At 54.6% G+C, this 136,479-nt stretch overlaps 7 protein-coding genes and 1 long non-coding RNA gene across 17 annotated transcripts; 4 read left to right on the top strand and 4 right to left on the bottom strand.

Moving 5' to 3' along the window:
• Window positions 1-12,680: 12,680 nt before the first annotated feature.
• Window positions 12,681-26,444, bottom strand: WDR93 (WD repeat domain 93). 3 transcript variants are annotated; one of them, XM_075431875.1, is made up of 17 exons: window positions 26,373-26,444; window positions 25,027-25,335; window positions 24,026-24,221; window positions 23,442-23,506; window positions 23,121-23,199; window positions 22,124-22,251; window positions 21,533-21,571; window positions 20,550-20,637; window positions 19,752-19,935; window positions 19,477-19,547; window positions 18,941-19,027; window positions 18,488-18,619; window positions 17,703-17,919; window positions 16,938-16,998; window positions 15,365-15,521; window positions 15,037-15,217; window positions 12,681-13,203 (listed from the first exon to the last, which is right to left on the bottom strand). In XM_075431875.1, the coding sequence occupies exons 1-17, from the start codon at window positions 26,421-26,423 to the stop codon at window positions 13,086-13,088; spliced, it is 2,163 nt and encodes a 720-aa protein (XP_075287990.1). In that variant the 5' UTR covers window positions 26,424-26,444; the 3' UTR covers window positions 12,681-13,085. The 3 variants fall into 3 exon arrangements, with proteins under 3 accessions (XP_075287990.1, XP_075287988.1, XP_075287991.1); XM_075431873.1 differs by having other exon boundaries at window positions 24,988-25,335; XM_075431876.1 differs by lacking the exon at window positions 26,373-26,444 and adding an exon at window positions 25,612-25,853 and having other exon boundaries at window positions 24,988-25,335.
• On the top strand, window positions 26,005-31,371 carry PEX11A (peroxisomal biogenesis factor 11 alpha). The gene is made up of 3 exons (XM_075431877.1): window positions 26,005-26,126; window positions 26,407-26,522; window positions 28,097-31,371. The coding sequence occupies exons 1-3, from the start codon at window positions 26,071-26,073 to the stop codon at window positions 28,660-28,662; spliced, it is 738 nt and encodes a 245-aa protein (XP_075287992.1). The 5' UTR covers window positions 26,005-26,070; the 3' UTR covers window positions 28,663-31,371.
• A 2,688-nt stretch (window positions 31,372-34,059) lies between these two features.
• On the top strand, window positions 34,060-41,519 carry PLIN1 (perilipin 1). 4 transcript variants are annotated; one of them, XM_075432058.1, is made up of 9 exons: window positions 34,060-34,131; window positions 34,964-35,022; window positions 36,884-37,082; window positions 37,241-37,323; window positions 37,684-37,936; window positions 38,128-38,354; window positions 38,873-39,025; window positions 39,709-39,942; window positions 40,461-41,519. In XM_075432058.1, exons 2-9 carry the CDS (start codon window positions 34,978-34,980, stop codon window positions 40,830-40,832), a joined length of 1,566 nt encoding a protein of 521 aa, XP_075288173.1. In that variant the 5' UTR covers window positions 34,060-34,131; window positions 34,964-34,977; the 3' UTR covers window positions 40,833-41,519. The 4 variants fall into 4 exon arrangements, with proteins under 4 accessions (XP_075288173.1, XP_075288172.1, XP_075288171.1 ...); XM_075432057.1 differs by having other exon boundaries at window positions 34,075-34,131; window positions 34,932-35,022; XM_075432056.1 differs by having other exon boundaries at window positions 34,084-35,022.
• Window positions 41,520-41,760: 241 nt separating this feature from the next.
• Window positions 41,761-46,273, bottom strand: LOC104337823 (ras-related and estrogen-regulated growth inhibitor-like protein). Of its 2 annotated transcripts, XM_075431717.1 has the most exons (4): window positions 44,400-46,273; window positions 44,016-44,069; window positions 43,712-43,788; window positions 41,761-43,158 (listed from the first exon to the last, which is right to left on the bottom strand). In XM_075431717.1, the coding sequence occupies exons 1-4, from the start codon at window positions 44,638-44,640 to the stop codon at window positions 42,733-42,735; spliced, it is 798 nt and encodes a 265-aa protein (XP_075287832.1). In that variant the 5' UTR covers window positions 44,641-46,273; the 3' UTR covers window positions 41,761-42,732. The 2 variants fall into 2 exon arrangements, with proteins under 2 accessions (XP_075287832.1, XP_075287833.1); XM_075431718.1 differs by lacking the exon at window positions 44,016-44,069.
• Window positions 46,274-46,405: 132 nt separating this feature from the next.
• KIF7 (kinesin family member 7) lies at window positions 46,406-57,022 on the top strand. Its single transcript, XM_075431365.1, has 18 exons — window positions 46,406-46,706; window positions 47,972-48,172; window positions 48,432-48,840; window positions 49,604-50,135; window positions 50,409-50,546; window positions 50,691-50,918; window positions 51,310-51,512; window positions 51,786-51,892; window positions 52,209-52,364; window positions 52,696-52,898; window positions 53,014-53,211; window positions 53,426-53,551; window positions 54,043-54,219; window positions 54,525-54,740; window positions 54,961-55,167; window positions 55,555-55,753; window positions 55,846-55,995; window positions 56,214-57,022. Exons 1-18 carry the CDS (start codon window positions 46,406-46,408, stop codon window positions 56,597-56,599), a joined length of 4,137 nt encoding a protein of 1,378 aa, XP_075287480.1. The 3' UTR covers window positions 56,600-57,022.
• A 1,542-nt stretch (window positions 57,023-58,564) lies between these two features.
• Window positions 58,565-77,529, bottom strand: TICRR (TOPBP1 interacting checkpoint and replication regulator). The gene is made up of 22 exons (XM_075431364.1): window positions 76,845-77,529; window positions 76,013-76,298; window positions 75,176-75,417; window positions 74,689-74,932; window positions 74,023-74,158; window positions 73,134-73,276; window positions 72,203-72,415; window positions 71,401-71,549; window positions 70,561-70,655; window positions 70,111-70,204; window positions 69,860-69,939; window positions 69,300-69,542; window positions 68,630-68,726; window positions 68,305-68,377; window positions 67,473-67,613; window positions 66,863-66,953; window positions 66,284-66,345; window positions 65,334-65,489; window positions 63,587-63,741; window positions 61,106-63,386; window positions 59,613-59,726; window positions 58,565-59,260 (listed from the first exon to the last, which is right to left on the bottom strand). Exons 1-22 carry the CDS (start codon window positions 77,499-77,501, stop codon window positions 59,142-59,144), a joined length of 5,871 nt encoding a protein of 1,956 aa, XP_075287479.1. The 5' UTR covers window positions 77,502-77,529; the 3' UTR covers window positions 58,565-59,141.
• Window positions 77,530-78,105: 576 nt separating this feature from the next.
• RHCG (Rh family C glycoprotein) lies at window positions 78,106-92,271 on the top strand. Of its 4 annotated transcripts, none has more exons than XM_075432024.1 (10): window positions 78,106-78,430; window positions 87,262-87,448; window positions 87,924-88,074; window positions 88,815-88,962; window positions 89,357-89,523; window positions 90,218-90,355; window positions 90,712-90,848; window positions 91,375-91,499; window positions 91,827-91,900; window positions 92,041-92,271. In XM_075432024.1, the coding sequence occupies exons 2-10, from the start codon at window positions 87,282-87,284 to the stop codon at window positions 92,104-92,106; spliced, it is 1,173 nt and encodes a 390-aa protein (XP_075288139.1). In that variant the 5' UTR covers window positions 78,106-78,430; window positions 87,262-87,281; the 3' UTR covers window positions 92,107-92,271. The 4 variants fall into 4 exon arrangements, with proteins under 4 accessions (XP_075288139.1, XP_075288141.1, XP_075288138.1 ...); XM_075432026.1 differs by lacking the exon at window positions 78,106-78,430 and adding an exon at window positions 80,008-80,181; XM_075432023.1 differs by lacking the exon at window positions 78,106-78,430 and adding an exon at window positions 83,621-83,902.
• A 17,506-nt stretch (window positions 92,272-109,777) lies between these two features.
• LOC142362587 (uncharacterized) lies at window positions 109,778-132,942 on the bottom strand. The gene is made up of 2 exons (XR_012765176.1): window positions 132,643-132,942; window positions 109,778-111,747 (listed from the first exon to the last, which is right to left on the bottom strand). It is a non-coding gene; the product is annotated as an uncharacterized LOC142362587 (long non-coding RNA).
• Window positions 132,943-136,479: the final 3,537 nt, after the last annotated feature.

A 136,479-nucleotide genomic window follows, 5' to 3' on the forward strand; every position in this document is an offset into this window, starting at 1 on the left:
TTTTAAATGCCAACTTGAAATAGGACATTTGCATTTCTGCCCTCCAATAGCAGGCATAGTTTTGCTATTAAGATGTTTTTTAAAGGGTGGTGTTTTGGTGGAAGGAGGGGGTGTTTGATACTTCTGATAGGAAAATCTGATCTCTGAACATCTCTGAACATCTCTGAACATCTGAAAGTGTTTTGAGCTCTTTGCAACACAGCCTACATTCTCATTTCAGGGTGCTACAGGTTGCACAGATCAAGTCAACAAATTTGTTAAGCGTCTTATGGGTATTTCAGTTCATTGTGTCTCCCCCCGTCCAGGGAATCACTTCACATGTGAATTGCACCAACACAGACCAAGGCTGTGCTTTAATTACAGCTACCTCCATAGTTCTTCCAAGATTTCCCAACAACTTTATGAGACAATAGCTGGGGAAAAGTGGAACAGAAAAGCCAAGAGAAGAGGAGCTGCTGCACTGCCAAGCACAATCAGTGGTTCAGCAGGCACCCATAAATGATCTTTTCCTGCTAAACCTTTTCTTCCTAAAGTTCTCATTACTTTCTTGTAAAATTATTTCTTTTCAGTGGAGCTCTAGGAAATCTTTCCAATTTCCTTACATTGTACTCGCTGAAGAAAGGAGCCTGCTGGTCCCCAGTGGGTCATGCCGGCAGCAGGTGGGAGCACGTGGGCATTGCAGGGAGGGTGGGAGGTGTCGTGCGGAGGGTGCTGGTGCCACATGGAGGGTGCGTGGGTGGTCGTCACCCTTGGAGCTCCATCATCAAGTGATCCCTTCCTCCTTCTATCTGCCACAACCAATTGCATTTTTGTCTGCTGTGGAGCACGGTTCGATTTTCTCGTGGCATTTGCTACAGCAGCGGAACAGCTACATTTACTGGCTCTCAGCAAAGGTAAAAAGGAGGGAGGTGGTTGACACCTCCAAAGTGACCCCCCCAGAAACATCTGCTGATGGCTTTAGCTCTTGCATCGCAAAGCCCATATTCCCAGTCTTGCAGAGGTGCTGGACTTCGCTGCCTGGCTGACAGTGGACGAGGGACCCTACATGACAGCTCTGAGCAGCTCTGCTTCCAGGTCCCCTGGGTTTGCACGGGCTGGGGAAGCTTCCCAAGGCAGCAGGAGGAGAGAAAGGGAATGGAGGTAGCAGGAGGACTATTTCAAAAGCTGGCTGAAGCCGTGCTCTCCTTGCAGAAGAGGTCTGGGGATGGGGAGTGATGTCCCCGGAGCTCCCAACTGCAGCTTGCTGTTAGGTGGCAGAAATACACCTCTCTGAGGAACACGGGTGAGAAAATCCATCCAGCTCTATGAGCAGCTCTAGGTGCATGACCAGGAAAGAAAACTCACAGTACAATATTTGTTTGTTCCCTTGCACCCACCCCTCTGGTTAAAACTGAGATAAATGTCACTGAAATAAGAGGAAAAGTTTTCGTTTTCAACTAATGTTCAGAGCAAGCAGAGCAGCCAACCTCCAGCTGACTTCTCTTCCCAGCTCCCCTTGTCCAGGAAGGTCTGGGAGAGTGGGACTTGCATAACACAAAGGACATGCTATTTCTTATTCCTACTACACCTGCCTTGAAATTAAGCCCAGAGGAGAATATACTTTATTTTACAGAGGAGTTGCTATCCTAAGCAGGAAGTGTCAGAAAGACACAGGCGAAGGAGCTGCACCCAGAGCAGATGTCTCTCTGCTGCACGTCTTGTGGGAAATGAGAAGGCACCTCCTGAAACCGTGAGCACTGTGTAAACAGCCACAGAAAAGGGGGCTGAGAAGGGGGAAAGGCATCAAAAAGCGAGAGTCCTGTTTGAAGGAATGCAGTGTTGGTCCTGCTGCTGGTTGGGGTGGGCTTAACTCATCTCTTACAAAAGTTCTTTGAAAATAACTCTGTGGACACGGCCTCTAGAAAGGACCAGTGGAGGGGATCCAGTTGCTCTCTCGGTGCCCGTCGTATTTCCAGTTCAGCTGCAGAGGCAGCTGGTCTAAAGGCAGGTCGGGGTCCATCTTGCAGTGAGTTTTTTTGATACAGGCACATAGCTGCTCTGAAGAGAGTGGCGTGGCCAGGCCAGCAACACTAGCAGATGGTGAGGACCTCCCATCTCAGCACAAGCCACAGGGCCCTCTCAGGCGGAGGGGAGGCTCGACATCTGCTCTTCCAGTCTCACATGGCTCCATGCAAGCAAAGGGATGACACAGGAGCAGGAGACACACTGTCCAGGGCAATACCTCCCCAGCTGTGCTCTCTGGAGGCCACGGCAGCAGGTCTGCAGGACCACAGCTTTTGGAGGTCCCCACTGGGGGACTGCTGCATTTGCCCAAGAGAAACCGTAGGAAGGGCTGGTGCCTTGAAGCTGTGTAACCCAGGGGTTAAATTCCAGCTGCCAATAACCTCTCTCCACCTCTCTTCCTTCCTCTCTTAAAACAAGGAGAAGATAAGAGAGAACCCAGCACTGGGCAGGACTTCACAGTCCGTGGTGGGACAGTACTGCCTCTCTGAACGTGACTCACAAAGGGGAGGCACCTCAGAGCATCTTCCAAGTGACCAACACCGAGGAGTTACAACAATCTGGCTGAGCTCATCCCAGGGCCAGTGTGAGACGGTCCCTGGGTAGGGTGCGCAGCTGATGCGAAACTGATGCTACACTTGATCTCAGCTGAAAGGCCATTAAAAAGAAACTAGAAGAGACTGTCTAAAAGCAATTTATGGGGTTACAAAATGATGTATTACATGCACCACGGCTCCAGGTTTGCAGTAATTTAGGCTGGTATTGATTGAGGAGAGACTGGGGCATATTCCACCACCTTTTTAATTTCACTCTGATTTGGCCACTGCTTGCAGGTCAGCAGGCAATTTGATGAGACAAAAACAAACCAAGCATTAGAGCAGCCTAAATCACCCACTTTTAGAAGTACCTTGTAAATAACTTTTAAGGCCGAACAAGGAGAACAAAATGAAAGAACTTGTTATTAAGGAAATCGAGACTGAAGTTTCAGGCTGAGAAAAAATGGTTTCACGGCACAGTTAAGAAGGAATATCACTCACATGTACCATCATTGCCTGCCTTTATTTTCCCAAACAAATATGCTGTCTTTTTGCTCCTGTTACGGTGCTAATTCTGATTCAATATGAACTGATTAGATACCAAAATAAATCCAAAGTATATATGGCTGCTTACAAAGGCCTCTAATCATATCATTGCACCAATGGGACGGATGACTTGGTGGGCTTCCAGATTATTCAAACCATGTAATGGTGTAGGACTGTCTCTGTGCCCCGAGCAAGGGGACGGGCTGTAAATCTGAGTGTAAATCTCCTACAAGGGTATATCAGGGATAATTTTTCTCCTGGAGGTAGTGATTACTGTACTAAGTGTCCTGGCACAAGAGAGGTGCTAGTGAATAGTGGAAACCCATCAGTTCTGGAAGTGGGGAAACTGCCCATCAACTGATTTAAAGGAAGAAATCTTGCTACATACCAGGTGATCTTCAGGAGACAAAGCACGGGCAGAGAAAGGGGGAGGAAAAGGTCATTTAATTCTTCATTGTGCCGCTTTGATTCTCGGGTTGAAGTGGTCCCCTCCTCACAAAGCTGCATTAACGTGCCTGAAATCCCTTTCCCTTCTCCCTGCTAGAAATCTACCTGTAACTTCTCAAGCACGTCCACAGCCTCACAGGGCGAGAGGGTGGGGAAGGGACGTGGTAAAAGGGGGAATCACTTCAAACCAGCAAGTGTATCTGACTGCAAACTGCCTCCAGTGTCAGCTACGGCCCCAAGCTCACCTCTGCTGCGTTCGTGTATTGATCGTGTGTGGGTCATGGGCAAAGGTCTAAGTAAAAAAAGATCGATTATGTAGGTTATACCAGCCATCAGACGTTGGATATAAATGGATTTTCCAAGTTTACTATGATTATCAAAAGCTTGAACTCTGATGTGCACAGGGAAAGAGAGACACAGAAATCTGTGATTGGACTAATTAGCACTTGCCTGCAAGAAGGCTTCTCTGATCTCTGATTGCATGTTCATTTCAGTCTTTTAATATAGCGCTTGTGAGGCTCTTTTCTGCTTTCTGCAGTTACAGGGAGGCATGACCTCGTATTCTGTCACACGCATTGGTAGAGCAGCAGATATGACATCCAGCTTTGCTGAAGCTCGGGAGGGAGCAGGAAAGGTCTCTGTATTTGCTCCAGACCGAGCAATTGCTGAGGACCCAGTTCTTTATTTCTGGTAACCGGGGCGTTTGATCAAATAGCATCCCAGGCAAGATGAATTCCCACAGTTTGGGCTCATAATAAAATCAAGTTGAGTGGACTGGACTGACGGAGCGTAACACCTGCTTCCATGGATGGGCCTGTGGAACTGATAACCTGCTCCCAAATACTCATGTGTGTTGGGAAGGCCAGCATAGCTGGGCTCTGATGGACTCACAGGTAGCACAGAAACTGCAGGGGTCAGCTGCGAGCACACCCAATCACACACTTCTAATAATTACTTGTACAATCAGACGAAATCACCTGAGCGTCTTGTTCTTTTGCTTCAACTCCAGAAGTCAAGGACCTCAAAAGTTATTGGCATTTTTAATTAAAAAAATAGCTTTGAGATACAGAGCAACCTATAATGGTTACTGCTCATTCTAGATAATACTGTAATAACCCGCTCTCATATTAAATATAGCAGCAATATTGTTCACCAGAGATGAGGACATTAGCACAAATAATCAGCCTCACTGTCATGGGGAGGGCACTGAAGCCAAGAGGGGGTCTAAAATGATTGCATAAAAGGCATTTGCTCCTGAAAAAGAGAATATCCTGCAGCTCCCTGCCCTCTTCAGCATCCTTCCCAGAAGGCTCCAGAGTTTCCACCAGATTTAGTTTAAAATCCCCTTCCTCTCTCAGCAACATGCTGCCAGCTGGAGATGGTTTCCAGGTTCCTGCCCCTGCCCGGGCACTGCCTGCACCATCTCTGCTGGATGATCTCATTCACACGAGCCATTTGTCACTAGCACAGAGCTTTAGCAGGGCAGGCTGCAGGCACAGCAATTGCAGACGGGTCCACAATTCCAGCCCTGTCCAGGTTTTCTGACTGCAGACCCTTGGCTCTGCCCAAGGGGTTGCAGCAAAAGCAGGGCTCAGCTCACGGCTTACCCAGAACTTCGTGTTCGAGTAGGCTGATAAATATGATCAGTGCTTTGCTGTGTTTCAGAGCTGGGGTGGCCATGCTGCTCCAGGAGAACGGCTTTGGTTGGAAGCCCATGAGGCTTTGCCTTGGCCTGGTGATGCCAAGAACCACTGCGGATTAGCAGACCCTTGCTCTGAAGCAGTGAAGCCCAATGGCTAAGAACGTGCCCTGCAAACATATCCTCGATGCAATGCCTGGGGGACAGACAGAGGGTCCTCCAGTAAAACTCACCTTCTGCTCACTTCTAAATCTGCTGTGTGGCTGCAGGTAACTACAGCTCCCTCCTGTTGATTTAAACAGGAAATGTTTTTTCCCTGGTGTAAACCCACTGAAGTCAAAGCCTTCAAGGAAGCCACGCGAGGAGTGAATTTGACCCAGGGAAGTTCATTTCACAGTCTCAGGTGGACATTGAAACTGTCCAAGTGAAATGGCCCTTGCAGCATTAGTCCAGCGCAATTTTATGGGGCAATGGAAAATTTAGTCTTTTCCTCACACAAATGACAGCCAAATCTTCAGTGCATTTTCTAGGCAAATTTCTTATGTTCACCTGAAAAACCTTAAGGGACTCTGGTTTGATTTGAAAGAGGCCTTTTGGGGACAATGAAAACAGTCCATTTGAAGGAACTCTAGTTAAGCATCATGAGGTAAAGGCATCCAAGATCACTCCTTTCTTTTGAGAACCGTGCCTCTTCTTCCCAAAATACAGAGCACGTGCATGGAGCTCACAACTCAAAAGACCATTCCAGTGAAAATGATTGTGCTTTCTTAAACAAATGAAACAAAATATGGCAATATTTCTCCTTTGAGAAAAATTAAAAATAAAACCTACTTCCTCAGAGTTCTTATTCCTTCTTCACCCTGCGCCTCTAATTAGATAATAAAGACAAGTGAAAAAATACTGGGTTTGTACTCAAAATCTGAAAAGGTCTTCACAGGATATTTTTCAAACTTCTTGGGGAAATGCTTAGCTTTCCAACAGATGATACATACCTTACTTATAGAACTATAAGCTCCTGCTAACTTGAAATCCCTCACATATGAAATGCACTTCAGTGGCCATTCTGTTCAGGAACAGTTCATCCTTGGGAAAATATTATTGCTGGAATGCTACACGAGTCCACAGCTTAGAGCTGGAAGATGCATTTAAATTCTCTAAAGAGGCTTTAGCAATTCAGAACAGTGCTCGATCTACCTTTGGGGGAGGAAATATGTCTTCTTTGTGGTGCAACAGCTGAAACCATTAATTGGCTGATCTTTTCACCAACAATTCATTATATTTCATTATGTGCCTTTTACGTGTCTGTTCTGTTGCCCCGGTGCCTTGCTAAATATTTCCTAGCTGCAGGGTGGCATCTTTGAAAGAGGGAGAGGGGCTCCAGCAGTTGCTCTGTTCCCAAAGAATGAAAGCAAAGTCAAATTTAAATGGGAAAATGACTGTCACCACAATGATAATCAAACTGCAAACTGTAGAAGTGTTTCTCCTGCAGAAGCTCTGGAATGAGGCAACAAGACGTCTGTCTTTCAGCAAAATAATTATGTTATAATGAGACTGCCCTAGCGTGTTTAGTAAGAGAAACTGCTGTTAAGACTGACTTCAATGGAAGTGCACAGGCAGAACAGGTAGCCTAAATGACAGTTAGGCTCCATATTTTCTTCCCCAGTCTGGAAGATTAGGATCAGTGTGGTCACAGCGAGATGCAAGTGTAAAATCCAGACCTGGATTTCAGGTTTTCCCTGAAGAGATAGAAAATATACAGAGGCAGGCTTCTGATTCAGACTCATTTTGTAAAGGAAATGTGTAAGTCTCTATCTTTATCTATTCACTCTGGTTCCAACAAGTAAATAATCTCAGCCTCTCTGATCCCTGAGGAATGATGATTTACAACACCAGTAATGTGCACTGAAGAAAAATACAACTTGTTCCTGAAAACTGATGATTAAAGTGATCATAGCAAAGCAAAATAACTCAGGACTTCCTCGTTTTATCACTCATACCTGCTTTACCCCTTGTTACTCCACTCAGCAGCACTGGCTCTGATTTAATCTGCAGGGAGGGTGCTTGTCCGCAAGGTTGCTCAACACCATTCAGCCTTTGCAAACACTTACCTATGCCAAGGGACCTTCTGGTAATGATTTTAGCAGAAATATTTTAAAGAAAATGAATGGCTAAAATATAACTTCCACAGAGACAGCACCAGGAGAAAAAGAGATGACAAAACCGCAGTGTCCACTGCCTACCCACTGCAAAGTGGCACTGTGAAGGGTAAGAGCTATTGAAGCGAGCGGGAAGTACAGCCTGGCAGATCTGTTTAGCCCTGTCTCATCCACCATCACTGCCACGGTCTCTGCCAGGAGTCTGTCATGGGCCAGATCCATAAAGGTCAAAAGCTACTAGTAACAGAATCGACCATTTAATTCGCATTTGGACAATTTAAAATCTTTTTCCTGGTCTGTCTCCCCTCTCCTGTTGCCTCTCTCCACTGCCCCAGGAATTGGGTTAAATGATTTTCTCATTTCGCTCTGCCACACGAAGAGGCTGTTACAGCCTTCATGGAGGACAAGGATCCAAGCACAGAATGTACGGGGAAGGCTTCAAGAACCCAGACCATTCTACTGCTAGAAACTGAGTGTCACAGGAAATTTGGGCTAGAAAGAACTCAAGAGTTTCGCCTACACTAGTGAATCTCCCTGGCCAGGACAAGGTCTATACGATGACATTCCTGGACGATGTTTGAGAAGACTTCCACTGATGGACGCTGCATGACTCCCCAGAAAAAGTGCACTAATGCTTCCCTCACAGCCAGTACAGATTTCCCCTTGTACTTAACCTGAACCCACTACCTTGCTCCACCATGGACACTGAGAACTGTTTAGTCTCCCTGTATCTGCTTTACACACACACACGGCTTGTAAGTCCCTCCACACGAGCCACACCTTTTGCTCTTGGGCTCTTCCATCTCCCAGAGATCCAGGAAGGTCCAGTGACTGGAAGCTGGAACATGACCTATTCAAATTAGAAACAGGGTGCAAATTCAGACAACACACGTAGTTAACAACTGGGACAATTTACCACGGGCTGTGCTGGCATCTATGATGGGCAGTTTAAAATTAGAATACCAGATGTTTTCAAATGATCACTGTGTTTCAAAAAGGAATTACTTCAGAAATGTAGTGTTTACCTTGCATTACTGTGCTATATTATCCTATAATTGGTTGTTAGGTCAGGATTGCAACCTGGCAGGTTCCTCTTCCTTGCCTAATTAGTGTTTCTTCCTCACAGCTCAGTGCGGGACTTGTTTTTTTTCCCCTCGAGCTCTCCCTCTCCTGTGCACACCCCCTCACAAAGCACACCTATTCCCTCTCTCCAGCCCTTCACGTGCAGAAGAGCTGCCTTTTGCTCGAGCAGGCTGACATGCAAAGTTTCTAACAAAGCAAGCTGTTGTCGTGCAGGAGGCAAAGTGTTTCACACTTGGCAGCCCAGGCCAATTTGCCATTCAGCTACTGTACATCTCCCTCCCGCCTCATCAGCAGCCCTGCAGTGACGTGAGTCATTGGCCTTCCCCTCCTCTTCAAGCATGGACTTTCCCGGGGCGAGCCCACACGTGGCACTGCACAGAGGTGTGCCACACGAAGCCTGGGTCTTGCGACGGCAGATCCTCCCCTGCTGCACGGCCAGTCTGCCGCGGTACACCCCAGCCCCGGCACTTGGCTTGCGTAGGGTGCGAGTTCTTCCTGGCACGAGCCCTGTACATCTTCAGCTGTGTCGCCTGCCTGTAAATCCATGGGGCAATAGCCAAAACACAGCATCACCCTAGTCATCATGCAGATCTCTTATCTTTCTGGCACCCTCAGCTACACCTAGCCAACTGCCTCCTGTATTTTGGCCTCGAAAACACAGCTCATTTCTCATTCTATTTCTCATTTCTCATGCCTTGCAACATCAGGTGTGAAGGGCAGCTGAACATGGCTCCCCCACCCTCTGAGTGACCACACATTGTACCAGGCCCTGGACAGAGCCGTACCAGAAACACTGGACAACAACAAACTGGAACAGAAACAGGAACAAACTGGAAGGGGTTTGCAGAAACCCAAAATTAAAACAGACTGAGATGTCTGGCGCAATGCATTAGGGATTTTGAAAGAGTTAATGTGCGTAGTCTGGCTGAACAGCCATAGCCTGGACTCCAAGGGAGACGAGAAGCTGCACTCTGGTACAGGGAACTGGCATTAGAGGTAATGAGGCGACACTAGTTTGGACAACGAGAGCTATCTGAGCAGTTAGGAATGGAATGCGGTACCTGGTTCACCTATATCTACAGCCAAACTTGTAGAGCAGGGGAGGAAGCTTGGCCTTGTGATGCCCCTACACCCAAGGTGCTCCTACTTGCAGAGCAAACGGAGCAAGCACTTGCTGGGACTGCCCTGTCCTAGGCACAGTGTCTTGCAGGAACATTACTCGCCTGGATAGCACAGAGAGGTCTTTGCAGATTCCTCCTTAGGATGGCTTCAGGTTGTACGTGGTACATGGTACTACGGGATGCGTGGGTTGTTGCATTCAGGCTAGCAACACGAATGCAAGGAGTGCAGCTCCTGGAGCACACAACACTTCAGCTCTTCTGAGGATCATGCTCCTTCCACCAGCACAAACATGGCTTACCCAAACAGCCCAAACCTTTGCTGGCCCTCAGGAGTGGGGGAATCTTATCAGATCAGCCTCTGATTTCTCCTGCTTCCACAGCACAAGCAAGTATGCAAAGGAGCAAGATGACATTTGGCTTCTTGCAGAGAACAGCAGATAATTTAGGGAGATTAGAGAACAGCCTCCTCTCCCACAGAAACCACCTCTGCCTGGCTGGGCAGGAGCCCAGCTCTGCGGGAACGATGCTCCTCGAGCGCCTCTCTGTGGGCCTGGGCTCCTCTTCCTCCCCCTCACAAGCCTCTTCAATCCACCAACCGATTTTTCAGCTTTATTTTACCTTTTTTAAAAATACAGAGCCAAATTGCTCCTGTTATACCCAGGCAGCACGTCTGAGTTCGTTGAACTTGGCACTGAGCTAGGAGTTGGCCCAGACAGAACTCTTAGAGTTTCATCTTTTGATGGTGATATTTATGATACTTCTCAAGGCCCTTCCGTAGTTTCCAGCAGCAGAATAGCTCAACTTGTTTCAGACCTACAGCTGCCTGGGGCTCACTGAGTGTCCAGGAATGGAAGAATAGCTGGCAAGGGTGTCATCTTCGGAAGAAGAAATCGGGCGCCTCTGGTCCTCTCCAGAGCGTGCTGTGGAGCTCAGCACACAGCTCCGTCACAGACGCACATGTCAACACACTGATCATACCAATTTTTCTGTATCACTTCGAAGAAGCAGGAAACAAATGGTCCCCTGCTGAAGTCATGAGTAAAAACAAAGGCTCTTCATCAGCCTCCTGCAGCTGCTTGTTGTTTTCCTTTCTCTGTGGAGCCTGCCAGCTCCTGGTTATCTTGGCCAAGCACATGATTAGGGTTTTAGAGCAAATTCAAACTGCAAACAAACAAGCACATCTTGAGATGAATACACACAAACTGGTGGATGCACAGTACATCTAACTGTTTAGCAGATCCTGTTCTGCCTCTTCTTCTGATGCTAGGCAAGCCCTGCTCCTCTTCTGGATGGAAAGCAGATGCAGTAGGATTAAGGGCACAGATCCCCAAGCCCTTTACATTTGCACAAATAGCAAGAACTAGAGCCAGTGCTGTTTGAGGGGCCACGTACTAGTTGTTCTGGCTCTCTGCAGCATGGGAAACAATGTAGGAACAGGAATTCCTGCCCTGAGTAATCCCCTGTGCCCAGTTGTGGCAGAAGGGCCATTGTTTCTTAAAGTACCACAGAAACAAAATAATTCAGTTGTTACTGCCACCACAGCAAGAACAGAAGAAAGGATGAAGGATTGTTCCTTGTTCACTTCAGTGCAGACAGAACCAGGTGGCTAAGTCTGAAAAGGCATTGAAGGTGGCTTGAGCTAACCCGCTTGACTTCGCACTGAAGCAGATGGCAAGTGCTGACATAACCCAGTATCAATATCCACAACGATCAGATGAGCTGTGAAGCTGTAATCTGTGGCAGATGGAAAATGACAGCACAAAAGGCTTTACTATGGCCTCCAAAGCCCTTCACAAAGGTAGCAAATAGGAAGGTTTAATTCAAATAGCTTGTCCTTCTCCACAGCAAAACCAGGCATCTGAAACTGTGAAACAAGTGGAATGCTTCTCCCCTTCCCTACCTCCACAAAAGACTGTCTGACTTTATTTCCAGAGGATGAGCTGAGACCTCTCGTCAAAACTCAATCCAAAACAAGACAACTTGCTATGAAAAAGTGAAATGGGACCTTGGCATGGGAGTGCCTACATAGCTCAGTCTGTGCTGAACCCCTGGCACCCTGCATTGATGCTTTGCTGAACCTTGGGGGAGTCATGAGAGGGAGATCTGGAAAAATTACAGCTCACCCATGCACACTGATTGGAGTGGTTGCTGGCAGATTTGTCAGATTCTTTGTGGATTAGGCAGTCATTCTGGAAGCAGGATCAGTTGTAAAAAGACTCAGGCTTTCTTGTGGATTTTATGCTCAAGAAAGCATATGTTTGCTATGCTCAAAAACGGATAGTTTGGTTCACCTCACCTAAAGCCCCTCAAGTTCCCGAGGGCCCCTGACTGCCTGAAGAGCAACAAAGATGCCCAGTGCAAAATGTAGTTGTGCTGTCAGCCCCCGACTGAGCAAGTAAACTCTGCAGCTAACACCTAGATGCTGCCAGTCTCCCATGGGACTCAGGCCTGAAAATACTGACCAGTGAAAGACTGACTGGGGAGCCTGCACAGTTTTTTACCCTGTCTGTCAACTATACAAGGCCGGCTACTAACTTAATACACTTCTGGAGAAAGAAATAAATACGTGGATGCTTGGCCTTGCATTGCCCCTGCTAGTTCTTTGTCCCGTATTGCTTGTAGGAGGGATGCTTCAGCTTTTTATGGCCTCTGACCAACGTGCTGGCCATGCTCCTGGACTGTCTTTGTCTCAACGCAGCCCCGATTTCTCGAAACACCCCAGCTCTGTCCTGCTCCTCAATGACATCAGTTCTTGGCTCAGTTCTAGCCTGACCTTAACCTAGAGAGCTTGTCTGCACATTTCCAGGCTGCAGTCCCTAAGCAGTCTTGTCCCAAAGCTGCCTGATTTGAAGTCAAAAGAAACAGCTAGACTGGGGAACAGCCTAGTGCAGGCCTCACACACTCTGCAGGGTCACTGCTGCTTGGCCCTGCTGTGCTCTGGAGGATGCCACTTTCATGGCTGCTTTGCTGCCTGGTCTGAAAAGACCAGGTCTCTCGCTAAGCACAAGGATGCTGCTGCCTGACTATCTGGGTCAGAGCAGAAGACGAGACACATCAGTGAGCCCCAGCAACAGAAGGACAGAACATCAGAGTCTGGTAAGATGCCAGTCCTGTGAAGAATAAGAGACATTTACTGGAGAAAAGGCTTTATTAAGGAGGGACATTGTAACATACCATATTGCTCTAATGCTCCAGGTCTCCGGGAGGACTCGGACATCCAGCACAAATCTTTAGCTGAACCACACGGATGCTGGGCCTGTCAGCTCAGTGAGAGGCCTTTCCTACCTCGAGATTCTTCCATCAGCAGCGTTTATCTCTGATGAGGAGGGGCTGAGCCCTGCTGGAACAGGTTGAGGGTTAAGTAAGGGGAGAGGCAGGGCGCAGATCCTTGGGGCTCAGCAGAGGCGGGCAAGCAGCTATTTCGGATGGCAAATTGCCCCAGGCTAGAAAGCAGCAGGCTGGAAGTGAATAGAGTCGCTGGCAAAATATCAGTGCTGGATCACAGGTCTGCAGGATTGTGATAGAGCAGAGCCTGGCCTTCAGGATGCAAGGCTGACTACGGCTTCTTCTGTCCCTTCACTTTCTGTCTCTCCTTGTCCATGGCAGCTGCTTGTGCCTGCAGCCGACTCCAGTACTCGGGCAACTCCTCCCTGAGTCCCAGCAGGCTCTGCTGCCTAACAAGGGGAGAAAAGGGTGGTTAAAACAGTCCCTGCCATTCCCCTGGTGCTCAGACAACCTCAGCCTTGTCCCCCCAAGGCTCCCTGGGGCTCACCACAAATTAAGCAGTTCAGACTTCTTGTGTCCAAAAAATCTCAGTGATTCCCTCATGCCACTCAGCACCCAAGTTTACTGCTCTTGACAGCAATGACCTCCATATTTCTCTTTGCCTGTTAGCCTCTGTAGACGCAGGTCTCACTGCAGTTATGCTTGCTCTCCTCTGGCTTCAGCTCTCAGTACCCAGGGAGAAAGGTACCCCTAGAGGTGATGCTTCCCGATTTTTCTGGTGTAAGGCAGACAAGAGTCTCTTCTAGAGCTTTATGAGCAGGAGGGACAGAACTGGTGGCTGATAGCATAGGATGAACTTTTCTGCTCTTAACTAGCCTGACAACACCACAGGATTCACCCTGGAGACAAGGAATTAGGGAAGGCTACCAGGTAATATGTGCTGTAAGGTCATACCTGCACCCACCTATTCCATTTCAAATTGGAGAATTAAGGCATAGTGAAAAGAACAAACAATATAATTGACACAGTCTAGAGCCAGGTTCCCAAAAGAAGTAATTAAAGGACAATGTCACCCAATAAGAGATGTCACATTGCCATCTAGTGACAGCAGGAACTCAATGCATCAGCTAAGCTCTGACTGCAACCTCGGCCTGAGGGTGCTGGGGACCTTCTCAAAGCAAATGTGGCTGAACATAAGCCAGCAGTGTGCCCAGGTGGCCAAGAAGGCCAACGGCATCCTGGCTTGTATTAGTAATAGCGTGGCCTACAAGATTAGGGAAGTAATCGTGTCCCTGTACTCGGCACTGGTGAGGCCACACCTCGAGTGCTGTGTTCAGTTTTGAGCCCCTCACTACAAGAAGGACATTGAGGTGCTGCAGCGTGTCCAGAGAAGGGCAGCGAGGCTGGTGAGGGATCTGGAGAACAAGTCTGATGAGGAGCGGCTGAGGGAACTGGGGCTGTTTAGTCTGGAGAAGAGGAGGCTGAGGGGAGACCTTATCGCTCTCTACAACTACGTGAAAGGAGGACTGTAGTGAGGTGGGTGTTGGTCTCTTCTCCCAAGTAACTAGCGATAGGACAAGAGGAAATAGCCTCAAGTCGCATCAGGGGAGGTTTAGATCGGATATTAGGAAAAAAATCTTTACTGAAAGAGTGGTCAAGCACTGCCCAGGGAAGTGATGGAGTCACCATCTCTGGAGGTGTTCAAAAAACGTGTAGACGTGGCACTTCTGGACATGGTTTAGCAGGCATGGTGGTGGTGGGGTGACGGTTGGACTTGATGATCTTAGAGGTCTTTTCCAACTTTAACGATTCTATGATTCTATGAGAAACCTCCAACACAAATCTGCTTAAACATCAAATGACCCTAGGATTAGAGGGGAGGAGCAAGGTGTCAAGAGATCCGAGTTCTGTCTGGCTATGGGGTCAAAAGGAAAACACAGACACTGAAGTGAGGATCATATTCCCTGACAAGCTTGCACAACCTGTGTTGCACAAAAGCACATTAGAACTAGCTCACCTTCTCTGCCTGGGATGACAAGACTGCCCCAGGCATCTTGACTTACAGCTGTTGTTCTAGGAAGGACAAAAGGGAGAGGAGGAAGGGTTCTGGGTGGCTGTCAGGGATCCACCTACGTGAACATCAACCTTACCGAGACATAAATCTGTCACAGCACACAGAAGAACCCAGAAGCCTCAGGGTGAGACCTTGTATAGACCCAAGCAACACCACAGCTTACAATAATGCGGGTGCACTTACCTATGCGGCAGAAGGAGAACCTTACCTATCACGTAAGAAAATGCTACATCTCTCAACCAATGGCAGGTTCTGCAAGGATCTGAGAGGCAAATCTGGTTCCTTTGGGAAAGCTTCCTTCAGTGGATAGGAGTTGAAGTCAAAAAGGAAGATGGTGCTGTGACTGGCTGTGCTCTGTGCCAATGCATCTTCTTGCTGCTGCTTATCTCCTAGACAGAAACAAGAATAGTGCTTTTTTTTTTTTTTTTTTTTTTTTGTATCAGGAGCCATCCAACAGGAAGAACTATCAAGGATCAGTGCACAGCTGAATGCATCCAGTGCCCATGTATCTAAGACCACTCCAAGGTGCTACCCACCTCGAAGCAGCAAGCACAAATTCGCACTATCCACTATGAACACTGGCTGCCAAGGGGATGCTACAGCATGGGTAGGTGGAGTACTGAAGCAGTAAACAATCTGCGATGTGGCAGTGTTCATCAGGGACACTGTGCCATCCCAGGAGAAGACCAGGGCCTGAAACAGCAAGGTGACACTTAGAAACCGATGTAAAATAAGTGAAAGACATTTCCTGGCAAGCACATGGAATGACATTCAGGACTTCACATCCCCAACTACGATGCTGTTCTCTTTGCCTGTCCAGTAGCCATAGGGCCACAGCCAGTCAATCACACAGAATCACAGAATGGTAGGGGTTGGAAGGGAGCTCTGTGGGTCATCTAGTCCAACCCTCCTGCCGAAGCAGGGTCACCTACAGCAGGCTGCACAGGACCTTGTCCAGGTGGGTCTTGAATATCTCCAGAGAAGGAGACTCCACAACCTCCCTGGGCAGCCCGTTCCAGGGCTCCATCACCCTCAGAGGGAAGAAGTTCTTCCTCACGTTCAGACGGAACTTTCTGTGCCTCAGTTTGTGCCCATTGCCCCTTGTCCTGTCATTGGGCACCACTGAAAAGAGCTTGGCCCCATCCTCCTGACACCCACCCTTGACATATTTATAAGCATTTATTAGGCCCCATTGCAGCCTTCTCTTCTTCAGGCTGAACAAGCCCAGCTCCCTCAGCCTCCCCTCGTAGGAGAGATGTTCCAGTCCCCTCACCATCCTTGTAGCCCTCTGCTGGACTCTCTCCAGTAGCTCCTCATCTTTCTTGAACTGGGGAGCCCAGAACTGGACAGAGTACTCCAGATGAGGCCTCACCAGGGCAGTGTAGAGGGGAAGGAGAACCTCCCTCGTCCTGCTGGCCACACTCTTCTTGATGCACCCCAGGATCCCATTGGCCTTCTTGGCAGTCAGGGCACACTGCTGGCTCATGGTTAACCTGTCGTCCACCAGGACACCCAGGTCCCTCTCCACATGGACTGGAGTTGCAGCAGGTTGGGATTGGAAAAGGTCAGCGGGGCAGGTTAGAAATGAACTGGATGCAGCCTTCTCTGTGGCTGGCTTGGCAAGCAGCTTCTAGTCCTTTTCTCCCCATGCCTGAAAAAATTTCTGAGGCCACTTGAAAGGCCTGGCTGGACTTGCACTTGTAACTTCTCATTACCATAATGCCCTCTCATATTTGACCCTGATGCCTGAAGCTTCATGGCTGAACCCTCTCATCTTTGCAGTTGGACCTGTCCACATGCAGAGGGCCTCCAGTGCCTCTCCCCTCAGTGGTCAATTAGAAGACATGGCTGCAAGGGGATACTGAGAAGATCATGGAAAAGAAATGCTTTGAGAACGACCGGCTACACACAGACCTGTAACTGGTACAGGAAGTCCCCACACTAAAAATAGCTGGAGGCCAGGAAAGGATGTGATGACAGTACCATATCTGATTGCCCTGTTCTTTATCTTCTAGGCATCACATCACAGCCATTACTGGAAACAGGATCCTAGGCCAGATGGACCTGTGTTCTCACCCAGTTGTTAAGAGAGCTGGCAGTAATACTCACTGCACCGGGGAATGCCAGGACAGGCACCACCGCGCTGACAGCAAGATTTGGATCTTCAGGCCTGTAAAACAGACTCAGACTTATGCCATCGTTTCACGTACCTGGCATGTACTGAGAGGCTGTGATAATAACAATGGCAGTTTATGGCACATGGGCTGCCATAAAGTTCCAGCCACAATCCTCCCTCTGGAGACAAAGCCTGCCTCCTCCCGGGCAGGAACCCCCAAGGCCCATCGCTGTGCAAACCTGCCTAGGGACTATGTTGGAGATACAATTCCCCTGCCTGCCATGGGGGCATGAAACCATACCCTGCAGAGCAGCAGCTTCCCCAGAGTTGACCCTTCTCCTCAAACCAAGGGGATAAGTGAGCATAAAATTTATAGAAAGAGGCAAGAAATGCTTATTCTGACTTTTAGGGGAAGCTTTTCTGGCAAGGGCAGAAGAGAGAAGAAAAAATTCCTCTGGGTACCTGGAGAGACACAGCTAGTTGAACATCAGCACTGGAGCCGTGTTACAAGCACTGCTGTTCTGGTGCATAGAAGAACCCAAAAACACCCCTAATTCCAGCATAACTGTTGGATTTTAGTACTGGAACCGACTCCTAGCAAAACCACACTTGCTGCTGACAGCAGCACAGCAGAGATATCTGGGTAAAAGCAGTAAAAAACTCTTTACTCCACAGAAATCGGGGGCTCCCTGCTGGACTTGACCACTGTACCACATGGTTTCTTTGGCTGGAGAGAGGTCTATCAGAGTTTACCTCACCTGTCTGCCAGGAGCGTGATGCTGGACTTCCCGGCCATGGGTGCTTTCACCAAGTAGAAAGAGCTGTCTGTACACAGCACTAGAAGTTGCACAACAGAACAGGGAGGATCTGTACCAGGACAAGGTGTCTCATTGCTGGCAGCTGCAGAACTCCACAAGAAGTGGATACTGCGGATGAGACGTTCCTCTAGAATGGCAGTCACAGACAGTGGGTATCCTGGGGAAGCATGGCAAAAAAAAAAAAAGGAAAAAAAAAAAAAAAGACAGCCGTTTAGGAAGAAAAAGGAACTGGCAATTTATCCAGGGAAAGCTTAGCTTGGACTGTGGCCTGCTCAGAGGCAACAGCCACCAGAACAATCCTGATGGCAGAAGATTCTTCTGCCAGAAGAATCCCTGCATCATGGCAGGATGATACTAGCACTGATGGCAGCCTGGAGTGTGATGCCACAACAGCCTCAAAGATGACCTGAGGGTGCAGTGGCCAAGCAGTGACTGTCACTGTCTCACAGCCTTGGTGCAAGACGGCCATCAGTCCTCGCCACAGCAGTTCACAGCCCCTGCACTACTGTGGACGAGAACGATTCTGCAGGGGCTAGGGCAGTCACGCTGCACTGGCAACTTCTAGCCAAGCGTCTGATGAATAGGCAAGTCCAAACTATTTTCAGGTTTGTTTGTAAACTCACTGCCAGTCCCTCGTTCACAGCAAACCAGAGCCTCAAACTCCTACGGAAGGGAGCAATTTATCCACAGTGGTCCCAATACACAGTCTGAAAGGGCAAGCTCACCTAGGTGCATATCCCAAACAGCTATTGATGCATCTTCACATGCCAGTGCCAGGTACCTGGAGCAGGAACTGACAGCTGAGTGTGCAATTAGAGCTGCACATGGCCACACAACATCAGGTTTTGGATCAGAGTCTAAACAGAAGGACATGAAAAGAGACAACTGTAAGAAGGTGCAGAGCATTCTCCCCTATGGTACTAGCATCCAGTTTCCCAATAAAACCTGCACCATTCCACGGTCTTCTGCCAGAGTAGCTTCACTAAAAGTACTGCCAGCCTGTGCAACACGGAGCCCCACAAACCAAATGCCAGTCTAACCCACAAGATACGAGGCAGTTCTCCTCCCCGTTCCTCACTGCCCTGAATCATGAAGAACTGGCTGAATGACAGGCACTGGCCACTGAAGACTCCCACTCGCCACAGAGTGCTCTGCTAGAGAAAGCAAGACTTTCTTACCCGCTTTCTCCTTGAGTGGACGGTTAAGTAAGTAAAAGCAGAGATTGTGGCTTCCATTCCAGTGCACACTGATGCCAGCTGGAACATCTGGTACAGAGAAGAGGATGACAAAAGAGAGAAGGAGACTGGGGACAAAGAAAGGAACAATCCAGGACACCAAAACACCATTAGAAAGCTCTCATTAGAGCTCTCTCAGTTTCCCTGACAGGACTTACAGAAACTCTGCTCACACAGAAACTAAACCAGAGCAAACTTTCCTCTCGTTTGCTATTTTATCTTGCCTATGTGCCCCCTCATCAGTTTTGGTATTTTGAGGGGGGGGTGGGGGGGTGGTTGCTTTTTTTTTTGACTATGGAGCTAAGTTTGTTTGACTCTATGTCAGTAACTGACTTATAAGTCTTAGGGCTGACAGTTTTATCCAGGCTTATGTCCTTGGAGATGGAATGTATATAGTGAACCCAAGCCAGAGCCATTGAGCTCAATGTCATGCAACGATGTGCTTCATAGGTTAACAGTTTTTTGCCCATTTGGATTACCTGGCTGTACTCTCATTTCAGGTCCCACCTGTAGGATCCGGCTAGGCAGGAGAAAATGAAAAGTAGCATGTCTGAAAAAAAGGAAGAAATATATGTAAAATAAAGACTTTGATAAGTAGGCACCACTGCAACCAGACCTGGAATGGCTCTAGCCCCCTGCCCGGAAGCCTTGCGGTGAAGGAGGCAAAGGTAAGACAGAGGCTTCCATCTTCACTTGGAAAGTGCCCTGTGTGGATGTCTCATGGACTGAAATCCTGGCTACTGCTCCCACTCACCTGGGGATCTCATCTTTGCTCTCTCTCTCACCCTCGGCCTCCAGATACTCCCGATAAGTCCTGCGGAAGATTGCTTCCTGCTGCTCCCACTGGGACTCCTTGATTAGGTGATTGTACCCCAAGCCAAGCATGCTGCCATCATCCACTTTCTTCAAAGCATCCAAAGGGCTTTTAAAACTACTGCCTGGATCGGGAACAAATAGAGAAAAGGCACAGCCCTGGAGGAGCAGACACCATGGAGCGGCTCAGAGGCACTTTGACCATCCCTCCTTCAGGGTGGCGTGGTCTTGAAGAGGGACGCACTGCATCTTCTGTAGGACTTTCCATATCGCTAGCCCATTTTCCAGTCTCTAAATGCAGGGACTAGGGCAAGTCATCCTAGCTCACCTTGCCTTTCTGTGGCATTCTCCCTGACAGTGTCTCAGCATAAGGTCTGCCCCCTCCTTATCCTCAGCATTTTCCTATTAATCCAGGACTCAGAGTGATGAACTAGGGGTGCTGCCAGGTTGCTGGGATCTAGGAAACAACCTCCTCCTGCTTCAGCGACAACAAAGCTGAAGGCGTATGACACCCACTTCGAGACATACTGAAGTATTTTGTGCTAACAAAGGTCACATGTGAGATGGTTGGGTAAGTAGAAATTCATACTACAGGATTAGATGTAACTACAAAGACAGGTCAGAAAGGACCAGAGAGCACGCTACTGAAACTTTCTGACCTGTTCTGTAGTCATAAGGGCCATGATTCCTTTGCCACCTGACGGAGGCTGCAGGTTGAAAGGACAGAATCAGTCCTGACCTGTAATGGGTTTGGGTGGCTTCACTTTCAGCAGCAGCACTGGGAGACTCAGCTTTGCATCAGCTTTGTTTGCAGACACAGGAGACTCCTGCAACAGAAAAATGTCAACCTGAGAACTGTGTTGTGCCCTATGCTGTTCAGATTTCATCTGTTCCTAGGAATCAAATGCTTCCTAAAGGAAGTGTATGAAAAGCTTGGCTGACACTGCCTAGGAGATACTGGTTTTATGTTCATTTTTCAAGCCAAAACACAGAAGCTTGAGGGAGGTCACTACTTTCTCAACATTACAAAGGATGTCCTGCCCAGACACCTCCTGTCTTCATGCCCTAAATAACCTCCACTTCTGATTTTACTAATCTCTCTGAACTACTCTTGTTGCAGCACAGACCTGGACGGGGCACAGCAAGGCTCAGAAAAAAGTATAACAAAAAAAAAAAAGCATGAGGACTAAAGGTTGCATAGTGCTGTCAAATGCAAGAACCAGCTTTTACTTCAGAGAGCCCAGGACTGGAGGAGGTCACATATGTCCTTGGCTGGGAATGGATAAACCTAACAGGGGACTAGCACCAGCGCGTCCCCACCACCCCCCCCACTCCCTACATACATTGACATTTGGCTAAACAGAAAAGGTCTGGCTAAATAATCAATCATGTCTGAGAAGGAGGAAGCAGGAACTTGGGTACTTTACATGGAATCAGCAAAGAGGGAATGCCTGGGTGTTTGCTTTTGGCTTGGACAAGTCAGGGGTGATGTTTTCCCTGAAGACAGGGCTGAGAAGCAGCTCCCTCTTAAAGGGCCAAGAAAGCACCTGCTGAAGGAGGAGGGAAATGTTATGAGGCAGGTATCACAGAGGGTTAGCTGGAGGTGCTGGGCAGAAGGTGCCTGTGTGTTGAGAGGTGAAAGAGTTGCAGGAGATGGTTAAGTACTGATTCAGCATTTAAAATTCCCCATAACAGCTCAGGACATTCATTGAAGCCAGTTACCGTCTCTGCAGAGCCATCTCCACACAGCTCCAGACTTTTCTGCCAAAGAACCAGAGGTGGCAGTGGTTAGTGCAAACAGGCAGAGACCCTGCCCTGCTCGAGCAGGCTCAGTGACCCCACCAGGCTCCTCTCGTAGGTCGCCTAAAACACGAACCCAAGCTGAGGACCAGACTCCTGAGTGGAGGTATCAGGCCTGATTCCCACCCCTCTTCACCTTCCCCCAGTAACACACAGGAGATGCCCAGTGCAAATGCCCTTACATAGGGCCTCCTCAGATGGGGCAATACTGCTGGGAAAGGAGCTGCCAGCTTCAGGGAGGGGCAGCAGGAATGCTCGCCCTGGGACCAAGGGAACCTCATCGGAAAGTCTGTCTTGGGAGGGTAAATATGTCCCAATAACACAAAGGCCTTGTGAAATGTGGGATGGGCAGCTGTAGCAGCTGCAGAGACATATACACCATCCCCCAGGCCGACAGACTTGTTCAGCCTCTGTCTTGCTGTCCCTGTCTGCAGGAGCAAGGCTTGGGGAAAGACCTGTAGGCAAAAGACTAGAAGAAAAAATAGCACAGTGGGAGATGGAACTGTTTTGTACCGCAGATGTCCAGCTTGACCTCCTCTCCCTGCAAGCCAGCCCTGCTGCAGCTCCCGGGATCTTTTCCATCTCCTTCAGCCAGGAATCCTTAGGCAATCGGTAGATCTCCAGCCAAGCTTTTGTGCTGTCTGCATTGGGAAACCATGTTGAGCAATTGGAAATGAGGAGAAAAGGTCTTTCAAGCAAGCAGCCTCTGTTATCTCACATCCTTAGAAGAAGATCTGGATATTTTTTGAAATATAAAATCCCCGTAAACTCCATGCAGCCCACCTTTCCTCCCACTTAAGGCTTGACATGCTTGACTAAGACTAACATCTCAGCCACCAGCTCAAACCCTTGAGGTCCCACATCCACCAAAGAAATTCCATGAAGCGACTCAGTCAAAGAATTTGATCTGTAGCCTCTGAGGTAAAGTAGAAAGTGAGACATGGTCTCACACTGTTTCTCTGTGGATGCTACATATCTCATTCTCGGCTTACGTCCAGGCAGATTCCACCAAACATGGATCCAGAAAAACAGCTAGCAGCAAACAGGTTGACAAAGGAAGCTGCCATGAAACAGAAGAATGCTGTAGCAAGGAGTTTGTTGTAGTGTTTATAGAGACAGTCTCCATGCTGTCTGGCTTATGTCTGCAAAGAAAATTCTTCAGGTCTATGTATTTCCAGTGTAAAAGTGAGCCATAGCAAACAAGACGAAGAACTGAGTTCTGTGCTTCTGGAGAGAAGAGGGAAACCTGCACTGAGCCTTCTGGGAGTTGGGAACTGCACTGATCAGTTCCAGAGGGCTCACTTTTAGGATCAGTGCTGATCCAGACCTGGCCTTTTGGAGAGGACAGGGAGTAGCAGGAGCAGGTCTCTAAGCTGGAGGGGGGACTGGGAGGGTTAGGAACAAGATCCCTGGGAACCCAGAACACTCTGAGTGTTTTAAAAGCATTGCTGCTGGCCCCTGTGCAAGAACACAACAGTCGTCACCCAATACACCATGTTCCTGCACTTGCCTTGCAGCAGGACTCCCGCGTAATCACCTCCCTGGGACAGCACCACCTCCACACAAGTAGTTCGCTTGCTGATGTCCTCCTGCCAAAGAAAAATGGGCTGGCATCAAAGCCAGAACACTGATTCAGAGCGCTCCGTGGCCTTGCGCAGTTCTCAACAGGGTGAAGGCCAGACTGATTGCTGGAAGAACAGGAATAAACATTAGGCAGCACTCTTGGAGTGCTGCTGCCCATGACAGAAATTCCTGAGGGCAATTAGTACTCCTCATGATTGATTACTTACCAGCCTTTGCCCAGTGTCTATGGAATTAACTCAGTACTTACCAGTTCATTTAGGATTTTAACGAGTAGGAAGCTTTCCTCGTGAAAGCAGAAGAGCCAGACAAGCCCTGGAACAGAAATACAAAAGTAACAGTAGTAGTAGGAGAAAAGGGAACAGATGGTAGCCATGCTCTTGGGAGATGGCTGTTACAAGATCTGCAGGAGAGTGAGCAGGACTACATTTTTTCCTGGGCTCAAGGAAGAATATCCCACTGCTTCCAGCACTAAACTTTTGCTGGCTTCCTTATGCCAGCATGGGCAGCAGGTCATACCTAGCAACAGTTCTTTCTGTCTGGTCCAAGGTGCCCCCAAAATTTACTGCACTTCACTCTTAGCTCTGTCCCTACCTCTGCTGCTCCAGAGAGGATACCAAACCCACACCCTCTACTAATCACAAGGCCCCAGGGCCATCCTGCCACCTTACAACCTGTTATCTAACACCCTCTTCTGCAGGGCTTTCTAGGAAATCTGTCAGCCATTCTAACGTTCCTCCTGATTTAGCACTCTTCCATAATGCAGCTGCCAACTCCTCAGCTCCAGAGCACAGCCACCCCCAGTTAGGTGAAGAAAATCCACGTCACACTAACCCATTTCATCCACAGCAAGCAGGACATGGCACTCGTTCCCCAAATCCGAAGCATGGATGGCACAAATCTCTGTCCTGACCGCTTCCCAAGCACAGACCTCCTTACAGTCAGACACCTTGAAGGTGGCCAGACCCACGGACAGACCGACAAAGACGTATTTTCCAGACACTGCAAGGCAATTGGCTCTTCCAGTTACCTACCAAGAAAGGGAAAAGATGAGTGTACCCAACCGCTTCCCCAGTGGAGGATACATCAGCCATACTAGTGATATACTCCTAGCTTCTCACCAACAGAAAATGCCACTTTATTCTACAAGAGAAAAACCTTTGCACAAGCTTTCATCAGAAGAGCAGGGAAGGGGCTCTCATCTGTGTTACAGAGATCATTCTGTGTTGGGACTGTGAAAGTTTGCTCCCACCTTTCCCCTTCCAATAAATAGAGGGGGCTTTAAAGGCCCAGAACTTGGGAGCACTCAGCCCTCCCACTGCTAACACAGAGCTGAGACGGGATGCTGAGTTCCTCCGGGCAATCACAGAACACCAGCAGACGCCAGCGCGTACTCCTGGACACCTCCACGTAACGATGGGGAAGGCAGCACTGCCCCACTGCTCACAGGGGTCCCGTCAGGGTATTCACCGTAACACAGAGCTGAGTTTGCTCATTTTTATGCTACTGACTAATTACCCTCTCGGCAAACAAGGGTGGAGCCAGCCTGAGAAGCAGAAGGTGAATTTAGGGCTGTTTAATATCTGCTTCTCTTTTCAGAGAGGTGTGATAAATGGGTGGGAAGCAGAACCTGTCCGACAAGCTTAGAAGCTGCAGCCTTTTGAAGTGAATCAGTGAGATGGTGGTGGATTCGGAGGAAGGTGATGAACAGAAGAACTTAAAATCAGCTGAATGGGTAGTCTATAGAAAAACTGCTACCAAGATTAATGCTATCTCTGCTGGGAGGAGCTCTATACCTGGAATTCAGCTGTTGGAAAGCATTTTGTGGGCTGCACCTTTAGTTTTCGTGCTTCTCGGAGCATCTCCCTTCTCTCAATGATTTCCATAGCATTCTCAAAAGCCAGCGTCACCAGTTTGTTGATCATCCTGAAGGGCTGAGGCAACGCATCACGCTTTCGATCGGGATCCTGCAGGAAGAAATCTCCCTCGTCATCCTTTAGCCAGTCCTTTTCAGATGGTGGAGGAATCTCCAGGGGATGCTTCCGGGCGTACGCAGCCATGGTTCTGTCCTTCCAGGTGGAAAACGCAGCACAGATGCCGGGAGCACAGCAGACGCAGAAGAACGAGGAACCGTGCAGTGTGTACTTTCATGAGGTAGGGGGGGGGAGGACGGGGGGCGACAAGAAAAATGTAATTAATGATCTCCGAGAGGAAAGGGGGGTGCTTTCAGTACAGACAGCCAGAGCCACCCTGTTCTGCAGAGCTCACTCCTACTTGCCGCGTCGCCTCTGGGGCGCGGGGTTTTGTCCTACTCGGGGAGCGTCGGCCGCACGATGGCCGCAGGCTGCCTACGCGGCAACGGGGCACGAAAGCTTCGGCACGAGTTAGTGTAGGAACCACGGCAAAGCATTCAAACATACTTGCTTGTTCTTCACGAAGAGACTTCTTCGGCCTGGACAACAGCCTGACGGTTAATGAGGAAAGGGGGTGACTTCAGTGGAAGTCACAAACTCCGTTTCCAAGCCACCGGCTGCTTTCCGAGCTCCCCCCCGGGAGCCGAGGCAGCTCACGGCGGGCCCACCCCCACCGCCGTCCCCCCGCACGGCGGCTTAACCCCGAAGCGGGCGCCGGGAGGCCGGGCCGGGCCGGGCCGGGCGGCGGTTACCGGGGCAGCCGCGCCCGGGGGGAGCCTTTAGCGGGGACACCGGCCTCGCTGTTGACGGTCGCCGTGGCAACGGCGCGGCGCGGCCGGCCGGGAACGCGCGCCGGAGCGGAGGGTTCCCCCGGCGGGGCGGGGCCCGGGCGCCGCGGGGCGGGGCGGAGCGGAGCGACGTCCCCCGCACACCTCCCGCGGCTGCCGGTCCCCCGCCGCCGCCGCCATGGAGGGCTTCGTGGACTTCACCAACCGCAGCCAGGGCCGCGACCAGCTCTTCCGGTGAGTGCGGGGCCGGGCGGCCTCCCCAGGCCGGCCTGGGGGCTCAGGCCGCCGGGCAGCGGCCGCTCGGGGTGCTGGGCCCCTCACGCACCCCCCCCCCGCCCGGTGCCCCCAGCCCCGCTCCGGCCGCCCCCCAGGCCGGGCTTGGGCCCCTTCCCCGGGGTCCAGCTGGCCCTGGCGCCGTGAGGGGGCGAGGGGCGACCCGCACTGCCCGGCCGCCATGCCCACGCCAGCTCCGTGTCTCACCTCTGTGCCCTTCTCCTCGTTTTTGCCGTTCCAGAGCCGCTCAGTACACATGCATGTTGCTTAGCTATTTAATAGAGCGTAAGGCTGAGAAAGAGAAGCTGGTAATGAAACTCAAGCAGTTGGAATCGAGCATGAGCTCGGGCCGGAAAAGTAAGTACCTGCTGTCGTCTGGGGAGATCAGTGCCTCCTCCCTTGCTGCTGCCAGCGAAACAGCTCCTGGCCGGACGTTTCCTGCACTTCACCTGCTCTGAGCCGCAAAACCTCTTTTACTACATTCACAAAATTGCCAGGAGACCTCATCCTTGCCTTGGCTTGCCAGGCTATCTAGCCTTACCTAGGGCCAGAGAGACATTTCTGCCTTCCCCAGCCTCCTCCCCGATCAGGCAATCGGAGTTGTCGCTGGGCGAACTAGAGAAATAAGTTAACTGTCCGCTGTGGCTGCAGAGATCAGGTTGTCATCTCTGTTGAAGGCCACACCACAGAGTTACGATGCAAGGCTGGCTTACTGCGCTCTCGTTAGTCCTGCCAGCTGATGCGTTGTGGCGGCCCAACGTTAAAGATCAGCATCCCAGTAAAATCACCTCTGAAGGATCATCTTTCAATATGGCTTCCCTCTTTGCTTATTAATTTTCATTAGCATCTATACTCTACTAAATCATATACCCTTCCATACTTTTCTCATCTCTAACCGTGTGCATCACTTCATTCTCTGCCACAGTTGCAGCCATTATGGCTGTGCTGCTGCTGTGGTTGTACTGCTTGCTTTCGGGTTGATCTTACACCTACTTATCAATTGCTCAATCCTGGAGCAACCTCGGTACATGAGGCAAATAGTCTCATTTAATGTGTTATCATGGACTTGTTTTATTATTCCAGTTAGCTCCAGAGTACAGTAATCGCTAGCAGAGAGGCCAGTGGTTTATCAGCATAGCCATAATTCTCTGGCTTTTGCTGAACAAATCTCTCATAGACATCAGGCCTAAATTCAGGACTCTTGCAGATCCACTAAGCTTGGGTGCTGCCAACATCTGTCACTGTGACAGTGCAGCAGGTTTTGAAAAGTATTTTACATGATACTGCATTAACATTCACAGGGCAAAACCTAAACTGTGCGGCGGATGGAGTCAGGCTTGCCGTATATTAGAGCTTGAAATGGAATATGCTGTTCCTGTCTGCAGGGAGCTACGTGTACCTCTGAGAAATTCTTGGCTGAGGAGGGACTGGGGTCTCAGTGTGCTGGGCACCTGAATCACCAGCCTTCACAGAAGCTTAGGAAAGGCGTAGCTCGTGGTTGCAGCAGAGTTGGTGCAGTGACATCTGTCCACAGAGTTAGGTGAAGCCCAGTGCAGCGTACCGCTGAAACTGGAGGCTCTGTTTGTGTCGCTTTTTTGCCAACTCTGACTTGCTCAGAGCAGTTGACGATGCTGGTCCGGAGGGCACCCGGGTGCTGAGAACGGAGCGGCGGGAGAAGGCTGCAAGTCCTGGCTATGGAAAAAAAACCTTTGTGTAGGTCCTGGGCTGCTGCAGAGCAGAAACCCCTTTCCTCGTTCAGACTAGCTTCTCACACTGTGAGAAGAAAATGCTTAAGTGTACAAAAGCCCCAGGCCCAGTGAGTTTTTTAAAAGTACATGTGGACGGTGACACGCTGAGCTGTCCTGCGCAGGGCTGTCTCTCTGGTGGTGGTAGAGGCCAGGCCATGCTAACCTTTGTGGGGTTTCTTGCAGTGTTCAGACTGGGCAACATGGTACACGCCTTGGTAGCAGCCAGGAGAACAACACAGCTGCCAGACGCAGTTCCTCGCTTCTGCCTGACAGCCTCCAACCTGACGCGTGCCCTCTACTTCGTCTGCGATGCGGTCCTGTGGCTGAAGAGCGTTGGGCTCCAACCTGACATCGATAAGCCAAAGTGGCGGAATTGGGCTACCAAGTGTTACTACTTTTCACTCCTGATGAATCTGGCCAGGGACTGGTACGAGATCTCCTGGAGGCTGGAACAAGCTGTACAGGAAGAAAAGACAAAGAAGAATTCCTGCTGGGATGAACACAACCAGGAACTAAACTGCCTGAAATGTGACGGTTTACACGGTTTTCTCCTCCAGGTGTTTCAGATACTGAAAAAGCATCCTCCATTGCTGCTGGACTTGGTGAAGAATCTCTGCGATCTCTCAGGTCCTTTGGATACGCTAGGGATCTACAAGACCAACCCAGGAGTGATTGGTTTCTGTGGCGTCCTCTCCTCGCTGGTGGGGATCCTCACCTTAGCAAGCCCACACCTGAAGCTGAAACAGTGACATGAAAGGAGCTGCACAGCATGCAGCGAGCCAACAGCTTTGATCCTCTGGTTGATAGCTTTTTATCCTCCGTATGGCACTTTTGAAATGAACATGTCTCACAGTAAGCTCAAGATTATTTTTGTCCTCTGAATAAGCGAATTCTACCCTTTTTCCTTCCCTGTGTCTTTGCAGATGAGCTTGGTGCCATGACATACTCCCTGATGGGGCGGAGATGGCAGAAGGCAGAGGAATATTTAACAAACAGAAACAGGACTTGGAACATGGCTGCTAGATAAGGAAATACTGGTCTTCGTATGTTTTCATACAGGGTTGTGAAATAGCTGCATGGACAATTGTAACAGGTTTATGACTCATAACTAATCATGTTTACACTGGAAAGCTGGAATTCGCCAATCAAAGGTTCCTACAGTCAGATTTGCTATAGTGGGCTCAGGCAAGCTAGGAGCTGTGGTTAAAATGGCCTGAAGTCACGTAGGAGTGTTCAGATGCATTTGGGTTGATGGATTCTTTCATCTGTAGGCAGTGGTTTGAATGCAGTGTGATGGCGACTGAAGAGTGCTGTGATCTGACCTTCCCATGATCTGTGAGACGTGCACTGGTGACGCTGGGTCTGTGGTCTAGTGAGTGCAGACGTGTGTCCCAGGAAATCAGCACTTTCTTCTTTTTCTGGAAAGAAGACCGTTGGCCATCGAGTCTGACTTCTCCAGCAGGCCATGGCTGAGGGTTGTGGTGAAGGACAGCGTGGGGGAGAAGCTTGTCTGAGTGCTGGTGATGCTGTGATTTGTGGGGAACTGGGTTCCCAAAGCTGTGAATCTGGAACCACTCAGAAGCACTGAATTTCCCAGTACACACACACCTTAACTCCCAAACCCCTGTAGTTCCGAGTGCAACAATTTTGCATTAATCATATTGTGATAAGGAGCTTGTTTTGCTGTTTTAATTTTATGTGAAAAATTCCAGTATAATAAGGAGCTTTGGAACCTGCAGTTAAGGAGAGAAGCCTGGCTCAGAGCTCTCTGAGTCAGAAAAACTGCAAGGGTGTGTTTCTAGTTGTGTAAGCTCCCGGAGGGAAGGGAATGGAGTTAGTCGTGATAGTATCAGAATCCCCTATGAGAAGAAAAGCTTATTACTGGATTTGGGCATGCATGGTTTAGATTTTCCCATCTGGTCCTCGCTATCCTCCCTTCTCATGACCACAAGATTTCTTGTGCGTTCCCTCACTGGTTGAATGGGTTCTACCATTTGAAAGTGCCTTACGTTTGCCCTGCAACTGCGTTGTTGCTCATGGCCTGCCTCGCTTTGCAGGATTGCCTGGCCGTGTCATCTACGTCAAAGGAGAAATGCTCTGTCCAGTTGTCTAACAAGTGTAGGGCATGTAGTCTTTGTTGCTCTTGACTTTGCAGAGTACCAGGTCTGACACCATCTAAGAAAAGTATAGGAGATGAAATTATCATTTTTCCTTCACCAGACTTAGGCCTGTGTGTTCTGCTACGTTCTGGTGCAAGGGCTCCTTGTTTAATCTATCAGGACATGTGAGCAAAGACTCCTCTAACCTGGACCAAGGTACTCTTATTGTTTCTGATACTGCCTGAAAACAGAAATTAAAAGGTGCTGGTCTCCTTTATTAAAAGGCAAAGGCTGTGCAGTTGAGTAGGCCCCGTAAGGCAGTGCCCCAGTTTACCTGAAGTCATTGTGGTTGGGCTTGGAATTACTTCCAGTTTGAATCTGAAGTGTTACCCTGCCAGTGAAGTGTTTGAATAAAGAGGTTGCTGAGCAGGATAATTAAGTGTGCTTGAAGACCAGATGTGGCCTGCAGCAGCTCTTCTTTTGAATATGGAAATGAATACCATTATAAGCAGAGCGTACTGGCAGTTCAGACCATAATGGAGCATTACCTATGGGATATGTTGTCTTCAAGGGCTTCCTCTCCTTTTTAACAATGGAATTTTTTTTGTTTCTTTCCTCCATTTGCCTTTCAACTCCTGGCAGTGTGGGGCCCATCCCTCCCTGGGTCAGATTTGATCATTATCCCTGTGTGTAGCAACAGCTGTAAGGAAGGAGGAGGAGTCTCGATAATCTGGCAGCAGAGGTTTGGCCACCTCTGGTTTACAGAATTTTGTCTTCTTGCAAAAAGAAACGCATTTTTAATTCCTCTCAGGGGAGCTCTCGGATACAAAATACTTCTTTCACTGGTTTGCGAACTGATTTCTCTTTTTCTCTTGTACTTTGTTAGGTAAAGGGAAATGGATTAATGTAGCGATGTGGCCCCCAGCCAGCTACACCTCCCTGTGCCCTGCGGAGGGAGAAGGGTGGGTTTTTCACTTGTGCCAGGCGAACGCTGGGCAGAGCCGTGAGCCAGGCTTTGATGTTTCTCCTGTAGGGACTGGCGTGGATTAGCAAGTACAGACTTAAATGTGGGAGATGGGGCAGTGAATTTTCAGCCTTTCTCAGCCTTACCTGTCCCGTTCTACATGATGTGGTTAGAGACTACAGGAGTAACTCTTTTTACTTGATGTTAAGCACTAATACTTGCCTTCTGCTCCCCAGCTGGAGGTTAGCAATTTAATGTGCCTTAACGTAATGTGACTGAAGCCATAGAATCATGATCAAATGGAGAAAACCCTTTTAGTGCCTTTTTTTTGGTATTGATTTCTAATACAGCAGTTGGAATAAGGACAGCTGTTTGAATACAAGCAATAAACTGAGATAAGTGTGACACCGTGTCAGTGTGTGTAACTTTAAAGCTGGGGACAAGGAGGCATCCTCCCTCCCATCTCTGAATTTTATGAAGGATGATACTGTTAAGGAGGCATTGCCTATAGCTGTGCTTGGGTTATAGAGCTTTCCTTTTGCAGCAGCAAGGTGCCAGCCAGATTCGTCAGGCTCATTTACAATCCCCATTTCAGCTGAAAAAACACGAAGAAGTAGCTATGTGAGTTCCAGGTAAAACTGCATGTATGACCTGCCCTGAAGCAAAAGGACCTTTTGAGCATTGCCATCAGTTGGCCCGGAGTACCAGCGGGGAGAGCTGGAGCCTTCTGCCCAGGCACCGCTCCAGCCAAAGGCACAGGTGCTCCTACATTGTAGTGTCTTGCAAACAGCCTTTCATCTGGGTGGGTCTTGGTGTCGCCGGGCAAATCGCTGCAGCTGCTGAAGGACAAATGCCACTTCAGGGCAGGGAGCGAAGGGTAACATCTCCAGCTGAGATGGCGAGGGATGGAGCCAGGATAACCATTAAAACCGAGCTTACTGTTAGCTCCTGTCCCCTGCAGGAAGAGCCTTGCGAACCTGGAAGCTCCAAAATGTCAGTTCCTGAACAATGTATAAAGCATTGCTTTCAGCAGCGATTGAGCAAGAGTTTCCTTCTGAATTGCTGGTCTCATACACATTTCGTGATGGAAAGTTAACAAGAGAGCGGTCTGTGGGAGAGGTGCAAAGTAATCTTCTACTCTCCTTGCAGACAAGGCCTTTCTAATGTTACGACTGTGCTTGGCATGGTATTTCAAGAAATGCATGAGCTATTGGGGATTCCCAGGTGAGCAGCAAGAACAATCAAAGGCCTGAAAACCAACATCTCCAGGGACGGACCAAATGAGCCGGTTCTGTAGCGGAAAGGTGACTGGGGAAGGGTGTGAGAAGTCTTCAAGTGTCTAAAAGGTTGACTGCCAAGAGGAAGGCAATGAATCAGTCTCTATATCTGTCCAGGAGGTAATACCTTTATATTGCAGCAAAGGAATATTAAGTCACACAGGTGACTTTTTTGAACTGTAGTTAAAGTAAAAGACCAAGTGGATTGCCCAGGAAGTTAATTCTTAAAAAGAAACTGGACAGCCATCTGCCAGCAGTGGTTTAGGGGGTGCTGATCCAGCCATAGGGCATGGGAATAAATTAGTTACCTCTCCAGACCCCTTCCAGAGCTAAGCGTAAAGATGCCTTGCAGGTCTTTGGAGATCTGGCTCATCCCCTCGCCGTGGTGTGTTAATGGCTGTGGAGCAGACTGCAGAGACAAAGGTGTAAAACCCTGCTTGTCTGCACCCAGCTGATCCCTTCAGCTCTACATGCTGCCTGCAGAAACCCAGAAAGTGTTTCTGGCGTGGGCTGGAGGCGGTGGTACCTTTGCACCGCAGAGCCCGGGGCTGGCACAGCCTTTGCCCAGGAGGACGGGGAGGGGATGAGCGAAGGCGACAGCAGGGCAAAGGCTGTGTTGTCTCTCGGTCCCAACTCCGGCCAAGGCAGAGAGGAGGTTGGCGTGACCCCTGCGCTTTTGGCAAGGCCAGTGGGGCTGGAAAATGTCTCAGTGCCAAGAGAGCAACCTTTTGAGCTGCTGCCCTTTGTCCCACTGTCTGGAGAGCCGTGGCTCACCCCACCGCCGAGCTGGAGCCAGCCCAGGACATTCACGTGCGAGGAAGGCAGAGCCCCAGGCTGAAAGCGAACTCCGGGCTCTTAGGGAGGGAAGTGGGTGTTTTCCTCCCGTGCGTGGCTTTCCCGTGTCCCTGGGAAGCCTCCCACTCCCACATATGAGCAGCGCAGCCAGGAGCAGGGAGCCGTGGAGCCGCGCTGGGTGCACACCTCCGTGTCCTGCACAGGGGTGCGGGGCAGCTGCGGGTGCTCGAGGACTTGGCTCTGCTGCCAGGGCCTCCCCTGATGCTGAGCCTCATGCCGAGGGCCTCCCTGCCACGGTCTTGCTCCTTGAGCAGCCTGAGCTAGCTTCGAGGGTAGCCCTGCTTTGAGCAAGAGTCGGATGAGGTGATCTCCAGACATCACTCCCACCCTGATTTTTTCATCCGTTTCTGTCTACTCCAAATGCCTAGAGCTTTCCTAATGCAATGTCTGCCCTGACCCTCGGCTAAAAGCCTCCTCGCCAAAATCCTCGGTGAATTCTCTTAGAAATTGCAGACCTGGCCAAACTAGATTGTTTTATGCAGGATGTCCCCGCCATGTCTGCCTTCTGCTCCTTCTGCCTAGTAAAACTCTCCTGGGGAGAAACTATGTTCCTGGTCTGTGTTGCATTCCCAAGAGGATAGGATCCTGATCCACCACAGGGGATCACAGGGGATGCAGAAATACAGGAAGGTTTTAATCTCTTAGAAGACCTGCCTGACTCTTCACCTTCTCCCTGGCTGCTCATGATATGTCGCTTTTGAGGTGATGAGGTCCAAGGGCAGCTTCTTGTCACCTTCTCTTGGTGGAGTGGCATTAAACCCCCGGTGCATCCCAGCTGTGCTGCAGCGTCTGGGCTCAGCAGGGGAGACAACGAAGGAGACTTTCTGGTCATCTGTTCCAAATTACGGTGGCTTCAGGGAGCTCTTTGGCCAGTTTCCACCGCAACCAGCCAGCTCCCAAACCCGCGCAACTGGGAGGTGGGGCCTCGTGGTGGTAGTGGCCAGGGCACAGTGCATCGCTCTCAGAGGACCCCGGGTGAAGGGACAGGGCAGCCACCATCCTCTGCTCCTGCTCTGCCCCTCGGTGAGTAGCCTGTCCCCACCGGACACGCCGGGGACCGGCGAGGTGAGAGCAGGGATCACCTGCCCTCCCTAAATCCTCCTGGATTTCATCAGCTGCTGAGAAAAGGGGGTCTGCGCCAGGGATGGGGGCTGGAGGCGTGCTTTTGGGTGTCACCCAGCTGGGCGCAGTGGAGACGGGTGCCCTGCGGTGCTTACACCGAGCTGGGGCTGCGTGGGAACAGGCGCTGGCGTGGCGAGCAGCTGCGCTGCGGGGCAGACGTGCGGGAGGGGGATGCTGACCACGGCCGGGCAGCTCGCCGCATCCCTGCCCGCAGCTCCTGTCGCTGCTCCTGCCCTGCCCGCGTCCTGCCCGTCGCAGCCTGCGTCCCTCAGCCTGACCCCGCGCACGTCTGTCCGTACCCCGGTTGCTCTGAGCTTGCTTTACGGCTCTGCCAATGCCCTCTATCCCGCCTTGCACTGTAGCTCCTCCAGACCAGATGCCTCCCAACTCGTTTTTTGCATCTTTGCCTGTTAAGACACACTGGGAGGGGCGGGCTGTGTGGAGTCGTTGGTTTTACAGCTTCGTGGGTAAAAAGTCAAGCGTTAGGCAATGCCGCATCCATCGCACCTGTGGGAGGTGCGGGTCTCAGCCCAGCGCCCGGCCCCGCCATGCTCGGGGCTGCAGGAGTGAGTGAGTGAGTGAGTGAGTGAGTGAGTGAGTGAGTGTGTGAGCGAGTGAGTGAGTGAGTGAGTGAGTGAGTGAGTGAGTGAGTGAGTGAGTGAGTGAGTGAGGAGAGCCCGAGCCCAGCCCTGCCTCCGCAGCGGGGTCTGCCGCTCCCAACTCGGCTTCGCAGGTCGATGCGTCGCGATGACGGCGAAGAAGAATCAGCCTCTGCAGAATGGAAGTGCCAAGGTGGGTGCGGGAAGGGGGGAGAGGCGAGGGCAGAGCCGTGCCGAGGGCACCGGGTAGCTCGTGGCAGCTCTGCCGGATGAATACGAGTCACATCTGACACCGTCCCACGTGTCCCTCTGTTAGCCTGGTGTGGACCGTCACCTGCAATAATATAGAACCTCACCAACGGGAAAGGATCGAACCTTTTGCATGCTGGAAACTAAATAGTTCAGAACCAAGATTGTTAACCCTGGGCGATGTGAGCCCTCGGTGGTACCTGCCAGCGGTGCCTGTCCTTCATCCGTGTCCCCACAGTGTGCACCCCAAACCTGCAGCAGTCGAGCTGCCGGGGATGCAGCGCTGCGCTGAGCAGCTAGAGCCCAGAACTGCTGAAGTGCGGGATTTCTGAGAGGGCTGGCTCTGCTTCAAGCCAAAATTAGCACAATAGAGCACAAAACAATATAGTCTTTATCCAACTTGCAGATTCACTGTCCAGCCATGGTCACAAGTGGGACGTGAAGCCAAACTCGGCCCCTCATCCACTGGGACCAAGGGAAAGCTCAGCTTTTTCCTCAGCTCTGTCCCGTGCAGCCCAAAGAGCGCTTGCCTCACGGCTGCTGTGATGAGGGGCCTTTGCCCACTCCCCCTTCGGGGCTGCAGTGTCTCGCTCAGTCGTCTCGCCTCGCCGGGTGGGCGCCGGGCGAGAGCAGGAGCAGAGGGTTGGAGCTGCAGGTTTGGGGGACCCACCCCCAGCCTTGCCAGAGCATTGGCAGCACACACAGATGCCAGCTGTGCTGGTTTGTACTGGCATCCCACGTGTCCCGTGCTAGCAGGGTGTGGGGCACGGTGCCTTGGAGAGCTCTGATGTCCTCTTCTTACAGCAATGGCTCCTACCAAAGCCCTTTGTGCCATCAAGGACAGACCTGCTCCTCTCCCCTGCTCCTTGTCGAGGTCTGTATCCGTAGCTTGTCACAACAGTGACAAGACAGAGGTGCCCATAGGCAAAATGGACTTTGCTGGTCCAAGGTCAGGAGCAAAGGCTGGCTCAGGTGGAAGAAGCAGCAGGGCAGGGTGGAAAGCCAGAGGGAGCACCTGGACAGGCTTTGGAGATGGGGGGGGTGGGGACCGTCACCCCTCCGATGCTGCCTGTGGTGTCCCTGCTCCTTCAGCGGCAGCAGCCAGCCTGGTTGTCCACAGCTGTGCCAAACGCAGCACAGCTGGGAGACCCTCGGTGGGGTTTGAGAAATGCTCTTCTCCTCCAGCATGAGCTGAGGTCTTCCGTGGTCACTGCGCCACACCACATGGCACCAGCGTGCAGGCCATGGGGTGTTCCTCAGGGAAGGGCTGTTGGCTTCAGTGGAGCCCAGCGACAGGACAAGCGGCAATGGGCACAAACTGAAGCACAGGAAGTTCTGTCTGAACATGAGGAAGAACTTCTTCACTCTGAGGGTGACGGAGCCCTGGACCAGGCTGCCCAGGGAGGTTCTGGAGTCTCCTTCTCCGGAGATATTCAAGAGCCGCCTGGACGCGGTCCTGTGCAGCCTGCTGTAGGTGACCCTGCTTCGGCAGGAGCGTTGGACTAGATGACCCACAGAGGTCCCTTCCAACCCCGACCATTCTGTGTGATTCTGTGTGTATGAGGAAGAACTTCTTCACTCTGAGGGTGACGGAGCCCTGGACCAGGCTGCCCAGGGAGGTTCTGGAGTCTCCCTCTCTGGAGATATTCAAGACCCGCCTGGACAAGGTCCTGTGCAGCCTGCTGTAGGTGACCCTGCTTCGGCAGGGGGGTTGGACCAGATGACCCACAGAGGTCCCTTCCAACCCCTACTATTCTGTGATTCTGTGATTCTGTGGCTGACCGATGCCCATCTGCCATGCACAGGAGAATGTGCTGCAGAGGGTCCTGCAGCTGCCGGTGGTGAGCTCGACCTGTGAAAGCCTCCAGCGCACCTACACCAGCACCAAGGAGGCCCACCCGCTCATGGCCTCGGTGTGCGAGGTCTACGAGCGGGGCGTGCAGGGAGCCGGCGCCTTGGCCATGTGGAGCGTGGAGCCTGTGGTGCGCAGGCTGGAGCCTCAGTGTGAGTCCATCTACGGGGGGGGGGGGGGACAGACACAGCTGGGGGGAGGCTCCACAGCCTCCCTTGGTGGGACAGTGCTGGCACCAGCCGGTGGGACCCTCTGGCACAGCCCAAGAGCTTTTCTTACCAACCTACCCCCACGCTTTTGCCCAAGGCAGTTGCTGTGGCTAACAACCTGGCCTGCCGGGGCTTGGACCACCTGGAGGAGAAGATCCCTGCCCTCCAGTACCCTGTCGACAAGGTAAGTCGCAGGCGGGACAGTCTGGGACCCCCCAGCAGGACTCGCAGCATGTCTCCTCTGCTCTTGTTTCTGGATGGTGATGGGTGGCTCGGGGGGAAAACAGTGCAGCACCTCCAAGCAAGGGCTCCTCCAGGGGCTCCTGCAACCCAGGGGATGGTTGGGGCGTTCCCAGACATAGGTCAACAGCATCCTGTGTCCCATCCCTGCCAGCTAACTCCAGCCCAGGCTGGAGAGAGCTGTTATGCCCCTCTCAGGGCTGCCTGCTAGCATGGCCATGGCTGGGGTCCCTGTGGTCCCTCCAGCTGTCCCACGCCACACTGAGCACACCAGCAGGGCTGCTCTCCATCCCTCCACCCGCAGCTCGCATCTGAACTGAAGGACACCATCTCCTCCCCGCTCCAAAGTGCCAAAAGCACCATTGGCAACTCCGTGGATAAGATCATGGAGCTGGCGGCGGAAGGCTATGAGGCCACCAAGAACACCGTGGAAACAACGGCAAGGTACACGAGGAGGAACTCGGTGAGCCAGATGGCAGCCGCAGGGGTCGACACGGCCCTAGGAGGGCTGGAGAAGCTGATGGAGTACCTACTGCCAGAGGAGGACGAAGAAGCAGGTAGTCCTGATGCCCAAATCCCATCTGAAGGTGTCTGGGGAGGGCTGGCTACGTGTGGGGTGGCACCTTGCTCGTGGGGTGCATGTGGCAGGAGGAAGCCCCTGGATTTTGGTGCAGAGCTACCTAGGAGGGTTGTCTCACCAGGATGCAAACCCCTTACCGCTCTTCTGCCTGTGCTCTTCTGCCTTTAGATCAGAAGCCCAGAGAGAAACGTGGGTCAGCAGTAAAGGTCTCCCAGCAGCAGCCCAGCGCTCCCAGTGCTCCCAGCGCTCCCAGTGCTCCCAGCGCTCCCAGCACCCTGGGCCGGATTGGCGCCTTGGTTAGCACCGTCTCCCACCGCGCCTACCAGCAAACCACCCAAAGCCTCCAGCATGCCAAGACCAAAGGGCAGGAGCTGGCCACCTGGATCCCCATCCTGGTGAGTGCCAAAGCTCCTGCTCCTCCATACCCTCTCTTGGGCTAATTCTGCTTTCAGATGAGACATTTTGGGGTCCTTGGAGCACGTCCAAGAGTAGAGCAGTGGGCGCTGCTGGTTCTCATGCTCAGTGAGACGAGCTGGGACCAGCGGTTCCTGCGGCACTTTCACTCACAACCTTGTACCAAGTTAGTGGGACGAGTTATTTTTAGCCATCATCCAATGTATATTGTTGATTTATGGCCTTGCCATAACATCCTCCCTAAAGCAAAAAGCCCCTCCAGGGGCCTGGAGAGGATGGGGAGAAGGAGGCACCTCTCCTCTCCCACCCAGCGCTGCGGTGGGAACCCCCTCCCCAGCCTCTGCCAAAATCCTGGAGCTCCCAGCTGCTCATGCGCATAAATGAACCCCTCTGCTCCCTGCGCACCCTAGGGCCCCCATGAAATCCTCAGGATAAGCAGGGTGGGGTGGATGGGACCGTCCGGCCGCCCCCAAGCAGTGGCTTTCTGCTCCCCTTCCAGGGCAGGCTGGCCAAGCCAAGCACACCCGAGGTGCCGCAGGTCCACGGTGATGGGCAGAGCACCGCGGCCGGCTGGCTGAGCCGGAGGCAGAGCAGGGTGCCAGAGGAGAAGCAAGAGAAGGCAGGGAAGAAAGATGACAACCACACCAAGGAGGTATGGAGAAAAGGGGCACAGTGAGCCAGGGGGGCTGTGAGCCAGGGGAACCCCAAGGCATCCTCCTGCCCATGGATCACGAATGTTCCCCCCATACGCTTGGGGACCAGGCCCCCATCCCTGCTGAACCCTGAACTACAGCTTGGAGGAGATGAGGGGGAGCTGGCAGGGGGGGAGCCCCAGCAGCCCCCTTCCCTGACTCCCCAAAGCTGGGGGCTGCGGGCAGCCTCTACGCCGGGCAGGGTCACCCCTTTGCTGCTGTGGGGTGTCAGCACCGAGCACCCCACGGAGCCCCTGAACGCCCCTGACAAATCCCCCGGCCACGGTCCCAGCAGCGAGGGGTGGTGTGAGCCGGCGGGGCTGGGAACGGTCCCCAGCAGCGGCTCCGCTGGGACGCGGGGACAGGAAGCAGCAGGTCGGGGTCGCTGCCCTTCGCCTCTGCCTGCAGCGGAAGCGCAGCCCGGGACAGGGGGTCCCCGGGGGCCTGGGCGTGGGGGGAGCCGGGCAGGGGGAGGACAGGGAGCGATCATGCTGAAAAAGCTGCCCTGACTTTTGCAAAGCAGAGAGCCGAAAGCGCTCAGGCTTTGGGGTGCAGAGGGGACGGGGAGCCCAGGGCCATCCCTGTCCTGCCCAGAGGGGCTGGTGGAGCCAGGGCCAGCGGCTGAGCTGGTGTCTCTGGGCAGGTGGGCGACGGCCCCGGGCTGGTGGGCAGCGTGGCTCACAACCTGCAAACCGCCTGCGCCTCCGGCATCTCCAGCGTGAAGAAGGTCCCAGCCGTGGCCTGGGATGCGGCAGAGGGGTTGATCCTCTTCACCCCGCGCAGGCTGTCCAAGGCCATGGAGACGGTGGATGCTCTCGGGGGGACCCTCGTCAGTGCCCCCAAGCATCTGCTGGGTACCCTGTACAGCTACGTACCGGTGAGTTTGTCCTCAGCCAGGTCCTGTCCATCTCCAGTAAACCCCATTTTGCCCAACCTCCTCCTGTGAGCACCCCAGAGCTGGGTGATGCCCAGAGGTACCAGAGGGCAGAGGTGGGGTGCTGTTGGGACACCTCAGTCCCACCCTCCTCCTGAGTATCTCTTGAGCTGTGACAGGCTTGTCAGTGAGTGTCCCCCATAGAGCCAGCAGGTCGGCCGGTGGTGGCACCTTCGCACAGTTCATGCCTGAGCCGGAGTGCAACCACAGACTCCTGGGAAAGCAAAAGTTCAGACTGGCACTTTCCTTCCCTAAACTTTTCTTCCTTGAACTTTCGTTCTCCCCACCCCACTGTTCCCCTGGAACCATTTCTCCACTGCAGCTGCCCAGGAGTCCCTCCACTGGGGACCCCTCTGCGGACCAAACTGGCTTGTCCTGTGGTCCCCCCAGTTTTAGAGGGGCTGTGTAGCAGAGGGACAGCGGAGCCGGCGGCCCAGCCGGGTGCTCACCTCAGCCTTCAGCTCCGCAGGCAGTCAGTGAAGCAAGAGGAGGCAGCCGGGGGCAGCAAGCCCAGCCCAGAGACGGAGCAGAAGGAGGAGGACACCAAGCCAGCCGCCCCCTCCACGGAGGAGAAGTCCCAGCTGAGGGGTGACTGGCGGCTGTACCGCGGCCATCACCCCCTCTCCTTCCTGGGGCTCGAGGACCCCCTCTTCCTGCGGCACAACCTCTACCGCAGCCCTGCCTTCGAGCCCGAGTGCCCGCTCCCGCGGAAATCCGCCTTTGCCCCCTACAACAGGCGGGTGAGCGAGGGCTCCTACCGCTTCAGCCCCGAGGCCATGTACAGCCGGGCTTACTACACCAACCTCTACAGCCCAGCCTTGAAGAAGGACTGAGCTGGTGGGGAGGACCAGTGCAGCCCGACCCCCTCTAACCCCTCCCAGCACGCTTTGCCCGGGCCCCCGCCAGCCGCCCGCACGCACCCCTGTACCGGGACAGGAGCTCAAAGTGGTAGACACGCCATGGGATGTCTTCTCCTTCTGGAGTGCATCGGGGCCAGGATGGGGGAATAAAGGCATCCCAAAGCTCTCTTGGTGGAAGGAGAAGGTAGGGGCAGGTGGGACCAGAGGGGACCAGAGAGGCGAAGGAGATGCAGAAAGAGCAGTGAAAAAAGAGAAAAGGGGACCAGCCAGGCCTTGCATGGGGTCAGCCTGATCCCTGTGTGAGCAGACAGTGTGGACTTGGATGGGCTACACATTGAGAACAGCGCTGAGAGAGCAGGGAGGACAGCAAAGCCATCAAACATCACCATAGCAAGCCCAGTTCCCCATCCTTCCTCCCTTCATCCCCCCTCACAGCGCCCATCCCTGGCCATAGATCGCTCCTCCGTGGAGGAGCTGAAAGTCCCCACCATCCAGCAGGACTCATGAGTCAGAAAGCCGTGGTGGTGGGACAGATGGTGGGGTCAGGAAGAAGACTGGTGACAACAGGTGGAGCTCCCAGAGCCCCTCTCTCCCACAGGACCACCCGGCTTCGCGCAACACCTAGCTGTGTCCGCCGCAATAATAAACCTTCCCGACCCACTGCTCGCCCCATCTGCTCGGCTGCTTTATGAGAGAGAGCCACCGAAATCAGGGAGCGGCGTGGGGCGAGACACCCAACCCAGGGCCGAGGGAGCCGGGACGGGAAACTCATCCTCGGGTGGCTGCCACGGGGACAGGGGGTGCTCGTGCCCAGCACAGGACGTGTCTCTTCCCATGCCCCGAGCACAAATTCACAGCCCCTAGGAGCAGGGGGCTTCCTGCCAAAGACGATTTATTGCGTTTCCAGAACACAGCAGAGAAATCGGTGTCCGCACTGCACGCACAAACCCAGCAGGCTGCTTTCCCAGGCGCACCCGGGGAAGGGTCTGGGGAGAGGCAGGGAACAACCTCCCGGCAGCAGAAGGGTTCGGCGATGAGCCCAGCGACCCCTTTCCCCACCTCCCGTCCTCCCCGGGGACAGGCAGCCTTACAGCAGGAGCAGCTTGGGAAGGCGCCCGGTGCGATCCTCGTCCCGGGAACGAGCTGTGCGCTCGGTTTTTTCCCAGGCAGGGCCTGTACGGTGCTCGCACAAGGACAACTGCGATCGCCGAAAGGCTGTGGGAGAGAGGACCATGAGCAGGACAGTTCAGAAACAAGGCGGGTGGGGTGAGAAGCACCAGCCCTCGCTGAGGTCCTCCAAGGTCGGCCAGCGCCACGGGCTCTGGGACACTCCGACGCAGCAATTCACACGTGGGAATGGCCACTGGCTCCCTGGCAGAGAAACCCCCACCTTGCCAGCTCATGGGTGCTTGAGGGTTGCCGGAGAGGACCCTGATGAGCGTTAAACAGGAATCGGGATCCCAGGGTGGGAGCAGGGGGACAGGGAGCTGGGCAGCCACGCAGAAGCAGCGTGTCCTCCCTGCTCACCCGCAGCCCAGGCAGCTCCTGCCACAGGAGCCGGGGACGATGCTGCCTGGAGCTGTGGCAAAACCACCTGGTGGTTTCCAGTATTGGAGGACGGAAGGAGAAAGCAGAAGGCACCTAAAAAGCTGGTACAGCAAAGAGTAGAGACTCTGCCCCATCACGGAGCCAAGAGGAAGGCACTACTGTCCTCAGGTATGGCTGCGTATGGCAGGACATCCAGACCCCGACATCAGGAGGACAGCAAGGAACCCACCATACTTATGGAAACACACGCACCATCTCCGTGGGCACTGGGGAGGAGGCTTGGTCCAGCCGGGCAGCACAGGGAAAGCAACACCCATGCCGCAGCTCAGAGGGAGTCCGTTCGCTTACGGGCAAACACAGCCGACACGGTCTTGACGATGCCACGGATCCCCGTGCCCTTTTTCAGCGCCAGTTTGGTGTCAGGGATGCGCTTGGCCAGTCCATGGAAGACCGTGAGGGCCCCGTGATAAGCCTCGGCTGCAGAGACCTCGTAGAAACCGCAGTCCGACGAGAGGGCCAGGAGCCGCCCCTCCTCGCTGGAGACTGCCCGCCGGTGGTGCAGGTCCCGTTTGTTGCCCACGATGACGATGGGCACCTTCTCCTGGCTCTGCCCCTCCTTGGCCGCCTTGATGAACTGGATCTTGAGGGGCAGGACATTGAAGCTGGCGCGGTCGCAGATGCTGTAGACCAGGACAAAGCCGTCTGCCCACTGGATTCGCTTCTCCTCCGAGGAGCCCTCCTCTGCCTGCTCCTGGGGAAAGAGAAAAGGGTTTTTTTTATCCGGCTGCCTCCCTCCACGCCTGCCTGCTAGCACAGGGTGCAGCAATCCTGAGCCCGTCAGGGCCGGGGCGGCTCGCACGTAGCCAAAGGGCAGAGAGGAAGAGGAGTACTGAGGAAGGCAGAGCAGCACCTGGCAGACCAAGGGGACACGATTTGGGCTGTCCGCACCTTACCACCCAGCTGCCAAGCACCGCAGGCTGTAGGTGACAACAGTGTGGGGACCTCAGAGCGGCACCTTCACTTCATTAGCACGGTCCCGTGCTCAGTCTGGGCTGGTGGGATCAGAGCTTCAGCTCTGATGTCCCCGGCCAGGGGACCAGGGGCTACGGTGACTACCGCTACCCCGCCAGCAGCGCTGCCGCCCCGCGCTCTGCAGGCAGGAAGGGTCCAGTTGCCTACAGACCACCCGACGCAAGAGCTTTGCTCAGCTGGAGCTCACAGCCTGTGGTTCCCCACAGGTAACTTTTAGCAGAGATTTTTTCATCCCTGGGGTGAAAACAGGTGACAGGTGACAGGATTCTGACCTGCGAACTGGGGACGTCCCAGATGTGGAAGAGAATCTCTCGGCCATCCACAGTCAGGCTGTGGCTGTAGATGAATTCTGCCAAAAAAAAAACCAAACCCAAACCATCATTTTCATGGATGCCAAGGGGCAGCTCCCTCAGCCCAGATATTCTCCTCCTGGGGACAAGCCTGTCACATCCCCCCCAGGAGACCCTGGGAGGAGACAAAGGCTCCAGAGAAAGGCAGGAGAGGGTGGGAAGCAACGAAATCCAGCGGCAGAAGGGATTCAGCACCCCCCTGACCCCGCTCCCTAGCGGCGCTCACCCATGTCTCCGTACTCCCCGATGAAGCGCCGGGTGAGGAAGCGCACAGTCAGAGCTGCGGAGGGGAGAAGGAGAACCATCAGCACCACCCCAGACCCGCAGGATTGTCCTTTTTCAGCCCCAACAGCCAGGCACCGTCCCCCCCGCACACTCCCCACAGCGGGAACGAACCCCGGCGTCCCCGCAGCCCCCGCGAGCGTCTGCCCGGCTCCCCCACCTCGAACCGCCTGGAAGCCCCCCAGCTCCGTCTCACGGCTGCTCCGTGGGGCTCCTCTCTGCAGCTTGGTCTCCAAGTGCCGTGGTGGCTTTCACCCTTTTTTGGGGGGAGAAGAGGGTCTCCCTGCCCAGAACCCCCCCCAGCTCCCAGCTCGTGGTGGGTTCTTACCCGATTTCCCCACGTTGTCCGCTCCCATCACGAGGACGTTCACCTCCGTCTTCAGAGTGGTGGGGCCGGGTATCTCCAGGAGGGCAGCGTGGTCGGGGGTGAAGCTGGCGCTGCGGTGCAGCGGGAGACGGAGCCCCATGCCGAGCGCAGCCGTGCCCGGCTGGTGGTCCCTGCGGCTCCCCTCCCGCACGGCCGAGCAGCGGGCACTTCCCGCGGCACCCAGGGGACTGGACAGGGCCATGCCCCTCCCCGCAGCCACCGGGGCGGTGCCGCGGGCGGGCGGACCAAGAACTTCGTTACGGCTCGGATCGTCCCGAACGTTCGGCAGCACCCGGAGCCTGCCCGGCCAACCCCCGGAGCGGCACCGGCCATCTGCGCCAGCTGCTCCACCAACGGCAGCCCGGGAGGCTGCCACGGCCGCACCTCACGCACGTGGTCCCTTGGCAGGGCCACCGAGCCCCCTGTCCGTTCCCCATGGCGATGGCGGGAACGCCTGCAAGGAGTGGTGGAGCATCTCACGAGTGGTGGAGTGTCTCGTGAGTAACGGAGCACTGTTTCACAAGTGACGGAGCATCTCACAAGCCTTGCAGCGTCTCACAAGCGATGGAGCATCTCATGAGTGGTGAAGCATCATCTCACAAGTGGTGGAGCGTCTCATGAGTGATGGAGTGTCTTTAAATAATGGAGCATCTCACCAGTGATGGAGCATTGTTTCAAAGCAGTGGAGCATCTCATGAGTCTTGCAGCATCTCACAAGTGACAGACTGTTGTCTCACGAGTGATGGGAGTGTTGTCTCACAAGTGATGGAGCATCTCATGAGTGACGGAGTCTCTTGTGAGCAAGGGAATGTCTCAAGAGTGATGGGGATTCTTGTAAATGATGGAGCATCTCACGAGTGATGGAGCATTGTCTCACAAGTCATGGAGCATCTCACAAGTGGTGGAGTGTCATTTCACAAGTGGTGGAGCATCTCGTGAGTGATGGAGCGTTGTCTCACGAGTGATGGAGCATCTCATAAGTGGTGGAGCATCATCTCACAAGTGGCAGAGTATCTTGTGAGTGATGGAGCATCTTTAAATGATGGAACGTCTTTAAATGATGGAGCATCTCACGAGTGGTGGAGTGTCATTTCACTAGTGGTGGAACATCTTACAAGTGGTGCAGCGTCTTGTGAGTGATGGAGCGTCTTTAAATGATGGAGAGTTTTTAAATGATGGAGTATCTCACGAGTGACGGAGCATTATCTCACAAGTGATGGAGTGTCTTGTGAGTGGTGGAGTGTCATTTCACAAGTGGTGGAGCATCTCGTGAGTGATGGAGCGTCTTTAAATGATGGAGAGTCTTTAAATGATGGAGCATCTCACAAGTGATGGAGCATCTCACGAGTGGCTGAGTGTCATTTCACCAGTGGTGGAAAATCTCACAAGTGGTGGAGCATCTCACGAGTGGCTGAGTGTCCTCTCACAAGTGGTGGAACATCTCACAAGTGGTGGAGCATCTCACGAGTGGCTGAGTGTCCTCTCACAAGTGGTGGCGCATCTCGTGAGCGATGGAGCGTCTTTAAATGATGGAGCGTCTTTAAACGATGGACCATCTCATGAGCGACAGAGCGTTATCTCGCAGCTTGTGGAGCACCTCACGAGCCTTGCAGCGTCTCACAAGTGATGGAGCATCTCACGAGCGGTGGAGTGTCATTTCACAAATGCTGGAGAGTCTTGTGAGTGATGGAGCACCTCTAAATGATGGAGCGTCTTTAAACGGTGGAGCATCTCACGAGTGGCGGAGCCTCTCACGAGTGGCGGACCGTCATTCCACAAGTGCTGGAGCGTCTCGTGAGCGATGGACAGTCTTTGAGCGACGGACCATCCGACCAATGGCGGAGCGCTACCTCGCAGCTCGTCGAGCAGCTCACGGGTGACGCAGCGCCCCCCGCCCTCCCTCGAGCGGGCGGGGCTGGGGGCGGGGCCTGGTGACGCCATCGCGGCGCGCCGTGCCCGGCCCGGCCATGGCGGCGGAGGGGGCGGCGGTGCGGGTGGCGGTGCGCGTGCGGCCGCTGCTGCCCCGCGAGGCGCTGCGCGGCCACCGGCCCTGCCTGCGCGCGGACGCCGCCGCCGGGGAGGTGGCGCTGGGCCGGCGCCGCTTCCGGTTCGCCGCCGCGCTGCCCGAGGGGGCGGGGCAGGCCGCCGTCTACCGGGGCTGCGTCCGGCCGCTGCTGCGGGCCTTCTTCCGCGGCTTCAACGCCACCGTCTTCGCCTACGGGCAGACCGGCTCCGGCAAGACCTACACCATCGGCGGGGCCAGCGGCGGTGAGTCCCGGGCCGTGTCCTCCCCCGGTGGCTGCCGGACCCGCCGCCACCGCCACCCCGGACAGCCCCCCCAGCCGACCCGTCCGCCCTGCCCGCCCCCCCAGCCCACTGACCTCGCCGATGACTGCCACCCCCCCAAACCCACCCCCCCCGGCCCACCGACCTCACCAGTGCTCCCACCGCCACCACCCGCCCCCCACCCAACCCGTCCACCCTGCCCTCCCTCCCGCCCCTGCCAGCCCCCCCCCAACCATTCAACCCTGCCACCCCACCATCCCCCCCAGCCCACTGTTGCCAATGCTGCCATCCCCCCCCAAACCCCCCACCCCCGTCCCAACCAACCCTCTCGACCCTGCCACCCCCCCAGCCCACCGACCTCATCGATGCTGCCAGCCCCCCACCCAGCCCTTCCACCCAGCCCCCCCTCCTGTCCCTGCCACCCCTCCCACCCCACCGCCCGCGCTGCAGTGACCACCCCCCATGGACCAGGCACAGGGCACAGGTTTTCTCCTCCAGCACCACCGGATGAGTGAGGGGCCCGTGCCGGGTCTGGAGGTGGTGGGGTCCTGCCTCCAGTCCTCTCCCTAAGGGGGGGGTTGAGGGGGGTTATCGTGCCTGTTGACGTGAAGGAGAGGAGGAACGAGGAAACCTCTCCCTCTGTAAGTGCTGGCTTAGCGGGGTTACGGCGTCTCACAGGGGATGTGCTGTGTTTTGGTCACCCTCCCTTAACCGCATGGTTTGTAGGCGCAAAATTGTTTCCATATGTCCAGTTTCCTCTAGTTTTACTTCCCCAGTTCGGGCTGCCATTGCACCAGATTTAGGGATTGCCCTTTACCACGGCTGTTGGAGACAAAAGCGAAACCATTTCGAATCCAGACGGCAAAGTGCTGTGGTCGGGTACAAACAGGCTGCACGCACCTAAGAAGCTTCTTTGGAGCTGGGAAAGCTCGTGGGCTTGCCCTGGCTTCGGACAACAGCCCGCTGGAGCTGCGGGCGCTGTGTTTGGTACCTGCTGAAACGCTAATGCCCCTTCTTCTCGAGGAAGGGCTGGAAACAAGCAGCATTGCTAGAAGCCACCACACTGTGTGAGGGAGCAGTGGGACAGGGCTTGCCCCGAGGTCCCGTGGCTTAAAACCTCTCGGAGGGGTGTTTAGTGCGGGCTGAGCTGTGGGAGGGTCGGGAGGCTGCTCCTTCCCAGCTGCCCGGTGCTGCAGACTCCGTCCCCGGGCTTTGCTGCTCCCGGTGACCGCGTGCATCTCTGCCAGCTGCCATCAATGAAGACGAGCAGGGCATCATCCCGCGGGCCCTGGCTGAGACCTTCAGGCTCATCGACGAGAATGACCTGGTTGACTACACAGTCCGAGTGTCCTACCTGGAGGTGTACAAGGAGGAGTTTCGGGACTTGCTGCAGGTGGACACAGCCAGCAAGGACATCCAGATCCGGGAGGATGACAAGGGGAACATCGGTACGTGTGGCTGCTCACAGGCTCCCTTTTCTGCCCATGCCCAAGGCCAGGGTTGGGTTATCTGTCCCTGCGGGCAGAGCCAGGTCTTCTCCCTCCATCCCCTCTCCTGCAGCAGATTTCTGTGCTTGGTGCTGCTCGGCGTGGACAGCCGGTCCGCGCGTAGTGCGACACGGGCAGGGCAGCAGCACCAGGCTGTGCAGAGTGACCGCGTCCTCGGGCAGCGCGTTGCTCCCGGCCGCAGCTCTGTTTGCCGTTGCAGTGCTCTGCGGGGTGAAGGAGTCGGAAGTGGAAGGGCTGGACGAGGTGCTGAGCCTGCTGGAGATGGGGAACACGGCCAAGCACACGGGAGCTACCCACGTCAACAGGCAGTCGAGCCGCTCGCACACCATCTTCACGGTGACCATGGAGCAGCGGCGCAGGGCCGGCCGCCTCCCCCTCCACCACCACCCCTCCGTCCCCGCCTCGGGCCACGTCCTGGTTTCCAAGTTTCACTTTGTGGACCTGGCAGGCTCGGAACGAATTGTGAAGACGGGAAACACGGGGGAGAGGCTGAAGGAGAGTATTCAGATCAACAGTGGCCTCCTGGCCTTGGGCAACGTCATCAGTGCCCTGGGAGACCCTCGCAGGAAGAGCAGCCACATCCCCTACAGGGACTCCAAAATCACCAGGTACAGCTGGGAGCGGGACCCCCATGCTCCCCACGTCTCACTTGTGTCCCAGCAGGAGGGAGGTGATGCTTCTCCCTGCCTTTCCCGTGTCCAGCCTGCCAGGCTGGGTGGCAGAGTCCCCAGGCCAGCCAAGAGGAGCTTGCAGGGCCAGTTGTCCCTTCTGCTGTCACACCAGGGCTCCCTAACCGGCTGCTCAATGGTACCAGCTGACCCACTGTGCCTCGCAGCCGTTCACTGGTCTGCCCTCTGTGCAGGTTTTAATGTAGGGAAGCTTGAGGAGCAGCGAGGCCGGGACAGAAGCAATGGGCTAGCTCATTGCAGTGCTGCAGAAGAAAAGTCTTGCAAAAGTCGTGCTGCTGAAGCTGAGATGGGGTGTCAGCATATATGATGCTGCCCCTTCCTGCCTGGCAGTGAATAATAGTAATAAAGAAAAGCTTCCAGTAGGTTTGTGGGATGGTCTGCAGTTAGTTTTCAGCTCGAGCAGGTGACCTTTGCAATCTCCAAGAGGTTCCCGTGCAGCACGTGCCCAGTGGTGATCGCGGTTAGGGAGCTCCTGGCCTCAGGAATTATTTGGACGGAAACTCGCCACGATCTGGACTGTTATTCCTCTGCTTAATCATTCTGCTCACGTTACTAGTGCTGAGCCAGTCACAGAGTGAGAATATCCTTTTCCTTGGACTTAACCTCTGAAAAGGATTGGAAACCTTCTGGTTCCCAGATTATTTTGTATTTCAGCGATTTTAATCATTGTGCTCTTCCCTAGGATCCTGAAGGACTCTCTGGGGGGCAATGCCCAGACCGTGATGATAGCCTGCGTCAGCCCATCCTCCTCCGACTTCGACGAGAGCCTCAACACGCTGAATTACGCCAGCCGGGCTCAAAACATCCAGAACAAGGCTGTGGTGAACTGCCGCAAGGAGACAGAGCACATCGAAGAGCTTCATCTGCAGATAAAGAACCTGCAGAAGGCCCTTGAGCAGCGGCACCGCTCCGAGACCCGTATCATCCACCGCTCGGCCAGCGCCAAACGCTGCGCGCCGGACCCCACGGCTCGGCTGCTGGCGGAGTGCGCGCATTACCGGACCTGCACCGACGCGGCGTACCGGCTGCTGATGGAGCTGCAGGAGCACAGCAACCTGACAGTGGAGCAGATCCTGCGGGTCAAGGAGTGGTTGTGCGCGGTGGAGAGCGAGAGGAGCGAGCTGACCTCAGCTGGGCTGGATAGTGGCATCGAGAGCACATCGGCAGAAGACCAGAGCCCCGAGGCACAAGGCTCAAAGCTGGCAAAAGCCCAGGTAACGGTTGGAGTGGCTTAGCTCCGAGGTGGGATTCATCTGATGGCCACTGGGCACAGCAGTCTCAGCTCGGACTGGCAGAAGGGTCAGGAGAGGGAGAGGAGAAGCAGCCCAGGCAGTCAGGGAGAATTTGGATTCAGCTGTGGCCGAGAGATTTATTCCACGGGAAAAATCTGGGTCCTCAGAGCTGCTGTGCTCTTGCAGAGTCCAGCATGGGAAAGGAAGGACAAAGGTGGATGCTGATGCTGCCCCTCTTGTATTTCGGGGGGGCAGGTGAACGCCGAAAAGGGGAGCGAGGCCACCAAAGACGAGCAGGTGGCCAAACTGCAGAGGCAAGTGGAGTGTCTGGAGGAGGAGAACCGTGATTTCCTGGCTGCACTGGAGGATGCCATGGAGCAGTATAAGCTGCAGGTATTTCTGGGCTCTGGCCTCTTCGCAGGGACCTGCTCCGCTCCTCCCCTTCCTCCCTTGCAAAGCACAGCCCAGCTTTCAGGTTCCTCTGCGGCAGGTCCAGGTCCACATGTATGAAACCACATTTTTCTCGTTGCCTCCTAGAGTGACAAGCTGCAGGAGCAGCAGGACAAGATCTCGGAGCTGCATGTGCGCTTGGAGATGGCAATGCCAAACCTGCATGTGCCAGAGCTGCTGGAAAACCTTCACCTGGTGACCGCCGGCCAGAGACCTCACACGGCCCCGCTGGCTGCTGCCCCGTGCCATGGCCTCGGCGGGGTTCCCTCGGGGCTCCTTGCCGCTGAGCAGAGCAGAAGAGCCCTGGGCAGGAAGGTGAGGGTGCAGGCCTGTGCCGCTGAGGAGCTGCTGCCTTCTCACGCGGATGCTTTCCACGGAGTGAACTGCTTTTTGCCCCCCCTGGAACGTGAGCCTTGTCAGAGGTGTAGTCCAGAGGGCTGCGCTCGGCGTTCACAACTCCGGCAAAAACAGCCCAGCTTCAAAACTGAGGCTTTTACTGCAATGTTGTGGGCAGGTCCCAGATGTGCGCAGCTTCTGAGCGGCAGCAGGCAGCTGGGTTTAGCAACACGCCAGTTCTCCTGAAAACACGCTCAACTCCATTTTGTTGCTTCTCTTTGCATCTAGCAGTGACGCCCAGCCGAGCGCTGCGTTTTCTAACACCGGGTCTCACGCAGCACCTTTCCTCTTCTCTGGTTCTCCGCCCCAGCAGCTCGACAGCAGCCCCTCCATGCAGGAGGAGGGCCTGGCAGGCTGGCACCTGAACCACGCGCAGTGCCCGACGGGCAATCCGGAGATCAAAGCCACGGCGCTGAGGAGGGAGCTCAGCCGGGACTCGGAGAAGCTGGCAGAACTGTCCTCGGGAGAGGAGGAGCAGGAGTGGGAACAGAAACGGTCCCTGTCCCGGCGCCGGTGAGTTGAGGCTGTCCCAGCGCTGTGCAGTGCCCCAGCCGTTGCGTGACCTGGCTGTCCCACCTCTCCTGTAGGATGTAGAAGCAAACGCTGCCTCTGGGGTCAGTGGTTCTGCCGAGACAGCTGCCTGCTCACTGGGGAGCTAATGACGCTCTTTCCTGACCACAGCTAATGTTTCTATCTCCTTCTGAAGCCTGTGGATCATGAGGGTCCTTACTGGGAACAGCTCTGGCAGTGCCCAGAACCAGTTGATTAATTTGCTGCTCCTTCTAGAAACGGGATCCAAAATTGGAGCAAGAAAGAGATTTGCAAGCTGAGCGAGGAGCTGAGCGAAGGCAGTGCCCACCCGATTCCGGAGGAGCACCTGGAGCTGTCAAAAGGCAAGTGGCAACCGCAGGTTGCTGGACAGTCTTCCTAGGGCTGGTGGTGCTTCATGGGTGCTGTTGATAGGAAGGCAGTGTGTCCCACCTGGGTGAGCCCCGGGGACAAAAATGGAGCAGATGACAGTCTAGCTGCTTTTGTTAAGGAGCAGCTTGAACTGCTGGAGTCTGGCAGGAACGGTGTGTTTTGGTGGAAGCTGTGGGAGACTGTGGGTGAAGCTGTGCCAGTTCTTGACTACAGATCTGAGGTTAGATTATCCTTCTGTCACCCAGCTGCTAAGACAGGACCTTCCTTACCCGGGAATCTGTGTTGCAGAGGTCTGCAGGAGGCGGGAGACGCTGCTTAGTCCCTGGGAGCGCCTGCCAGGGAAGGACTCTGAGTGGAGGCTGGTGCAAGCACAGCAGAAGATCCGAGAGCTGGCGATCAACATCCGCATGAAGGAGGAGCTGATCATGGAGCTCATTAAGACAGGTGCAGAGCTGTTGGTAGGCACTTGCATCCATTCCCTGTGAAATCTCCTCCTATTTGGGATGCTTGGTCTCTACTCCCGTCCTCACCTTCCCTCCCTGCGTTGTCTGTGCCCAGTCCCTTCCCCTGTAGACAGCAGAGCACAGTTTCTCCATCCTTCCAGCTGAGTGAGACGACTCCTAGTGGGAGAGGATTTGGGGAGAAACCCAGAGTAGCTGAGGGCAAAGGAGCATTCAGTCCCTGTAGTCAAAAGTACTTGAGAAAGAGAGAGGAAGGATCCTGGCTGCGAGGGAAGGGAGCCTGGAGGTCACGGCGGAGGGGGGTTGTGTTGCAGGCAAGGATGCCCAGGCTCTGAACAGGCAGTACTGCCAGAAGATCAGCGAGCTGGAGCAGGAGGCCGAGCAGGTGCGGGCAGAGCTGAGCGACAGCCAGAAGCAGCTCCAGGAGCTGGAGGGCAAAGAGCCCTGGGACCCTGGGGAGAAGCGCAAGCTGCAGGAGTACCGCACACGCGTGGCAGCCGCACAAAGCAAGGCGCGGGTGAGTGGAAGGGCTCTGCCCACCCAGGGAGGTGGACAGGGGAAGAGTTGGGGGCATCTCTGCAAAGGGCACGGGGGAGACGCCGAGCCCACGGGCAGCTTTCGCCCTCCGGCAGGTTCTGTGCAAGAAGAAGCAGGCGACAGAGAGGCTGGTGTCGCTCTCGGCCCAGAGCGAGAAGCGAGTGCAGGAGCTGGAGAGGAACATCGAGCTGATGCGGCGGCAGCAGGGCCAGCTGCAGCGCCGGCTGCGGGAGGAGAGCGAGCAGAAGCGGCGGCTGGAGACGGAGGTGAATAAGCAGCAGCACCAAGTCAAGGTAGGAGCGGGCAGGAGCGGCTGCGCTGTTTGTGAGGGTGACGATGGGTGGGCTCTGGAAGCTGGTGGTCAGGCAAGGGGAGTGCTGATGGGGTCTGTGATTGGCTTGGACAGAGGATTTTTTGAAGAGCTGGTAGAGAACATCACCTGTCTCTCAGTCCCTGGCCCTAGGGCAAACAGCTTCTCCAGGCTCACAGCTGCTCCTTCCCGTACAGGAACTGGAACTGAAGCACGAGCAGCACCAGAAAATCCTGCGCATCAAAACAGAGGAAATAGCAGCTTTCCAGAGGAAGCGGCGGAGCGGCAGCAACGGCTCCGTGATCAGCCTGGAGCAGCAGCAGGTACAGGCAGAGCGACCCTGCCCCCTCTTTCCCATTCAAGGGGCACTGCTGGTTGATGGGGGATGCCTGGAAGCAGGGGCTTCAGCTTGAGACGGGACATAGCCCATCCTGCCACCCTTGAGGAGGACAGTCCGTAATGCCACTTGTGTCTAGCAGTGGAGGATTTAGATCTTGTCTTACCCCCAAGACCAGGATTCTCTCTTCTAAATCCTAGCACTGGTAAAGAAGCTGTGAAATCTTGCCTGTTAGCAGAAGGGTGATGGGAGATGCAACCCCCAAGGACTCCTTGGCAGCTGTGGATTTAGCTCAGCTCTGTCTCTTGCAGCAGCTGGAAGGATGAAACCAGTGAAGTCTGGGCTATAGGGGTTAGCAGAGGCGGGCTCGAGACTCCCTCTCTGATCTCAACCCCATTGCTTGTTAGTCTCGCAGTCCTGGGCGTTGCTGCTGCTGTCTGCACGCATGCACATGCCTTTGGCCTCTCCTTCCATCAGAAAATTGAGGAACAGAAGAAGTGGCTGGATATGGAGATGGATAAAGTTCTTGAGCAGCGCCGGGCCCTGGACGAGCTGGAAGATGAGCTGCGGAAGCGGGAAGCTATCGTGGCCAAAAAGGAAGCCCTGCTGCAGGAGAAGAACGGCCTGGAGAGCAAACGACTGCGCTCCAGCCAGGTAGGACAAGAGTGTGACACCTCAGCCCCTTGTTTGATTTCCAGCCAAGGTGAGAGGCTGGAAGACCTGGGTGCCATCCTGGGTCTGGCAGAGGGCTGCAGGCCAGGATGAGATGGTGTTGGAAAGCAGACAGCAGATCTGCTTCTACAGGAGAGCCTGCACACGCTGTGCCTCTGACCTAGTTGGTTTGATAGCCCTTGGCGTAGGTGTGCCTGTGGAGCCATTTTGCCTACGGAGGGAGAAGAAAGGGGCTGGGGGTCTGACTCGCCTTTAGAGCAGATCCGCTTGAGCATCTTCTGCTGCAGGCCCTGACGGATGACATCGTGCGTGTGTCCAGCCGCCTGGAGCACCTGGAAAAGGAGCTGACCGAGAAGAACGGGCAGCTGCGTCACAGCAGTGCCCACGACCAGCAGCAGATCCGCCAGGAGATCAACAACCTGCGCCAGGAGAAGGACCAGCTGCTTAAACAGAGGTTGGAGCTCGACAACAAGCTGCGTCAGGGCACCCTGCTGTCCCCAGAGGTACCTCTTCTTAGGCTGGGCTGCTCTGCTTGCCAGAGCATGAGGTAGTGAGAGAGAAGCAAGACCTGAGCATGGGGTCATTAGCACGTGCTCCTCCCCGTCCCCACGCTGTGCCTATTCCAGATTCGTGACAGCACTGCTGAGATGACGAGGGAGGTTAGGGCAGGGCGAGACGGAGAGAACGCTTTGCTGCCGAGTAACTGCAGCTCTGCTCTGGCAGGAAGAACGGATCCTTTTCCAGCTGGATGAGGCAATTGAGGCTCTGGATGCAGCCATCGAGTACAAGAATGAGTCCATCACGTGCAGGCAGCGAGTCCTCCGGGCCTCGGCCAGCCTGCTGTCCCAGTGCGAGATGAACCTCATGGCCAAGCTCAGCTACCTCTCCTCCTCCGAGACCCGAGCTCTGCTCTGCAAATACTTTGACAAGGTGGGAGACAACTGCCCTCTGTGCTGGCGAGAGCCGTGGTATCTGACCAAACTCTTGTTTTCCTCTGCCTGAAGCCTTCTGCCTGCCTCCTCCTGTACTTTTGCCCTGTAAAGTCAGGCCACAAAGCCACAGCACCATGATCCCCACCTGTCCTAACACCACCTGGGAGAGAGGCTTAGCTACTCATAGGATGCACGGATCCCTGCAGTTGCTCTGCCAAATTAGCGCAGCCACACTTTGCTCTTCCCTCTGCGAGGCAGCTGTGACATCCCAGAACTACTAACCTTTGTATGTTGTACGAAAAAAGCTACATCAGGCTTGGTGATGCGGGAAAGCTTCCCGGCTCTGAAGGAGCTGAGATGTTTCTTGCTCTTGGGCCCTGGCCAGGTGGTGACGCTGCGAGAGGATCAGCACAGGCAGCACATTGCCTTCTCGGAGCTGGAGATGCAGCTGGAGGAGCAGCAGCAGCTGGTGTACTGGCTGGAGGCAGCTGTGGAACGCCAGCGCCTGGAGATGGACCGGCAGCTCACCCTGCAGCAGAAGGAGCACGAGCAGAACATGCAGCTACTGCTCCAGCAGAGCCGCGGTACCCACCCAGCTCCTGAAACAGGCAGCAGCGGCACGGCTTTTGCCTGTCGCAGGGCTTGCAGCTTGAAACGGCCTTGCTTTCTCTTGTAGAGCACATGGATGAGGGGCTGGCCAGCAGCAAGCTGCAGTACGAGGCGAGGATTCAGGTGCTGGAAAAGGAGCTGAGCCGTTGTATGTGGGCAAACCAGGAGCTGAACCAGAGGCTGAGTAACATGAACCTCCATCCTGGACAGACCAAAGGTGAGAGAAAACCCGGGCTGGAGCTTTGCTGTTCCTACCAAGGTAAAAGGAAGGGAGTTTACGTTCCTTTGCGTGGCGGGGAGAGCTTGGAGCGGAGCCAGGAGCAGCATGGGTGCGAGTCGTTGGCCTTGAGCAAGTGCTCTACAGGCACTGATTTTGATGGGAAAAGTAGCGATCCCGACACTCATCTCACTGTACCCCCACCCAATCTTCCCCAGCAGGGATGGAGAGAAGCATTCACGGGGCTGGGGACAGAGCTCCCCCTGTGCTGGGGACCTGTGAGCTCTCCAGCCTTGGGGAACAGCCCGTGCCCCTGGCCGTTGCAGAAGAAAGCCCTCGGGTCAGGGACGAGAGCCGGGACCTGGTGCACGCTCCTTTGCCGTCGACGTGGAGGCGTTCGTCCCTGCCCAGCGACAACCCCGGGGACCTGCGGCAGAGGGACGCCGAGCACCCGCTGAGAGCAGGGCAGCCCCACGAGCTGCACCCGCCACGGAGCATCGCTCCTGCCGCCAAGCCCCGTTGGGAGCTGCGCAGGGCCAGCCCAAACCTGGCCCCAGGGCCATACCACCCAGCAATGATAGACGTCAGGAAAAATCCACTCTAGACACAGGCTGAACGCTTGCCTGGCAAGGGCAGAGGGGAGCAGATACTGCTGATGGGAGCCTAAGAGCCTTTCTGCTGGCTACAAACCTGTTACATTTCAGAGGCCTGAGGAAGGCAAAGACATGACTTTTCATCGTAAGGGAAATGAGCATCCATCAGCTGACATTCCCCACATTGCTGCCAGTCTAGCCAGTGCTGGCTGGACCCCTTTCCTCCCACACCCTCAGCAGCTTGAACACTGGGAAGTGGGAGATGCCTTCCACCCTGGCCTTTAACACTAAAAACTTGTTTACAGTTTGGAAACCTCTGCTGCAGGGCTTTCTTAGCCTTGGAGGGAGATGCTGTGCAGTCCTGCAGAACTTGTACATAGATTTTTGTAGCAATTGGTTTTTTACATTTCTACTTTAACTTTTCTAATAAAACAGAGCGTGTTTTATGAAGCAGTCACTTGTCAGAGGCTCCAGTTGTCACCTACTCTGGGTCTGGAGGAAGGGAGTTCTAGTTAAACCTCACTGCGTGGGAGCCTGGCTGCCGTCACAGCGTTGCCTTAATGTTTAAGTACCTGCTTTGTAAGTGCACACAGCCAGAGCTGGTAGGCTTCCTGCATGGAGCTGCTGCAGGAGAAGCATCTCCAGACAGCAGCAGAATTGTGTGAAGCATCCAGGGTAAAAGCAGCACTGGTTCAGTGCAATTTTCTGCTCCAGCCTATAAGCTGCTTTAAGCAGCATTTTCTTACTCCTGGGAAAACTTCCAGTCTGGATGAAAGGGAGATTAAATGCGATTCTGCAACTTAACACTGACACCATCCACCTCGGGAAGGGGGGGACAGGACTTAAACTCTGGCAGAGGAAGAAATGAAAGCCCAGGTACCTGCTTTAGGAAGGGCATGGGGGTTGCAAAACAGCAGCTCGGCTACTTGACCCCCCCCCCCCCCCCCCCCAACAGCAAGCCACTGCTTCAGCCTGAAGTCACAAGGAGCACAGCTCCTACAGCTACCATTTGAGGAGTAACACACACCAAGCTGAAAGCCAGCACCTGAAGTAGGAACCACCTGCTCTTCCTCCTACATCTTGCTTCTTGCCTGTAGGGCTGTGGCTTTGAGGGAGGACATGACTAAAGGCTCTGGGGATGGCTGAGTGGCACAAGATTTGAGTTTGGAGGCTTTATTTTCTCTGTTAAAAACAAAGATATTCAGCAGGAAAAGAAGAATGCATCCTACTTGGAAGTAAGTAGTAGTCCTGGAGCTCCATGCTGGTGTATCAGCCCACACCCCTGAAGCAGGTGCACCTCTTCCCCAAGCAGAAGAGTCACTGGTAAGCACACTGCTGCTCCTCTCTTGGAAGAGGGAAAGAGTCAGTTTTCCTGCAACACATCATGTTCCCAGGAAACAAATCCCATTCAATACCATCTAGCCCCTCAAACCCTGCATTGCCATGCCTGGCTTCAGGATGACCTCACGCTGTCCTCGTAGCTCTCTGCTTCCTGTGCCTTCACTGGACGCAGTGGGGTGACTTCCCCACCACCCTGCCGGGCACAAAGAGATTGCTGTCCTGAAGGAAAGAAAACTCAGCCTTGCCAAGATAATGCACAGTTTTAGCCCCTTGTAGGCTGTGTCTCAGGCACTGGATCACAGCTCCTGCTGTCTTCTGGGGTTAGAATGCAAGCACACGTTTCACAGGCAGCTAAGTCACTATTTGATCAGTGACTCAGTTTAGTAAAGAGTAGTCTTTGAACTCTCATCCCCGGTTATCCCATCAAGTTTATCTCTCCAGGAAGTTTCCCCAGCCAGTCTCTCTCTGGCTCACCACAAGCCTGCAGGAAAGGACAATGATGGTACTCCATCAGCACCTGCTCCCCCAGCAGTGGCCAGGGGCAGATACACCAAATCCTTTGTGATCTACAAGGGAGAACCAAACACCTCTCCTTCCCTGTTCCCAGCCAAGTTATCTTTCCCCTCCTCTGTACTCTTTTGGCATTTGTCAAGTATTTCTGAGTAATTTACTCACTAATCTGTCAGTTATTTGGCTTGTTATTTTCCCACTAAGCTGTGGCAAACTGGATGCAACTCACATGGGATCCAGCTGGTATCAGGGCAAGATACACGGCAGGAGCCGGCAGCTCCTTTTGTACCATTCACCTCCAACACCCTTCCTGCAGCCCCAATCCCTCGCCCATCACAAATTTCTGATTAAGTGACACAATGAAAATTTACATCAGTTTATTTTACAAGAAAGCTGTAGAAAAGTGACAGTTCTCCCTCTTTACCTAGCAGAATTGTACCTTCACTGCACAACTCAGCTACCACATGCAGGAGAAGTGCCAGACAGACCAAGCTAGGCCTTGAAGGGATGGAGAGGTGCTGCAATTGAGGTTAGAAAAAACCAACTTTTAGAGTGGTCCTTATTTCCACTGCCATATGCTTGCATCCAGTCTCCTGCCAACACAAGACAGCTCCGGCCCAGCACCAAATATAAGGTCCTTGTTAAAACACGTTGAACAGCTGGGATAATGCAAGGTTTCCCATACTGTTCTGGCTCCAAACTTCAGCTGAGCAGCTTTTTCCGTGAGTAAGTCCTGCTAAGGGGACGCTTCCTGGAAGCCATGATGTGGAACGGAGACAGCTCCTGGTTGGCAGCAATTGGGAAGGCATCGGATTCCTCTTCTACAAAACAGAAAGAATAAATTAAAGCTACAGTCTGCCAAAGTTCACTGGTGACTGCAAGAAGCCAAACACCAACTGGTAACAACAAGAACAGTAAGCTGCACTTCCTACTAAGCTACTCTTTCTTCATTGCTACCTCCCCCCCCTTCCAAACTTCCCAGTTCATGCCAAATTTCTTGGAAGCGTGTGCGACAGAGCCACCGAATACAGAAGCGGCAGATACAGCCGCAGCCTTTCTGCCCAAAGCCCGGTCCCTAGCACAGCATGCTTTTGTTCTCCTCCAGCTGCAGGCGAGCAGAGAGCACACCTAGCCTGCTGGCACCCAGCCTTTCCCCACAGCACGGGTGGGTACCTCGCACACGCGTTCTCCGAGACGGCGGCGTCTGTCCCTGGCACAGCAGTGGAGACCGGGTCAGTGCCAGCAGGCTGCTAGCAGACAGCACGCTCTTCACGGGCGGAGTTGAGCCTGGAGAAGCACAGTGAGACGCTGCAGCAAACTGACAACTCCAGAGAGCTTTCAGGTTAAGTCTCATAGGCAGCCTTTGGTCTACCTCGAAACTTCCATCAGTGCAAGCAATACCTTATCTGAAACAAAATCTAGGCTGGCATAGTGGGTTTCTGGCATCAAGAAAGGTAAATGACAGTCTGGAATTAGCTCTGAGCGTATTTAATTTTCTTAGGTGGTTTAGCAGAAAAGCGCTTCACTCCTATTAACTGAAGAGTAGCTATGTTTAACTCATGTCCTGGAAGAAAACTCTTATAACCATGATGGTCTGTAAATACAAGAACAAGGTCTGTAGTTACAGAAAGTCTCTTACAGGACCAGCTTAAGGCAAAATACTGCTATTATTGCATGCCCTGAATATGGACTAACGCTGCTTTGAAGTTCGCCCACTGTCCTCAGCGATACCTGTCGAGTGAGCAAGACACTGCCCTCTGTACGCAAACCTTCCCTTGCAAGAGGAAACAGACGCTGAAGCTTAATGCTTCAGGGCACGCAAGCACTGCAGACCAACAGCTGCCACAGTTCCTGTAACATGTAATTTCTGGAACAATACCGGATGAAGTGTTTGAAATTCACAAGGCCTTGCTTAGAGCCAAGACAGCCTGTTTCACCAAGGTCAGCTGAATCATCTCTACCCACAGCAAAAGCAAACAGGTAGTTTAAACACCTACCAGTACAGCATTACTGCTAGCAAGGCAATCATTTCTGATACCCAGTTTCAATGGGCCTGCCACCACGAGCAGAGAGAACTGAAGCACTGATAAATGCCAACATCCACAGGACTAACCCCGGAAGGCACCAGTCTACACTGAAGCAGCCAAGCTTTAGCTTTAAGACAGTTCACTTCAGTGCTGGATGCTGGGCAGAAACAGCGAGCGGCATCAACACAACTCGAAATAAATCGCCTGGCCTAATTTCAACACGTATTGCAACAGAAGAGCTATCATTTTCCTCAAGCCACAGTCTGCATTCCACTCTGCACTGCAGTTACCTTACACCACCTTTGTTCACTCTTGAGTTCTATTTACAAGATGGCAGCTGGATGCACCTGTGATCCTCCCTCCCCAAGTTCTCAGACTTTCCTCTTAATTCCTGCAGCCTCCCGCTCCTTCATAGTTCTGATCCCTCTCCGATCATTACTACTCCCTCGATGAACTCTTCACATCTAATCTGCCTCTCCACATAAGTAACTTCCACATCATTTACAACCCACTCTCCCTCTCCACCTCATTCTCGCTCAGATACTCCGACAGAAAACAGTTGTGTTCTTATTTTTGACTACCCCACATTTTTAACCATCTCTGAATTTCAATGGAGCATCACTCACGCCACTTCATTACCTGACAAAAGGAAGACATCATCGTCCCCTACAGAGCTGTGCTGCTCAGGAGTTATGAGCGCACATGCTCCTGGTTTCTCAGGAAGCACAGAGTCCGTTCTTGGCTTGCTTCTGTTGCCATCATCTGTGGAAAAGCCAGTGAGATCCGAGTTGCATCTATCAGTGCAAGATCTCTTGGCATCGTTATTCTCCTCCTTCTCTGGCGATAGATATGTAAAGACCCGCTTCCGAGACTTCAAGTCAAAAGTTCCCATGGCAGAGTCCTCATCAGCCCTAGGTTCAGAGTCACTAGGAGATGCCTGATCCTGGAGCCTGTAAATCCCTTCCAGTTCAAATTCCCCAAGAGCGTTTGTTACTTTGCCGCTGCAGTGCTCCGAGATCTTCACCTGTCCTTCTCTGCCTGCTGACATTGTCTTCTGCTCATCACCATTCTTCTCGCTTTGACCACAGCTAGCGTTAGCAGTGCTGGCTACTGCTCTCTTTCTCCGAGGCCAATCGTTGATAGCATCAGGAGTAGTCTTCCCCTTCTGCTTTGGAGAAGGTGTCCAGGGAACTCCTGCTTCTAAGGGGGAAGGGGAGGTGGCATTAGAGGCACAACTCGTTGGGGTGTATGACTGGCATATGTAGGTCTGTCCTCCACCCTTCCCAGGTGTACTGTGGAAAGAGCGGAAGCAGGATGGTGAAACACAGGCAGCTGCTAGTTTTCCCGGGTGCTTGCTACACCAGGTCATAGCAAGGTCACCAAAGGGGCTTTCTTCTCCCTTGGGCTTGCTGGCACTTGCTTCAGGTTGAACTTCCAACGATGAGCAAGAGCCAATTTTCTTAATGCGAAGTTTGGGCAGGCCTGAAGCTTGCATTTCAAGTTCAACTTCGTAAGTCGGTGGGCTAGCAGAGGGCAGTTTGCAACGACTTTTAGGAGTAGAGAACTTGGCTAGAAGTTGAGGATTTCCCATCCGTGCTGCGGCCTCCCGCTGCCGCCTGTCTGCAGTGCACCGTAAAGAATAGGCAGGAGCAGACTTTGGCATAGGAGGCGAAGTATTCAGGGCAAATTTGGAGTGTCTCTGAAGACTTGGAGCCTTCAGCGGGGTTCTTGGTTCCACGCCATCACTAACTGTTTGAGAACCACTTAGCAAGGACTCGCAGGTGGTGTTTGCACTGGAGTTCCCCTCCTTAACCAATTGCTCACACTCTGTCTCAGCATTCTGTGCATGTACCTGCTCTGCAGCAGAGGGCTTTGGAGACGAATGTTTTTCCAAGTTTTCCAAGTCATCTCTTGGAGAAGACTCTTGAGATGCTACATCCACCTGTTTATTCTTCTCTGATACAGGGGTATTTTCAGTAATTTGGGACTGACAAAGCTGGAGACTTTCTAGAGGAGAGTTATCACCACTATCATGATGATTGTCCTTACTTTTAGAAGGTGTTGCAGATGCAAGTGTGAGGTTCTCTCCTCCAGAATTGGGTTCACATTTGGCCTGCCTGGATGTTTGAAGCAGGGACCTCAGCGAACTGCCAGTAATACCTGGAGATTTTTGAAAAGATCGTTTAGATGCATCAAGTTCCCAGTCAGACTCCACAGCCTGCGCATGGGAAGGAGAGCAGATTGGCACAGCATTCGTGGACCTTTCACGGAGAGGGGAACTGAAGGCAGGGTCTAGCCTCACAGCGAGCTGTGATATTTCTGCACTTGGTGGGCTGGTACATAATTTTGAACCTGGACCTTCAGGTTTCCTGGGAGTGCTTTTAGTTGCTTGAGACAACGGATCTGACTGCACCTGAACTTCCCTTGGGAGGATTTGCCTCCGAGGACCAACTGGAGATGCTAATTTTGAGAGGTACCTCAAGGAACGTCTTGGAGTTTGCAGTTCTACAAAACACCTTTCCTGGATAGCAGAGGGTGAAGAAGCAGCTGGATTTGAATCTGTCAGAGGTAATAACGAGGCATCGAGCACTGCAAACCCTTCATGTTCTGGTATTTGTAAGCCAGCCTCTTTGTAAGGAGGGGAAAGTCTTTCTGCTGGGGAACAATCCTTAGAAGTTTCTTGCAATAAGTGAACCCTCTTACTTTCAATTAACACAGATGGTGACTTGACCCTTTGTACAGGATGAGAAAAGTACTTTCCCAAACACTTGGCTGCAGTCTGCTTAGCAGCTGGACTTTTGACAGGAGTCTTCTCCAGCTTCTGTCGGGTCCTGTGGAGAATGCGAGGTGATCTCCTTGGTAGCGTACTGGCAGAATTCAGTGGCTTCTGGACAGATTTATGAGGTGTTTTTCTAGGATTCTGCAGGGGGGAAAAAAATAAATTAAAGAACCGTGCTTGTTCTATTCCAGCAGTATTACCTATCCCTCTTGATATTTACTTCGAGGTTTAAAACACAAAAAAATATTTAATTAGACTTAACACTAGATTTGCCATGTGTAGGGCTCACTAAACACGAACAGAAAGAGGGGATGGGAAGAAAGAGCGGTAAGTGTTTCTACCTCATAGGCAGTCAGCTCCTCTAGGTGTAAGGAATCTTTTCTTGTTCTCCTTCCAGGCGAAGGCTTCACCGCAGGGCTACATGCGTCAATGACTGCACCAAAGAAAAACCTCTTGGGAGTCTGGACAGTGGGGGTCTCTGAATGCCGCTTAATGCCTATAAAGTGGAACAGTACAATTCAGCTAACACCAAGTAACCTGCCATGAATAATTGTCTCAATCACTTCAGATGTGTGGACAAGTAGTGTACAAAGCCTGTAGCCCTGGCATGTTCTTTTCTAGCCAAATATTAAAGCTTCACCAGAATTACTGTTACTTCCCAATATGAAACTAATATCCATCTGGAGAGAGAATGCCCTGGCAGAAAAAAAAAAAAAAAAAGTACAAAATAGCTCAGGCTCTTGTTCTATTTATAGCTTGTAGCTTAAGAAAGTTCTGGTTCATGACTAAGGATTCTGGTAAGTGAACTAAATGTCACCACTTATAGAATCACAGAATGGTAGGGTTTGGAAGGGACCTCTGTGGGTCGTCTAGTCCAACCCTGCTGCCGAAGCAGGGTCACCTACAGCAGGCTGCACAGGACCTTGTCCAGGCGGGTCTTGAATATCTCCAGAGAAGGAGACTCCACAACCTCCCTGGGCAGCCTGGTCCAGGGCTCCGTCACCCTCAGAGGGAAGAAGTTCTTCCTCACGTTCAGACGGAACTTCCTCTGCTTCAGTTTGTGCCCATTGCCCCTTGTCCTGTTGCTGGGCACCACTGAAAAGAGTTTGGCCCCATCCTCCTGACACCCACCCTTGACATATTTATAAGCATTTATAAGGTCCCCTCTCAGCCTTCTCTTCTTCAGGCTGAACAAGCCCAGCTCCCTCAGCCTCTCCTCGTAGGAGAGATGTTCCAGTCCCCTCACCATCCTCGTAGCCCTCCGCTGGACTCTCTCCAGTAGCTCCTCATCTTTCTTGAACTGGGGAGCCCAGAACTGGACAGAGTACTCCAGATGGGGCCTCACTAGGGCAGAGTAGAGGGGGAGGAGAACCTCCCTCGACCTGCTGGCCACACTCCTCCTAATGCATCCCAGGATGCCATTGGCCTTCTTGGCAGCCAGGGCACACTGCTGGCTCATGGTCAACCTGTCGTCCACCAGGACACCCAGGTCCCTCTCTGCAGAGCTGCTCTCCAGCAGGTCCACCCCAAGCCTCTACTGATGCATGAGGTTGTTCCTCCCCAGGTGCAGGACCCTGCATTTGCCTTTGTTGAACCTCATCAGGTTCCTCTCTGCCCAACTTTCCAGCCTGTCCAGGTCATGCTGAAATATATTATATATATAATATTATAGCTGATAATCCTACAGAGAAAGCCAGCAAAGAAGATCCCATCAGTCATTGCTTTATGCTGCCACAGAGTAGGCTGAAAGCAAGCTTTAGGATTTCTGTCCCACACTTTACAGAGATTTCACTGCATTTAAGGGATGCAGACTGACAATCAATGGTATTCTATTAGGAAGCCAGTCAGGCCAGTCTAAGTTGGCTGTGTACTCATCATAGAAATAGCTGCCTTACCATCCTCCAAATTCAGATTTCCAATTCAAAAATAATTACTGGGGATGAATGTCTGTCTACAGAAAATATTACATGATAGCACTTAGCTTCTTACAGTCTCTTACAGAGCCAAATCAAACCAAACCAAACTCAGAGCTATCCATGCCAGCTTTTCAGATCAGCGGTATCATCCTGCTCAAATGCCATTCAGTACCTTCTACATCCTGCAGTGTACAGCTCTCCTCTTCTTGTGCCCGACGGACTCGCTGGGAATTTTGTGAGCTGGGCTGTGTAGTGGAAGAGAAAACACCAGAGCAGGTCCTATTCAAAGACAGCTGTTTGATGCGTGGGCTTCTTCTCAAACCTGCTTCTGAAAAGGTAAGAATATTGGAGGTTGAGCCTTTTTTCTCCCTCAGCAATGGGGACATCTTGAGGAAGAGTCTGTAAAAGAACACACTCTAAGACAAAACTTCCATACAGCTAATTGTCTCTTACAGGTAGGCAAGCGTGCAAAGAAAAAAGCTTCAGCTTTTCGGGGGATTTGGAATATTAATGCATACCTATCTCCTTCCAAGTCATGATGCCCCCCTCTCGAAGTCATGATTACTCTCATCTCTCCAGCAATTATAAGGAAAGGAATGCTAGAAAAGCCACGTTACATTCAAGTTACATCCACATTAAATGATTAGTTATTTCTCCTGTCTCTTTTTACTAGCGATTTCATCTTCATCCTTGCCCAACCATACTGTTTTCTTCTTCCTTCTTGGGGATAAGAAACAGCAGTAGCCAACATAACAGAGACACTCCAAAGAGCGGGGTGGCTGTTACAGTAGAGGGGTCACAGCACAACATGTTAAAGTTACAATTAAAAAAAGCCCTGCACGTGCTGGTTTGACAGTAATTAAAGCAGCTCTGAATTTTGTTCACCCTCAAAGTCCTTCATGTATTTTCATTTAAAAGAGTTACTATTTACCCTTCCTTCTTAACTTCTACTAAACGGGCTTGTCAAAGCAGTGAGCAGCAAGTGGTTCTATCAGAGGAGGCTGTGCTCCAACAACAGAATACAATACCTTTGTATTGACTATTCATGAATTACCTAAATTGAAGCATGCTCATCTTAGAAGCACGCAGCAAACCCACCTCTAATCAAAAATCAGTGCTCACCATTTATGGCCTTCTCTGGAGACTCTTCTACAACACCGGTGTCACAACCTGGATCAGAAGACCTTGAGAAACAGCAGACATTTTGGACTTTGCATACTGTTCACTTAGAAAAACAGACCTTAACACACAGAGTGAAAAGCAGTACTCTGTTCTACAACGAGATACTGCTTTGTGGGCTACTCCAAGTGAGCCATTAGCGAGCACTTTGCCTCCTGTTAACATCGGACTGAGTACAGGTGACTGTCTAGCTGTTTAGGGAACAGTTCCACATGGAAGTAAATACTAAATTACAGCCTGGAGTCCACAAAATACAGCACAGGCCTTTTCTTTAGAAGCCTTCGAAACAGCAACTGAACCTAAACAGAAGTTATCTGCAGGAATTAAAACACCCTGACTTACACGATGAAGCAAGCAGTATTTCTCCCCACTGAGACAACAAGACTTAGCCTCCACTGGTTCTCTTGCTGCCTTAGGTGAAGATGACACTTTGACTGCAAAGAAGATACGTGGTTCTTGTGCTCACAGCCATTAATTAGACATCCAATACTTACTGATGAAATTCAGAAAGAGCTTACTCACCGGCCTTTGATCTGCTTATGTAGTAGTCTCCTGGAGACCTGCTTATGTAGCGGGGTTTCTGCAACTCTCTTGGTCAATAACTTGCGATGATCTGAAAATCAAGCAAGAGCTGTAACATCACATAGTTATAAAGCAGTTCAGACAAATAAATAGTTTTGTCTAGGCCTCAGTTTAAGAATGACAGACAATACAGAATCATTGTGCATCAGTCTCCCAGCACTCATAAGCTATCATCATTTCAGAGTCCAGCATCTACACTTCCTTCCCACTCCCTCAATATTACTAATAGCACTGACTGTGTCAGACATAATTAATCAAAGTTACCTCAGTAGGTTATCTTTCACAGACAGCTTTTAAACCAAGCATTTTTAACATTGGTTTTCCTTATAAAAGGATATATAAATAAAAATTATAGAACAGAGAGTTCAGTAAAAAATAGCTTTCAGTTTCAATACCATCTTATTCACCCTCCCAACACCACAGCACCAATCTAAAATATTTTCTCCTTCATTAAAAACATGCCATAATAGTTTCACAGAACTGAGGAAACAATAGCAGTTTTAGCAAAAGCTCTTCCAAAACAATCTTACATGTGCAAGTCATGTCCTACCTTTAGTGCCTTCATCAGTACATTTGTATCTTAAGCCTTCCACAGCAGATACTGACTGGCTTCTAGGCATCTTCTTCATAGACCTTTTCGATGGTGAAAGTATCTCTTCATTGAAGAGGTTCCTCCTTACCTTTGTAACCTCTGTGAGGCAAGACAAAGCAAGAAATTAAGAGATAAAAGGAAAAAAGAAAAAAAATTCACAGGAAGATTATCTTGTCAGGGCACTAGAGATGAGAATCTCACACACCAGCATAGAAAAACAACTTCTTAGAGTTGAAAATCTGTTTTTCTGCTACTGGAGCATGTCCTCCTCCAAATCCATCCTGGACTTCTCTTACAAATTTGCATTATTTGCATTATTCCACCAATATGCTACAAGCAGATGCCACAGCAGAAAAAGCAGCCAGTCAGTGTCCCAGCTGGAGCAACATTAAGTGAGCTACAAAATCTCAAATGAAGCACATGTTGGTTCAGAGAATGCATGTGGGATTAAATTTTATCAAGTACTTTGTGGAAAGATATCCTGTTTCCAGATACAGGAGCTCACCCTTGTCCTCATTTTCTTTTCAGAACAGAGAAGACGGAAATAATTGCAAGATTCAAGGAAGAAGGAAGAGTTTTCTTCTCAGGATGCATGATTTAAGTTTTCTGCATGTAAGCACACACAGAAGACAGCGATTATTTCTTCCTCAAAGTTTTTGCAGAATTCAGCAAAACTTCCTTCAGATTTCCAGCATGCTTCAGCACAATTTCATCACTACCCACTAAAATTTACAGGGAGAACATGTGCTGAAGATGCACCTTTCCATGGAAAAGCTAGAAGTCAATATACCTTGCACTGCTTCTTTCTGCAACAAAGGCATCTGCTGGGACTTCTCAGTGGCAAAGTAAGAACGCAAGGTCTCCTGAAACAATAAAGAAATTAGCCTCACCAGCAGTTTAATGTTACGTTTAACTATTATGAATATTCCCTGTAAGCTCTGAACCTCACATTATTTCAATTTATCATTCAAAATTATTTTGGTCTCTGTACAGCTGATACAGGGCATACTTACTAAGTGAATAAAGACCAAGAGTTTTTGCACTCAAGTGTCACTTCACAATGTTGCTGCACCCCTGCAGAAGCAACCCACACACAATCCTTTTGGAAGTTTTACCTTTCTGATGGGATTCTTGGCTATCTTGGGAATCTCAATTTGACGCAAGTTCTGTGGTGCTTCTGTCATGCTCCTGTGTCTGGCTAACACATTATTCCTTTAGAAAGTATGCAAAGATTAAGTCAAAATAAGATCAGAAGCACAGTCATCAACCTAATGACAATCAAACTTAGGTTTGACTCTAGAGATAGGAAGTCTTACCTAAATTCAAATTGCATCGGTACCTCACTTACGTTACAACACTGAAAGATCATTTTCAATATAAATAGCTATACTTAACTTTAAGGTTGGTATTGAAACTCATTTCACAATTCGCTATTGAGGCTCCTCAACAAACGTCTACAGTAAATCACAGTTTTAACTTCAACAATATAGGGTCACCTACTGCACAGAAGAACATCCCCTTCCTCTCATGAAAGACATTCCTGAACTCTACTTTTGCATAAGATACACATACAGAATCAAGATCACACTTTCATATAGCCAACAACGGCAAGTCAAAATGACAAATGGGAGCCCTTGATATTTCTCTTGGGTTTGCAGAGCTATCAGTCAGCTTGCCCCAACTAGCCATCCAGCAACAGAAACAAAGATGACTGAGCTGTAGTTTAGGTAACTCCTCATCCCCAGCCCAGGCTGCAACAAGCTGCCTCCTATATGGAATTATTACCTTCTCTTTTTGGCAGATCTGGTGCGCAGCTCCTCCAGCTGATCACCCTCAGTGCGTAGGCAAGCAGTGCTGGGAGTTAAGGCAGATGATAAAGATGGTGGAAGGCTTGGAGATTTGCTATCCAGAGTCACAGAGTCATCACTGAAGAAGTCTGGAGGCAGAACAGATGCCAGCTTCGGGGGTATTTGTGTACCGAGGCCGTAGTAAATATCTCCAAGGGTCTTTGGTATAGAATTCATATACCTAGAGCAGAGAGAACTCACATCAAACACAACCCCCCACAAAACTGTCAGTGCTTCTATCCCAAGGTTTGAACTAAATCTTTGTTCTTAATTGTCAATTAAAAAACAACTGAAAATCAACTGTTTTTTTCATTAATTTACTTGCTTATCAGCTATTTCTTTAATCAAGATATAAGCATCACAAACAGAACATGTCTAAACTTCTGAAAATCACAAGGATGCAGTAAATCAAAGCTGTAGATTACTGTTTACTCAAAGAAGACAGCCAACCAAAACCACAGTCCCCCCTAAACACTTAAGTCATGCTAAAGAACTCACAATTCTAATATTTCCTCTAGAAACTTTGTGAGATACCCTGGGTCTTCAGTCAGGCATAAAATGCGCAGCATATCTGTCATCTGGAAGAGAAAGTCAGGTGGGAAAATGGATTAAGTCGTGACAGTTGCAACACCAGATTTTTTTTAACAAGGAGCATAAAGCGTTACAGTAAAATCAAGACAAAACTACAGGTTCCAGGACTGCATTTCTAGTGCCACCCAGAAACACATCCTGATCTATAATTTACTTACCTCTTCTAACAACTGCTCCATTTCGTCAGTGTTGCTTTGCAGCGAAGGGCACTGAAGACATAACTCAAGGCGCAAAAATACTTGAAGTCGGCACCTAAGAAAACAAGTAATCATTCACTGCTTTTCTTCTGGTGGAAATACCATATTTACTGCAAAAGGTATGCTCAAAAACGCAATGGGAAGGGAAGCGGCTCCTTTTGACAGCATAATTTGGTTGCGTTTCATTTCGGTGGCAGGGGAAATGTCTCGTTTCAGAGATAGGCTGCAATGCTCATCACACAGCGTATGAGTATCTGCATTTAATGAAATGTTTTTACTGCGACCAGATATTCTCCTTGGAATATTTACACCCAGTAAATACTTTTCCACTTGTACAAAAGAACCACTATTAAAAATTGCTAACCAACTCCACAGAATCTTAAAATTTCAAGTAAATACAATGTCTCATACTCTCTGACTTTGGTCTCCTTCTGCAAGCCATGCTGTTGTCTGAGCATTTTGCTGGTCTTCAGAAGATTGCTTCTGACTCTTTCCACACAGGCCACCTGCAGAGACATATAATTACAGCAAAAACTTCCAGTCTGTTCCCTGTCTGCAGGACAGGATTTTCCCCCCTCCTCTCTTGATCCGTTCTTTTGGGAGTCGCTCAATTTTTTTCTTCTCCTTCAAGGAAAGGCATTCTCTTTTGCAGTAGCAAAGTCACAATGACGTGAGACACAGAACTCGAAATCACAGAGACGGTCGCTTGCTTGCAGCTTCACGCCTTATTCGGTAACTATGGATTTGTCTTTCACAGTAACTTTTTTCAATTATTCACAAGTTTACCAATTTTGGTTTCAGTGAGTTAAGTTTATAAATAGTGTTAAAGATGGTAAACCTTGAACTACTCCTTCTTCCCGCAAATGTAGTAGGCCTAAATTTGCCATGTAAAGCAAAACCAGAAGATGTACCTTTTTTAAAATATGGTTTGCAAGAATGTATTTTTTAAAATACCATCTTTCAGTAAGTGAAATTAGAATCCAGAATGAGGTCAACGTAAAGGACAGAGACATCTGTTGCAGCCTTCAGCAAAGGTGTAAACTGAAAACTGAACTGGATTTTCCTACATTCTTTACAACTCCCTACAGCTTTTCACTATCGAGCCGGCACAGATAGTAGTTAGTAATTGTGTTTTTGACTATGTGCAGCTGTGCATAAAAACTTCAGGTAAGGTGAAGGAAAGGTAGCCTGAAACAGTAACAACTTTAATTTCCAGATCAGTGACAACCCTGCCCACATGCTCTTACCTACCTCTTTCTCTTTGGTATCCTGTACTTTCAAGAACCTTTTAATGGCCATGATCATTTTCTGGGCACACACAGATGAAAGAACTCCCTCAGCAACAGCCTTCTGGTAGCTTGCCATTAAATGGGACTGCAGTTCCTCCTCAGTTTTTAAGTCTGCAAGGGAAACATAGGCACATTATTATATTCTTAATTATAATAATAATAATTAATAACATAATTATGTGTTATAATAATTATATATATTATTAATGTAGGCACATTCAATAAAAGCCTGTTCACCACACCTTACTGATAAAACACTCATTCCAGCTGAAGAGGGGAACAGAGGGGGTCATCAGAAGAGTTTTTCTCCAACCAAGATGCATCCAGACCACAGAACGCTAACAGAAGCAATCCCAGGTCCAGAACGACGACAAATGGTAAGCTTAGTTCTGAGTAGACCAGCAAGCTTTCAGGTTACTGTAGCGGTCAAGAAATTCCCTCTGCTTCTGCATAATTAGTAAATAGGGTGCTTCCCTCTACTTCTTTTGGTTAAAGAAAAAAAATAGTTTCTTATTCCTTTTTTCAGATGGAGACAAGGCAGGAAATTAACCCCAGGAGTAGTTGTAACACTAGATTGTAAATACTGATAGAAGCTAACTGCGAGAAGGGTTGAAAAACATAATCACTCTATGCCAAGGTGAAGATACAGAAACCCAAACATTGATCTGCTCCCTAGCACCCAATTCTCCCTTATTATCCTTCCCTCTCCCTTCCATAAGAGTCCCATATGACCTCCTGCAACCATCACGACTGATAACACACACCTATTGATATTTTAAGTGCCTTTTCCTTTTCTTCCACCTTTTCATCCAATCTTTTCACTGAAAGCTTCTGTGGAACCTTCTCATTCACTGCTGGTGACACACCATCAGGTTGAAACTTCTGAGCTTTTACATTCAGTCTCGCTACGTTGAGCATCTGCAGGGACCTGGACATGGTCTTCATCTTCTGCCTCACTGGAGTTCGGGGAACCCCACCTGCAACACCACAAAAAAGAAGTTCTACCGTCAGACACACTGGGTCAGGAACTCCATGCAAGCCAGAGCACAATACTGAATTCTGTGCTACTGTCAAGCGAGATTAGTAATCTTCTAGTGGAAAACATAGTCCAAAAAGTTTGTATTTATCCATGAAATAAATGTAGAGGCAGCTACTTCTCTAACTAAAAAGCAGGCGAAAACTGTTGCTCTGCATAAGAACTTATATAGGTATAATGAGAAGTTACACATATAGGAAGCAATGTTATGTCAACAGAAATAGAAACAGCTGACAGAGCAAGACTTAGGAATACATCAGGTCAGGGTACAATCAACTGTGTTTAGTGTACTGAAATGCAATGATTAAACTCTTCTAGGAGAAAGTGTTTTATTTCTCCAAATCAGAACAAAGGTGAGAGGCTGCAATATTTACTAGTAGTCCCTATTTCAAAAACTAGAGAAACTGCAGAACTCCACATGCTGCTTTTCAACAGTTTTGTCAGTCACTTCACAGCCTTGAATTAGAGTCATTTGGGTTGCACTAAAGGATAATCTTAATATGTAAATGATGCTGTCTCTAAATAAAATAGAAGTCTAAAGCATGCCACTACTCAGGAGAGTACGGATCTTGAGGGTTCATGCATTAATAAGGCCTGCTGAGAAGTCTTTTATCATCTTTAATTGACAGCATGCACCTATAATCATAAAGTATACATACGCCTTTTTCTGTTATTTCCTGGTCCAGCTGCAGCAGATGTTTCACTGAATTTTCTCTGGTACAGCTCAGACAGACTTTCCGAGAGTTCCATTTCAGATTGGTCTGTGTTATCCTTCCAGTTAGCACAAGGAACCTGCAGGAGCCTATTCAAAAGAGCCATTCAATACAGTTATAAAAAAAAAAAAAAAAAAAAAGAGAGTGGGAGGCATATCCCTTGTTTCCAGTGGACAGGAACCAGGTTTTTCTAGGTGCCAGTCCACAGCAATATAGTGCACATAACACACACTAGTACTCTTCCAATGCCTGCTCCCCAAAAATCTTAAGACACACAAAAAAAAATCACCCTCTTAAAAGGGTCACACCAAGCTGGAAACAAGCAGAACAAGAGTTGCCTGATATACGGTGGATATGCCTCTGACCCGTGCCAGAAAACTACACAAGCAGCTTTCAGCTAAGCTATCCAGCGTGAGGCTTTTCTGTTTGTTTCACTCAGCAAGCTCTTTGAAGAAAGCAGGCTTATCCACTCCTGCTGAATACCAACTGTGATAACACAACCCCTGTCTGCAGGATCTTGCAGTGGATCTCATCACAACACAAGAGCAGCTGAGGTCTGCCATTTCCCCGAGTAGCTTAGGTCATTTTCAGTCACCCATATCACTCCTGAAATTGTCAAGATCTTAGCCATGCAAACTGCTACTCAGACACCCTGTTCCCAGTTCCTTTTGTCTATACACCAGGACACAATGAAACAAAAGCAAAAGTAAATTGAATACAGAAATAAAAGCACTGAGTGTTTAATTCTAGAACTCCGAGCAAGCTACAGCCATACTCCCTTAACAGGAAGCAGAAATCCTTGATTGTTACTCAGAGACATGTTTCAGAAAAATACCTGAATGACTCCATCAGATCTGAGCTGGCGCCACAAGCATTCGACGCAGGATACCATGCCTCAAGCACTGAAGGATGCCAGCTCCCGGCGTGGGACAGTTCCCGCTGGACCCACTCTGGCATAGGAGTTTCTTCTCCTGTGAGCAGACACACCAAAAAAAATTGGAAGGAAACTAAATGAAGTGGCAGAAGGTCCCAGGCTTCACAGAGGCTCTAAAGCAGAGGTTTCCAAACCTTTGCTCCTGGAGGGACAACGTAATAGCCAATACATCAGGCAGAGAGACTCATAAAATTTACTCTAACATAAAACTTGTGAGCTAAAAGCAGCCTCCTTGCAGCCACACCCAAAGGCTTTACTGGCCAGGGATGGTCTATGTGACACATTTTAGGAAACCTCACTCTAAAAAACCTGTCCCCAGGCACAAGTAGCTGTGCTTTATCTACAGGCTACAGCAACTACTGCTCTGCCAACAGAACAGAAAGGTACACCAGTGAAGATTTCTGCATCACGTCACAAGGCCCAAGACACAGAAGACAAGACAAAATGAACAACCCCCCAAAATGAGAGACTCCTCACTGAGGAAATCATTAACTTTAGATTCTTCCACTCCAAACCAGATCTAGAGATGATCAAAATATGGCAAGTTTTGCATCTCCTGACACCTACCTATACTGGCCAGAGAATCTTCCACTGATGTGTCAATTTTACTCAACACACTATTCACAATATCTGGGAGGTGAAGAGCATGGTCTTGGGAAGAGGTCTCCACTACAGCTCCTTCAAGGTTGCATCGCTGAGCTTCAGCAGTCTTCTCGGTACGGAGTAAAGTCAGAACTGCAGTAGTCTCAGAAAGTGGTGATAAAACAGCAGTGCAGGGGCACGAAGTTTTAGATAGAGATACTTCAGCCACCTATATTTAAAAAAAAGTTGACATTATCGAGAAACACAGAGACCTAAGGAGCACAGATACTTTACAAACAGGTTATAGATTTATGTGATCTCCTAAAGAATGTTCTGAATTTAGCTCCAAATGAGCAATTTGCAGTGCAACAAATACCACTGTTATTGCCTTCAGAACATGATACACCGTCACCCCTTTTGTCACAGCTCTTTTCAGAATAGATATAAGTTCAAGGCAAAGAGAAAGACTTACCATGTGCAGTTCTTCAGTCACTAGACTCCTTAACAGCTGATGAAACAGCGACCTGTTACGTTCTGCCTGCTCAGCCTGTGAGCTCTGCAGTATCCAGCTCTCTGTGAGGAAGTGGCCAGCCTGCACCAAGCTCCAACCCGTCAAGCTGCCTTTCAGGAAGATGCTAACAGGACAATGCAGTTGTCTTTGGCTCATGGCGAGCGGTTCCAGGATTACAGCACAGCTTTCCTGCTTCTCTTCTCCTGTGCAAGGATAAGATAAAGCAAAAGTCCTAAGGCAAGTAAAATGGGTTTTTCATCTAGATGAAGAGACAGCTTCAAGACAAAAAAGGTAAGTTCTGAGATTAAACTGAGAACAGCTCTACAGCAAGCATAGTGCAGAACCGACCTCCTCCCCAAGTTCTCAAGAAGGAGCTGAGTGTATGAAAAGACCACTAAAGAAAGACCCAAGGGGCACTGCATGTTGCTTTAAAACTAATCTGTTTTCTTTTGAAGGGGCTTTTTATTTGGCTTCTTAGTTTAGCTAAATTGAAGCCGAGACAAAGCATGCATAAGGAAAAGGTGTACACCTATATGAGGCAGGACCAGCAAAGAGCTCTTCATGCATCCAAACTTCTGGATGCACGGAAAACTGAAGAGACTAAATCAGAAATAGGGACTAATAGCTCTTATGTCAGAGGAACCAGAGCACATGCAGGACTTCTTTTTTAAACATAGGCTCTTAAGCATCTGAAGTTATTCTACGTATACTGTTCGCAAGGGAAGCTCATCAAGGACCCTGAATGAGAGATCACAGTTATTACTATGCACAGCTATCTTCTTTTTCTTTTTTTATTACCAGGCATGCTGAGAAACAACGTCCCTTCTTGCTGGGGGAATACTGCTTGAAATACAGAGGGCTTCGAGAACAAGCAGTTCAAAGTCGCGTCTAACGGCAGAAGCATGGTCCAAGGCACAGTCTGTAGCAGTGGGTAACTTGAGTCTCCAAGAAAGCCACGAGCAAGATCTGCCCTGTGGTGACTCAAACACTGCACTAAGGTTTCAGCCGACAAAATGGTGCCTCCCATCTGACGGATCAGTTCAAACATTGTCCAGTATCCAACATGATCTGGGGACTCGATCAGCTGAAATAAAGCAACAGTGAGGTAAGTTAACGCTGGCAGTAAGATAATTTCCCTCCCAACAAATAAAGATTGCGTGTTTTTAAAAAAAACTGGCATAAGAAACACATGCAGAGCATGTTAACGCAGCACTTTCTAAGTGTTTTTATGGAGTTTATTAACTTTATCAGGAACCCAATAAAAAAAAATATTCCCACTCAAGAGGTAGCCGATATTTTCAAGTACATACCTAGACTCCTGAGCTATCAGGCTGCTTATGTGAAATTCTGAATAGCTGTAACTCACACCCAGCTCAAAGCACAAGACAACTCATCAGTAAACGCTGTACAGTTAACTCAGTCGCAGACAGATCTCCGTCTCCACGGGGACGGCTGCCGCCCCAGTTTGCTGTCTGTCGCTGAACAAGACTGCGCAGCAGTAACTGAAGACCTTTCCCTACCACTCAAAGGGCACAGCACAAAACTGCTCTCCCTCCTCATGCGGGAGGGCAGGGCAGGAGATGGCCCGCTGGCACTCACAGGTGCGAGCTGGGTGGCGTGACCTTGTTACCTGGGACCACTCGGCAGTGTCCACCCAGAACAGCGTGATCTTCTGGGCCGCAATCAGCTCCTGGACGCTCTTGGGCAGGAGTTTCTCCGCCAGCTCCTGAGCCGTGGGCAGCTCCCGAGGGGACGAGGCAGCGTCGCTCCCCGACACGAACCGCCGCAGCTCCCTCCGCGAGTGGGGGCAAGGGGAGAAGAGGAAGACGGCATTCACAAAGCCCTCGGGGGGGGCCTGGCTCTCCGGGGCCTCTCCGGCGGCCAGCCCCGTCCTCCGGCTCCTGCGGAGCGGCTTGGCGGGGGACGCGATCTCCGGGCGGTCCCACTGGAAGTCAAGGAGCGTCTCCTTCAGGCCGCTGTGGGTGAGGGCGGCGCGGGGTGCCGGACCGGGCAGGCCGGCGGCGGGTCCCCGCGCCCCGAACCGCTCCTCCAGCTCCTCCTCGAAACGGGCCCAGGCGCGGGGACCCGGCGGGCGGAAGCCGCCGCCCCGCGAGGCCCCACCGCGGCCTCCGAGGGAGTCGAAGAACCTGAAGGCCCAGCGGAGGCGGGGCAGGCCGAAGCGGCAGCCCAGGTGGGTGAGGAGCCGCAGGGCGCCGCGCTGGAGCCGCGCCCGCCGCCCCGGGCTGGCCGCGTCCAGCAGGAACACCACGCTGTGGGAGCACGCCATGGCGCCCGCCACCGCACCGCGGCCCAGCGCCCACCGGCCCCCTCAGGCCGCGCCCGCCGCCATCGCCCGGTACAACTCCTGGCGCCCTCGCCTCACGCGGCCTCATTGGCTGACGCCGAGCGCCCGCCCACTGACCCCCGTTCCTCGCTTCCCATTGGGCCGCGGCTGTGTGGTGCGCCTGCGCGATGCGGCGCCCACGCTGGAGGCGGGCGGGGGACCGCAGGGAGGAGCGGCGCCGGGCCGTTCGAGCGGCTCTCTCCGCTGATTGGCTAGCCGCGGCGTGCGTAAGGGGCAGCGCGCCATTCCATTGGCGAGAGATCATGACGACAGCGGGGGGTGGGCGAGGCCAGCGCCCGGAGCGAGCCGATTGGCCGCCCTCCCAGATTTAAAATTTAAAGCCAGCTGGGCGCGCCGGGCGGTGACGCCACAGCTTTCTTCTCCCTTAATTGGGCGCGAAGGCGGTGACGCCGCGATGATGTCAGCGCCGTGATGTCACCGCAGGCAGCCCGCGCACCGGATCCTCCGCAGCCCCGTCAGCAGCCGGGGCCTGGGCCGGAAGCCCAGCCGGCGGCCTGGGAGGCCCTGCGGAGCCGGCGGTGCCACCCCGGGGCTTCCCCCGCGCTGGGTGAAGCGGCGCCGGGGGCCGGGGTGGTGGAAGCCGACGGCGCTGGGTGGTCGCCGGCCGCCTCGCCCCGGGGCTCGTCCCCCCGCGGGCCTGGGAGCGCGTCCCAGCGTGGGCAGAGCCCCCAGACCGGAGCCGCTCGGGTGTCCGCACCACCTTCCTCTCCGCGGCTTGAACGTCCCAGTCTAAACCAGTGTCACCGGCACCCGGTCGTATTTATAAAGCAACAAAAGACAAGAGGGCAACCAACCCGGTGACGGAGCGCCCGCGGGATTAACGAGCCGGAGCGAGGAGCTGACCCACTCAGGTGCGCAGGAGAAACCTGGGAAGGACACCAGGTCCCCCTGGCCGCGGGGGTGGGTGGGCTGCCCCGGGCGCCGCGGGTCCCTCCTCCTGCCCGGGGGTTGCTCTGGACCCTGCGAGACGCCTCGTGATGCTTGTTGATAAATCGCTCTCCTGTAGGAGCCCTGAAGAAGAGCCAGCCCCACCGTGTGCCCGCTGCCATCGCCCAGCCACTGGCTTCCGTCCCAGCAGCCTGCTGAGGGCACTTAGCAGAGTGTGACCAAAACCTGCCTTATCACCGTCCGCCCGGTACCAGAAACAAACTCAGGGCACGGGAGACTTTTCCCAGCAAAGCCTGGCAGCTCCCGATGAGGGAATCGCCGCTGGCTGCGCAAGTCCCTGCTCCTTGCCTGCCCACCCCAGCATATTTGCTCTTGAAGCCCATCCAGCTCTTGGGAAAGCCATCAGAGATGTTGGCTGAGCCCTGCCGCCCGGCATGTTTCCCAGCGGGACAGCCGCCGTCGCTCTTGCCTCTGCTTCTTGCGCTGTCCCGTGCTCGCGCTGCTTGCAGAGACGTTCGCCCTCTCTGCCGGCTCCCCAAGGGCGCCGATGTCTCCTCTCTCAAACAGAGCCCTTGGGTTCTCTCTGGACAATCATTTACTTGCCGATAAATGTGGTTTCTTGGGAGGAAGGAGAGGGCACAAGAAAAATCATTTGTAAATTGGACTCACGTTTGGTTGGCACTTTGATCCAAATAGGGTGGTTTTTTTAAACTTTAAAAAGTCTTGCTTTATTTTGACCTTTTTCCAACATTTATCTCTAAGTGATATTTAACAGTGAGGGCTGAGAAGACCCAGGCTTAAACAAACTGTTTCATCTCCCACCATACCACCTCTCTGTCCCTTCCCCAATGGGAAGCTCGTTTGCCATCCTGCTGAGCCAGCCAAGAAGGGTTTTGTTTCAGATTGACCCAGACGCTTTGCTTTCACAGAATCACAGAATGGTCGGGGTTGGAAGGGACCTCTGTGGGGCATCTGGTCCAACCCTCCTGCCGAAGCAGGGTCACCTACAGCAGGCTGCACAGGACCTTGTCCAGGCGGGTCTTGAATATCTCCAGAGAAGGAGACTCCACAACCTCCCTGGGCAGCCCCTTTCAGGACACTTCTCAAGAACCTGCGCAAGCAATGAGTCACTTTTGATGCTGGGCAATGCCCAGAGGCTCACTTGTGCTGTGTGAAGGCTTCTGAGCCTCTCCATGTCATCATCGTCTAGTGCCCTCTCCACCCACTGGTAGTGGCTGCTGCCGCTTTGCCCACTAATTCTGGAAGAGGAAGTCAAGCTGGGCAAAGGGCTCCTTGGTGGATCTCCAGCCTGTTGTTTGAGAAGGGAGGGAGCTGCAGGAGGGGAATGGGCATGCTGGGAGGGTTGGCTATGCTTCTTGGATGTTAAAGTCCTCGGAGGTGGCATTGGCCTGGGTGTAGTATGACTTAGGAGGTCACTGGTGCCTCCTGGGGAGGCAACTTCCCCACTTCTCTGTCTTAATGGAAGAGAATTTGATCGATCTGCTTCCCTTCTGCTCGCCAGCGGGCTAGGCAAGCCCACGTGAGCTCTGGGGCAAATCCAGACAGGAGCAAGGATCACTGCCCACTGCACGTGGACTAGCCCAACCTCACATCCCTCCCCTGGAGAAGTTCTGGTGTTGCCTGGTTTTACCCAGTTCTCCTCACTTCAGCGTATCCTTGGAGCTGCCAGGAGATAAAGGAGGAAAAGGCGAGGGTAAGCAGGCAGGGACTGCCAGGCCAGCGCCTGCAACACTGCTGACGATGGACATGGTGCTTCCAGCTCTGCCCTCCCCAGGTGCCTCCAGACCCCCGGGTTCCTCAGCTTTGTGGTCACCTCTCTGAGCCAGCCCAGTGCCTTGGCCCCAGCGCTGGCTGCGATAAGATCTGCCAAGACAGTTCGCAGTGACCCAAGGAGCCCCCATTCCCTCCTCTCCAGGGTGAAGCGGCCCCGAGGCCTCCAGGCAAGAGGGAGGGATTTCTGTGCACTTTAGATTTTGTTTTTACGTCTCAAGTATTTTTAGTGCTCATAAAAGTGAGAAACTGGGAGAGACCCAGCTGGGACCAGTACTGTACAACCCTCATCCAGAGCCTTCCCAAGGCAACAGAGACCTGACCGCTGCCAGCCTGGTCCCGCATCTCCAGAGCAGAAGGGCAGACGTACCTGCCCCTCTTCCCCCAGCGTCATCCTGATATTTTCTGGGGAAAGTCCGCTCTGACGGGCACTGGATGTGATGTACCAAATTCAGTGGTGGAGCAGGCAAGCGTTGCTTCCAGTCCACATCGTGCTGGCTCACATCTGTGTGGATTTTCCAACTGGGCTTTTAGGCAGGTTGACATTTGTGACTGGGGCGTGCTGAAATCTGCCCCACGCATCCCACCACGCAGTTAGGTACCTTGCAGGATGGACGCAAAGGATTTGGTCTAACCCACCGTAGGAAGCGGTCTGCCTGCGTCGCTGCAGGCGCTTGTGCTGGCACGGCCCTGTCAGCCTTTCCAGCGTTACCCTGGCCCTGCAAAGGAGCCTGGAGAGAAGCTGGTCCTTTAATGGTCTCTCATGGCGTGGGCAGCCACTGGACCGTGCCGGCTCTGATGGGACTGCAGTGGCAAAGTGCTGATCTGCAGGTTGATAAGGAGGGGCAGTGCAAGGCAGCGCAGCAAGGTGAGACTATCGGGCCAGCAGAAAAGCTTTTAGCCTTTGTCCTCGACCTCCAGACGCAGGGGAGAGGGGCTGGGGACAGCAGGTGGGACAGAGCTGCTGCCTCCCGGGCTGTGTAAGGGCTTTGTGAGCTGCTTTTCTAGAGACACTGCCATTTCAGTGACACCCTGGATTGGAAAGCTCTGCAGTTTGGTTTCTTCTGCTAAAGGGAATCACGGAGCGTAATTGCTGGTAGCTACACCACCAGGCCTTAGCAAACTCCTTTATGTTATAAAATGATCCTCTGTGCCTCTGTGTTGCCTTTCTCAAGGTGTCTAAGAGCTGCTCTAGGGCAGGGCTGAAGACTGGTCCTACCACGTAGCTGGCAGAAGAACACGCAACTATCAACAGTGCTTCTAGCGATTAGGGCGCAGGTATTGTTTAGGGATTTCAGCTTCTTTCTAGCCGGAGATCTCTTCTTTCCTGGTGCGTACAGCTGAGACTGCTCTGCAGAAACCATGTGTAATGGGAGACCCAAAAACATAGTGGGTGGGCCCTGAGCAGCATCGCTCAAGGGAGCGCCCATCCTCAGGACAACAGCAACATCCACTTGCTTTAGTTGTCCTCACCAAGTGACCCCAGTCCAGCCAAAACCGGCTGAAGCTCTGCTTGTGCACGGTGAAGGGCTCGGCAGATGGAGTTCTCTATTCTCAGCCCCAGCATGGACAGAAGGGGAGGGGTGCTAGTCTGGACCCTTGCTGAGACAAGCACAGCGCTGGTTTGCAGTGTAGACCTCCTAGAGCTCCCCTGGGGCTGTGGGAGGGAGCCTGCACCCCGATGCTTTCCCTTGGTCTGGTGTTCACTTGTTGTCTGGGTTCAGTTGCTTTCTCCCAGCTGACCCTCCCTGGTGTGTCTGGATCGCTAGCTGGTTCCTCTGCCGCACAGAAGCTCTCCTGAGCTGCATCTCCCCAGCTCTTCCCACAGCTGCCTCTGCCCTGCTGCCTGCATGGGGCCCAAATGAGGTTGGAGAACGATTTTGTGTGGCTTTCAGTCTCTTCAAGACCATCCACAGAATTTTCCTGCCATCCGTCATTTTGAGAAGAAAGCAAACAAGGAAAAATGATAAACTCAAATTATTGCCTAATCAACACAGAAATCAGTGCTGCTTGCTCAGCCTGTGGGCCACTATTTGGGCAGCGTGCCTGGGCTGCAGTCTTTCATCTCGTGAAGACTGACAGGCGTCTCTGAGATCTGCAGGCAGAGGAAGGAGCTGGGATCTGCTTGGAGGTCTCACCCGGCTGTTTGGGGAAAGAGCACGTGGTTCAAAACCATGGGAAAAAGGGAGCATTGTGTTTATGTTTGTTGGTTAAAGGAAGCCTCATACCAGAAGAGAAGACATCTAAGCTGCAGCTCTGAGGTCTCCAGCACCGTCTCAGAGTACCGCCCTGGTTCGTGCAGCCCTTGATGGGAGGATGCGCTGGGTAACTCACTCCGGGAAATGCTGGGACCTGTGTCACCTGAACATCCTTCTAGATATATGGCAGCCTTGGCAGGGCCACTGCATGTCTATGCATGCGTGCAGGATCTTGGCACCTGGTCTAAAGCATATATCTTCCTCTTCCCCCGGGACTGTCCCATGGACTGCTTTTCCAAAAGCAGTGTCATCCATGCCCAGCCCAGTGACTCAGGCTGCCTCAACAGGGATGTGGGGAAGCCCCACCACTCATCTTCTCCTGGTCATTGGAAGGGAGCATGGCCCCTGGGCTCGGCCCCATTTGCTCTCGGTCAAAGAGAGCCAGCAGCTCTGGTTAGGGGTCAGGCAGACCCCTGCTGCAGCAGGGCTGTGTCACTCCATCTCTGCACCTGGGACAGAGGGTCCTGGGAGGACACGGGCCCCGGTGACAGTTTGGCGTTGCCCAGGAGGCTCTGGGAGTTGCCCTGCACAGGGCGGCAAGCCTGTTCCCGCTCACCTCCACCCTGGCAAGCACAGCGTGGTCGACTGTCCGGATGCGTGCTGCAAAGCGAGGAGCAGGACGGTCTCACCCCGGGGCGAAGAGTCTCCTGGGGCTGCTGCTGCACCCTGCGGGACAGGGGGACAGCAAGAGCTGGAGCAGGGGGCACCCTGCCTTCACCCTCGGTGCTGGCCGGGGAAGGGTGCCTGCAGAGCCCGTGGGGCGGTGGGGCGAGCACCCGGCGCAGGGAGGGAGGGCACTGGGGGTGGCGGGGGTCAGGGTGCTCCTGCGAGGGGAAGGGAAGGGGCGTGGGGATGGGCAGCGCAGGGGGAAGGACGGCCGGGCTCCACTCCCCCCTCACACTGGCCTCCACATCTACTCGTGGTCGGGGAGGCAGGGCTCAGAGGTGCTTGGAGCCGCTTGGAGAAAAGGTGCCGAGACCCGTCCCTCCTCCCAGGGAGGAAGGAGGGCGAGAGGAGCAAGCTTGCGAAGCTCCCGTGCTCTGAAACGTGATCCTGCTGCAGGCACCTCCCTGGGCCCCACCTTGCCCTCTCCAACCTATATATGTCGCCCGCCTTGGCCGGGCGCGGTGGATGCGGGCTCACGCGGTCTGCCGGGCCCCCAGGGATCCCTGCGGATGGAGCGGCCGCGGCACCAGGGCATGGCGAAGAACACGAACATGCGCTGGCGGCTGCCGCTCGTCTGCCTCCTCTGGGAGGTGGCCATGATTGTCCTCTTCGGGGTCTTCGTGCGCTTCGGCCCCGAAGCTGACGCGCACTGGGAGGAAGAGAAGCGAGAGATGAACCTGACCAGCGACATAGAGAACGATTTCTACTTCCGATACCCGTGTGAGTATTTGGGAAGCGTAGTCCCGGTGCTGGCTGGTCCCCATCCCATCCTATCCCAACCCATCGCATCCCACCCCGTGGCAGAGCCTGTCAAAAGCAACGTCTCCACCAACTGCTGGAAAGTCAGGCTCTTGCCCTGAGGCTGGCTTGGGGCACACCAAAGAGTAAGAGCAAAGCTTCGTGGCCCTCCAGTGCTCTTGGGGCTTTGTCAGCAGGGTACCATGACACCAGTACGTGACGTCTTTTTTCCAGGAATAGGCCTGACATGTTCCCAGCACCCTGCAAGTTTCGGCTTGCTGCCCCCTCCCTCGGCTCTGGATCAGAGCGAGCTTTTCTGTGCATACAGAGAAACGGCTGTCGAGATCCTGTGACATCTTCCTCCCCTTCCAACATCCTCCCCCTCCCTAGTAAATCACCCTTTAGCTACTGGCATTTCGATGCTGGAGTCCTCCTAACCTGCCAGGTTCCCGGGGCTCTTGGGTGGCTGCATCGTATTGCCGCGGGGATTATTCAGGCGGTTAAAGCCCTTCTGGCCAGGCGCTGCATTTGGCCGGCTTTGATCTCCAGGGCTGGTCAGCTCTGCGAGCCGTTCAGAACAGGCTGCTTCTGTAGGTGATTGTTTCCAAGGAAGCAACGGGCCTGAGTCATGCGTCTATTTAGAACATTTCCATTAAAAACACCTGCTAAATCAAAGGAGCTATAGAAACCTGTAGCTGCTGAGGATTAGGTAGTTCAGAAGAGGATTTGCTTACAGAAACCCGCTGCTCAGCTGGCCTCCGGGTTAGTGTACAGCCATGGCTACCCTGGGCTCTCCCTCGAGATCTGCCCCTGGGACTAACCCCACGCAGGCTGGCGTGAAGCAGCAGCAGTGCCCGAGGGCTGCTCTTGTCACTGATGTGCTGGGGGGACATCAGGCGTCCAAGAAAGAGCTTGTAGGAGCTAGGGACATGCCATCTCTTCTCTCCTCATATCCCACCCCCGCTGGGCAGCACCAGATATTCCCCCTCAAATGACTGCATGGATTCACACAACTAAATCAACCTAAGAGCAACTGCTTAGCTCAGTTGAGCTCTGAGTTACATTTCTGTTTTCAGACCTGAGGAAGGGCTCACGTGCCGAAAAGCACAGATGGTTTTTCTCCATTATCTAATCAGAAATATTCTCTCTCTGCAAAGATGAACAAACATGGCAAGGCAACCAAGCCCTGGCATTTTGATCCCTGTGTCCATCCAGCGCTGCTCAGAAGAGAGTGTGCTGGTTAAACACCCGAGGATCATTTGTATCATCGTGTCTGCGACCACTGCTGTCCATAGGACCTGTCCGCAATGGCAGCGGGACAGCAGTGACAAACTGACGGGTCCTCCAAGCCCAGAGCTGACTGGGGAAGCAGGCAGGAGGAAGCCTGTGTGTGGTTGTGTCAGTGGTGCCCATTGCCAGGTCCAGTCGGTGAGACAATCGCTCATTTTGAATCGCATAGTGATATTCCCTAATGGGTGACTCATCTGATCTTCAGGAAAAGGAAATGAGATTCTTTGGCACAGGTAGCATTCCCAAGCCCAAACACTTTGTCTTGATAGTGACAGCAATTGCCCTCTCACAAAAGCAGGGTCATAAAACCTTTAGGGCATGGCCGCACCTGGGCTGCTTCTGAGTGATGTCCATGTTATTCTTCCCAAGGGAAAACAAATGCAAGGTTTAGAAAAAGGCTTTAGACTGGGTGCTGTTTGAAGAAAGACCAGCTCTTCCTCCTGGGTTTGTACAGGATCTATCACACAGCGGGGATCCTCTGTGTTTTCAGAGGGTTTGCAGTCCGCAGCTTTAACTCTGACCTGTGTATTTCTGCTTTTCGGGTGGGAGTGGGAATATATACTGCAAATGGCAGCAGAAAATCTAGCTGTGTATTGTGCTGCTTACGCTGGAGAAGAGAGGTGGGGAGAATAAATACAGCTGCAGAGGGAAAGTCTGTGGGATTGTATGGTAAAGCAAGAGTTAGGAAGCCTGGTTCTTAGGACATGCGGAGAAGTGCATTTGAAGTGACCTCTGCTGAACAGTGCCAGCTGCTGATCTCGTCTCCTTCCTTTTTTTACGAGTGATTTCATAGGCATGGGGGACACTTTTTAAAACAAGCAGATTAACCTGTCTCTGCAACATGGCACTACACTGCTGGAGCCTGTCCGAATGCTCATCCTTAAACAAGTCGCAAGATCTTGTAAAGAACGAAACGACGAGAAACAAGACTTCTGCAGAGCTACACCCGGATCCTCACCCAGCCCTTAGTGGAAGCAGCAGATATGACCCCACCGTCCCTGCAGGAGCGGATCAGGGGCCGCTGGATTCTAGCACGGGTTCAGGGTAGAGCAGATTCTCAGTCACTGAATTTTGTTTGCCCTGAGCTTGTACCTTCTCTGAGGCACACAGACGTTGCTGGTTATAGAGGCTATAATGGTTTGTGCACTGTGTAATGCAGAACTTGCTGGCGTAGCTCACTCTGTGCTGTGTTTACCTGTTTCACAGTGCGGGTTTGCTGGTGGGAGTCTCCCAGCGGGGGAACCCAGCCTCGGGTCTCCTGCTCCTTTCATGGGCAGGCTGTCCGCCAGCGTGAAGGTTTGCCTAGATCCGTTTGTAAGCATGCAGCGTTTCAGCTCGCTTAATTGCAAAGCGATGCTTATCTGATAGAAACGTGCAGCATTAAAAAGTACAGCAGGTTTACTGCACCAAGAAGTTCTTTCAAGAGGCTCACACAGGTTTGGTTTCCCCCGGGGAAGGGCATCTGAGGGGCTCAAGCTAGCGAGTCTGAGCGTTTGTGGACAGAACTGGGTCTCTCTGGTTTAAGCACTCAAGACCTCACAAGGTGGGATCCTGGTCTCAAGGTATTTTGCTATTGTTTTCAGCGGCGTTTAAAAATGTATTTGTAAACTTCCCTTATTCTTGTATTCTTCTTGCTCTGAGCCATCACCAGGACCCTGCATTGGATGGGCCTACCCAAAATGACCATTCATGTGTTTTTAGCAAAACTTCACAGTCCATTTTATGTGACATTTTCTGAATTTTTTACAAAAGGGGAAAAAACAATCTGAATAGAAAAATGTTTTCCTTTGTACATTCCATTAGTCTCTGGTATTCTCTTGCACGCAGCTTTTAAAGAACATTTTTACTTTCAAAACTGAGCCTTTTAACCAAAAGCCAGTTTCCGTAAGCTGAGTGCTTAGAAATGTGGGGACGTGGGACAAACACACATTTTCTCTTGAATTTCCCCCCTTCCACCACCGATATTGTTAGTTTCCTTTCACCGACGACTTCAAACGGCACTCGCAGCCCTGCCTTCCCCACAGAGCTGATGTTTCTTTCCCTCTGCACAGCTTTCCAGGATGTCCACGTGATGATCTTTGTGGGCTTTGGCTTCCTCATGATGTTCCTCAAGCGTTATGGATTTGGAGCTGTGGGTTTCAATTTCCTCGTTGCTGCCTTTGGGATCCAGTGGGCTCTCCTGATGCAAGGCTGGTTCCACTCTTTCAAGAGTGGGAAGATCCTCATCGGAGTGGAGAAGTAAGGAGGAGATGGGCTCTGAGATGCCACCTCTTGACTGCCCAGTGGAAGAGCTGGGATGGGAGCCAAGCAGCTGGCAGCGCCTGTCCCTCTGTTGTGTGCAAATGAGTCTAAAATGCTGTCTTCCCTCCACATACTTCCACTGGCTTTCCACCTTTTAGCCCAAAGGTACCTGCCGTTATGGTGGTACTGTTCAAAGGGAAATGCAAGATGAGCATCGCCCCTTAGTCCCAAGCCAAGCACCATGGATGCTAGTGCTGAGAACATAGATATCCCACATTATTTACATAATCTGGGGGAAAGCACCTTTCCTGGACAGTCTGTCAGGATGGGAGGAAGGTCAGTGGGAAATCCAGAGCTGGCTCCTAATCACCTCTTTGTCTTCAAGTGGGATCTCTAGAGCTGGGGGCAGGTGAGGCTGAGTTATGGAAGAGGATTTCCTTATTAAACCACAATTTCCCTTCGCCTTTTCCAGCCTGATCAATGCTGATTTCTGTGTGGGCTCTGTGTGCATTGCCTTTGGGGCCATCCTGGGCAAAACCAGCCCCATACAGATCCTCGTCATGGCTTTGTTTCAAGTCCCTCTCTTCGCGGTGAACGAGTACATCCTCCTCAACCTGCTTCACGTAAGGCTTTAGGCAGCACCCAGTTGGTTCTGCTCCTTCCTCTCCATGTCTCTCCAAACTGTCTCCCCTTGCTATGGCTCCACCAAGCCACTGCCTTCACAAGCATTTGAAATGCAAGAATTCAGGCAGAAAAATTAGACAGATTATAAAAGATGGGTTCCCTGAGAAGGGAGATCTCCCAGAGTTTTACACACAAGCCTGGTGATTCAAGAGCACTGGGTCCCTTCGCCACAGCTCCCGAGGCAGGCAGGGAGTCTTAGCACAAAGGGCCAGTCATTCTCTTTGTGTCTGAGATTTCCCGCTCATCTGTTTTACCTGCTGGGATATGGGTGTTGTAGAAGGAAATCAAGAGATAAAGAGGACAAGATGTCTGCTGACAGAGGCGGGACTCCTGCCCTCTGAGAGAGGGCTTGGAGGGCTGGGAAGCAAATTAGCTCCCAGAAGACCTGAGTGCACATGGGAGCCAACCTGGCTATCGCCGCAACCCGCTTGCCATTAGGAAACTCCCCTCTGCTTCGACGACTTCCAAGGGAAAGCTAGGAGGAATGCAATGGCCATGCACAGGACCAAGTGAGTGGGGTAGACAGCAGGACCAGAGCACTTTTGTCCCCCTTTACCCATGACTGAGTGCAGGCTGGAAGGATGGGTGCGCAGACAAGTTGGGCATGATGCAAACCAGACCTCAGCTCCAAAACAAGTAGTGACTGCAGAAGCGAACCTCTGTTTTCCCATGGCTGCAGGTTAAGGACGCAGGTGGCTCCATGACCATTCACACCTTTGGAGCCTACTTTGGCCTCACAGTGACACGCATCCTATACAGACCCAACCTGGAGCAAAGTAAGGACAAGCAGGGCTCCGTGTACCACTCCGACCTCTTCGCTATGATCGGTGAGTCAGCCCCCACCTCGGGGGCACTGGTGCATGCAGACCATTCGGCTGCAGAGGGCTGGTCCCTCCCACGTCTCTGGGGAAACAAAACTGAAATCAGGATCTGGGGCTGAGAAGCTCTGTATCTCGGTCTTCCACCTCTCAGAGCTACTCAGCTCCCTTCATCAGTGGCTGGGCTGAGATGGTGCCTGGGAAGATGAGGATGCGTTTTGGATCCTCCTCTCTGCCAGCCCCTCCTGATGCTGGTCCCATCATGGGGGTGCACCTCCGGGTCAGTGGGACTATGGGATTTAACTTCCCCCTGTGCAGAAAGATCTTCTTTAGAGGTTTTTTCAATCCCTGTATTCCCTATTTTCCCTTTCTCTTCTTTATCCCCTCCTCCTCATCCCTGCAGGCACCCTGTATCTATGGACCTACTGGCCCAGTTTTAACTCAGCCATTTCTAATCATGGAGATGCCCAGCACCGGGCTGCCATAAACACGTACTGCTCGCTGGCCGCTTGCGTCCTCACCACAATGGCCTTCTCCAGCATGCTGCAGAAGAAAGGCAAGCTTGACATGGTAAGGTGGGAGCAGAGAGCCCTGTGATGCCCAGGGGACTTATAATGAAGTCGATCGAGGGTCCAGGAAAAGATTGTCACTTGTCAGTTGCTGAACAGGCACTGGGTTTCAGAGAGCGGTGGTGCAAACAGCATCCAGGCAGAAACCCAGAGGCTGTATTGAATAAGCAGGTGGGAAGTGAGTCCTGCAGCGTTTGAGGAGCTGGGTGATGTCCTGCACGCAGTGGACCTAAGTCGCAGCAGGGGCTGGACTTGCTCTGCCCAAAGAGCTCCTGATGGTCATGTTGCAGAGCCGTGTTTGGCAGTGCTCTCCAGCGAGCTGAGCAGGGCCTGCGCGGCAGCTCGTGAGCAATCGGGGGGTGACTTGTACGTGTTATGTGTGTGGGTGACATGTCTCTGTGACAGCAGAGCTTGCGTGACACATGGGTGAGACAATTTCCATCTCATCACAGCTCCCCACCCAGGTTTGTGGATGCAAAGAATGTGTGTGGTACGGGGAGTGGGAGTCTGTGAGCCTGTGCTACAGACAGAGGCTGCCTGTTCTTCTCTTGTTTTTCACCAACAAGCAGGAAAATGGGCCCTGGTATTTTCTCTGGAAACATTTTCAGAGCTGATTCTCCTGCTTTGCCATTTGCACCATCCCTGAGCAATTGCGATCTCCCCAGGATGCCAAGATAGGGCGGCTTCTTCTACAGGTCCACATCCAGAACGCAACGCTGGCGGGCGGCGTGGCCGTGGGCACCAGTGCGGAGATGATGCTGACTCCATATGGCTCCCTCATTGTCGGGTCCATCTGTGGCATCGTGACCACGGTGGGGTATGTCTACTTCACGGTGAGTGCTGCTCTAGGGGTCTGCAGCCCTGGGCCTGGCAGGGAGACCAGAAATTGATTCACTTCCCTTCAAGGGTTCCTGCTTTCCACCATCCCTTACATAGATGTGCTTCTGACTCCATTTACTGCCCCAAAATGCTCAAGAAGGTTTAGTATCTGAACAGGAGAGTGTTTGGAGGATACATTGCTATTTTATCTTGAGCTTGGCTCACATCTGCGTCTACAAGCCCTTAGCTCTTTAATGGGACACAATATCACTCTTCCTTCTCCACTTATCCCAGTCCTCCATGCAAGGAACTAATCCTTTCCAGGGCTGCACTTGTGTCCCTGATGTCCCTCTAACTCCCTTCCCCTCAGCCTTTTTTGGAGTCCAGGTTGCACATCCAGGACACGTGCGGCATCCACAACCTCCACGCCATGCCGGGCCTTATTGGGGGCATTGTGGGGGCCATCACTGCAGCTGCAGCCACAGAGGATGTCTATGGAAAGGAAGGGTAAGACAGCTTCAGAACCTTCACTGAGAATAGGTTTTACCTGGGGGTCCTTGGGACGGGAGCAAGGAGCAATTAACAGCTTTGCCCCTTTCCCTCTCAAAAACATGGGGGTGCACTGGCTGTGTTGGGCTTACTGAAGAGTAAAAGACTCATCTCCTGCAGCCGATTTCTGATGGCCTCAAAAAGTGAGCCATGACCCCACTCTCTGGCATTATTCTGGGGCATGGTGGGCAGGGCAGCGCTCCGCCCTCCACCCCTGTGTTGTTCTGGAGGGTCATGTGAGGCTGAAGGTCTGAAATACAAAAGAAATGTTTGTATTTGGGGCTTCTCCTAGGTGAAGCTTTGCCAGGGGCCAGAGGAGAAGGAAGTGAGCTGTGTTTTGTGTCATTGCAACAGTCTCCTGGTCCGTTGCAGAAGAGGGATGGGGCCAGGGAGGGTTCCCCGAGGGAGCAGGGCAACACTGCTCCTCCAGAGCCGGGGAGGATCTCCTGCTGGGGGCAATCCTTGCCATTTCTGCCCTTGGCAGCTTTATCCAGGCGTTTGACTTCACTGGGCAGTACCGGACGCGGACGCCCAGCGTCCAAGGCGGGTTCCAGGCGGCCGGCATCATGGTGTCTCTGCTGATGGCTTTCGCCGGGGGGGCCCTTGTGGGTAAGCAGGAGGCGAGCGCGGAGAGGCGAGGGCTGGCTGCCACGGGAGCGCCCACGTACCCCTGCCTGCGGCTGGACGCGGCCTTCCCGCTCGCACGGCGAGAGCCGCGGCCCCGGGCTTCCTCGCACCCTTGGGACGCCCGGCAGGGGACACGGGGCAGCCAAGCGGGCAGCAGGCTCGGCGGGTTCGGAGGAAAGGGGGATCCGCACTGAGCTCCGCGCCAGGGATCGCCCCCTCTGAGCCGCGGCGGGCGGACCCCGGCCCACCGCCCTGCACCCCACACGGCGCCAAGGCCCGCGGCCCACCGCCCTGCCCGCCCGCTTCCAGGGGCCGTCCTGAAGCTGCCGATCTGGGGCGACGCCGCCGCCGAGAACTGCTTCGAGGACGGCATTTACTGGGAGGTGAGGCGGGGGCCCAGGCGGGCGGCGGGAGCGGCGCTGGGGGCCGAGGCGAGCGGCGCAGGGCGGGGCTGGGGGCCGAGGCGGGCGGCACAAGATGGCGCTGCGGCCCCGCGGCGCTGAGGGGGCTGTGCCGCTCGCAGGTGCCGGAGGACGAGGAGGGCGACGCGTACCACATGCACAACCCCGACAAGCCCGCCTCTCCCTGAGCCGCCTCCCCGCCGCGGGCGCTGCCCCTCAGGGGGCGGCGGGGCCTCCCGCCATCGTCTTCCCCCTGCTCCTCGGGGGTGAAGCTCGCTTTCTCCCCGTGACGACGAGGCACCCGGCTCTGCCCTCCTCTCCCGCTTTTTGTAACGAGCCGTTGTGAATAAAATACAAACCATGTTCTTCTTTCCAGGCCTGCGCTCCCTTGTGTGAGCGGCGGCTTCCCGCCAGGCTTCCCGCGGCAGGGCTGAGCCGGTGCGGGGAGCGCAGCCGGGGCTGGCGCCCTGAGGGGACGGTGCCGGGGTGCAGCCGCTGTCCCCGTGCTCGTGCTGCTGCCCGAGGCCTGGGCGAGGGCCAGAGGCTGGCTACGCTGCTACATCCCCCCACCGTCACCTTCTCAGCTGCTCTGCTGAGGCCTCCAGCAGCTACCTGGGAGCCTTTTTCTGCGCGTATGGTGCAGGCTGGCATGGCCCTGTCCTCTGCTTTGGGTTCAGCCATTCCTCCCAGCGCTGTCGGACCATTCCTTCCCCTTACTGGTGCTGTCTTGATGGGACGAGCCCAAAGCCAGAGCACAGCCCCAGGCTCTTAACCGGACCATCAGGCTCCAGCCAGAGCTGGAGGAGACAGGAATGAAAATTAGGCCTAAAACCTGTGTGTTTTCCAGGGTGATATGATTGAGGAGCAGAAGAGGAAAAGGAAGGGGGGGGGGAAGAAGGTAGGAGGGCTGATAGGTCTCTTCACCGTATCTAGCTGTAATTCTCACACCTGAGGGGGGGAGTCAAAAGTAGCTATTCACATCCCCTTGGGATATGACACCCTCATTTTCCATGCTGGGTAAAGACAAAAACCCTTTGCAACATGTTTCTGGAATTTGTCAGCAGCTGCCAGCAGCAGCATGTTAATTAAATGTCGGCAAAGATGGAAGCAAGAGGCTCTGCTCTAATTGGACACTTTGCTTGGTGGAGCTGAAAAACATTGTGACAGGAGGAGGCGCCGAAACACTGTGTTCACCCGCCATGGTACGGGGATGGGGACAGCCAGGCACAGGGGATGCTCCCTTCTGAACCAGCATTGCCTCTGGCCTGAGACAACCTCGCTGTTGGAAGAAAGAAGGGTGACAAAATAAGAAAAGGCCTAAAATTCTCCGTAGGCAAGGTCTCAAGCACAGCAACGGTGTGGGATGCAGGGAAAGGGGTTGTTGGCTAAGAGGAAATTCAGAAATACCGTACCTGGGCTGTTAGGAGCTCTAGCCCTCTTGCCAGCTGGTGGTGTATTGTATATTCTGTTATGATGGCAAAGGAGATGTCTGACAGGGGTTAGAAACAGTCTCCAGAGAATGATCCCTGCAGAGGCTCAGAGTACGTTGACCTGCACCGTTTCCCCAGGGCAGGGATGGGAAAATGGGGAGCAATTTCCGATTTCCCTGTGCTGGGATCTGCTGAAGGAAGGAGATCTCCTCCCAGCCTCTTTGCACTGGGGAAAGGATGTCACAGCCATTTTCTGTTCACAGCTTCGTCCACAGAGCCTGTCAGAAACCATCACAGGGACATTTAGTGACAGGCTCTGTAGACAATCTCATTTCAAAACTGGAGTCCTAAACTTTTTCCTGCAAGTCTTCAACACCACCTGAAAGCAGAAGCAAACCTCTTGGGCACTGCATTGCTTACCACATCACTGGACCAGTGCCCTTCTGTCCCACCCCATCTGACCCTCTGGCCACCTCCCAGATCAGCCAGCATCCAGCCATGTCAGCCCCCAGGGAGTGACTGTCCCACCACGGGGACACCATGTCCAGCCCGCGTGGCCTCTGGTCTTTCCTCCCGGCATCTTGCAAGGGACTGCAGGGATCAGTAACTGCGAAGACTGAGCAACTCTTGTTGCTTTAGCGATGTGGCCAGCCCGCATCTCTGGTGGGGCAGGTCTCCGAGCGCCAGGAGATGGTCCGACCCCATGTGCGCGTGCCAGCAGAAGGAGCCCCGACCCCGCTCCCCGTCCCTCCCCGCCCTGCCTCCTCCTCGTGGGAAGACACCTAAATTGCCCAGGCTGCTGGGCAGCGAAGCGTTTTATTGCCCGTGCTCTCGCGGGGCTCAGTCTGGTCTCAGTACCTAAATCACTCGCTGGGGCTGGCCTTGCAGTTTTAATTCCCTGCCAAACAATGACGGGGTCGGGCTGGCGCGTTTGAAGTGCGGTCGCGGCCTCGGCGGTGGACAGAGAGCTTCTCAACGGGGGAGCACGGAGAGAAGAGGGTTGGGCTGCTCCAGCTCGGTGTGAGAAAGGGGCTGTCGATACCCGCGGGGATTAGGTGGTACAAATTGGCTGGGAAGCACCGGAGGCATTGACCGAAGTTGTCCTGGGGCAGGTTCCCATGGGGGGGCTGGCTGAAACAACCCGCCTTCGAGGAGGCTGGAAGGCCCAGACTGGCTGCTAATCCCCTGGGATCTATGGGGCACGGGAGCAGAAAAGAGGTTGACAAAAAACAAAAAGGAAAATCTCATGTAGAGGTGGTAGTTTCCCCAAGGGGATGATGTTAGAGAGAGCGGGAAGGGGCGGGGAGGGGGGGAATAGCACCATTTAATCCTGCTTTTAATAGGCAGGTGGTGGGCTTTGCTCGCACTCGCGCTCCTGCGAGCTGCTGCGGAGATTTCGAGGGAAGGTGTTGCTCTCCTCCCCTGTCCCCCAGTGCTGGTGGGGACCCCCGTGCCTCTGCAGAGGGTCCCTGTCTGTGGGCCTGCCTGGGAGAAGGCAGCTCGTGTGCTTACGCCTGTGCCCATGTGCATGCTGGTGTGCTTGGGTGCAGGTACAGGGTGCAAGCCCCACGTTTGGGCTGAAACAGGCTCATTCACAGAATCACAGAATGTTCGGGGTTGGAAGGGACCTCTGTGGGGCATCTGGTCCCACCCCCCTGCCAAAGCAGGGTCACCTACAGCAGGCTGCACAGGACCTTGTCCAGGCAGGTCTTGAATATCTCCAGAGAAGGAGACTCCACAACCTCCCTGGGCAGCCTGTTCCAGTGCTCCGTCACCCTCAGAGGGAAGAAGTTCTTCCTCGTGTTCAGACGGAACTTCCTGTGCTTCAGTTTGTGCCCGTTGCCCGTTTTCCTGTCGCTGGGCACCACTGAAAAGAGTTTGGCCCCATCCTCCTGACACCCACCCTTGAGATATTTCTAAGCATATATTAGGTCCCCTCGCAGCCTTCTCTTCTTCAGGCTGAACAAGCCCAGCTCCCTCAGGCTTTCCTCGTAGAAGAGATGCTCCAGTCCCCTCATCATCCTCATAGCCCTCCACTGGACTCTCTCCAGTAGCTCCTCATCTTTCTTGAATCTTTCTTTTTTTCTCGGCAGTGGCTGATCTCCCGCTGCGACGTGCCCCGTATGTACAAACCCCTGTGTCCCCGTGCTTGTGCCTTCAGCCTTACTGACCGCGCGCGGCTGGCACGCTGAGAACCACGTTGTCCCCATTGCTGGTGGTGCTGGCGTGCCCTCACACACCCATCGACCTTTGCCATCCACATCCTTCTACCTTCGCGCCGGCGCAGGCGTGCGTGTCGGACCTGGCGTGTCCATGCGAGCGCGCTGCTCCGGCCCCTTCTGAAGGAGCCTGTAAATTGTAATCAGATTAGGGCAGCCGGTCGCTTAGGGCCCTTGAAAAGGGCATACGTCCCCTCGTCAGTACCTAGCATTGAGTAGCACAAAGGGTCTAAGTAACTCCGCAGGGGTCGGGCCCTCTGGAGCGCAGGGGAGGGGGCTCGCCTTTCTTTTCTCTCTGTCCCTTGTAATTATGTCAATTTGCTAGCCAAATTGTTTGCTTGAGTGGACAGTGGGGGCTTGCCCCCCTTCCCGCCTCCCCCCCACCCCAACCCCATTCATGTGCTAATGTGGGAAGGAGCATGGCCTCCTGACTTCGGGAGGTGGCCGTCGAGGAGCAAAGCGAGCCCCCCATTTAGGTGCCCATGGATGCCTTGGCCTTGCAGCTGGGATGAGCGAGGCACTCCCTTTTGCTTTGGCCTGTGGCAGAGTGTGCGATGCCCAGCCAGCCCTGGCCAGCCACGTTTTTTTCCGGCCATCCTTCACCTGCACCCTGTCCCCGCTTGGGCCACCGCATCCCCGGGACCGTGAGCCGTGCCCTGCTGCACAGCGGCTTTTTCGGCACACCTCCCCACCCGCCCACCTCCCGGCATTTGCATATATTCTGCCCGCAAATCCTTGTCAAGGGGAGCTCTTTATTGCCTGTATAGATCACAGGGTGTTAGTTAAGGGGCTTCTTTGTATTGCCTCAGACAGCTGGGGTCATCAAAAGTCCTGCGGTGGGAAGGAGAGACAGGAGGAGGGGGGAAGCTCTGACAATACGGACTGAAGGATTAAAGGAGCATATAAAGTTCCTATTGAGTGAGACAAGAGGCTGTTCACTCCCAAGACTGACAGCAACCAGGAGGCGATTCCCAACACAATGTCCAATTAATTCTCTACCCTCTTCGCTGCCGTCTCCTCCCTCCCTCCTCTCCTGGGCTGGAGCATGAGCAGGGAAGGGCTGAAGCTAAGATCCTCGAGAAGGTAATTAATTACTCCTGACTAAGAAGAGCCTGCCGGGGGTGCGGGCCAGTCCCTAAGCTTGCTGGGCATCCATCCTTCTCCCGCGGTATCCCATCAGCTTGGGCCAGTTGGGGGGAAGTTTTCTTTTTCATCACAGGCAGAGCTGTCCCACCAAGGGTCCAACTCCATGGCAGGTCCTGCACCATAACCATGGTTAGTACCAGGCCCAGAAAAGCTGGATTTAGGGCTAAAGCCAGGCTGGCAGCGGTACGCAGCAGGGCAAGGCAGTGGCAGGAAGAGTGCTAGGGAGCAGGGCGAAGTGAGTGGGCAAGGTGCCTGGGCATGCATTTGGGGAGAGGCAGAGCAACGTGTGCCAGGCCTGGGGATCATGTCTTACCCATGTGTGCAGTGGCAAGTAGCAAAGCAGCTCCACCAGGCCTGGTTTTATAGGGAGAGGCAGCTCCTGGCCATAAGGGTGCGTTGCCGTCATCCCCGGGCTGGCTGCCTGTGCTGGCCCTGGTGCTTGTAAGCAGGGCTTGTAGGAGGTATTCGTGAGTGTGCTCCTAGCTCTCCCGCTCACGGCATCTCTTTGACATGCCCTCATGTACAGCAGAGCAAACTCTGGGCCACTGCATGAAATTCCTGCAAACCACTGAGTATAAATTGTCTGGTCTATTTTTTTCCCTTGCAAACATCACAGCCTGGAGGGAGGGAGTAAGCAGGAACACACCTTTCTCAGAGCTGGCCACCTTTTCATTGGTACTCTATGCAGCACCGTGGTTCCCAGACATGGGTGGCAAACACCCTTCCACGGTAACAAACATCTCCAAACCACCTCATTTGGGAGAAAAAGCCATGCAACCAGGAGGGCCCAGTTCTAACTGCAGGGGATGCTTTGGCCAGCCCGTCTCCTCCATTCCCACCACTCAGCACTGACTCCTTCCCCTCCGCCACCCCTGCCCATGGCACAGAGGGTGCTGCCAGCCCATGCCGGTGCGGGGTGGGGGACCTGCCCCACGCACCCCACGACCAGGAGATGCCCTGGGGATGCCGGCACGGGGCTGCTGATCGCTTGGTGTCTCCTGCCCGCTCCCGCCCGCCGCACACTCTCCCAGTGAAGTTGTTTGAAAGTCTTCCGGCAGTTTTCGCGGCCAGGAATAACAGATTAGCCATGATCTGATCAGCCCAGTATCTAAGCTGTATTCTCCCCGCTGACAAGTATTTGAAAGAGGGGAGGGGCCACTTTCAGCCCAACGATGAATCTTTCACCGACAAGAAAAGACCCTTTTTTCTCCCGCCAGGCGCAGGCTGCTCCGTGCCCTGTTGCTAAGCGAGACCCGGGGCCGACGCTTGCACGGGGCCGGCTCCAGCGGAGCCCTCGGGTTAGCAGGATCAGGAGATTCACACCAGACATCTTGTTTTTTAAGGGGGATGTTTCTTTTCTCACCCACCTTTGACTGGCAGATAACAGCTCGCCGGCGAGGCCTGGGGATGCCCCTGCCGAGGCGGCTCGCCCCGGGACGAAAGGGAAGATGCAGAAGCCTTTGAGGGGGGGGTTGGGGTGTCGGGGTCAGGGGCGCAGCTCTAAATGTCTGTGGTTTGATGCCACACACGGGGGTGTCCCCAGCCAGGCTGCGAAACGGCAGCCCCCCCATACCCACAGCCCCGGTGTCCCCGTGGGTTGGGAAGCAGCGGGACCTTGGGGACATGGCCTTGGAGGATGCTCGGTACTGGTAGCTAAAGAAAAGCCTGGCCTGGCTTCATGCAGGGGTGGCTCAGGGCTTGGAAAGGGGAGGATGATGTCCAGCCTTGGGCCAGCTTTTTGGTGGCCACAGCCTCACACTGCTCCACACCACCCTCTCCCCCCTCCAGCCCCATCCGGGGCCAGCCGCCCTGCCAGAAAGAAGGGAAATCACTAAAACAAAGGCTTTCCAGGTTATTTCTGGAGCTGCCAGCGTGAGGTGCCCTCGCCTAAGACATGGTGCTTGCATCTCCCTCCTCTCCTGCAAGGCAGCAGTGCAGGCAGGGCTGCAGGCTGCCAGGGCCTGGGCTGGCACCTTCCCGGAGCCCTGCCTGCCCTGCCTGCCCTCCCTCGCAGGCAGGCTGCTGCGGAGGGACAGGGGGAGGGAGGGGGCTCTCCTTCATGCGTGGACCCCTCCAGAGACTCCCCAGTGCTGCTGCCGAACCTCCCTCGCTGGCCCCCAGTGAAGGCACCCCTGGTATGACTGACGCATGGCAGCTCAGGCTCTTTGTGCTCAGCCCTGTGTGGGAAATCCCCCTTCCTCACGGCTCTAGGGAGCCTGGAGAAACCCCCTCGTTCCTACCTCGGCCTGGGAAGACTTTCCTGGCCTCAGACTCCTGCAAGCCCTTCGTCTCAAGACAGGTGGAGGCAACCATTGCGCTGACGTGCAGGAGGACTGTGGAAGAGACCCGCAGGGAGGCCATTTCCCCGTCCACGGGCAAGGGGAACCGCTCCGGCACAGCACTGCAAGCTGCTCGCTCCCTGCGGCCGTGCCCTGCACCCGGTTGGTGCTAAAAGCCCCCCGGGAAGGATGCCAGAGGGGCTGCAAAAGTTACTGCTGCTTTGAGCAGCACGAAAAGGAAAGAAACCCTGAGCCTTCAGGTTAAAAACACAAAAGGCAGGATCCATGGCTGTGATGCAGCCCCTTGCTGCACACAAAGCCGCTGAAAAACCGGCTTTTCTGGTGAGCTGAGCTTTCCCCTGGTTTAGGAGGGTCCCTCGGTGGCTGAAGGGGCAGTGCCGGTGCCAATGCCATGGCCACCTCCAGCGCCATGGGCAGCAGGATGGGATTCCCAGTGCCCCGAGGCTGTCCTAGGTCGCATCAGAGGTGTGATCACTTTCTTCAGCCTTCCCAGGAACAGGAGTACCTACGTTTGGCGTTCTGGGGGAAGGTGGTGTCACGGTGCGGGTGCTCGATCAGTTTGTGCTCGCTGTGGACAGCAGCAGCTGCGTGCACTGCTTGCCGTGCTTGGCAGTGGGCACCCACCCCAGATGAATCCCTCCCAGCCCGCAGCTTCTCAAGGGCATGTTGAAGCCTCTCTAGGCTTGAGCCAGCAAAGCACAGGCGAGGTCTTCTGACCTCTGAGACATCTCTCACAGTCCCACCCATCCGACTAAGTCTCTGTTACCCTTTTTTCCCAGCTGTTGGCCACCCCAGGAAGAGGCAAGCTCCCAGCTTTGGGACCTTACCACTCGTCTCGTACTTCAGGCCGGATTTCTCACTCTTTTTGGGTGGCTCTGCTAGCCAGAAGATACATCCTCTGCTGCACAGACAGATCTGCTACCTTGCTCTGCAGCCAGGAATCACCTGTGCAGAGGAGCAGGGGGAGAGCTGGGGGGCTGGAGCACACCCTTCACCCTCTCCTGGGGAGGCTGAAGGGCTTTTGACATACATCTTAAAGCTTCTTGGCCCACCGCTTCGTTAAACCTGGAAATGGCCTCTGTTCCTCTTGGATAAACTGCCCTACTCAATCACTTTGGTGTCTGCAGGACGATGACACGATGCTCACACCATGGATATGAAGACCCATGTCTGACTGTCCCCAACCTTCAGGTCGTCATGGCACTGACCAGGTTTCTAGGAGCTCCATGTGTTACAAACAGCGAGTCCCCAGCATTAAAACAAATTGCTCCTGTCTATATTCCTTCTGCCTCTGTTATTTCTCCCGGCTTTGCCTCCAGGCCTTGGCTTCGCCTTGGTTTGTGCTTCCCAGGTGCTGGAAGGGGCTTTGTGGGTGCGAGCAGCAGCGCTCCGTTCAACTGCACTTTTTTCTGGGGAATCCTGAACCACTAAAACCAATTTGCCCTTTAACTCTGGGTAGCCTCTACGTTGCAAATGCTCTGTAAAACCTTCCCCTGGGAGGGATGCGGTCTACGGAGAGGGGCCTGACTGTCCTCCCGATGGTCTGATCGCTTGCGGGAGAGCACAGGGGCTCTTCCTCAGCCAGGGGCTGGGCAGCACCACCTTTTCTTGAGGAAGACAGGAAAATTTGCCTTCAAGGACTAGGCGGTAAAACCTGATCTGAGAATTCATGTCCCAGTGCTGAAATAAACCATTGTGCAGCGAAGAATAGTACACAATGTAAGCACTCAGGAAAGAAGAAAATAATTTTATCCTGATTTCTAGTGTCTTCCTGACTTGTGAGCACCCTCCCATACTCACACATGTCAGCAGAACACGGCGGAGATATATTTATATGAAAATCCGGCTGTCTCCACAGCTATCTATAGCGTTTCTTTTGCACCCTTAGCTCCAGCCCATGGCTGTGGGTTTGCTTGGGTTTGGTTCCAGCACCTGGAACATCCCCGTGTCCAAAGGGGACCGAAAGAAAGAGCTGTCGTGCAACCAGAGGGGCAGCTTGGATGGGCTGGGGGGCACGTGGGAGCCTCGAGCATCGCAGCATCCTTTTCTGGGGCGCCGGCGGCGGGGACGGGGGTCCCCCCTGGGCCTCCCTGCAGACGAGGGCCCCCGCGCAGAAAGAAGTGGCGGCACATCAGTATGCAGAAGTGGTCGCCGCTCGCCAATAAATTAGCATAAACCACTCTAGGAGGTAAATAGACATACAAGGCGCCAGTGTGTGCAGCGTGGGCTGCGGCTTTGTCTCAGCCCCACTATTGTCACAGCCCCTGCTGCACACTGACCGAGTGGGGCCGGTGTGGTGGGCTCTTACACTTTTGACTGCTGGATAAAAGGGGGGAACATAAAGAGAGGGGAGAACTTTTTTTGGGGGTTTTTTTATAAGTCCAGACGAAGTTACAGACGTCTGTTAAACGTCAATTACAGCTGAATAAAGACGTCTGCTTGAGGCTTAGTTATGGCTCCTTTCAGCCTCCGAGATTTTTCCAGGGCTGGCCCAGGATGCCTTCGGCAACCTAATTTGGAGATTGTAACTCTATAAACAGGCTCTGGCATTAATGAAGGCTGGTGAAAATGCAAATGATGGTGTGGAGGGGGCTTGGCGACGGGACGGGGTCCTGTGCCTTGCAACTCGGGGCAGGGAGTAAAAAGAGGAAAGCAAAGAGGTGGAAGAAAGGGGCCATGCAGAGGAGCAGAGATTCATAAATAGAGAGCTTGGTGGGGTTTGCTGACTTTCCTCCTGGTGCTCTGGGAATCTGGTCCCATCAGGACTCGTCTGTACCCGCCTCTGCTTCCCACTGATTAACCCTTGCGGTGCTCCTGGCCGTATGAGCCAGGAACGTGGCCTTTCCATGCCTGGTTGCTTAGGCTTTCCCAGCAAGACCAAGGCCAAAACACTAATAAACTGGGCATTTAATGCTTTAAAATCCTGGACGATCACTGGGTGTTTTGGAGAATCCAGTCTAATATAAGAGAGGGTGCCAGAGCAGCGTGGAGCTTGCAAGGAGTCACTCCTTTGGGAGGGCAGCTCATGCTCTGTGTGGTCCCTCATCACTTATTATGTGGCTTGTTGATAATCATCTCCATTTTGTCATGGAGAAAAGGCCCCTGAGCTCTAGCTGAGACGGAGAATGAAGTCCCAGGTCAGTGCTGTCCACACCATTAAAAGCCATCCCGGTGACCATGAAGACCAAAGAACTCTTCACCAAGGACAAGGTACCTAGGGACCTTCTTTCCTCTCGGATACATGCAAGTCAAGAGGACGAGGGTGGAGGGCTGGAATTCCCCTTAGCCTCATTGACAGTATTGCCTGGTGTCCTGGGATGCTCTGGCAGGCTGAGGTCAGGACTTGGTGAGAACCATGTCTTCTCCTACAGCCACGTCCTAGCTAGGCGTTGCATCCCAGAATATAAGAATAAGCCTGAAAATCAGAGTGGAAACAGTGCTGATGCTGAGGGCTAACAGTGTCTTACGTGTAGTGTGGAAGAGGCTCACTCCTCGCTCACCCAGCCCCTGGAGCACCCTTCCCAGTGCTCAGCACTGTGCTGGCCCAATGCACGATGCGGTGGCTGGGGGATGGATGGTCCAGAGGAGCTCCGATCTCGCTCCTTCCTCAGCTCTTCTGGGAATCTTTCTTTTCAGAAACATTTGAGAAGGTAGGTGCAGCATTTTAGAGATAACGGTAACACAGGAGCCCCCTTCCCGTTCCCACCTCCTTGAGAAAGCTTTTTCTCCTCTCATTTCCACGCTACGAGGAGCATCCTCTCCCTGTCCCAGCCTCTCTTTTTTCTTCTTTGTCATTCCCTTTCCCCCATCTCACATGGTTACACATTTTCCTGTCTTTTCTCTATTTCCACATCTGAAAAAGCAGACTGGCAGAGAGAGACAAGACACTCAGACACAGAACCTCCAGTGACCTTCCTCTCTAGTTCCTTGGAGAAATTCTGTGTCTATTGTACTGAATTCAAAAAACCTGGGGTGCTACATTTATCCTCGGCCCATGGAGATGGGATTGGAGTCCCGGCCATCTCGCAGAGCTGCCGTGGGACTGGCTTGAGGGGGTGACAAAAAGGGGGATTTATTGCAGACAATTGAAACAGAAACACATGTCCCAGGTCCTTCCCCTTTGGCTGTTGCTGGAGTGGTGATCAGGAGGGAGCCTGTCCTTCCCAGGCCATCAGCCTGACACCGCTGGGGACTGAAATGGGGCATATTTTCCCCTGGCTGACTTCCATCCACCCGTAGCTTCACCATGATGGGCTGAAAAGCCAACTGCATGCTTCTAGAAAACACCTGCAGGATCCCCTCCAACCTGGAGAGGGTCTACAGGAGGAATTTAGGCCAGAGGAGCTTCTTTTGGCTATGGCTTCTACGCAGCTGGGTAGCTTTGCTGCTGAAGCATCCTGAGAAACCCAGAGCTGGTCCCGGGGAAGTGTGAAGGAGGGAGGCGACGTGCCGAGGCTGCGGGGAACCCCTTGCAGGGAGGTGACACATGTTCACGGGTGTCTTTTGCAGGATTTGATTTTTCACAGCAGGATGCAGTTCAGGGGAAAGCCAAGAGAAGGACGGGAGGGTGAAGTCTTCGAGGGCTGCAGACACTGGCGTAGACAGAGATGCAAAGTGGCAGTCCCCAAAGAGGCAGCTGGTTGTTATGGGCTGGGCAGGGATTGCTGGTTCTCTGTGGCCCCCAGTTGATGTTGCCATAGCCCAGTGTTGATGTCCTTTCCCCTTTTGCCTAGGAAGAGAGGGATGGGTGGCTTTTTGGGGAGCTGACAGTGCTTCCAAGGAAAGGAAGGTCAGACCTTGCGGTGAGAAAGTGTCGCTGAGCCCAGAAACCAAGAGGCAACGGAAAAAGAAGGGATGGAGGTGGGGAGGAGGATGGGCATGAGAGGGTCAGAAGGGGGGATGTGGATCTGGGCACGGAGCCAGCCTGGCGGACAACACCCAGGCCTTCCCGAAAAAAACGGAGGATGGGGTGGACCAGCGACAGCTGGAAGATTTAATTGCTCCTCTCCACAGACCTGCTCAGCTCCCTCCCTCTCAGATCTGCATTTCAATATGAGAGCAGCAGTAAGTGGGATGCCGCTGGAAGGGGTTAGAATGATTAATCATTTAAAAAGCAAGATCTTAATTACAGGGTGCAATTTTTGCTATTTAAGGAGTCCATTAGTTTCCAGAAAGGAAAAAAAAAATATATATATATATTGCAGGTTAGTCTCCTTTTGAAGAAAATGGGAGGAGGGGGCTGGGGGGCCGCAGCACCCAGGCTGGCATGGCCGCCCCTGCCGGGGCGAGGGCGTTGGTGTGCGAGGATGGCGAGGGGGAGGTGGTGTCATTTGTTCCCCGAGTGATATTTTTGAAGGGTGCTGGCTGTGAGTGTTCGCCGCGCTCAACCACGCGTTGGCACAATCTGTGCCGGAGCAGGCAGACGGCTTCTGCTCAGCCTCCCCCGGCACGGCTCCTCCTCCTCGGGGGCAAGGGGAGGATTCGGCCGCTGTCAGCACCACTGACCCCTCGGCCGAAATAGCTCCCAAAGGGCGTATTGGGGGGTAATTGCCGTGATAACAGCTTGTCTGCTGGGAGCTGGGCTGAGACCTTGCACAGCTCGTCTCGCCCACAGCTGGGCCAGCTCCGGCCATGCTGGGGGGCTGCAGAACGCCATGGGCCACCATGCCACCCCTGATCGGCGGCACAGGACATCGGGGCGCAAGGAGACGCTGGCTCAGCTGATGCCCGCAATGCCCCCGGTCCCGAATGCTGCGGGCTCGGCCCCGTCTCGCCCCGCGCCGCAGCCTGGAGGGAGGTGACGGGGGTTAATCGCCCACCGCCTCCCCTCTGACCCCTCTGTGGGTTTTTCTCTTGTATGGTCATTTAGCCGTCCCCTGACACAAAAGGGAGCGATTAAACACAGCTCAGGCCCTTCATGCTTTAGTGGATTAATTTGCTGATCCCCCACGGATTAAAGGTCTCGACAGGATCAGCGGGAGCAGCGGGGCAGACCCCGGCGGGAGGAGGCCAGCGATAGTCCCGGGCAAGCCCCAGCCCGCAGCAATCCCCCTCTCCGGGGACCTCGCGATGTCACCGAGCCGTGTCAGGGTTCAAGGCATCGGAAGCTCGCCTAAATACCACGTCCCCAAACGCTCCCGCTCGCTTCGCCGAGCAGCCGAGGGATGGGGGTCCCCATCGCCCCGCTCGCTCCGGGGAGCAGAGCCTGTCCCCGGTGCACCCAGCAAAGGCGAACAGGGCGAGCACGACCGGCTGCTCCAGAGGAAAGGGGAGATGAATGATGGTGACTTTGGGGGGCTGCACCCCAACGCGGGGGGGGGTGGGGTGGGGGTGCTGTTGCCCTCCCCAGGCCTGCGGGAAGCAGAGATTGCATCTGCCTTTAATTACTCCCTCTCTGCATATCAGATGCTCGTGCACCTTCTGCACATGAATGCTGATTAATTGCAGGGTTAGGCTCCGAGGCAGGCCGGACCACATTATTTCTGATGTTTGCTCTTTTCACAAGGAGAATAAATGCCATGAATCCACAGTAATCAGTGGCTTTTAGCTTGTCACTCTTATGACACTCTTTACTTAGACCAGGAAATGGCAAATGTGGTGGAAATAAGAACTTTATTATCTTTTTTTTTTTTTTTTTCCTCCCAAAAGGGAGGTGTGTGGCGAGGAGGGGGAAGGAGGTGGTGGGGGCATCTCGCGGTGCGGAGGAGGGAGAAAACGCCTCCATTTTCCCCGCGCCCGAGGAGCCGTGCTTCGCCCTGTTCGGTGAAGGAGAGAAGAAAAGCAGCAGCATCCTCTTTGTGGAAGGAGGCCGGGGCAGTACGTCAGCCTGGGGCTGTCCCGGCACCTCCGTGCTGGGCCAACAGTGGAGAGAGCAGAGCTGGAGGGCAGCGGGGTCCTTGCCACCCTCCATAGCGCCTGTGGAGGTGCATGAAATACCGAGGGTGGGCATGCACCATACGGGGATGGATGTCCCCGCGTGCTGTATCCAGCCTGGGTGACATCCCACAGCCTGACCGAAGGAGAGGAACAAGGCTGGAGGGGGACACCCAGAAAGGTGCTGAGCCTCCGGGCAGGGGTGGGCGCTGGGGGACGAACGGCAGCACCCGCAGCATCTCCTACCCCTCATCCCTTGCAGCATCTCCTACCCCTCATCCCTCGCCTTCCCTCGCCGATGAGCCCTGCTCTCCTCCCGGCCGAGCCCCATCAGCTCAGGTGGGAAACCCTTTCACCGCCTCCCTCAATGCCCTGCTACCGATCTCATTGCCGCCGCTTAGCTCAGTGCGAGGGCAGCCCTCCGCTTTTCAGCGACGAACATCTGGCGTGCCGCGGGCGGCTGGCCACCGGCCGCCGCCGGCCCCCTCCCCACGCTGCCGGGGATGCCCGCAATTAGGCAGCCTTCGAGCCCCCCGGCCGCGGCCCCGCTCAGGTGAGCGCCCGGTTCCTGGGGACGGAGGTGTAATTAAGGTTAATCAGAGGGCCGGGGGGTCAGGGCAGTGGTGGGGAGACCCGGCGAGCCTAATGGCGGCCGTAATTAGGCAGCTGTGGAGAAGCGGTTAATGAAGACGGCAACCGTTAATAAAGCTCTTCCTGAGCAGCCTTCTGGCCTGGGTAATTGAGGGATTTGCAAGTGCCATCTCCCCCTTAACCCTGTAATGAGCAGACCCGTGGCGGCCCTCGTTAACCCTTCCGGGGACGGAGGCGTCGGGGCCGTTGGCCGCCCCTCGCTCTGCTGGGATGGGGCAGCGGGGCTGGGGTCGTGGGAGGTGGGTCTGAGCCTCCTCCCTTGCCACTGGGTCCCCGGGGCTCCCTCGGCCCCGTGGCTTCCCCAGGAGCCCTTTGAGCCACGCTCAAAGCGGCTGGCAGAGACTTTTCTCGCAGATGCTGTGGTTTCCCACGCCTGCCTCGGCATTATGCAATCCCCCCCCAGCCCTCGCCGCCCCCCCGGCCCCACCACCCACCAGCGCCGGGATGTCATCATCAGCCCAGGCCCTGGGAACCCACATTGTTAGCTTAGTAAATAGAGAAATCCCCACTCAAGCATTGCAAATGAGGGCAGAGGGGGAGCGGGGGAACCGCGCCGGCCACGGCAGGCCGCGGGGTCTCTCCCGTCTCTCTCTCTCTTTGAGTTGTCAGATGAATTCAGTGGTTAACAAAGAGCGAGGGAGGGAGCTGAGCTGCCATCGCAGCTGGGCAGGGCGGTGAGAGGAGGCAGGGCTGCAATGCCACCGCTCCGGCGAGCGGCTTCAGCCCAGCAATACCTGCCGCAGGTGGGCAGGAGCCCGGCGTACCCCCAAGCTGTGCCGGCTGTGTACCTGAGCATCAGCAGCTCCGTGCCCCGAGGCTCATAATGCAGCAGGGGATGATTTTTCGGAGGGCGAAGCAGCCTGGGGAAGGGCTGAGAGGGGCTGGGGACGTGTCCCATCCTCGCTTCGCTTCTCTGCTGCTGGTTGTACCTGCGTGGCTGCAGTTCCCCAGGGACCCTGCTGAGCTATGGGGACCCACCAAGCCCAAATGCTTGTGAGCATCCTGAAAGTGTCAGTGAGGAAGTGAGGCAGATCAAAAGGCACAGAAATGCTTTTATTTTCATCTAAAATAGAATGCAAGCACAAAAAGGCCGCTTTCATGGAGTGGTGGTTCTGCTTCTCTGAATGGGGCATGAAAATCACCCGGTGAGTGGAGCGCCCAGCGCCAGCCCTGGCAGCAGTGATGCCGCTTAGGCTGCATCGCAGCAAAGTCTCTCTTGGCCCTACCAGGAGGTTTTGCTTCACCTCTCAGCGAGGATCCTCCCATTTCCCTCTAGCTCTGGGATTCTGTGCCCGCAGGGAGGTGTTGAGAATGGCACACGCTCCCCTTTGCAAGGTGTACAAGGGCCGAGAGGTGCGGTGTGAGTACATCCCGCTTCGTGCTAGTGTCCGGAGCCAGGCTCCTTGCTGAAACCGCTGCGCATCTGCCTCTGCAACAGCTGGTCAGGCAGGGCAACAGCTGGGGCAATCTTTAAAATCTTTATTAAGATGTGGCGGTGTGGATGCCCTTCTCTGCCGGCTGCCTTAGCCTGGAGCCAGAGAAGGTCGCGGTGGTGTGTTGGGAGCTTTGCAGGCTTTCTTCTCTGCCTGGCGCTGGGAGCGGCGATGCTCTTCCCGACTCCAAGCAGCGCTCAAGGTCGCACTGCCGCAGTGCCCACGGAGCTGCTGTCCATGGGGGTCCCACGAGTGGGCACAGGGGACCCATGAGGCCCTGGCTGGGGCTGACAGCTGGGGATGAGGAGGCGAGATGGGGGGCACAGCTTCAGGGGCTGTGTTCTCTCCTAATAAACACTCTTTGCCATCGTCACTGGACCGTCAGAGAGATCTGCCCGAGATGTCAGCTGGGAAAACCAAGGGCACACTTTCCCAGGTCATGGTGATTTGTAAGGGGTTGAAAGACCTCAGGCTGCGGTTTCTAGTGCTGATCTGGCTTCACTGAACTGTTTTGTTAAACCCTTTAAATTGTGTGTTTCTATCATAATAATGTGCTGGGTTTAAAATAAAAAAGACCCTACTGAAGGTGATAGCAAAAATGTTTCGCTCCAGGTCTCTGGCCCTGGTTTCTGCCTCTGCAGTGGACTGGCAGCAGGGGGAGGAGGCTTGGGGAGCCCCAGAGTCCTGCCGGAGGGGTTGCAGGGCACCGGGAACTCGGCTACCCAGATAACTGATGCCACCGGGTGCTTGTCAGGGACCAAATCCTTACCTGAGCACAAGCAGGGGCAATTGCTATTGCAATCAGGCAGCCAGAGGCAGAGCCGCTGGGATCCCGCACTGGGAGTGAACCCCACACTCTATCCCATTTTGGGGAGTACAGCTGGCACCTGGCACTGCTGTGGCGTGGGTGCCGACCCCTGTGCCTGTCCCCAGGCAGGGACAGCCCGGTGGGGAGCACCAGGCCTTATCTCCAGGGCTTTCCAGGGCAACACATGGTGCTGCAGCCCGAGGCTTGCTCACGCTCTGACCTCTCCCCCAAATCTCTCGGGCCGTCCTCAGGTCAGCCATCTCGCACCAGATTTACTGCTGGTTATATTGGGGGGATTGGAAGGAGGCAACACCCGCTTCTCCGAGACAAACCCGAGGAGGGGACGGATGTTTGTCCAGCCCTGTACATCGGTGTGTTTGGAGGGGTGGGAAGGAAGATGAGGGGAGGGGAGAGCAGCTTGGAGCAGTGCTTGTATTCAGGGAGGACAATGAAGAAGAAACCTCTCCCCGCAGCCCCGCGATCTGGGGACCCAGATGCTCCAGGTGCTTCACACCCACACCGGGAGGGCAACCATGCTGTGAGGTCAGCCAAGCTCCTGGGATCTTCCAGCCATATACCCCTGCGCTTTGGGAAACCAGCGGTGGCTCAGCCCGCATCCCTCCATCCCTCCATCCCTCATCCCTCCATCTCTCCCCAGACCCGTGGACTGACCCTGCAGGGACACCCCCAGCCCAGCGCTGTGATACTTCAGCTCCTACAGTGCCTGGTCACAGGCCCGCACACCATGGGGTTGCCGAGCCAGGAGCCACAAGAAACCGTCAATTTTAGCTGTTTTAAGGTGTTTTTTTCTTTTTCTCGAGGACAGCAAATTCCTATTAAATTGTAGATAAATGAAGGGGAGGGAAAGGCTCAGAGGGGACCAAGCTGTTTCCAATAGCTGGTGGCTGCTGGTGTTGAGCATCACCAAAACAACCTGGTAACAAATATATCCTCTCACCAATTATTTGCCAGCACATCCCACATGGAATGAAATATGTAGATTTTTCATGAGAATGTTTATTTATTTATTTTTTTGGCTCTGTGCTTCATAGAACACATTTACCCAGCCACATACAAAATACATTCAACCAATTTCTTTAAAACAAACAAAATAACCTCTCCTCTCCATCTGGCCCCTCTCTCTGCTCCTTTCTAGCCTGGTCTGCTTCTCTATTCCTCGCAATATGGAACATGACAGGGTATTTTCAATGCTATTTTTGTCCGTTGTGTCATAGCTTATATTTAAAATAGCATTTAAATCTGCCAAGTAGTGCGGTGTTTTAAACTGCTGTCAGACTGAATTTCTCCTCCTACATACCGCAGATTTCAGCTACGACTTAAAGACAGCTGAGGGAAGCTTTTGAGGAGGGGGGGAGGTGGAGGTGGTTGGGGACCAGATTGTCTGCAGGTATGAGGAGAGTCGAAGGATATTAATAGAGTAAAGGGATGCTGAAGGGGCTGGAGGGGGGACACAAACCCAAAGAAAAGCAGGGAAGGAAGGTGTGTAAGGGAGTGAAACTTCCTTCCCAAAGGAAACCTGCTCTGGACAAAGGGCTGCCATGGTGGGACCAGGGGTCTGCGCCCGGCAGCCACAGAAACTGGGGGGTTCTCTGGTCTGGAGGCGAAATCAGAGACCCCAGTCAAGTGGCATGTGCTCTGCATTTGGGGTTCGCCTCACGGCTCCCCAAAGCGGAGTCAATCACACCTTTAGCGAGAGCATCCCTAAGGAAGAGAGGGAGCTTGTGCTGCCTTGCTTGCATCAGGGTTTGCTATCTCTTTCTTCATCATTTATTTTTCAGGACATGGCTGACATCTGGGAAGCCCCAGAGTGAAGTAGTACATTCATGGTCCATGGCCAGCATCTTGAAAATGGCCTGTTCTTCCTCCTTATGCTTGCAAGGGTCTAAAAATCTGCTGGTCCCTTGCTTCACCACCATTAATAAACATTGCAACCATCCCCAGCAGAGCTGGCTTGGTTGCAATCAAGTTAGAAATGTCAGCTTAACCTCTACCAGCCAAACCCTCGGCCAGCTCAGACATCCATGACCCCTCTGAAGTCATCTCCCACTGCAGGAGGGGCTCCAGAAATGGGTTTTCTCTCCCACCTGAGCCCAAACCACCTTTCCTTCATGTATTCAACCTTCAGGCCATTGCTGGAGAAATCATGTTCCCTGGGTGTCTGGTTGTCTCCTTCACGTGTCCACCTCTACCCGTGGGCACATCCCAGCAGCGTGATGGGTCCCGGGTGGTCCCTCCTGACCTCTGCCCCCTTGCTCTGCTCTGCCCCTGCTAGCATCCTCCGTCGTAAGGAGAAACACTGTGCCACCATGCTCCCGGACACCGGCACGTGAACAGCACCGGGACGCCCAGGCTGTGCTCATGGTCATCACGGCCGCTGCCTCCCTCCTCCCATCCCTCCGCTCCTGCTCCCGGCTCCGCTCCACTTGGCTTGGCTGCCTGAGTGGGAATTGGTAGCACAGGGAAGGCCGATGGAGGTGGGAGCATCCCCGCGCCAAGACCAGAGGCACGAGCCCCCACCCCGCTGCCAAGGAACTGGGTGTCTCTTCTCCCCCATCTCCTTTTTGGCCGCAGCCAAGGTCTGACCCAGAGCCGCTGCCATTCAGGGGAGGTTTCCTCCTGCACCCTCTCCATATCAGAGTTCCATGCACAGGGGGTGTGGGGTCTCCCCCAGCCTCTCGCACAGTGCTGCCCCTTCCCCAGCGCCGCCGGGGCTTCTGCCAGGCCCTGATGGACGCCGGATCCTCCCCGGTGCTTCACGGGGTGGCCCCAGCCTGCAGGTGCCCCCCACTTTCCAGAGAGGGTTTGAGTTTCTCTCCTGCAGCCGTCCTGGGCAGAGCACTCGCACACGGCCTCATTTCTTGCTCCATCTCTGCCGGTGCCTCACCCTCTCCCGGGACACGTGTGCCTGCCGTTGATATCTCCTGCCCATCCTCTTCTGTCAACACCGCCTGAGGAAGGGACAGATTTAATTTTTAGCAACATGTCCTCTGTGTCAATAACTCCCCCTCGTCCTCTCCTGGGCGGCAGGGCTATCTGCTCACCCATCGCCTCCTCCCCGCAGCTTTCCCCTGCCTCTCCACTCTCTCTCCTTCACCGTTTCCCTCCTGCCTGGAGTTTTCCATCACTCACTCTTCTTCCCAGAGAGAGACGTGACCCTTCCCGCAACTCCTTGCTGGTTCACCCGGTGCCACATCCGTTGACACGTCACTGTGTCAGTCCCAAAACCAGCTCTGCCACCCCTGGGCCGGGATGGCAAAGGCGTCTGCATTACACCCCACAGCTCACTGGGCTGAGGCCGGTCCGGCATTGGGATCTCTCCCATTGGGATCACCTCATGCCTCCGGCTCCATCCCGTTCATTCCCCAGCTCAATTTGGGACGGGGTGATGTGCCGTCGTGGTTCCTGGTTGGGTTTGCTTATTTCTTCCCCCAAAAGAAGTCTTCAAGGGACTGGAGCATCTCTGCTACTAGGAGAGGCTGAGGGAGCTGGGCTTGTTCAGCCTGAAGAAAAGAAGGCTGAGAGGGGACCTTATAAATGCTTATAAATATCTGCAGGGTGGGTGTCAGGAGGATGGGGCCAGACTCTTTTCAGTAGCGCCCAGCGACAGGACAAGGGGCAATGGGCACAAACTGAAGCAGAGGAAGTTCCGTCTGAACATGAGGAAGAACTTCTTCCCTCTGAGGGTGACGGAGCCCTGGAACAGGCTGCCCAGGGAGGTTGTGGAGTCTCCCTCTCTGGGGATATTCAAGACCCGTCTGGACAAGGTCCTCTGCAGCCTGCTGTAGGTGACCCTACTTCGGCAGGAGGGTTGGACCAGATGACCCACAAAGGTCCCTTCCAACCCCGACCACTCTGTCATTCTGTGATTCTGTGAAAAGGCGAGGCTGGGGAAGGGGTATGGCTGGCTCCGCGGTCGCATCACAGCGCGTTCATCAGCCGCATTAAAATTCCAAGACAGCTCCTGCCAACGTGGCTGTGCGCCGTGCGAGGTGGCTGGGAAACGCCGGGAGCCGTGACAGGCAGGCGCGCGGGCAGACAAAGAGCTCGCTGCGTCGCTCCGGGTCTGCTCCGGGAGTGAGAAAACCAACGCTCCATGCCGCCGCGCAGCCCCATGGATGCCACCAGCGAGCCCCAAGCAAGCGAGCGTGCGGCGGCCGGCGAGCTGCCCAGCACCCCAGCACCGGCCCGGGGGATGACCAGGCTGGGTGGGCATCCCGGCTCACCCCACGGGGATGGGTGGCACCCACGGCGGGGGACTGGGATGTCACGGCGACGGGGACAACCCGCCACTCAGCCCTCGGCATCCCATCGCTGGCTGCGTGGGGGGTGCGTGTCCCCGTGGGGCTGCGAGCCCCGGGGGCGGGGGTCCCCCCCCGGCCCTGTGTCCCCCTGCAAAGCCCCTGCCAGCTGTAGTAATGCGTTTTGCCACAGGGTGCCACTATGGCAAAGCGGGACGGCTGCGGGCCCCGCAGCCCCGTTGTGTCCGCGGTACCGGCGTTGCCCACGCCGCCCGTGGGTTCCTTCTCCCCCGCCGCTCCCATCTCCCCCCATACACCCCCCGCCCAAGGAAACGGCAGCAAGAGCACCCCAAACATTCATCTGCCAGGTGGCCCCTGCACCGCATGGCAGAGGAGGGGATGCTGCGGTCTCCTCCTGAGTGTCCTGAGAGGGGCACAAGGACGGTGGGGACCGACATGTCACCAGTGCGATGCCATTGCTCCGTCTCCACCAGACCTGGCAGGGAGGAGAGACCCCCGAGGCTCTGCGGGACCATGTGCCAGGCCAGCGAGCAGGAGGACGCTGTGTAACCCAGGCGTCCGGGAACAGCGTACCAACCCCGCTCCCCTCCTTCATTGGGGGTGCTGGGATCTGGGCACGCGGCTCCCCGATAAAGGGGGTCTGGCTCCATTGCTGGGGGCATGCGGGAGGCACACGAGGGGCATGGTGAGGTTGCGGCCGGGGTTGTACAGGTGGCACCTGTAGTCACCCGCTCGATCCAGCCGTTCCCCAAGGATGGATCTGGCCAGCCTTGTCCTCCCGCAGCTGGGCCCATGAGCTGTCTGCAGGAAAAGGGATGCTGCAGCTGGGGCACCCCATCCCACCCCACCCCATCCCACCCCATCCCATCCCGTCGCAGGGAGACGGCACTGCAGGAGCGAGCAGACTGCGTCCTGCAGCCCAAGTTTCTGATCGCCCCCAGCCCCTCCAGCCACTTCCCAGCCTCTCCCCAAAGGCGAGGAGGTGCCCCGGGATGGCCCAGCCCTGCACCCACAGCAGCACCCCAGCAGCCCCATTCTGCACCCACGTGAGGGTAACGGCACAGCTCAGCCCAGGAAACTGAGCTGGTGAGAGCTGTGCAGGATCAGGCCATAAACACGAGATTTTTTAGGGTGAAAAGTGCTCTGCAAATGGCAGGCGGTGGGATCCTGCGTACTGCATCCGCCGCAGGCGGAGAGAGAAAGAAGATTCGCTTCTTCCCTCGCTAATAAAGTCTGGCTGAAATGACACAGTATAATCAGTGTTTACCTGGGAGTTTACATACGGTTTGTTGTAATTATAGTTTCAATTCCTGCTTTTGCAATTTTTTTTTTATTTTTTTTTTCCCCAACATCTATTTTTCAATCAGTAAAAGTAAATACTATTTTCAGCCCAATGTAATTCTTCCACTCCCGTGGCCACAAACACAGCGAGGAGAGCGATTCCATTTGCGCGCTGTGCAATTGAGCAGAGCGAGGAGCCCGGCGGCTGCGGGGCATCGGCAAAGCCACGGCCGAGCGGGGACCCGGGGACCAGCCTCCCCTCCCCGCCTCGAGTCCCCCGGGACCTCCACCCCACCCGGTGGGGCTACCTTTACCAGTACTAAACAGCATCAGGCCCAGACGCTGCTTCCTATCACATCGGCATCATTAAAACCCGAACGCTGCCTGATCGGAGGCAGCGAGGAAGGGATAAGAGCCATTAGGTGCAGCTTCATTTATTCCAGGGCTGGCAAAGCTTTGTTCCAGCTTGGAGATTGAGTTGGCACTAAAAGCACCACCATGCCAGGGATTTTTAATTTCCCCCCCCGCCTTTGTTTTTACGGGCGTGATTTATAACAAATCGAGGATGCCGGTGTTAGGTCCCCTGCTTCACCCAACAATTGTCGCACACACGCGCGGGTGCTGATTAAAACCGCCCGGCCCCCGCCGGTTCCTCCTCGTCCATCCATCAGCTGCTCCGGGGACAAACTTAGACATCCCACTCCCAGCCCACACCTCCACTCGTGCGTGGTCTGCTGCCGTGGGTTTTAAGCCAATATTGGGTGTTAATTCCATATGCACATACACACATTTAAATATATATGTAGGTATATTTATTTATGTCACCCCCCTAAATCCTTGTAAAAATCACTGGGAGCTCTGTCTCAAGGAGGAACATCATCATTGGGAGGCGGAATAAAAACGCCGCCCTAGAGACGCAGCGAGGGTTTCCGCCTTGGCTGCCCCGGTGACTGCTCGCGGGTTACGGCCTCAAACCAGGGGTGGCCGCAGCGCGGTGCCGGGGCAGAGCCGCTGCCCGGGCGGGTGCCGAAGGGAGCCGGGGGGCTGTCGAGAAGGGGACCCTTCTCCCTCACCGAGGGTCTCAGCCCCCCGAGGGAATCGAGCAGAGGCCAGCAGCCCCGCCAGCACCCCGCTACACCCCAGCATCCTTCTCGTCCTCATTTCAGAGTTAAAATTTAGGCGGTGAGGATGCTTCCTCCTGGAGCCGTGTCCTTGGCCTCGGATGTCCAACATGCCCCGCTCCCTGACAGGGAAACTGGGTTTTTTTAACCATCCCCGCACCCCAAAAATGGCTGTTTTCTCCCCGGATGCACACGCTACCCCCCCGCACACCGCCGGGACTGAAGGGGAACACTTCAGCGAGGGCTTTTGGAGGGGCCCCTCGCCCCGAGGCCCCGGGGGGAGGCGGGGGAGCTGGGGCCGGTGCGGGGACTGCAGCGCTTGGCGTTTGGCTGTGCCGGTGAACGCCCGTCCCGGAGCACCGGTGGCTTCCGCCGGTGCGTCCTGGGGAGGCTGAGCTTGGAGGTTCCTGAGGTGGGAGGAAGGAGGGTGAATACCGGCTGGGTGGGGGGAAGCATCCCTCTCCCGCTGCTGCCTGACACTGAACAGAAAATTAAAACCCAAGCAGCTTTTAAAATGCAAAATAAAATAGAATTGTTTTTTCTCTCGCTTTCACCAAAAAAAGAAGCTGTTCTCACCAGTCCCGAGCATTAATGTATTTTCTTACTATATTTCTTAAAAGTCTACCCCACTCAACCTTTTCCCCCCAAAATTAAGAATTAGCTGGTTTAAACTCTCATCCAAAATATTTATCATGAGGAACAAAGATACTGGAAGCGTCTCCGGGCTTGGATTTCAATTCTCCCTTTCAGGCTTTTATCATTTCAATCCAAATTTTAGTGACAATAATCCGATTTTGATTGACATTAAAATTATTTATTGTCAGATTGTGGCTGTTTAATAAATTGTGCCTGCTTTATTTTTTGGCTTATAAATACCATATCTTTACTACCTTGGTGCTTAATTCAAGGGAAGGTGCTACTTCTGAAGGCAGGCAGCAATAGTCTTAGCCCAGACAACACCTAAAAATGCTTTTTTACACACATGACCCTGAGGAAAGAGCCAATTCCACCTTTTTACTAATTTATATATTTTAAATCTCTCTGTTTTATAAAATTTTGCTTTATTTTCTAACAGTAAAATATGCTTCTGCTAGCTATGTGTAAGAGGAAGATTTTAATCTCCATCCTGATACACAAAAATTCATTTGTCAGAAGTATTTTAAAAATTCAGGAAAACAATTCAAGACACTTTCATGAACCAGATTTGAGAGATTTTTCACCATTCAGGGAGTGAGTTCATGCAAAAAAGAAAAATTAATAAAACAAAGCCCAGAGACATTAATTCCAGAGTGCCACTAAAATCTGGGTCGCGTTGCAAATTTTTTTTTTTTTAATTTCCGCAAATTACTGAAAGTTAAAAGAACCGTCAGCCCGTTTTACTATTTAAAAAAAGGCGAGAAAATTAAAAAATAACATAGAAAAATGTGTTCCTTTTTAAAATAAACCAAAAGTATTTCCTTGGCAGAAATATTTCCCTGCGCGGAAGATTTTAAGTCTCGGTCCCACAGGCGCCTTTGGCTGGGGGGGCCCTGTCTTTTCACCCTGGGTGCTGGGGGGGTGCCGGGGGGTGCCGGAGGTTGCCAGGGGATGCCGGTGCTGGCGGGATGGCTTGGGGCTGCCGCATCTCACCCTCCTGCCTGCAGCAGGCAGAGGAGGGTGTCTGCCTGAATGTCCTTAAAACCCTTTTTTGAGGGGAGCTGGTGGTGGGAGATACTTTTCCCGCTGGCAGACAAAGGAGATCTCTGCCGAGGAAGAGTGGGATTGTGCCCGGTGCCCGCAACCGCACAAGCTGGGGCGGATGTGCCGGGTCCCCGGGTGGGCTCGTGGGACCGGGGAGGGATGCAGGGCAAGGCGGGGAGCAAGGATGCCCTGGCAGGGCTCAGCCCCGGGCACCCCCCACCCGCTCCCCCATGCACAGCCCCACTGCCACCACTCCCCTGCCAAGCATCCCCCTCAAAAATACCCCAAATAAGCCCAAATCTGCATCTTCTTACACCTGCGTGGGTTTGGGCCCCGCTCTGTTACTGGCACAGCTATTTGGAGGGGGGGTTACAGACCCACGGGAGAGCTTTGGGGCAAGGCAGGGATGTAGGGTGGCCATGGGGACATGGACCCTCGCCCAGTGCTGGAGGGGACAACAGGGCTGCCCTGGGTCTCCCCACAAATCTCCTGCGCTGCCTCTCCCAGCACCAGGCAGCCACGACGTCTCTGGCAGCCGCGTTTGTTTATGGGTTGTATTTGTATTAAAACGGTTCATTATTTTCCTGACTGGCAGGTTTCCAGTGTCCGTGCTAGTTAATAATTGCAGCCAATTAAACCTTCACCAAATATGCGTTGTGGGGATGGGGATGGGGGCTACACAGCGCGTGAGGATTTCTCGCAAGCCCACGAGTGGCTCGTGCTGCCGCAGAGGAGCCCTTAGATGGGGTCGGGGACGTGGCATCGCTGCCAGCCGCGGGCACCTGCTGGGGATGGGGCGGCTGAGCTCCCCTGGGCGGGGAATGCCTGCGGGGCTGCTGCCGCTTTACGGGGGCAAAATTCACAGCTGGTGGGGGAAAAGCCAGCAGGATGGGTCCCAGCCCTGCGGATTTGCTGCCCCCTTGACCTTGCGGATACCAGCGCTGCCCACCCCAAGCCGCAGCTCGCCGGGGGGACGGGTGTCCGCAGGGTGGGCAGGCAGGGCTTGAGCTCAGGCTTGGCCAAGGCATCGCCCTGAGCCTGGGCATCGCACTGCAGCTGCGAGGAGGTTTCTTTCCAAAGAGCAGCTCCCTCTTTCCCTGCCTTTCTACTTGTTCCCTTCCGCCACTGGAACAGCCTCTGCTTCCTCAGGCCGGCAGAGCATCGTCCCCGAATCCCACCCCGATCCCTCTCCAGCCCCAGGCACAACCCTGGAAACAAAACATTTCTCAGGGCTGAAACACAAGCAAATCTCCGCGGTGCGAAACCCACCCAAGGCTGAGACTGCCCGGCTCATTCCACCTGTGACCGGGGGTGCCTTTCGCAAGCCCCGAGGACACGAGCACGTTTCTCAGCCACCGCTTGAAAAGCAGCCAAAGGACGGGAATAAAGAAACATTATTTCACGAACGCTCGCCCCGCTCTTTGAAGCTGGGAAGCTCGGCGGAAAGGCTGGCTGTTCAGGCAGGCTGTGGCTACGGGAAGGCTGGGGGGGATGTTTCTCGGATGCTGAAATCGCTCAGAGAGATGCAGGAGTGGGAGCGCGTTCGTGGGGAGGACGGCTCACGGGGAACCGCCGCCTTTCAGCAAGGCAAATAATCGCAGCCTAGGTTAGGTCTTCTGTCGAGAGAATAATTGTGCTTCTAAAGGCCCTGATATGATGAGCAGCGCTGCTTTGAAATCGAAATAAATACATAAATAAATCAGGGATCTTGGGCTGATTAAGGCAATCGCTTCCCTTGCTTTTGCAACCCCTTTGGGTCCTGGTTCCCAGAGCCAATTACATATTTAAAAAGTTTCTTTTGGAAAAAAAAAAAAAAGGACTTGCAACTCTAAAATAAAGTTTCTTTGTGGTTGCCTAATGAACAGCAAGGGTCGGGGCAGTTTACAGCTTATTAATTGGTTTTAAATGGCTCCAGCTCTGTCTCGGAGCATCTTTATGAGCTGGCCACAATGTGGCTGTGCCCTCCCGGCTGCCCTGCGTGGGGTCAGGGCACGGTGGGCACCACCAGCCTGGGCCCCTTTGTGCGGGCGAGCGGCCAGCCCGCCTCCGCTGTGGCCTCTCGTCCTCCTCCTCCACACCATGGTCAGCCCTCCAGAAGCCCCCGGGACCCGCCGAGCTCCCACCGCCTCAGCTGGGTGTGGATGCAGCCAGCGGGGAGAGGAGCCGGGGAGATGCTGAGGATGGTCAGCCGTTAGTTTTCGGAATACGGTCACAATTTCTCCAGCTCCCTGCTCCCTCCCGTATGACTGGGGGAGGAAATTTGCTTTGCTGCCCACTCCCCGCTTTGCCCCCCACCTTGGCACACTGCAAAAAACTCCTTGTCACCCAAAACACAGCTGATTTCTAGGCTCCGCATGGCCACCACATCCCTGGGCACATCACACCACCATGCACCGAGCAGGGGGGGAAAAGGCTCCATTCCTCACCCAAAAAACACCCAGGGGGTCAATGTAGCAAATAGTTTCCTCGCCATGAGGATGAGGGGAAATAAACCTTTCCCCCAGCCCAGGGAGGTGCAGAAACCTCACCTCTAAGGCTGAGGCAGGGCTCGAGGCACAGACCTCCTCGCACGTCTTCCCGTAAGTGTGCATTATTGACAGCAGAAATGATGCCGGGTTGGGTTTGGGATGTAAGGAAACGCTGGTGATTATTGATATTTTCCAGAGCTGATTCCAAACCTATTCTTTGGCTTGAAGGTGTTGCATGTGTCATCTCCGATGAATGGTTTTAAGCTTTAATTCAAAAAATAGCATTCTGTTTGTAAGACTATATAAGGCTTTCTCCCGGCTTTACACTCGGGATTAGATACGCATCTGGGCGTGGGTGTGTGCACAGGGATGCGATGAGACAAACAGCTCAATCCGGAGCCAGAGGGGACGCAGCGCCGCACACGCAGCCCCGAGAAGCGGCCCCTGCCCTGCCCTTCCCTACTGGTTCGCTTTCCTTTTAACCAGCCGGCAGAGCTGTCTGGATAAACGCGTTATCGTTTGGCCCGACCGACGGGTAAAGAGGCGGCGATGTTGTAGGCGCAGGTATACCGGGGGCGGGGGGGGGGGCATTCACCGGCCGCGGAGTGCTGGGGGTGGGCTGGTGTGTGACGAGACGCCAGACGCTTTTCAGCACATCAAATCTGTACCTCAGCACTTTTCATGGCTCGGAAAGGAAACAGTAATTAAGTAACAGGGCTTACACCGCTTCCGCACCGGAGCCGCGCTGCGCACGTGTGTGCCGGCACGCCCCGCCTCACCCTTCCTCAAACACAACCCTGATTTTTTTTTTTTTTTGTGATAACAGACAAATTATTCAGCAGAAAGAGTGTTTCTCCCATGCTGGGATTTTCCCCGGTAACTCCTTACTGGTCATTTCTGCCAGTCGCTGCCCAGCTCTACTGGTTTTATGAAACGTTCCGGAATGACACTGGAAATAGCAGCATGTGGGAAGGAGAAGGAAGGTTTAAACTGCATGGGGTCTTCCATCTCCAGCTCTGTTTCTATGGATATCTGAATGGAGTTTATATTTATCCCTCTCATTTGAGCCATGTGTGCAACTTTGGAGGAGGAGGAGGAGGCCACGAGCAGAGCTGCTCTGCTGCTGCCTCTGCTGAGCCCTGACCCCCTTGGGTCAGCAGTGAGAAGAGCATCACCCCGATGGGTAACATCGGCCTCATCCTTTCTCCCAAAACAAAATGTCACTGCAAGGGAGGAAAACAGCAGAAATACTTGGGCTAAGGCTTAACGCAGCAGTGTATGCCGTGTCCTGCAGACAAGTGGCCGTCTCCACGACGCCCGGCCACCAGGCAAGGATGTCAGTGCAGGAGCATCACTCCTGGTCCCTGCTCCCCAATCCCTCCTGCAGCTTTCCTGTAAACGGCCAAATTTCCTGGGAGCAAGGGATTTTCCATCCGTCACATTGTCCTTTGCTGTCAGGAGAGGAGTCGGCGTGGCCCCGGTGCCGGGGGGAGCGTGTCGGGGAGCCGGAGCAGGTAGGAGTGGGAAGGCAAGCGTGTGACTCGGCCTGGCCCCGGCACACCGGCTCCCAGAGCATTACCATGATGGCTCCATCATTAATTGATCAATCACAAGATGACAGTTAATTAAGTGGAAAATAAAGCTACTCTGCCCAGCCTGACATTAGTAGGTAGCGGCGTTAGGATTTCTGGAGTACAAGGGGGGAAATTACACACCAAAGGCACTGCTGGAGGAATCACCCCATCGCCAGGGGCCGGGGGATGCCAGCCTGGCACGATGCTCCCGGGGCTGGGGTGTGCGGGCAGCCCCTGCACGGCGGCCATAGCCAGTTCTTGGCTGCCTCTCCCCTTCCCGAGCAGCCAGATCCCGCCCACTGCCCTCCAGGAATATCCCCCGTTGTCCGCACGGCCCCTTCCCCACCGGCTGCGGCACTGCTGCCCGGGCACCGGCCGCGGGACCCTCGCCAGCCTCTGCATCCGCAAAGGGGCTTTTCCTTTCAATCCCGTTTTCCCATCTCCCAGTCCTGCCCTGCCGGCTAACCCACCGCCAGGCTGCGGAAAGAGAGGAAGCTAGAAAGCAAGCATCCTTCTGCCCCCCACCTCGTATGACAGGGATTGTCTTGATATGAAAAATTATGGTTTTTGTTAAAAACTATTACTAATGAGGCGTCTTTCCTGCCCTTAATTGTTGCCAAGGCGATGACCCCAGCCAGCCATCTTTAATTAACTTAGACTAGATCTCCTGAAATGAGTTCCTCGGGTAAATTGCTCACCACGGCTTTCAGGCACGGAGCCGTGTTTGCCAAGCCCACCCGCTCTGGCGTGCCGCCACAGCCACCGGCAGAGGTGACGGCACAGGCCGGCGTCCCCCCTGCCTCCCCCAGCCACCACCAGGCCGGGTAACCCCGGAGCCCGCCGGTGGAAACTCCGAGCAGTATGGGGATGGGGATGAAGCAGCGACCGATGCCCGACCACAGGGAACGGGTTGAACGCGGATCTCTCCATAAAACGGGAATTCACCCCAGGTGCTGGCTTCTGCCGGGACCGGAGCGTCACGGGGGCCGTGGGACCGGGTGTGCGGCGGCTGGCGCCTCTCCAAGCGAAAATCACATTTCCTGCCTGACAGATAACACCGGTCAAGAGAATGCCAGGACAATTCCTGAAAATGCCATAATTGTTTTAATCTGATAGCGGATAAAAGATAATGATGCTAACAATATTTAAACGTAATTATAGTTTCCTGCGGCTGTTGGGCTCTGCATCCTCTCCACTCAAGTGGCTTTGTTTACGAGCGGCTTCAATAAGGCAGGGCCCGTTTTCCTCTTCCATCGCCTTCACACCTGCACCTCCACCGAGGCGGGAGGGTGGGCACATGCCGAGGGGGTGGCTCTCCTCGGGGACGGGTTTTGCGGCTCCCCCGGGCTCCTCCAGCGCCCATCCTCTGCCTCCTGGGATGTGGTGCCTGCCTTGGGGAAGGGGCTGCGACGGTGGGGCTTGGAGCCCGGCAGCGCCCAAAGAGGGAGGATCTGTTTGGGGGAGTTTTAGGGATGGGTGGTAGGAGTAAATCCCCCCCGACCGGGACGAGGTAGGCATGTGGTGACTGGTTTATACTGGGCACCTGTGTCAGAGCTGCGACACCCCCGCCCCATGCACCCAAATCCCATCCTCAGCTCCCCTCTGCGGCAAAGTCCCCAACATCAATACAATCCAACAAAGCGGGACAAAGGGATTTTTCTGGAACGATTTGCTGACAGCAAGCAAATAAAAAGCCCCAGAGGTGGATGTCCAGGGGCTCAGCATCCGTGGGAGAAGCGAATGGAGGAAGAAGGAAATGGGATGAACCCCCTGCGCTGGAGACTGCTAACATGATCTGCTATCATGATAACAAGATATTCCCCCCAAAGAAGCTTTATTTGGGGGGGGGCCGGGTGCGCTGACGGCCCAGGCAGTGGTAGGAAAGGTTGCAAAACAGCTTGGCCGAGTGCGCAGAAAGAAGTCGGGAGAAAAGGCGGAATTCAGGCAAGGCTTTTAGAAGAACTTAAATATGAAATGGCTATTTCAGCAGCCAGAGTTTAGCCTCCTGTGTGAATCGGTCTTTGTAAATAGGAATGGAGGATAGCCAACTTCCCCAAAAGGGCTCGACGGGGGGTCCGGAAAATCACAACGTCCTGAGTTTAATGGGCAAAACAGATAGAAATGGTGACAAAGACTGGGGAGAAACAGCAATAAACCTGATTGTTTGGTAAATAAGGCCGAGCCTGGTGCGGAGAAGTGAAGTTTGAAAAGCAGCTGGGGAATGAATAACCGGTGAAAAGTTAGGAGGCAGAGTGGCGTAACAAACCTGGGGGGGGGGGGGTTCCCAGCGCAGAAGGGTCTGTGCCGGAGCCCCTGTGGCGGGCAGGAGCGTGGGCCCTCAGAAGTGCTGGGGAGGAGGGACGAAGCAGCGACAGGACAATATCCACCGCTGCTCCAGCATGATGAAACCTGGCACCACGGCGAGGGGTACGGAAGGGTCTTGCTGCGCTGCTCAACCTGGCCCTAAAATGAGGATTTCGGTGTCGAGCACGGAGAAAACAAATCCGTTGCCTACACGGTCATGAAGCAGCTACATCCAGCGAGGAAGAGCGCTGTGAGCCGTGGATGTGACTTTGGAAAGATGGGCTAGGTCGCTGGCAGGGGGCAAGAGGCACACGGCGAGGAGGGAATAGTGCAGGACAGAGCTGGGCAGAGGGCAGAGGGGACTAGGGGAGAGGAGAGGGGACCATGAGAGCACGAAGGTCAGGGAGAAGGCGAGCGGGTGCTCACCGCTGGCTGTCTGCCTCAGCACAGCGGGCGGGGGGCATCAGTTGTGCCTGCTGAATGCCTGGCACGGGGGGCTGCTTTGGCCATCACCTGGGGGGGCTGCAGGGACCAAAAGTTTTGGGAGAGGGTGTGGAAAAATTATTGGGAAATTAAGAACAGAGAGGAGCCTGGCTGCTGGAAGGGCTGGGGGCTCTGCGGGACACTGGGTGAGAGGTGGGGGGGGAGTACAGCCTCTGCCCTGCCCGGGGGGGGGGGGGGGGGGCTCATCCCCGGAGCTGCTGTGGGTTTGGGGTTCCTCTGCTCGTCCCCGGAGCATCTCTGACCCCCAGAGCCAGGGAGGGACCTCGGGAGGGGACCCCTCGCCTAAAGAACCGGGCAGGACCCTCTGCTCCCTCCCAAAACGCGCCTGCGGGTTTCCCGGAGGCTCGCCCCCACCCCGTGGGGAGGGGGGGGGGGGTCTCACCGGTTACTCCTTGTGTCCGGGGAAACCCACGCGAGACCCGCGGGGACAGCCCTTTACACGGCATGCATCGCGACGGCATCTGCCCACCCTGCTCGCCCACTCAGGACTGAGTCGCGGAATTGGGGGGGGGGGTAACGGGGAATCCTCCCGGCCCCGCAGCCCGCGGCCACGCGTGGCCGGCGCGACGCGTCCCCACGGGCTCTGCGCGGCCCCGACGGGGCGCGTTGACATCTGTAACCAACACGGCGGCTCCGGCAGAGGCAGGGCTGCCCGGCCAGGCGGAAAATTAACACTGACATTGAGTTTAATTAAACAAAACAACCGGGCTGCGAGCTGGAGCGGGGCCGTGGCGGCAGCTGGAGGAGCCGGGCTGGGCGCGACGCCGGGCCGAGGGGCCGAGGGGGGGGCGGTTTCCCGCGGACCCTGCCGTCCAGGGCAGGGAAACACCGTTTTCCCTCCCCGTCTTGCCCGTCTTTTTTTATTTTTGCAAATAAACCCGCGCGGGGAGCAGCGCGGCGTGGGAGGGGGGGGTGGCCCACGCGTGTCCGTGCCCCGACGTGAAGCGGGGGGAGGGGGGGTGCTGCCCAGCGGGGTGAGGGGTGAGAGGGAGGTGAGGAGCGCTCCCGGGGGCGGATTTCGTTGAAGGGGGTTTGGGGAAGAGCTGCTCCGGCGAGCCTGGGCCCCGGGACAGACGGACGGACACCCGGCCCCTCCCCGGCTCCGAGCCCTGGTGAACGGGGCGGAAAGGGCCCGATCCGGGCAGGAGAACCCCGGCAGAGCATCTCCCGGCCAGCCGCTCCACGTCGGGCACCAGTAGCCCCAGTAAGCCCAGCGGCTCTCGCACCCGCCGTGCCCGGGAAGTGGAGCGCCGGGCAACGCAGCCGGGGGGTCGGGGGGGGGAAGCAGGGGGGTTGAAGCCCTGCCCGCCGGGGTCTGCGGTTTTACCCCGCATCGCACAGGAACCTCTCGGCCCTGCCACGCCGCCCGCAGCCGCTCGCACCGTAATTCCTCCGCGGAGGAGCTGAAAATAGAGCGCAGCCCCGCGCAAGCCGAGCTCGGAGCAGCCTCCTCCAGCCCCCGGGAAGCCGTTCGGGGCCGAGGGCCGTTGCCGCTGTTTCTGTGCGACCCCTCCTCAGCCCCCTCTCCCCCCCAGCCGGGGGGTCCCTCCAGCATCAACCCCCCCCACACCCCTTTTCCATCCATCCCACTGCGCCCGGGTCCTGGAGGCAACGGGCGATCCCTCCGCCGCCAGACTCATCCTCCTCACCCTCCTCTTCCTCCTCCCAGTCCGTAGCTTTGGGGCTTTTAGTCTGGTCGTTTTATTTTATTTTATTTTATTTTATTTTATTTTATTTATTTTTTCTTTTTTTTTTTTTTGGGAGGGGGGGCGTGAAATGTCGGCTTTGAAGGATATTTGTAATAATATAACCAGCAAAATGAATGTCATATTTTTGCTCCAATGAATTGGATTTCCTGAAATATTGTCTCTGTAATGATGCCTTTAGGCTCCTCTGGATTAGATAACTCTCCAACCACATCAGGCGGGCTAATTACCCCAAAGCCACTTTCCCCGTGTTTCCACATCTATTTTACTGCGTCTCTGCGTGCGTGCACCCGCCATCCCCCCGAAACACCGGGGGCGGGGGCGGGGGGGGCCGGCGGAGCCGCGCCCGGGAGCCCCGTCGAGCAGCCGTGACGCCGCCGAGCCCCACCGCCCCGCCAGCCAATCCGCGCGGCTCGGCCGCCCGCCGTCAGCCGGAGCTGACCAATGGGGGACGAGCGGCCCGGCCCCGGCGGGATCCCCTCGACGGCTCGAGGCGCGCGTGGGGAGCGGCGGGACAACCCCCGCCACCCCCCCCACCTCCCGCCCCGTCGGGGATTCCGGGGGAGGGAGGGGACACCCCGGGGGGGGCAGCGCCGGGCGCCGGCGGTGCCTGGCTGGGGTGGGGGGGTGTGACGCTGCCCCCGAGGTCACGCGTGGGGATGGAGCGGGGGAAGGAGCAGAGCCCCAAACAAGAGGCGAGGGGTCGCGCCCACCCCACCGAAACCCCAACGCCACGGTAGGGCCGCCCCTCCACACCCGTGGGTGCCCCCCCCCCCCCGCTTTCCCCACCCGTCGCGGCTCCCTGTCCGTGCGCTCCGCTCGGGCCGGGGAGTTGGCGCTTCGGGATTATTCATCCCCCGCGAGTTTTTTGTTCGGCGGCCCTGAAAGGCCTCAAAGGCTGGGAACACCGCTCTAATTACGGGCAAGCACGGCTGATTTAGAAGATAAAAAGGGACTTGTAGGCTCATAACAGCTCCTTGTACCCGTCAAGCGAGGAGCTCTGACGGCGGGGTGAGAGCCGGTGAATGCCTAAAACAAACTTAAAAAAAAAAAAAAAAAAAGAAAAAGGAGGGAAAATAAAGCAGCCGGGGGGCTTAAGATATATTAAATTACCCTGATTAGGAATTTAGGCCGCGGCTCGAGTCTGCTGGAGAGTCGGGGCGGGGGGGGGGACGGGGGGGAACGGGGGACGGAAAGTGCTGCTATTCATTTCTGGGGAGAGGGGTCAGTAGGTCGGAGGAGTTCACAGGGCCTGGCTCCATTCTTATGCTAACGGAGAATACAGGCGCTGGCCTGGAAAATAGAAATGAATTTGCAATAATCCGAGCCCCTCTGTTCGCGAGGCGAGCGGCTCTATGGCTAATTGCGGCCCGGCCTCCCCCGCCGCATCGCGGGCAGTTGGAGCGATGGAGGGGAGATTAGGGCCCGAGGGGCTGGGGCGGGGGGCGTTAAGCTGTCTCCCCCCCTCCCTTTCTCCCCCCCTCCCTTCCCTCTGCCCGACGGTGAAATATTCCGGGGCAGGCGCTGGTGTTTGGGCTGGCTCTGCTCGCAGGGAGCGGGGCCAGACAACTTCTTGAACTTCCCCGCAGCCGCGACGGGGGAAGGGGGGGGGAGGGGGGCGGCTCTGCGCGGCCCCGGGGCCGGCGGGAGGAGAGCGAAGGTCCCGGAAGGGGGACACACACACACACACGGACCCCCATTGAGCTGCCGGTGACAAGCAGTAAATCGGGGAAGAATAGTGCATGGAAACGCGCCGTCGGGGCCGCTCGCTGGCTCTACAGCTGCCGCCCCGTCTCGCCGTCATCCGAGCCACCGGCTCCCCGGCGGGATGCCCGGCTCCCATCCCGCAACCGGCGGGGTCCCTCTCCCTCCCGCACCCGCGGGGTCCCGTCCCGCACCCTCCCCGTCGGCGACTCCGCGGACAGGGCGGGAGCCGGGCGGTTTCAGGACCCTGGACAGTGGCGGGGCCGCCGTCGGGGCGCGGCTCTGCGGGTCCCCGCGCGTCCCCCGGCCGCGTCCCGCCACTCCCGGGGGCAATTCCCTCCTCGGGTGGGCCTCGTCCTGCCCCTCTCCCCCTTTTCCCCGCGCTACCGGGCCGGGATCAACGCCCTCGGGGGTCGCCGAGCCTCGGGGCCGGGCCGCGGGTTGGCAGCGGGTCCGGACCCCCCCCCCCGAAGCCAACGCACCCGCCTGCGCGGGAGAACCGCGTACAGGGGACAGAAATGGGTTGTTTTAACGAATATCGAGCGGCTCGGCCAGCCTCCGCCGCTCTCGCCGGCGTGCGGGGCCGCTCCCGCTGCTGGGGACGGTGCGGACGTCCCGCCGCGCCCCGACGGCGAAGCGGGGTGGCAAAGCCCCAGGGTGGCTCTGCCCGGCCCCGGCGACAAAAAGCCGGCCCTGCTGCCAGAAATACATCCCTCTTTCGTTAACCGCTGCTTCCTCCTCCTCCTCCTCGCCCTCGGCTGGCCCCAGCGCCGGAGCCGCGCCGGGTGCGGGCTGTGAGCGGGGCCGGCGGCACAGGGGGATACCAGCCCCGCACCCGGGCACCGAGACCGGCTCCTGCCCCCCGCACCGCCCTTGCGGGAGTTCCGCCGGGCTCTGCAAACTTTGCCCCGCAGCCCGGGGCTGTCCCCGCCGTCCCGATCCCGCCGGGAAGCGGGCACAGTGCTCGGGGTCTCCAAAAATCGCTTTTTCCGACTCTCTGGATTTTCTCGCCCGAGACTGGGATTGGAAGGGTGATCGCCGTCAGCGGCACACGGCGGACAGATTCATCCCGGCTCGGCATCGTCCGTGCCACGGTGCTTTCTCCCGCAGCCTTCACCCAACCTTTTTGTCGTTTTAAAAGGCAAAACCTTCGAATTTTACCCAGCGCGCTGTTCTGCGGGGCTGCCCAAGCCTTAGAAAATTATATTTCAGGTACATTTAAAGAAAACAAAAACAAACAAACAAAAAAAACCCCACCAAAAACAAAAAACCAAACACACTGGAAAAAAACCCCAACAAACCCAACGATATTTCTAATTTCCTATTGCGTACTGAGTCGCTGAGAAAAAAAGACGACATTATTTATAATAATAATCTATTAACAGGATTTTGGGGGAAATTTCAGCGGAAAGATTTCATTACGGGGCTGCTCCGTGAATTTTCGCTTTCCCGCAGAAATACAGAAAAAATATACAAGAGAGCTTTGAAAATTTGTTTGGGAAACCAAATCCGCCGGCGCGTTGGTCTCCGCCGCTGCGGGACACGGAGGCGAAGGGGCACGGGTCGATTTCTCAACGCCCGCCGGGGTTTGGGTTTCCCCCTCCCCAAAATAAGGGGGTCCGGCCCCGGCGCTCTCTCCCCGTTCTCTCCTTCCCCACCAGAAACCAACGGTCGAGGCGGAGAAAAGCGGCTTTCTTTGCTAGAATAAAAATCAGGCTTATTTGTAGAGAAGGAAAAAAAAATAAGTGTTTATTTGCAGGAATAAAAACTGTGCTTCTTTGCAAGAATAAAAATGGGGTTTATTTGTGAGACGGAAAAGCCGGTTTCTCGGCAAGAGCAGGGACCCGCGGCTCCGGGAGCTGCAGGACTGGACCGTGCCGGCCCGGGGGGGGCACGGGGAGGTTGGGGGTCCTTGCTGAGTGCCCCTCGGTGGGGCTGGGGTTCGTTCCCCCCGCGGGATTGCGGAGTGGCCGCTGCGGGGGACGCCGGGGTCCCCGCACCCAGCCCGGCACCGCGGCCGCCCGGGCGCTCCCCGCCTCTCCCCGCGCCCGTGGGGGGATTTTGAGGCGGGGGCTGGGGGGCGGAAGGTGCCCGCGAAGTGCCCCCCGCCCACCCGCGGAAGGTGGATCCCCCCTCGGTGCGTTTTCCTCGCCCCGCGGCCCGTTGCGGGCTGCTTCGCCCGCCTTTCTCGCGGGGACGGGGGAACTGTCGCCCCTTCAACGAAAACACGGGGGGGGGGGCGGCAGGGCCCCCTCTCGCCGCGCCGGGGAGGGTCCCCCCGCCTCAGCTGCCGGCGTGGGCGCCGGCCTTGCCCGCATCCCCCCGGCCGTGGGTGCGGTGCTCACCCCCGCTGTGCGCGAGCAGCCGCTGTGTGCGGACACACCCCACGCGGGGGCTCACAAGCGTGTGCGGGGACACACGCAGATCCCACACCCCACACACACAGAACCCCCCCCCCCGCGGGCTGCACCCCTGCCGACACCCATTCCCGGGAGCCGCGGGGACCTCCCCACCCCGGGCCGCGCTCCCCCCGCACCTCCCCTCCCCAAACCCACCGGCTTTCTCGCCCTCCGTGACCCGTCCACCCACCCCACGCAACTAAAGGCGGTGGCTGCACAGTGAGGGCCCCCCCCCCACGCCCCGCACAAGATGAAAGAATAGACAAATAGGTGAAAACGCAGAAATAACCCCAAAACAGCGCTGCCCGCGGGTGGGGCGTTATTTCTTGTGCCCTGCGAGCCGGGTACCCGGCGGGGGGGGCACGGGGGGCCCCGGCCATGGCTGTTTGGGTGTTGCATTGAAGCGCGCTGCAGTGCGCACACAGGTGGCCCCTCCCCCCGCCAATCTGCCTGTATGCTAATGAGATGCAAAGCGGCTCATTTGCATGTTTATCTCTGTCAATGGGCAAGCGTGGCGGGCGAGGTAATACGTCTCTCACCGTGCCATGGAGCCCCCTCCCCCCCGCCCTGCACCCCTCACCGCCCCGCCGGGCCCAGGGGAGCGGGGCTCGCAGCCGGGCCCTGGCACCACGGCAGGCACTGCCACAAAATGGCTGCCTGGGGAGGGGGGTGAGGGGGGGGCCCTGCGAGCCACCCCAGCGCCCACCTCTGCCCACCCAGCAGCCCCCGGCCCACCCGCGCCCCCCTCCCCTCAAACCCAGCGCCGGATTTTGTGCTTCTGCAGCCAATCGGGGGTGCGGCACCCTTCCCCCCACCCCCTCCTCCCCTCCATCCCTCCTTCTCCACCCTCCATCCCTCCTTTTCCACTCTCCATTCTTCCTTCTCCCCCTCCATCCGTCTTTATCCCGCCTCCATCCCTCCTTTTCTATCCTCCATCTCTCCTTTTCTACTCTCCATCCCTCCTTCTCCCTCTCCATCCTTCCTTTCCTCTATCCTTCCTTCTCCCCCTCCATCTCTCCATCCTTCCTTCCCCCTTCCACCCCTCCATTCCCCCTCCAACTCCTCTGCTCCTCCTCCATCCCTCCTTTTCCACCTCCATCCCTCCTTTTCCACCCTCCACCCCCCCTTCCCCCCCACTCCATCCCGCCTTCCCCATGCCCAGCTCCAAAACCTGGCTGTTCCCACGCGCGGGGGGGTTTGGGGGGGTGGGGGTCTGATTTCCCACCACCCGGGTGAAAAAATCCTCCTCCCTCCTTCCGAGGGCCCCGACGCCGGCCCAGCCGCTGAGACCCCGGCAACTCGTGACAGCCGTGGGCCCGCCGGCATCACGCGTGGGCCCCGGCGGGAGCGGAGCCGCTAGTGGGCGGCCCGGAGGGGCTCGGGGCTCGGTTCCTGGGGGGGGGGTGGGGGGGTGAGGGGTGTCCAAGGGGGAGCAGCAGCCGTCTGTGCGCTCACGCGTGTGGGCCCACGGCTGGGACGGACATTGGAGGCACCGGTGTGGGTTTTTTTAAATAGCTACCAAAAATAGCAATAATAATAACAATAATAACGCCGTTAATAAGTTAATAAATAAATAATGACGAAACCTCTCCCACCGCCCCCAGCTGCGCCCACCCCGCTGTTTCCAAACAGGCCTGTGGGACCGCAGGCTCGGGTTTTGGGGAGCGGGGGGGGGGGTGTCCACGCGTGCGCGGGGATGCGGCGACCCCCACGCACCCTCGGCAGAGTCACGGCACGGCAGAACCGCCCCCCCCCAAGGGGGGTCGGGGCAGCGGGAGACCCCCGGGGATGGTCACGCCGGTGGCGAGACGCGGTGCTACATAGGCGCCGCGACATATACATACGTATTTTTACATATCTATATTTCTTATCTTTTATATATTATTTATATAATAAATTATATTTATTATATATTATATTATATTATATAAAATAATATTTATTATTTATATATTATTTATATTTTTGTATTTTTAATATATTATATATATAGACAGACATAGGACGCGTGTCCTGTCTGTCGCGATGTGCGTGCCGGCGCGGCGCGTTGTGACACGGCGGACGCGGGGCGCGACCCCACCCCTGTCCCCGGCCCAGCGCCTGGGAGGGTTTGGGGCACCCCTCCCGCCTCCCCCCCCCCTCTAGCCCCCTTCCCCGCCCCCAAGCAGCCCCTTATCCCCCCCCTTTTTTTCTCCCCCCTTATCCCGAATCTTGCCCCCCTTCCCAGTCCCTTATCTCTATTTTAACCGCGGGGGAGGGGGGGGGAGGTTTATTTCCTCTCCTTCAGCTGGAAAAAATACAATCAGGCGAAAATCCAAATCTGCCAGTTTGTGCCCCGCGGACCCGCCCTGCCCCGACCAGTTTATCCCAGCGCTGCCCAGCCGCAGGTACTGGGAAGGGATCTAGTCGGGGCACCAGCCAGCCCCCCGCCGGGCACCCTACGGCCCCCTCTGGCCCCGCTCATCGCACCACGGCGGGCAGCGGGCCCAGGGGTGCCGGTTCCCGGGGGTGCCGGCCCCCGGGGTCCCCCCCGACCCGCTCCCGGGTGGGTGTTCCCCTCCCGAGGGGGGCGGAGAAAGGCCGGCCGGGCAGAGGGAAGCCCCCTCCTCCCCAGGCTTTCCCCCTCCACGCAGCGTGTCCCCCGCACCCCGACCCGGGCAGGGGTCGCACCCCTGGGGGAGGCCGGCCCGGGGCTCCGCATCAGCGTGGTTTTGTGGGACATCCCGAAGAGAGACACCCCCCACCCCTCCCCATCACCCCCCAAAACCCGACGGCACACCGCGCCCTGCAGCAGAGGCAGCCCCCCAAAAGCAAATGGGGAGGGGGGGGCTGGGTTCCCTTACCTGAGCGCTGGCCCGGGGGGAGCCCCGGCGGGGGGGGGGGGAGGTGTTGCTGGATCCGGCTCGTTTTGTCCCGCAGCAGAAACTTCCTCCGGCCGGTGCGGGGCCGGGGCCGGTGCGGGGGAGCCGGGCTGCGCCGGGGGGACCCCGCGCCCGGGAGCAGCCGCACACCCCGGGCCGTGTTTATGCGTAGAAAGAAGGGTAATTTGAGTGCTTATACCAAGAACCGGGGTTGTTAAGTTTGCAGGCAGGCAGCTAAACGGTGCCAAGTGCGGGCGGGGGCGGGGGGGGGCTGGGGGTGTGTAAGAAATAAAGAGCAATTGTCAGAGGCGAACAAAAGGCGGAGGATGGAAAGGAGCCGGGAATCCCGGGGCAGAGCCCCTCGGCGTGGACTTGAACTTGGGCTTTGACACCGTCTGCGAGACGGAGAGCGGCTCCGGGCCCGGCTGAGGTGGGGGGAACACACACAGCAGCCTCCGTGGTGGGAAAAGGGGGCATCACCCACCCCCCCCAAACACCCACCTTTGGGGAGGGGGGCACGTCGCTTCAGGCTGCGAGCGAGGCGGGGGATAACCCAGACGGGCTGAGACCCGACGGGCTCAGCGCACCTCCCGGGGGGGGGGGGGGGACACGACACCCTGTCGGGGCTGGCCGGGGCCAGACGGCCGGGGGGGGTGTGGGGGGGGGCTGCCCTGTTCTCACAGTCTGCGCCCGAGCCTGGATTCTCTGCACGTCCCGGCCGGTCCCCCCTTTGCCGCTATTCAGCACTTAATTGAACATTAATGGCAGCTGGGGATGAGGTCATTGGAGCCGGCTTTTCTCACACATTTTTCATGCAAATCCGCTAAACTCTAAACAAATTTGAATAAAACCCCCTTTGTGCGGGCCCTCCATGGTGTTTTTCCACGGGCCGCTCCGCCTGTCTCTGCACACTCCGTCCGGGGAGGGGGGAGATGTGCTGCGCCGGGGCGATGGGGGGGGGAGTGTGTGGGGGTCCCCGGCCGGGCCTGCCGCACTGGGCAGAGCTGCAAGGCCGTGTTCTCTCAGGGCTCCCACATCCAGAGCTCCCCGGCACGACGCACACTGCACAAACGGGACCCCACTCTGTACCATCACATCCCCTTCCATAGCACCAGTTCCCCCAGTAATATCCACTGGCAGCACCAGTCCCCCCATAGCACCTCAACAGCACCAGTCCGCCCCAGTAACATCACTCCCCCTGCAAGTAACACCGATCCCCTACAGCAATACCAGCCCCCCCAAGTAGCATCAGCACCCCCCCCCCTCCGACAACCCAAATCCCTCCCAGTACCACCAGTGCCCCCAGCACCCCTTGCTGCACTGGGCAGTCAAGTCCCATCGCCTCTCTGCAAGGCGTTTTTCGGGTGCTCGCGGCTGCGCAGGGTAACGGCACGCAGAGCCCCTGACCCTCCTGCCCCTGCGCAGCCCCCATTAGCATCCCCGCGCGCCCGGCCCCCTGCCCAGCCTTGAACTTGGCCACGCCGGGCTGGCGCTCCTTCTGCCTGCCTGGGCTCGCACAATGCCGGCCTTGACCCATTGTTTGCTTTTTTCGGGTTTCAGCTGGGAAAGCGGCCGCCTCGCGCAGCCTGCCCCGAGCGCGCCGGGAGCCGGGCACAATGGGGAACCCCGCTCCGCAGGCAGAAGGGCTCCAAATCACTGGAGAGACGCATTCATTCTATTCTTTCACGGGGGTCTGTTTGCACTGGGTTTAGCGGTTGCTTCCCAGACGGGGTTCAGACCAAATAAAGATGGTTTAGCGGCGAGGGATTCGCTCGGGCTTCCAGGGAAATGCGCCTGATGCGGGGCACAGCGCATCCCGGCCGCCTGGCTCTCAGCTGCTCCCACTTCCCCGCTGATTTCCCTGGGTTCATTTTGTTGCCTCCTCCGTCCCCAGACTGCACCAAACCACACGGCTCACTTTTGTGAAAGGGAGAGTTTATTTCCGACAGGGCACGGGGTGAGGGGATTTTAACGGGAGAGAGTTACAGCCAGGATGTTTCTCTTACAGGAACAGAGAGGGTGCGATACAACAGCGGCAGGGCCGCCCAGCCCGGATGGGCTCACGGTCCTCCGGGCCCCGCGCACAGCACCGTCGGGACGGCTGCGCTCCCGCAGCCCTGCACACCCAGGGATGCAGGGCGGCAAGGGCCGAGCTCTGCTCCATGAGCAAAGCCCGGTGCTAAAACCCCTCCAACCTTCACGCCCGCGGTATTTGGCCAGGCGAGAGAGTGGCTTGCTCAGATCCCTCCGCCCAAGCGCCGTGGTCCTGCTCTGGGGTGTTTAGGGCACCAGAGACAACGTACAGGAGTGGCGTGGGATGATCCCCTGGCTCCCTGCGTTGCCCTGGCTCCCTCCCCACGGCTGGGCCGGCGTGATTCGAAGCGATGCAGAAAGCCGCTGTCTTCGTGAGCCAGAGCTGCCTCCTCTCTGGGGCCTTTGGAGAAGCAGGTTGGGACGCTTCTGGAGAAACCTGGAGACGTCAGACAGCAAGTCCGGGCAGGCAGCAGCCAACTGCAAGCAGCAACTCACAGGCTCGAAAGTCCCTTCTCTGCTCACTGGGATCTAGGAAGGAAACGAAAAAAAAATGGAGTGGTTATGATCTCCGGCTGGGAAGTGGTCCAGCAGCGCTTTGGCTGAGAACAGACCAACTCGACTCAGTGATGGAGCGAAACTCCAGCCCTCTTTCCCTCCTCACTACACGTTCCCCACGGCTCCGGGGTCACCTCAGCACCTTCCCGATGAGACGCTGAGCTCCCCCAGCGCCTGCCTCGGTCCCCTACCCCTGCCAGCCAGGGGAGGGCTGGCCGCTTGTCCTTCCTCCCTAGGCTCTGGGGCATGGGATTACTCTGCATGTCAGAGCCACTAAAGGCACAGCCCTCTGATGTTTTAATCTTCGCGTTAACTTTCCCTGCCCTTGGCGCCCTTGCCTGGCTGGAGAAAGTGATACCGAGCCACCGAGCTGGAGCCGGAGCTGTGATGCTCAGCCGAAGTCCCCTTGTCGGCTATCCCCGCACCTCCTGGGTTTGCCCCAGGCATCTCGCACCTTGCAGCAGGTTCTCCTCCCTTTTCCCTGATTTTTTTCTCTCTTTCCTTTGCGCTTGACCCACGGTGAGTGCAGATCCCCTAGCGCCGCCCCCAAACCCAATCCCATCCCTTTGGCGTCCTCCCTTTGCTTCGTCTGTAAACCGTTCCGCTGGAAGGAGTGAAGACCAATACAACCAATTCTTCAACACACTTGGATCCAGAGCGCAAAAGGAACCACCAGTTGGCTAATTCATTCTTTTTATTGCACCAAATTGTAATTTTATAAAATATTGCAAATTTTATAAAATATTTGCAAGCCCATTTTAAGAGATAAATCTTCTTTGTGGCTCTCTAATGAGCCGCCCTGGGAGCAGCTGGCATGTGATCTGCTGTAGGTCGCACCGCGACGTTCCCGGGCTGCGACTGGATGAACCACCGTAACTCTTTGAACTGTGCAAATACTCTGCACTCTGGGGTCCAGGCTGCAATTTTCACGGGTATTTTTTCTCCCTCTTAAAAATAGATCTTCTGTAACCCCTTTATTGCAATATTCATAAAGCACTTGACGGAAATTCGAGGAAAATCCCTTCCCTTTCGCAACTTTGAAGCAAGCCTAAAACTTCAGGGAGGTGGAAGCCAAAGCCACCCCACGTGCATAGGTTTGGGGAAGGACCACAGCCTGTCTGGAGATTTTGGGTGCCGAGAGGACAGCCCCCATGCTGGCGCGCGTGTAGGGAGACCCAGACGCCAAGGCTGAGCACCGCTTCACCCCACGTGACGTGAGGAGTCACCCCC

Source organism: Opisthocomus hoazin, chromosome 10, assembly GCF_030867145.1.
Source record: "Opisthocomus hoazin isolate bOpiHoa1 chromosome 10, bOpiHoa1.hap1, whole genome shotgun sequence".
Taxonomy (NCBI): domain Eukaryota; kingdom Metazoa; phylum Chordata; class Aves; order Opisthocomiformes; family Opisthocomidae; genus Opisthocomus; species Opisthocomus hoazin.

Bases quoted from the DNA above. Each gene is read 5' to 3' on its own strand.
- PEX11A (XM_075431877.1), top strand. From the start codon at position 26,071: ATGGAGGGCTTCGTGGACTTCACCAACCGCAGCCAGGGCCGCGACCAG. The intron at 26,127-26,406 runs GTGAGTGCGGGG...TTGCCGTTCCAG, and splicing joins GGCCGCGACCAGCTCTTCCG to AGCCGCTCAGTACACATGCA. The intron at 26,523-28,096 runs GTAAGTACCTGC...GGTTTCTTGCAG, and splicing joins CATGAGCTCGGGCCGGAAAA to TGTTCAGACTGGGCAACATG.
- WDR93 (XM_075431873.1), bottom strand. From the start codon at position 26,423: ATGTGTACTGAGCGGCTCTGGAACGGCAAAAACGAGGAGAAGGGCACA. The intron at 23,200-23,441 runs GTAAGTACTGAG...TTTCTTTGGCAG, and splicing joins TTAAAATCCTAAATGAACTG to GAGGACATCAGCAAGCGAAC. The intron at 19,936-20,549 runs GTCAGGACTGAT...TTCCCGATCCAG, and splicing joins GCCACCCAAACCCATTACAG to GCAGTAGTTTTAAAAGCCCT.
- PLIN1 (XM_075432055.1), top strand. From the start codon at position 36,638: ATGAGGAAGAACTTCTTCACTCTGAGGGTGACGGAGCCCTGGACCAGG. The intron at 37,937-38,127 runs GTAGTCCTGATG...TTCTGCCTTTAG, and splicing joins AGAGGAGGACGAAGAAGCAG to ATCAGAAGCCCAGAGAGAAA. The intron at 39,026-39,708 runs GTATGGAGAAAA...GTCTCTGGGCAG, and splicing joins ATGACAACCACACCAAGGAG to GTGGGCGACGGCCCCGGGCT.
- LOC104337823 (XM_075431717.1), bottom strand. From the start codon at position 44,640: ATGGCCCTGTCCAGTCCCCTGGGTGCCGCGGGAAGTGCCCGCTGCTCG. The intron at 43,789-44,015 runs GTGAGCGCCGCT...TTTTTTTGGCAG, and splicing joins CGGGGAGTACGGAGACATGG to AATTCATCTACAGCCACAGC. The intron at 43,159-43,711 runs GTCAGAATCCTG...CTCTTTCCCCAG, and splicing joins GGGACGTCCCCAGTTCGCAG to GAGCAGGCAGAGGAGGGCTC.
- KIF7 (XM_075431365.1), top strand. From the start codon at position 46,406: ATGGCGGCGGAGGGGGCGGCGGTGCGGGTGGCGGTGCGCGTGCGGCCG. The intron at 50,136-50,408 runs GTAACGGTTGGA...TCGGGGGGGCAG, and splicing joins CAAAGCTGGCAAAAGCCCAG to GTGAACGCCGAAAAGGGGAG. The intron at 50,919-51,309 runs GTGAGGGTGCAG...TCTCCGCCCCAG, and splicing joins GAAGAGCCCTGGGCAGGAAG to CAGCTCGACAGCAGCCCCTC.
- TICRR (XM_075431364.1), bottom strand. From the start codon at position 77,501: ATGGCGTGCTCCCACAGCGTGGTGTTCCTGCTGGACGCGGCCAGCCCG. The intron at 69,543-69,859 runs GTGAGTTCTTTA...TCTCTGCTCTAG, and splicing joins CTAGAGGAAATATTAGAATT to GTATATGAATTCTATACCAA. The intron at 68,727-69,299 runs GTAATAATTCCA...TACTTTCTAAAG, and splicing joins AGATCTGCCAAAAAGAGAAG to GAATAATGTGTTAGCCAGAC.
- RHCG (XM_075432023.1), top strand. From the start codon at position 83,692: ATGGAGCGGCCGCGGCACCAGGGCATGGCGAAGAACACGAACATGCGC. The intron at 87,449-87,923 runs GTAAGGAGGAGA...CGCCTTTTCCAG, and splicing joins ATCCTCATCGGAGTGGAGAA to CCTGATCAATGCTGATTTCT. The intron at 88,075-88,814 runs GTAAGGCTTTAG...CCATGGCTGCAG, and splicing joins TCCTCCTCAACCTGCTTCAC to GTTAAGGACGCAGGTGGCTC.